Consider the following 116,904-nt stretch of genomic DNA (forward strand, 5'->3'; position numbering starts at 1 on the left):
CCGAAACATTTTTTCGCCAAGTTATGTTCTCCATTACAAGATTGTTTGGCGTGCAAACAGTTGACCCACCTCCACATCCACTCGACCCATGTCACTCAGGTGTGATGTGGGGTTGTGGCCCAGCACTGGCAGGCGTCAAACCCTATCTCAGCACTCGTAGTATTCACAGGTGCATCTGCTGTTGGTAACTTTTCTTTATTGCACCATGAAACTGTCACTTATTCCGAAATCCAAAAAATTCCAAATTCCAAAAACCAACTGGTCCCAAGGGTTTTGGATAAAGGATTGTGTACCTGTATCATTGTTTTGATTGTTTTTTTGCCAAAATTCCAAAACAACCTAACAGGTTAGAACAGTAATTACTGCTCCAAGAGATCGAGGAAATCAGCTCCAGCACTAAATAAAACGTAAAAAAGGAACAACTCTTACAGTTGGAAATAAAACATCCCCATCTATTTTTCTTCTGAAGGGATAGACAGGGAGAACTTGAGGAGCTGTATGTCTCCTGAGCTCAAGAATGGTCATGGGTGTCAAACACTTGGATAGAAACATAAGAACGGGCCATTCAACTCCTCAAACGTCTTCTGCCAGACAATTAAATTGTGGCTGATCAATTGACTTGATGCACGTTTCTATTGAATGCTTAAAGTCTGCAAAAAGACATCTCAACAGCATATAATAGAGGAATCTACAACATGTCTCTAGGCGAACAGTATTGATGACACGTGCATACCTAATTGAACTCTGTAGCAGCTTGTAATTCATGATTGAGAATCGATTTGCTCCAACTGATGACATGACCATAAAACACATTCTTAAAAAATAAATCTATTTTCATATCAATTATTTTACTTGGAATATACTGCAAGAGTTCTGTAAGATATATGTATACAGCAGTGGAGTAGCTCAATATCATGACATAGATCACATTTAAGAAACGACACAGTATTTTCTATAATTCACGCATCAATGTGTCTGATATTTGTGTGCATTGCAGAAATACAGCAACAGAAGGCCATTCAGCCCCTCCAATTGTTCCGGCATTGAAGGAGATCAGAACTATCAGTGCTGGGAAGTGGAAAACACCCATCCCAATGTTATCATCAGTCACTCCCTGTTGCTTCGACCTTGCTTCAATGCCCCCTCAGTATCGCCCTCATACAGGCAAACCTCCACGCTCTATCAACCTCAGCAGTCGAGTGAGATTGCAATGTAGTGATAATTACGAAATGAGCCTGGCTCAGTCAGTAGCGTTCTACACCTGAGGGTCAGCAGATTCAGTTTCAGACTCTGACCGAATGTCGAGTGATACAACAGTGCAGGAACAAGGCAGCAAGCCATTCCTGGAGGTACTCGCCCCTGATGTGTCAAATGAAGGTCCCTTTGCTGACTCAGGAGGATATTTATGATGCTAGAACAAATTACTGCAGATCCTGGAATCTGTACTGAAGACAACAAATGCTGGAGATCACAACAGGTCAGACAGCATCCATGGAGAGAGCACAAGTTAACATTTTGAGTCTAGATGATTCTTCATCAGAGCTGAAGTAAAATGTGGAGGGGACAGCATTTATGGTACAGTTTAGAGGTGGCGGGGGCTGGGGGTAGTGGGTGTAAGGGTGCCAGAGAAGAAAAGATGTTGATTGTTTAGTTTAACCGAATGGAATGTGAGAATGACAGAATAATGGAGTGCTTCCTGCCAGGCTTGAAAGGATAACGCTTGGGACGAGGGGAAGGGAGGAGATGACATCACCTTAAACAAGAGTGAAGAAACGTTCACAATCTGAAGGTGTTGAACTCAATATTGAGTCCAGAAGGCTGTGAAGTGCCTGGTGTGGAGATAAGATGTTGTTCCTCCAGTTTGCACTGTGATGCACTGGAATGCTGCAGCATGCTGAGGACAGACTGTAGCATAAACACTGTCCCATCCACACTTGACTTCAGCTCTGATGAAGAGTCATCTAGACTCGAAGTGTTACCAAACTTAAGATACCACTGCCTGAGCTGGAGAAGAACAAATGTCTGTCCAATATGCAGGACTTCCCCCACCCACCCCTTCCACCACCGCCCCAACATGCAGACTCCCCAAGCTCCTCACATGAAGAATTCCACCTCACAACAGACCAACAGCTTGCTGCTATTGGTTGAATGGCTTGCCAAGAAAACAGTTTGAGTCAAAGAGGGTGGCGCTGGAAAAGCACAGCTGGTCAGGCAGCATCTGAGGAGCAGGCTTAAGCCTGAAATGTCGACCCTCTTGCTCCTCGGATACTTCCAGCGCCACCCTCTTTGACTCTGATTTCTCCAGCATCTGCAGTCCTCACTTTCCCCAGAAGGAGTTGATTAGGGCCACTTTTTGCACAGCCAAATTAGCAATAGGGTCACGGAATCGTGAATGGGATGCCATTTGGCCCATTGCATTGTGCTAGCACCCAGTCTGCAGGAGCACCTCACCTACACTTTTTTCCCCATAATGCCCTGCAATTCCTTTCTTGTCAGTTTAGTTATCTAATTCTCTTTTGAAAAGCCTTGGGTTAATCCTGCTCCAACAAACTCTAAGGCCGCGCATTCCAGATCTTGCGGCGTAGAGAATCATCGCTCATATTTTGTACACATCGAGGTTGAGGTGGGGGGAGGGGGGGCTGCTGCAGCCATCTTCAAACAGCAAAGCCTTCACCTCCTTGGGACGGTGGGTAATGTTCTCTCTAAACTACGCAGTTGTTGCTCCGAGAGTCCGGGTACACCGATTGTCATGCCATCCATGTTCTTGGCATTGTCTTCTGGTTTCAGGAGTCACTACCTCAGAGGCCAGCACAGAAGGGAGAGAATGACAAGCCAAAAGGTGGGTAGTGGGCACTTCTAACATGCAATCTGGCGTCCCACCGCCCACAGTGACACAATGAGCAATGTTATGCCATACACACTCCTGAATAGCCCATCTGATGGCACAGTCCCCTTCAAAGTGGGTACTGTAAAAATTATGTTTTCGCAGGGAAAGCATGGGAGCGCTCCCTACTGACTTCACAGAGAAAAACAACACAAAATGCTGTTGCTACCCAAAACCACACACACTCCCAAGATCCTGCCCCCTTGTGGCTAGGCAGCCTTTCTGACTTGGCAAAAGCATTTCCAAGCTCAGTGTTGGACCAACACAAATCCAGCAAGCTCGGGGGAGTGGGAGGGGCTGTGGTGGTGCCCATCTGATGGTACAAAGTGAGATACAAATTTCAGAGGACAGTTGGTGCGGAAATTGAAACCATGGTGTTGGCATCTCTCACTAGCTGTCCAGCCAACTGAACTAACCAAGTCCAAAATATCGAAATGCATTATACAGTGAGCACGGAATGGCAAGTCAAAGTAAATGGCTAATAGGGCATAAATTTTATATTTACTCAAAGGAGTAATTATCCAGGTCATCATTGCTTACATAAGATAATGGAATCGTATACACTGGGGACATCCTTTGTAGCTGGATTCTAGAGGGCTAGTTAATTGACTGAAGGGTTTGTTGGACCAAATGGGTTTTTGAATCCTTGGCTCTTGTTTTATGCACTTGTCCACTTAACCACCAAATGTGGTGACGTCAACTAATGGCGGGTCTCCATAATAAAGAAACAATTCCTCTTCCACAATTGGTATTGAACAATGTCACTTGTTCTATAAGCAGCAAGAATGCATTGGAAAACTGGACAACGTTAGAGTGTCACTGCTCTGTAGCAGGCCATTCAGCCTATTAAGTCCACTCTTCTGTCATTTGTCCCACCAACCTCATCCCCCCACTGTCCCGCTCACACAGCACCAGTATTTCTCTTTCACACGCATCTGCTCAATTCCATTTTCTTTAAGTTTGACTCTTCATCATCAATCATCTGGACAGTTAATATAACATTCCAACCTCTTGGTTATTATAATGCCCCCTTTTGAGTCCTTGTCTAATTTTCTAAAGTGAGCAAGTGTGTGTGTGTGTGAGAGAGAGAGAGAGAGACAAAGAGACACAGAGAGAGAGAGAGAGAGAGAGAGAGAGAGAGAGAGAGAGAGAGAGAGAGAGAGAGAGAGAGAGAGAGAGAGAGAGAGAGAGTGTGTGTGTGTGTGTGTGTGTGTAGGGTCCAAAGCTGACACACACACATGCCAGCTGAGAATCGAATGGCCACCCTCACACTGTGAAATACGGCTTTGGCAGCACAATGCAACAGTGCCAACTCCAGCTGAGGCACGAGCATGTTTGGGCATGCAACCCAGGCCTTTGAGCCTGATAGAGCCCCCACCCTGCACTGACAACATCTCCTGACAATGAAATGGGTCACTCATCTGTCTACCTCCATCAATCAGTCGTGAAGAGATCAGTTCTGAAAAGGAATTGGGTCTGGACAGCAGAGTCTGTACAATCCATCTTGACAACTCATCGCCCTCGAGGCCACTTTGAATAGAATATATCCAGTCCACCTACGGTCGACACTTGGAAATACATCATTGCCTTTTTTCTGTGCTTGGCTCAGGGTTTCTGCAGTGCTGATGATGAAAGTACTGGTGTGGATAATCCATCCATGGAAGCAACGGGAATGTGGATCTGTGTGTTCCCCGCTGAAGGAAACTGTAAAGACAAGACGGCACTTACTGAGAACTTACAAACATGGAAAGCAAAGGCCATTCAGTCCCTCAAACCTGTTCTGCTGGCCATCACTTCCTGATTTGAGGATTTGAAGTTTGGCTCTGGCCCAGAGTTGGCTCTCTGCCAGCTAAGTGAAGCCATGTGTCATCATTCTATCCATCTGCCTTGGCCCCATAGCCTTCTGGTTTAAGTCGCAAACATCTAGCAATCTCAGATTTGAAATGATAAACCTCCATCTATTATTACATTATCTTTTTGTTGACTATCCTTTTCATAATTCATTCCTGAGAAATGGATGTCACTGGCAAGACTGGCACTTGTTGTCCATCGCTAATTGCCCTTGAGTCATGTGGATTGCTAGGCCATTTCAGAAGGGCAGTTAAGAGTCAACCATATTGAAGTGGATTTAAACGTAGAACAGTACAGCAAAGGAACAGACCCTTCGGCCCACAATGTTGTGCCAAATAGGACACTAAATTAAACTAATCCCTTCTGCCTACACTTGGTCCATATCCCTCCAGTCCTTGTATATTAATGTGCCTATCTAAAAGCCCCTTAAATAACCCTATGATATCTACCTCCACCACACCCCCCAGGAGTGTGCTCCAGGTCCCTACCACTCTCTGTGTAAAATAATGCCCCTCACATCTCCATGAACTTTTCCGTCTCAGTTTAAATGCATGACCCCTAGTATTAGACATTTCGACGTTGGAAAAAAAAATTCTGTCAACCCTATCTATGCATCTCATAATTTGATAAACTTCTATCGAGTCTCACCTCAGCCTCTGCCACTCCAGAGAAAAAAAACCTGAGTTTTTCTAGCATCTCCTTATAGCTCATACCCTCTAATCCAGGCAGCATCCTGGTAAACCTTTACTGCACTCCCTCCAAAGCATCCCTATCTTTCCTGTAATGGAGCGACCAGAATTGAATGCAATACTCTAAGTGCGGTCTAAGAAAAGTCTTATAAAGCTGCAACACGACATCCTGACTTTTGTAATCAATTCCCCAACTAACAAAGGCAAGCATGTCATATGCCTTCTTTCCCATCCTATCTACTTGCATGGCCACTTTCAGGGAGCTATGGACTTGAACCCGAAGATCCCTTTGTACATTAGTGCTGTTCAGGGTCGTGCCATTAACTGTATACTTTTCATTCACTTCCTTATATTTATCCATTTGGTGTCATATTGAAGCCATACTAGGTAAGGACGGTAGACTTCCTTCCCTAAAGTGTATTTGTGAACCAGATGGGTTTTTGCAATAATTGAAGATATATTCATGGTCACTATCAATTTCAGATCTTATGAAATGAATTTAAATTCCATTAACTGCCCTGGTGGGAATCGAACCTTAGTCACACACAGTAACCTGAAACAGTCAGAGGAGCCAAGTGAGATTATCACTATAGAACAGAGAACAATACAGCGCAGAACAGGCCCTTTGACCCTCAATGTTGCGCCGACCTGCAAACTATTCTCAGCTCGTCCCCCTACACTATTCCAAAATCATCCATATGCTTATCTAAGGATTGGTTAAATCTCCCTAATGTGGCTGAGTTGACTACATTAGCAGGTAGGGCATTCCACACCCTTACCACTCTCTGCGTAAAGAACCTGCCTCTGACATCTGTCTTAAATCTATCACCCCTCAATTTGTAGTTATGCCCCCTCGTACACGCTGACATCATCATCCTAGGAAAAAGATTTTCACTGTCTACCCAATCTAATCCTCTGATCATCTTGTATGTCTCTATCAAATTCCCTCTTAGCCTTCTTCTTGCCAATGAGAACAGGTTCAAGTCTCTCAGCCTTTCCTCATAAGACCTTTCCTCCAGACCAGGCAACATCCTGGTAAATCTCCTCTGCACCTTTTCCAATGCTTCCACATCCTTCCCAAAATATGGGGACCAGAACTGTACACAATATTCCAAGTGTGGCCGCACCAGCATTTTGTATAGTTGCAGCATGATATTGTGGCTCCGGAACTCAATCCCTCTACGAATGAAACCTAACACACTGTATGCCTTCTTAACAGTACTATCAACCTGGGTGGCAACTTTCAAGGATCTATGTACATGGACTCCAAGATCCCTCTGCACATCCACACTACCAAGGATCTTTCCATCGACCCAGTACTCTGCCTTCCTGTTATTCTTCCCAAAGTGAATCACCTCACATTTAGCTGCATTGAACTCCATTTGCCACCTCTCAGCCCAATTCTGCAGTTTATCTAAGTCCCCCTGCAACCTGTAACATTCTTCCCCACTGTCCACTACTCCACCGACTTTAGTGTAGACTATAGTACCATCTTCCCAAGCCTCCTCCTCTACCCTCCTCCTCCACTCATCATTAAGCAGTCAGGGGAGAGCATGTACTAGTCTGCCCTTGGGGACAGAAACTTAGAAACTAGGAGCAGAAGTAGGCCATTCAGCCCTTCAAGCCTGCTCAGTGATTCAGTCAGACCATAGTGGATCCTTAATCCCAACACCATATTCCTGCTTTCTCACCATGTTCTTTGATGCCTTTAAAATCTAAAATTTGTTTAAGTATCGGTGTGCTGACAGATCAAGTGGTTCAGAAGAGACAGTGGCCCATTGACTTTCCTTCATTAATATCTGAAATCTTTGCCTCTCCTTGCTGACTGTTGAATGAAGGCAGCACAGTGGTTCAGTGGTTAGTACTACTGCCTCCCAGCTCCAGGGACCCCAGGTTCAATTCCACCTTCAGGGGACTGTCTGTGTGGACATTCTCCCTGTGTCTGCGTGGGTATGTCCTGGGTGGGTACTCTTCAGAGAGGTGTGGACTCAATGGGCCGAAAGGCTAGCTTCCACAAGTAGGGATTCAATGAAATGCCACAGATTCACAGCTCCCTCTCTAACAGCATTGTGGCTCTACCTACACTAGATGGACTCATCACTACACTCCTCATGGATAACTATGGATAGGCAACATTTGCTGGCCCAGCCAGCGATGTCCATGTCCCATGAGTTGTTAAAATAAATACAGGATCTGAGGCAGTGTCTACAGCATTTAGGGACACTTGTTCAAAGCCAAAAACCAGCCCGTCTCCCTCACATTCAACACTACCATTTTCAAATCTCGTTACACTTGGCTCTCTATACCCTGGTGTGAGCAAGTATAATGTTGGCTTCAACCGACCCTGTGTAAGGCCAATAATACATTATTCTGATGTTGCGGAAGTTCACTTCCAAGAGGTGTTGATCTATTAGATTGGTTCAATAAGCTGAAGATTAGTATGAGCCATATCTGCACGGATTCGCCCAATCTCCCATTTATCAGAGAACCAGCAGATGTACCCAATGTTGTTTCTCCAAATTTCCGTCAATCTTACACCAGAGATACTCCGGGAGCCCCGTGGAAATCTGATGTCCGTAAAGTTCCATCTTCAGCCTTACCTGAAATGAGAGTTTGGCTGGGCTCATTGGTGCTATTGGGCTAAGTGTGCTCCAGAAGTGAATGGCAGATGGTAAAGCACTCGGTGTTAGTATTATTGGGGTCTGTCAAAAAACAGAATATAAAATTAAAGACTTGATAAAATAAAACACAGCTCAAATCAATGTTTTGGCATATACTGTCCCACTACCAGATGTCCGGTAGGCCAGATGCAGAATAAAGCATTGCAGAATAAAGCAATCCTAAAATAAAGAAAATTTAACTCTAGGTTATATCTACATAACTACACATCATACATCATTCAGCTCATCAAGTCAACACTGACCCTCTGATGAGCATCCCACCCAGACAGCTATCCCCTTGACCCTACATTCACCACTGCACATTCTGGATACTACAGACAATTTAAGAAGGCCAATCCACCTAAACTGCACATCGTCCGAGTGTGGGAGGAGACCAGGGCACGCAGAGGAAACCCAGGCAGGTACAGGGAGCATGTGCAAACTCCACACAGTCAATCGCCTGAGGCTGAAATCAAACCCAGGTCCCTGGCGCTGTGGGGCAGCTGTGCTAACGGGAAGAAACTGTTCTTGAATCTGTTGGTACCTTCTGCGTGACGAAAGAGATTGGAAGAGATTATGACAGAAATGGGAGAGGTCTTTGGTGATGTTGACTGCCTTGCCGAGGCAGTGTGAAGTATAGATGGAGTCAGTGGATGGAAGGTTGGTGTGTGTGATGGAATGGGCTGGGTTCAGGACATTCTGTAATTTCCTACGGACCTGTGCAGAGCAGTTGTCTTACCAAGCTGCAATACATCCAGATAGAATGCTTTCTAAGGTGCATCTATAAAAGTTGGTAAGAGCCTTTACAGACATGCCGAATTTCCTTAGCCTTTTTGTCCCTCTAGTCCCAGTCTCTCCCATGAGGGGAAACATCCTTTCAGCTGCCATCCTGCCAAGTCCCCTCAGGTTGCAATAAATTCATCCTTCATCCTTCTAAAAGTAAACAGATACAGGAATTCTATTCCCCTTGCATTAAAACAAACCATCCCATTTCCCTTCCCATGCTAAATTGCCCGCAATGTCCAGGGAGGTGTAGGGTAGGTGGGTTAGCCATGGAAAATGTAGGGGAGGTGAGTCTGGGTGAGATGTTCTTTGGAGAGTCAGTGTGGACTTTTTGAGATGAATGGCCTGTTTCCAAATTGTTGGAATTCTAATGCTAATTCTCGAACATTGGCTGCACACCAAATTCGGATTCCTTTCATACAGCAGCCATATCCCTCATTAAACATTCCCCCACTTCATCCCAGGAATCAGTCCTGTGAACCACCTCCTTCGAATGACCTTTCCTAAATAACTCAACCAAAACTGCACACAGTAAAGTTGCCACAGTCCCATAGAAATGACTGGTGGCTGTTCAGTCTGGGGAATCATCCTATCTCAGGAGAAGGGAGTGGTTGGGAAGACAGAATCTCAACAGCTACCTCAGCCAGTGCAGGAATTGAACCCACCTTGTTGATGTCAGTCGGCACTGCAATGATGTGGAGGTGCCGGTGTTGGACTGGGGTGGACAAAGTTAAAGATCACCTGGTGTTGTTGGATTTTTAACTCTGCATTGCAAACCAGCCTTCCGAGCTAACAAACTCCCTGCTGTGTAGTACTGCAGATATGATCTCACCAATTCCTTGTACAACTGCAACAAACTATCCCTACTTCTGTATTCCTTTCCGTTGGATTAAATGACAACATCCCACTTGCCTTCCAAATCACTTGCTGCTAACTAATGTTTCTTGTGATTCATGTCACAGGACAGCCAGATCTCTCTGTACCTCAGAATTCTGCAGTTTCTTTCTATTTAAATAATATTTTGGTTTTCGAGTCTTCCTTCAAAGTGAACAAGGTCACTTTCTCCCACATTACACTCCTGGTAATTATTAAAGTCCCAGTTACGTATGTATCACTTCTTACGAAATCAGTAACATATAAGCAGTACAGACGTCACAGATATGATGCAGTTCTCAATCTCAGACATTTCAATGAGTTTTTTTCCTCTTTATTCGGGACTTTCGGAGGAAATCGACTTTTATTGAGCCATCAACACAAAAGATTCCAGAAATTAACAGTGGGAAATATTTCAGCTGATCGGTGGCAACAGACTGATTTTTCATGATCTCAGCTGATTATTACCAAACCAAAAAATCTAACTTTTTCCATCAAAAATAGTCCTATTGCCACCTTGTGGGGAAAATAATAACTGCATCAATCTTAACCTAAAACTATGTTAAACAAATCATGCAACACCAGGTTATAGTCCTACAGGTTATTTGGAAGTACTAACTTTCAGAGCACTACTCGTTCGCCTAGAGCGCTCCGAAAGCTTGTATTTTCAAATAAACCTGTTGGACTATAACCTGGTGCTGTGTGATTTTTAACTTTGTCCACCTCAGTCCAACACCAGCTTCTCCAAATCAAACCTATGACTGTGACCTAGATATTCCGATTTCTGTTGGAACAGATTCGCACGATGATAATTCTGCCTGGTATTGCCCATTTACCTGTTGCCAATTTTTCTACCCAAAATTCTGAGTCTGTCTTGTCCCAAATTGGTGGGAGATTAACCAAAAGAACTGCTGATGCTGTAAATCAGAAACAAAAGCAGGAGATGCTGGAAAAGCTCAGCAGATCTGGCAGCATCTGTGAAGAGAAATCAGACTTAACATTTTGGGTCGGTGACCATTCCTCGGAACGACTGAAGAAGGTTCACAGAGTCATGGAGGTGTACAGCACGTTGGTCCAAATTGTCCATGCTGACCAGATATCCTAAATTAATCTAGTTCCATTTGCCAGCACTTGGCATATCCCTCTAAACCCATCCAGATGCTTTTTAAATGTTGTAATTGTACCAGCCTCCACCACATCCTCTGGCAGCTCATTCCATACACACATCAAAAAGTTGCCCCTCAGGTCCCTTTTAAATTTTTCCCCTCTCATCCTAAACCTCTGCCTTTCAATTCTGGATTCCCCCGGACTAGGGAAAACACCTGAAACGTTTACTCTGATTTCTCTTCATGGTTGCTGCCAAATCTGCTGAGCTTTTCCAGCAACTTCTGTTTTTACTTCTGGTGGGAGATGAAGGTTGGCGAGACGTTAAGGTGACAGGTGGATGATGGGAGTAGAATGCCAGGTTTGTGAGGGACTAGGGCAGTTGGTTGGCGAGGGCGTTAGGGTGACTGGATAGTAAGGCTTTCCTAGGACATAAGGGGGAAGTTAACATGCTCTTCCTAAAATAGGGCACCAGGTTTTTTTTACTTCTGCCCGAGAGAGCAGACACAAATTCAGGCGTAATGCCTCAGTATAAATGCAGCATTTCAGACATGGCATAGCGGTTAGCACTGCTGCCTCATAGCACTGAGGATCTGGGATCAATTCCAGCCTTGGGTGATTTTGTGGACTTCGTACATTCTGTGTGGATTTCCTCCGGGTGCTCTGGTTTTCTCTCATAGTCCAAAGATGTGTAAGCTTAGGCCTTTTTTAGATTAGATTCCCTACAGTGTGGAAACAGGCCATTTGGCCCAACAAGTGGGCAATTTAGCATGGCCACTTCACCAGACCCACACATCTTTTGGACTGTGGGAAGAAACCGGAGCACCCGGAGGAAATCCACGCAGACACGGGGAGAACGTGCAAACTCTACACAGACTGCCACCCGAGGCTGGAATTTGAACCCGGGTCTCTGGCACTGTGAGGCAGAAGTGCTAACCACTGAGCCCATCGTGTCGAGGTTGATTGGCCATGCTCGATTGTGCCGTAGTGAGCAGGGGTGTCCAGATTTAAGTGGATTAGCTATGGTAAAAGCAGGCTTACGGGGGTTTGGTGCGGAGCTGGATTTGGGTAGGATGCTGTTTGGAGGGCTAGTGCAGACTTGATGGGCCCAATGGCTTCTTTCTGCACTGTAGGAATTCGAACAGTCAATGGAACGTGAATCCAGGAACTATGTTCAAGTCTCAAATGTGGGATTTAAACCTATGACTGTCTAGCATGGAATCAAGGGTGCTACCAACTGAGACACAACTACAGAGGAACCTCAATTATCCCACATTCAATTTTCTGAATATCGAATTATCCAGCAAGACCGTAAGGTCCCAGTGCTTAGCTTACCAATGCTATCCAGCATTCGATTATCCGAAATTCGATCAACTGAACAAAATACTCCCTGCCCGTGTCCTTCAGATAATTGAGGTCCCTCTGTAATACAAAACCTTTTAGATTCTATTCAGACCCAGTCAGCTGATGTGATAGGAGGTTTCAGCTTTTCTCTTTGCAAGTTGGGTGAGTTAAGGTGCATCTTAAATCTATACTGACCTTACGATTAAGATCATACCTGAACATGCTGGGTAATCAGTGTTGGAGTGACAGCACTGGAGGCAGGAAACACCACTGTATTCACAACACCAGTGTTGCTTTTATCTGGAGGGGGACTGTTCTGGGCAATGAGCAGCGTAGCTGGCAGCTCCAGATCCTTTGGCTTCTTGGTTTTTGCTGGCTGAAGGTTACCAATGTTCTCTACCTTCATCTGACCTGGGCTGGGCACCTGAGGGACATCATCATCGGCAGGTTTGGTATCAAGGACGTCACATTCCAACTCCTCAATCGTCTCTTCCTTTACCTTGAAATCTCCCTGGAAGGGGCTCTCTCTACCTGTTTCCATAGAGACCTCACCGCCATCTTGCAGCTGTTGCTCCTCACCTTGGCGTTGAACCTCAGGCTCCTCAGGAGGCCTCTCGAGAACCTGGACTTTCCCGTCGAGGATTGGCAACTCCACGGTTCCAGGAGGGGAGTCGTTGGCCTGATCCCGGGATCGGTGGTTGTTGCTTTGCAGTGACTGGATGGTGAAGGTTGAGTAGAGGCCAGAGCGCATGTATTCATTCCGGGATGAAACTCTGGTGGTGGGCTTCAGCTGCCTCTGCAGAGAAAGGCCTTCATCCTTCGGCCTGGTTATTGCCCACTCACAGTCGGAGGCATCACACTTTTCCGGTTCCATCACCAGGCTGTCTGGCATAGACACAAACTTATAAACAAACTTCTGTCCGTTCACCTTCTTAATGATATTCTGGAAAAGAAATGCGTTTTGTGAAAGAATAAAATCAAAAGGGGCAACAGGGATGTAGACCCTAACTTTTGCCATTAGCAAGCTGGAAGCGTAGTTCAGATCTTGAGAGAGATAAAAGGGGCTTTGTTCCCCAATAAGTCAAAATTTGACCCCCATGTGTTGCTTTAAAAATAGATTATCAATCCAATATTTTTCCTAAGTGATGGAGGCTGATACGATTGCAATATTTAAAAGGCATTTGGATGGGTATATGAATAGGAAGGGGTTAGAGAGATATAGGCTGAGTGCCCACAGGTGGGACTAAATTGGGTTGGGATATCTGGTCAGCATGGACGGATTGGACCAAAGGGTGTGTTTCTGTGCTGTACATCTCTATGACACTATGACTCTATTCCAAAAGCTCAGAGCCTTGACGTGGGAAGGCTCCAAGTGTGTTGACTGCTCTCCTTTATCTCACCAACCTGCAATCTCCACCTGTTGGGCTTTTCCTATTGTTATCTAAGAGACATATTGTACAATTTGCCACCTCCTCAGTGGTGCAAGATGGGACAATAATGCGGTGAAATGACCCTGGAGATCAACTCAGCCTCTCCTCAACTCACCAACTATATCAGGGTCCTTAAGTGGTCAACTCATGGCCCATTAAGGTCCTCAACCCGCCATCTTCCCAAACACCTGCCTCCCCAGTCAGGTGAGAAAGGTGCCTAGTTTCCCAAACCTGGGGACCAGCATGATGACTTCGGGGATGGGGAGGGTCAGTGAATTCCAATGCCCCAATGTCAGGGTAATCAGAGTCTGGGATTGGGGCAAAAGGGATGCCTTGGGACTAGGATGGGATGGCCTTAGAAAGACATGTCCCTGCCCTTGCCTCCAACCACACTGACCAACCACTCCCTGTGACCCCAACCAACGACAAGAAGTTAAGAATGACGTATGTTCTCAATGCTGGACTCCCTCCCTCAGGAGTAAGATCTCAACAAGGAAAGTCCTGAGACCCAGAGGCTGCTGTCAACTGACTGGCAGTGCCAATACCTGTGGCATGTCAGAAGGCATGTCAGAAAGGCAAGGTTACATTGATCATGGGAGACTTCAATATGCAGGTGGACTGGGTAAATAATGTTGTTAGTGGATCTAAAGAAAGGGAATTCATGGAATGCTTACAGGATGGCTTTTTGGAACAGCTTGTCATGGAGCCCACAAGAGAGCAGGCTATTCTGGACCTAGTGCTTTGCAATGAACCAGACTCTATAAAAGATCTTAAAGTAAGGGAACCCTTAGGAAGTAGCGACCATAATATGATAGAGTTCAGTCTGGAGTTTGAAAGGGAGAAGGCAAAATCGGATGTAATGGTGTTACAGTTGAATAAAGGTAATTATGAGGGCATGAGAGAGGAACTGACTAAAATAGACTGGAAGCAGAGGCTAACCGGGAAGACAGTAGAGCAAAAATGGCAGGAGTTTGTAGGTATAATTGAGGACACTGTACAGAGGTTCATTCCCAAGAAAAGAAAGATTAACCGGGGAGGGATTAGACAACCTTGGCTGACAAAGGAAATCAGAAAATGTATTAAAGAAAAAGAGAGATCCTATAAAGTGGCTAAGAACAGTGGGAAATCAGAAGATTGGGAAGGATACAAAAGCAAACAGAGGATAACAAAGAGTGTAATAAGAAAGGAGAGGATCAAATATGAAGGTAGGCTAGCCAGTAATATTAGAAATAATAGTAAAAGTTTCTTTCAGTACATAAGAAACAAATGACAGGCAAAAGTAGACATTGGGCCACTTCAAACTGATGCAGGAAGCCTAGTGATGGGAGATAAGGAAATAGCAGGAGAACTTAACAAGTACTTTGCGTCAGTCTTCACAGTGGAAGACATGAGTAATATCCCAAAAATTAAAGGGTGTCACGGGGCTGAGTTGAGTATGGTTGCCATTACGAAAGAGATAGTGCTAGAAAAGTTAAAAAGTCTTAAAATTGATAAATCTCCTGGCCCCGATGGGATACACCCTAGAGTTCTGAGAGAGGTGGCTGAGGAAATAGCAGAGGCATTGGTTGAGATCTTTCAAGAGTCACTGGAGTCAGGAAAGGTCCCGGATGATTGGAAGATGGCTGTTGTAACCCCCTTGTTCAAGAAAGGATCAAGGCAAAAGATGGAAAATTATAGGCCAATCAGCTTAACCTCGGTTGTTGGTAAAATTCTAGAATCCATCATTAAGGATGAGGTTTCTAAATTCTTGGAAGAGCAGAGTCTGATTAGAACAAGTCAACATGGATTTAGTAAAGGGAGGTCATGCCTGACAAACCTGTTGGAATTTTTTGAAGAGGTAACAAGTAGGTTAGACCAGGGAAACCCAGTGGATGTGGTCTATCTAGACTTTCAAAAGGCCTTTGATAAGGTGCCACACGGGAGGCTGCTGAGCAAGGTGAGGGCCCATGGTGTTCGAGGTGAGCTGCTGGGATGGATTGAGGATTGGCTGTCTAACAGAAGGCAGAGAGTTGGGATAAAAGGTTCTTTTTCAGAATGGCAGCCGGTGACGAGCGGTGTCCCACAGGGTTCGGTGCTGGGGCCACAGCTGTTCGCATTATATATTAACGATTTGGATGAGGGAACCGGGGGCATTCTAGCGAAGTTTGCCGATGATACGAAGTTAGGTGGACAGGCAGGTAGTACTGAGGAAGTGGGGAGGCTACAGAAGGATCTAGACAGGTTGGGAGAGTGGTCCAGGAAATGGCTGATGGAATTTAACGTGAGCAAGTGCGAGGTCTTGCACTTTGGCAAAAAGAATAAAAGCATAGACTACTTTCTAAATGGTGAGAAAATTAATAAAGCCAAAGCACAAAGGGATCTGGGAGTGCTAGTCCAGGATTCAGTAAAGGTAAACATGCAGGTTGAGTCCGTGATTAAGAAAGCGAATGCAATGTTGTCTCTTATCTCAAGAGGGTTGGAATATAAAAGCAGAGATGTACTACTAAGACTTTATAAAGCTCTGGTTAGGCCCCATTTGGAGTACTGTGTCCAGTTTTGGTCCCCACACCTCAGGAAGGACATACTGGCACTGGAACGTGTCCAGCGGAGATTCACACGGATGATCCCTGGAATGACAGGTCTAACATATGAGGAACGGCTGAGGATCCTGGGATTGTATTCGTTGGAGTTTAGAAGATTAAGGGGAGACTTAATAGAGACGTACAAAATAATACATGGCTTGGAAAAGGTGGATGCTAGGAAATTGTTTCAGTTAAACGAGGAGACTAGGACCCGTGGACACAGCCTTAGAATTAGAGGGGGTCATTTCAGAACAGAAATGCGGAGGCATTTCTTCAGCCAGAGAGTGGTGGGCCTGTGGAATTCATTGCCACGGAGTGCAGTGGAAGCCGGGACGCTAAATGTCTTCAAGGCCGAGATTGATAGATTCTTGTTGTCTCGAGGAATTAAGGGCTACGGGGAGAACGCTGGTAAGTGGAGCTGAAATGCGCATCAGCCATGATTGAATGGCGGAGTGGACTTGATGGGCCGAATGGCCTTACTTCCACTCCTATGTCTTATGGTCTTATGATAAGGCAAGATACCCACTGTCCTCATTATGCCTTTCAACTCTTGGGGAGTCAACTTTGTGGTGTTGGGGGTGAGGTGGAGGTGACGTGTTAGTTGCCACCACTCCACATTGAGGAAAAAGTCTGTTAAATCACACCCACTCAGTCATAAGCGCACAGGAGGAGCCCATGTTGTTTCTGTATTGATCTATTCAATCAGTCCCATTTCCCCTCTCCATCTCTACAGCCCTAGTTTGTTTATCCCCTGGAAATTTCCTTCTGAAATCATTAATTGATACCACTCCCACCACCTCTATCGGAAGCAAGCTTCAGATCACTGTCACAAACTGTTTCAAAACATTCTTCGTCACGTCACTCCCCTCCCTGATTTGATGTTTTCTGCCAATTTAAACATTGGCGCTGGCTGACTTAGATCATAGAGTCAAATGCACAGAAACAGACCCTTCAGTCCAACTCATCTGACCAGACATCCCAATCTGATCTAGTCCCATTTGCCAGCATTTAGGCCATATCCTTCTAAACCCTTTTAACTGTTGTAATTGTACCAGCCTCCACCACTTCTTCTGGCAGCTCATTCCATACACACACCACCCTCTGCGTGAAAACATTACCCCTCAAGCCCTTTTTCAATCTTTCCCCTCTCACCTTAGACCTATTTTTGTACTCCCCCAAACTAGGAAAAAGACCTCAGCTATTCACCTTATTCATGCCCCTCTTGTTTTTATAAACCTCTGTAACTTGGGTGTCCTCGAAAGTGTGAAGTGATTCACTTTGGAAGGTTGAATTTGAATGCAGAATACAGGGTTAAAGGCAGGATTCTTAGCAGTGTGGAGGAACAGAGGGATCATGGAGTCTGTGTTCATAGATCCCTCAAGGTTGCCACCCAAGTTGATTGGCATATCAAGAAGGCATATGATGTGTTGACTTTCATTAACAGGGGGACTGATTTTAAGAGCCATGAGGTTATGCTGCAGCTCTATAGAGGCCTGGTTAGACTACACTTGGAATATTGTATCCAGTTCTGGTCGCCCCATTATAGGAAAGATATGGAAGTTTTGGAGAGGGTGCAGAGGAGATTTACCAGGATGCTGCCTGGACTGGAGGGGATGTCTTATAAAGAAAGGTTCTTTAAGAAAGGTTCTATAAGATCACCCCTCAACCTCTGAAGCTGTGGGGAAAATAATGCCAGCCTTTCAGTCTCTCCCTGTAGCTCAAACCCTCCAGCCCTTGTAAATCCTTTCTGACACCGTCTCAACATTACAACATCCTTCCTGTAGAAAGGTGACCAGAATTGTACCCCTCAACCTCCGAAGCTGCGGGGAAAATAATGCCAGCCTTTTCAGCCTCTCCCTGTAGCTCAAACCCTCCAGCCCTTGTAAATCCTTTCTGACACCGTCTCAACATTACAACATCCTTCCTGTAGAAAGGTGGCCAGAATTGTACAGTGTACTCCAAAGGTGGCCTCACCAAAGTCCTGTTCGGACGATTTGTGTTGTAACCCTGGGTGATTCTAGCCTGCTGCGCCCACGTCTGGTTTAAGTGAAGCCCAGTCTGAACGCAGGTTGTCCTCACCTTGTCATAGTAATATCGGAGTGCTCGGCTCAGCTTATCATAGTTCATGTTGGTCTTATTCTTTCGCATGCCCCATAGCCGCGCTACCTCCTCAGCATTACGTAGCTTAAACTCGCCATCCTTAGATGTCCAACAAATGAGATCATTCTTGTTCTCGTCCAAGAGTTGCCGTAGAAACTGCCACAATGTTATCGAGTTGTCCATCACTGACCTGTGCAAGAGAGCCAATCGGTGGAACCAGAAAATGCACATGAGCTTTAATACCAATAGATGCAAAACATTATATCTGTGTCATGCCTTTCTTTTAATTAGAATCATACAGCGCAGAAACAAACCCTTTGGCCCAACTCACCCAGGCCGATCAGATTTCCCAAGTTAAACTAGTCCCGTTTGCCTGAGTTTGCCTCATATCCCTCCAAATCTTTTTATCCATGTACCTGTCCAAATGTCTTAACTATTGTAACCGTCCCTGCATTCACCACTTCCTTTGGCAGTTCATTCCACCCTCTGTGTGAAAATATCACCCCTCATATTCCTTTTAAATCTTTCCCCACTCACCCTAAATCTATACCCTCTAATTTTGAACTCCCGTATGCTAAGGAAGAGACCTGTGCATGCTCCTCATGATTTCATAAACCTCTAAACTGGCGCCCCTCAACCTCTAACACTCCAGGGAAATGACTCATTCATGGGATGTGAACATCATTGATGAGGCCAGCATTTCAATAATTGCATCTCTACAGAGCAGATAGAGGCCATTCGGTCTATTGAGGCTGCACTGACCCTCCAAAGAGCATCGCACCCAAACCATAAATTTGCAATGAGATTCTGAATCCAATCTTGAAATGTAAACAGTATTGATCCTGACTCTAATCCCCGCGGTACCTCACGCTCAGCATTTGTCCAAATTGTATCACTGTGCACGAGTTGGTAGCCTTGAGACAGAAGGTTGTGAAGCCAAGACTTACTTCAGACTGGACTCTCCAGTCCATAACTGAGGGTGTGCTGCACTGTTGGAGGTTCTGCCTTTCCAACAAGAAGGTAAATTATGAGTCCTAGTCAACCATCTCATGTTGATATATAAAAAATCTCATGGCACTACTAAAACAAAGAGCAGGGGGAGTTATTCCTCGTGTCCTAGCTAATACCTAAAGGTGGCACAGTGGCTCAGCGGTTAGCATTGTTGCATCACAGCACCCATGGACCCAGATTCAATTGCACCCTCGAGCAAGTGGCTATGTGCACTTCCTCTGGGTACTCTGGCTTCCTCCCACAGTCCCGCAGGTTAGGTGGATTGGCCATGCTAAATTCCCCATAATGCCCAGGGATGTGTAGGTTAGATGGATGAGCCATGAGAAATGTAGGGTTATGGGGTGAGTCTGGGTGGGATACTCTGCAGAGGACTGGTGTGGACTTGATGGGCCAAATGGCCTGCTTCCACATTGTAGGGATTCAATGTTTCTAACCCTCTATCAATTTTACAAAAGCAAATGATCTGGTATCACTGTGTGTAAATCAACTGTCACATTTTGTAAATTGCATTTCAATAGTATTTAATTGGTTATGAATGGCACTATAAAATGCAAGTCCTTTTTCAACTTAACTCACTTAACAAACTCATTCCTACGCTTCAACCAATTTCTTATTCGCGGATTAGAACCCTTCAGTCTCCCTTAAACTTAAAGGGTTGCCTCCTAAACAGAAAACTGAATGATGGCTTTTGAAAATCAAGATACAACATATTGCAAAGTTCTCCAATTAAAATACCATTTCCTAGGAATTTGGGAGTAGTTGTCGGTCATTTTGCCCCTCCAGCCTTCCGCCAACCTAGAGTCAAGAATTCCAAAAACTCACTACCATTTCTTCCTCAAAGTCAGGGAGTCAGGCCTTTCCTATCTGAATATGTTATTTACTAAGTTATCATACTAGTGACAATTACATTATTTAGGATGTACTCTCTTCAGCTATATCTTTCTTTCTTTCTCTTGTTCTTAAATTATTTAAAACAGTGACGTTTTGTGGAAACAAATGAAAGCTTTGCACTGTATTTTATTGCATCCTTACTGTAAATTACATGTGACAATAAAATCAAAATCACATCAATTTAAGTTAGTATTGCTATGATAATTGTTAGGACCAGGAAAAATCCCTGCCTTTAATCTCTTCAGTTAGCCACAACAAAGAATTTTTCATTTCTGTTTAGCATGCATCTATATCACCCTTGAACTAAAATGTAATGGTAGTTGAAATTAAGGAGCAAATTACAAGGTTTATTGGTTGACGAACACCAATAAAGTTAGTAATTTCAACACACACACAGACGTATAAAGTTTATAAAGGGGAGAGTGTCTGGTACAGAAAATAAATTACGTAGTTTAAAAAGTCCTTGAGGCGTTAGGTTTGAACTTGAGAGCAATATTGTTTAATTGATGTCTTGTATTGTCTGCAATGAGTTCTTAGTGAATGGATTTTTGTCTAATTTGCCTGATCACTGGGCACTGTTTTCCAAGAGGCTAACAAAATAGGAGAAAGACAGCAAGGTTTTAAGGTGGACTACTTATGAATTTATCATTCTTCTAAATCTCTTGGCCCAAAAACTGTTGCCAGAAACAAATTCCTTTTCATATTCCTGTGTCTAGCTTCACTTTCTTTCCCCACGGTGGGTGATCTGCAGGTGAATTTCAAAATAGTGTAAATCAAACAGGGGATACAGATCTGAGTAACTGGATTCAAATATTTTGAAAACAGGTTAATTTCAATTCAGAATGGATATTCTCTATTCATGAGATTGACTCAACTTGGTCAGGTGATCATACTAAGTCATTCTTTTTTTTTTCAAAACCATTTTAGGCTTAGCGAGTTTTGAGAAGATTTGTAGCTCAGATTGAGGTTCTGGATGTAGGTTTGCTCGCTGAGCTGGAAGGTTCATTTCCAGACGTTTTGTCACCTACTAAGTAACATCTTCAGTGAGCCTCCGGGCGAAGCACTGCTGATGATTCCTGATTTCTATTTATATGTTTGGGTTTCTTTGGGTTGGTGATGACATTTCCTGTTCTTTTTCTCAGGGGGTGGTGGATAGGGTCTAATTCAATGTGTTTGTTGATAGAATTCTAGTTGGAATGCCATGCTTCTAGGGATTCTCGTGTGTGTCTTTAAGCTGTATAAAGTACCAGGTAATAGAAAAAAGATGAAGCAAGCTAAAATTGACAATAATTGTGTTATGATTGTGGTAAAATTTGACTAAATCCTTGTAAACTGTGTTTTGCCCATGAAAATGAGCATCTTGCTGACCTGCATTTTACTTTTTTGGAACTTTCCTATCATCCACTCTATTATAATGCCTTTTCTTCCCCCACCCCATTCTTGCACACCCTCACCACAACATCTATAATGCCAGATTCATTGAAGAAATGCACTCTAGGTGCATCTCTTTATAACTGATTCAGTCTCATGACCTAAATGTCCCTGGCAAGATGAGCATTTAGTCACAGAGTCATGGAGATGTACAGCATGGAAACGCATCCTTCATTCCAAACCGTCCATGCCGACCAGATATTCCAACCTAATCTAGTCCCATTTGCCAGCACTTTACCCACATCCCTCTAAACCCTTCCTAGTCATATACCCATCCAGATTCCTTTTAAATGCTGTAGTTGTACCAGCCTCCACTACTTCCTCTGGCAGTTTATTCCAATACACATACCACCCTCTGCGTGAAAAAGTTGCCCCTTAGGTCTCTTTTATATCTTTCCCCTCTGACCCTAAACCTATGCCCTCTAGTTCTGGGCTCCCCAACCCCAGAGAAGAGACTTTGTCTATTTATCCTATCCATGTCCCTCATGAATTTATAAACCTCTATAAGGTCACCCCTCAGCCTCCGACGCTCCAGGGAAAACAGCTCCAGCCAATTCAGCTTCTCCCTATAGCTCAAATCCTCCAACTCTGGCGGCATCCTTGTAAACCTTTTCTGAACCCTTTCAAATTTCTCAACATCCTTCCGACAGGAAGGAGACCAGAATTGCACACAATATTCCAAAAGTGACCTAACCAACAATCTTGTGACCTCCAAACTCTACTCAATACTCTGACTAATAAAGGAAAACATACCAAATACCTTCTTCGTTATCCGATCTACCATTTCATCATTACCCTTTAGGAAAGCTGACTTCCTGAGGAGCTACAGGGCTTTTGGCAAACATACAACCTCAGTGCTGTTGGCTCTTGGATTTTAATCCAATGACAGCACATAAATGGTAATAGACAATAGACAATAGGTGCAGGAGTAGGCCATTCTGCCCTTCAAGCCTGCACCACCATTCAATATGATCCTGCTTTATCTCCATAACCCTTGATTCCACAATCCTTGAGAGCTCTATCCAACTCTTTCTTAAATGAATCCAGAGACTGGGCCTCCACTGCCCTCTGGGGCAGAGCATTCCACACAGCCACCACTCTCTGGGTGAAGATGTTTCTCCTCATCTCTGTCCTAAATGGTCTACCCCGTATTTTTAAGCTGTGTCCTCTAGTTCGGCACTCACCCATCAGCGGAAACATGTTTCCTGCCTCCAGAGTGTCCAATCCTTTAATAATCTTATATGTCTCAATCATATCCCCTCTCAATCTTCTAAGCTCAAGGATATACAAGTCCAGTCGCTCCAGTCTTTCAGTGTAAGGTAATCCCGCCATTCCAGGAATTGACCTCGTGAACTTACGCTGCACTCCCTCAATAGCCAGAATGTAAGACACTTACACACGGTGTACTAGTTTACTGCATCCCACTCTGCTACAAATTGTACACCTCAGTTTCTGACCCATCATTCCTCACTTTGATGTTGGGTCAAAGGCAATGAAGCTTAAACTCTCTTTGCTTTTGTAAGAAGGTGAGCAGATAATAAGCAGAAGCATAGCACGGGTTTTGGTGGCACTGTTGGTTGGCAGACTTGCGCCCACGTCTAATAATCTGAACCAGACTATTTACATTAAGGATGGTGATAGTCTATCTGGAATGATCATAAGCTGGTAACCCAATTGGGACTTTGTTTGGTGTTTTTGTAGGTTATAGCTGTTTTCAGAGCCTTTGACATTTGGATCTTTCTGTGTAAAGGAGGCCAGGTGGCCCATTGTACCTGCGCCAGCTCTTTGATCTGTAACTGTACAAATATTCCACTTCCAAGAGTAGATGCACTTTTGCTTTTGAAAAATTCTATCTTGTCTTTTCTATCTTGACCAGATTTTAACACGGAACTGCAGAATCACACAGCCATAATATCACAGGAGGCTATTTCGGCCTATCATGACTGCACTGGCTGTCCAAGTTGGCAATTCACCTACTGCCATTCTCCCCAAAACCCTGTTACATTCTTCTTTTGCAGTTAAATGTCTAATTCTGTCTTCAGCACATCAATCGAACCAGCCTCCACCATGCTCTCAGGCACTGCGTTAACCACGCGCTATGCAAAAACGTTTTCCTCATGTCTCGCTAACTTTTTTTGTCAATCATTTCGAAATCTGCTCCCCCTCACTGGCAATCCTTTTATGAGTACAAACAATTTCTATTTACTCTATGTAGACCCTAATGATTTTGAACACTTCTATCAAAACCTCTCTGCTCCCGGGAAATAGTCCCATTTCTCCAATTTAACTTCATAATTGAAATTTCTCAGTGTGGAACCATTTTTGTGAATCTTTTCTGCAATCTCTCCAATACCTTCAGACTTTTCCTAATGTTCAGCACTCAGAACTAGATACCCATACTCCAGCTGAGGCTAAATTAGTCTTATACAAGTTCAACATAACCTCCTTACTTTTGTATTCTTTGCCCCATTAGTAAAGCCTTGGACTACATATGTTGTATTAACAGTTCTCTCAGCCTACTCTACCACCTTCAGTGACTTATGCAAATAGACATGCCTCTGCTCCTTTGGAGTTACACACCTTATTCCATATTATCGCTCCAAGTTCTTTTTGCCAAATTGAACCAAATTGAAATTCACTTGTCTGCCCATTCCATCAACTCATCAATATCCTTAAGAAGTTCAACATTATCCTACTCACAGTTCACAATGCTTCCAACTTTTATATCATCCAGTTTTTTAAAACGATGCCCTGTACAGCAAGATCTTGGACACGAATATGTGATGCCTGGAAGTTGTTATTTGCAAGTTATTTAATGATTAGATTTTTGAATCCCCTTTGTATGAAACCCTAACATCCCATTTTCAATCACATGCGCCACATGCGACACTGAAGAGTTGAGAGCGAAGGCTCCTTAGACACAGTTAAATGGCTTAGAAGGTTAGGATTAGCCAGGAATCTGCGCTACTATAATGTGGCAAATGGGCACCACTCCATGTCAAGCCTGGGACAAGACAAGGAGTTGGATATTCCATGAACTACCAGGATTGAATCCATGCTATTAATATTGCTCTACACACATTCTCACCGACTGAGCTTGCCAACCCTCACAAGTAAAGGTAATTTGACTTGAGAACCAAGCCTCGGAAAGGTGGGATACATGAAATCCCCCTTGAGAGCAGTTGGTTCATCAAAAATGCCTGCTGACGCATTTGCAAGATGTACGTGCAGTTCTGGAATCGAGAGATGTGATACCACTGCCAAGGGTGCAGAGGAGATTTACCAGGATTTGTTTGGGCTGGAGAAGTTTAGCTATGAAGCGAGATTGGATATACTGGGTTCTTTTCCTTACAGCAGGGAAGATTGTGAAGGGACATGACTGAGATATACACAATTTTGAGGGGCATAGTCAGGATAGAGAGGAAGAAACCTTTTCTCCTTGATAGAGGGATCAATGACGTAGGGCCATAGATTTAAGGGAAGGGGCCAGAGGTTTAGAGGAGATGTGGGGAAAATCATTTTCACTCAGAGGGTAATCTGAAACTCGCTGCCTCTAAGAATGGTACAGGCAGAAACCCTCTAAGCATTTAAGAAGTATTTAGATGCATAGTTGCAATTTCAAGACAGATAAGACTATGGGACAAGTGTTGGGAAATGGGAATAACATAGTTCGGTAGTTGTTTCTGACCACACCGACTCAATAGGCAGAATAAGTTGTCGTCCATTTAAAACTGGGAAGGGGAGGAATTTCTTCTCTCAGTCATAGAGTCATAGAGATGCACAGCATGGAAACAGACCCTTCGGTCCAACCCGTCCACGCTGACCAGGCATCCCAACCCAACCCAGTCTAAGGTTGCAAATCTGTAGAATTCTTTACCACAAAACGCTGTCAAAGCTCAATCATTAAGTATATTCAAGGCTGAGATAGACAGATTTTTAATCAGTAAAGTAATCATGAGGATAAGGCAGGAGAGCGAGTTGAGGATTATCAAAGCCACCGTGGTGTTGGTGAATGGTAAAGTAGATTCAATGGGCTGAATGGCCTATGTCTGCTCCTATGTCTTAAACACATGAATGAGAATTAGGACAGTCAGCCTCGAGTCCAATGCATCGTTCAATAAGGTCATGGCTGAACCGATTACTCCACATTCCTGCCTACACCTGATGTACATCAGGGTTCTGTTATATCCGGTCATGGGTTTGAAGGAGTTTATGTTGTTGTTCATTAAGCTCCACCCAATCCGCCGCTGCCACTCAGGTGGAGGTGTTTGAGATCTGCACCAGGTTCCAAGAGGAGCAGATGTGATCTGCACCAACACCTGATGGTCTGAAGTAACCATGCTTAGCACATTAATGTAAACTTACATTTTTCTAATGTGCAACCAAGCTTGGAGGTGTCACTGTTTCCTTTTCTAGTCACGCTCCTCTGCTGGTCAGAAAAAGTTTACGTTTAACCAGGTTAATAGTTTGGATAATTATATCAGGCTTAGATTGTGCCAGGTAAAAGCAAATTACTGCGGATGCTGGAATCTGAAACCAAAAGAGAAAATGCTAGAAAATCTCAGCAGGTCTGGCAGCATCTATAAGGAGAGGAAAGAGCTGGCGTTTCGAGTCTAACTGACCCTTTGTCAAAGCTTTGACAAAGGGTCAGTTAGACTTGAAACGTCAGCTCTTTTCTCTCCTCACAGATGCTGCCAGACCTGCTGAGACACAGACACAATACATACAGACACATGCAGAGAAATACACAAATATTGACAAACACATAGAACACACACAAAGAAACAAGCACACATACAAAATACATCGACAAACACACACATAGCCAGACACATACACACATAGAAAGATGCAGACTCTCACACACTGTCTCACACACACACAGATATACACACATACACATCTGAGATGAAACAAAAAATAAAAAAAAGCAGTGCCCCATTATTCACAAAGGATGCAAGGGACACACCAAATCTGGTTAGTCTGACCCTGGTGGTAGTTGAATTACTGGAATCAATATTGAGAGATAGGATTAACCATTTCTTGAAAAGTCACTGGCTACACAAGGAGACTCAGGATAGTATCTTAACTGAATATTTTCATGAAGTAACAAGAAAGATTGATGAGGACAGAATAGTGGATGTTGTCTACATGGATTTTAGAAAGTCATTTACCAGGATCTCACAGACATGCTAGTCACAAAAATTAAAAGTCCAGGGGATATAAGGAACATAGTGAGCTGCTTCCAAGATTGGCTCCACGGCAGGAAACAAAAGATTAATTTTCAATGGATGTTTTTCTGAACGGAAAGCGATTTCTAGAGGTGTTCCTCAGGGTAGGTGTGGGTCCCTTGCTGTCTGTGATAAATGTGAGCGATTTAGACTTAAATGTGGGAGGTACAATTGGGGAAAACTTACAGACAACATGAAAATTGGCCAGATTAGCTGAAAATGAAGTGGATGGCTACCGAGTGCAGGATGATAACAATGGTTCAGTTGAGTGGAAGGAGAAATGGCACATGGAATTCAATTGAGAAAAGCGTGAAAACAACAATTCACAATAAATGGGAGGAGATTGAGAGGATCAGAGGAAGTGATCCATCTTGGAGTGTATGTCCACAGGTCCCTAAAAATGGCAGGATAGTGAGTTAAGATGCTAAAACAGGCATATGGGATGCTGACCTTTCATCAGGGTTAGGTACTGACTGCAGGGATATAAAACTGGATCTCTCTCTCTCTATCACATTTGGAACTATAGATGTGTTTAGGTCACAGCTGGAAACAAAAGGGCAATTTTGTGCAGTTCAGGTCATCACATTCCAGGAAGGACAATAATTGCTCTTAACTTTTGTACTTTTAAATGTTATTTGAATGTCACATGTATTTTACAGTGAGAAAAACAGTAAAATACAGTGAAAACCTTTTTCCTATTCAAAATAGCACCAGTCATGGCGACATTGGACAGCTTTTTTCACTGTTACCATGATCTGCACCATTTTAAATTGTTTTAAGATAAAACAAAAATTAGAAAACTACTGCTTAAAGAGGGAATGGTGCCAAAGCTTGAAAATTGCAGCTTTGAGAAAAACCATTGGATACGCTTGGGTTGTTTTCCTTAGAGCAGAGAAAGCTAAGCAGTTATTTAATCAAGATGCACAAAATAATGGGGGGGCCTGGATAGAGGGGAGAGGAAAGATATGTTTCCTGTAGCGATGAGGTCAGTTACCTGGGGAACAGGTTTAAGGTAATTGCTCGAAAGAGTAAAGGGGACATGGGAAAATATTTATCACACAGAGTCTCAGTCTGGAATTCGCTGTTCCAGTTTGATGATTCAGTTAGAAACACTCAACTTAAGTAAAAGGACTCTGGACCTTAAACAGAATTACTGTAACCTGCAAGGCTGCCAAAGAGATTCCAATGGGTGGGATTCAAATGAACAGCTAATTTATTTAGCCAGTGAATACCTAATGAGCTTAATGGCCTCTTTTATGCTGTAATTTCTCTATGGTTTTAAGGTAACTTTAATATATTTTGATCAAGTAACAGTTAAACTCATGAAAAAAGGAATAGTCATGGATTATCCCAAATGGTGTTCTGAAATGAAAACTATTCTGCACTCACAATGTGTATGCATTTAGATGGCTTCCTGTGACAGATATAGTTAGCTAAATTCTCTTTACTTCAGTGAGTGGGGTAGATTGCAATAAAATCCATCTCAGGAACTGTTCCTGAGTGGTAAAGATGATTTCAGGTGGGTTTTCAGCTCACACACTTTGATGAGAGGAATTGTGAAGAAAGAGAGAGGGAGCAATGGGCTGTTACTTCTCAGGCAGGTCTCAAATTCTCTGTGACTGAGTTCAAAAATGCAACAGTCTCAATCCAGCCACAAGTCGGGCCTTGAGGCCTCTTTCTGAAAGTTCTGAAGACTGTGAGCTCCCTGCACTTCGTAGGTGCAATACTGTTGCTAATGCAGCTAGTGCCTTTCCTTATCAGAGTATCCTTTGTTTAAAAGTTCAAAAACTATGTATATTGGATCCATATAATCTTATTAAAAATATTTGGATCACATCTTTTCAGAATTCTGTAATGGAACAAATTAGCTTGTAACACAAGGAGAATTGGTAAAAGCAAACTAACTCACCCAGAATGCAACAAGCTTGATTGATTATTTTAAATTGGCTGTTAGAGAAGCCATTAGCGCACTCATGATTGTTCAGTAAGTACTGCTGAGATACAACACTAACAACAACTGGTATTTATATTGCACCTTTAATATAATGAAATCTCCCAGTCGTCCTAAACACCTGAATTAGATTACCAATTTACATGTCCACATTTGAGAGAATAAATGCATGAATCTATACAATTTACCTGCATAATTTACTATTTTTTACCCCAGCATCATTCCAGTGAATCTGCACTGCATTCTCTGACTGACTTCCTTCCTTCCTCACTAATGTAAGCCTTAAGTGACCAATTATACTTACTTAGTACATCTAGGCTCGAGATCAGCTCAGGCAGCTCAGACCATGACCTTAAGCTGGTATTTCGCTGTACACTGTCACAGGCGAAAGCTTTGTTTCATGAAGGGTTGGGAGAGATAAATTATTCTAGTTTTTACAAGATCCCACAGGAAAAACCTGACCTCTCTGAAGAGTCCTTGCCAATTGTGTTGTGGTGAGTGTGGCCTGCTAATATCGAGACACATTACAAAAGGAACCTAGCTGGTTTCCTTTGTTCAGCTCTGCACTGTGAATGTTCAGATGACATGTGCAACAACACAAGGACTGCAACTGCGGAGGTAGAAAGAAAGCATTGCCCTTTATTAACAACAGGAAGCACTCTGTGCACAATGTCTCTTCGCACCTTTGCTCTAGCAGTGCATGAAACACTGCAAATTCAATAGCACCTGTTTCTACTGTCCTTCAGAGCAAGGTCTCGTTTAGCCTAAAAAAAACCCAGTTTGGTGCACTTTAGTCAATCGTTCACTACTTATCGTTTCCCCGGTAAACATCTGATAATATCACCATAAACAATAGACGTGATAATTATTGTGAATCAAGAATATTTAACAAATGCATTCGATTGCACCTTATTGCCCTGTGTAAGCACTGCCCACAATGTTTTTACTGCAATGATTACAGAAGTCCTAACAGTAAGCCATCATTAACATCCAATTATAATCCAACAGGTTTGCACTCTGAAAGCTTTTTGATTTTAAATAAACCCGTTGGACTATAAGCTTGGGTCGTTTGTTCACCCCAGTCCAACACCGGCACCTCCACATCACCATTATTAACATTGCAGCAGAGGGATTGTTATCTGACTGTACACCAAGGACCTGTGATAATAATTTGAAAATAAGCTGAGTTTGAATCCCACCTTGGGTTGTAGCAGAAAGGGTAGTCATTTCGACTCTTCAAGCTCATTCCATCTTTGCAACTGGCAGATATAATTCAGCTGCTTAAATAAAGCTGGCCTTTAAAATGTCAGTGTAAGTCACATGGAACCTTGAAATTACTGGACTACCATAAAAAGTCATCTGGTTCATTCATGCCCTTTAGGGAAAGAGATCGGTCATCTTTACCCAATCTGGCCCATATGCCCCAGACACAAGAAGTCTTAATTTCTGTCTGAAATAGTGTATCAACCATTCAGTTATATCCAAGACCATATAGACTCACCAACTTCACAAAGGTGGGTAGTAAATGCTAGTCCTGTTAGCCGCAGTATTCCAGGTACAAATTAAAATTGAAAATAGCAGCAGGATTAGGCCATTCAGCCCTTTGAGCATGCTCCGCCATTTAAATTAATCATGGCCAAACATCCAAATCAGTATCTTGTCCCCACTTTTCCCCCATACGCTTTGATTGCTTTCAAGCAAAGAACAGTATGGCATAGGAACAGGTCCTTTGGCCCACCAAGTCTGTGCTGAACCATGATGTTTTTCTAAACTAAAAACATTTCGTCTCTATGCTGTCTGTATCCCTCTTATTGCCCCTCATCCTTCGACATTCAGGTGAAAACAAACCAAATTTGTCCAACGTCTCCTCATGGCTAATACCATCCAAAACAGGCAACATCCTGGTAAACTGTATCCATACCATCTCCACATCCTTGTTGTGACGACCAGAACTGTACACAATATTCCAAACGTGGCCTAATGTAAGTTCAAACAGCTGCAACACGACCTGCCAATTTTTATACTTGATGCCCCAACCAATGAAGGCAAGTATTGCATATGCCTGACTGACTGCCTTATCCACTTGCGTTGCCACTTTTAGGGAACTATTGACCTGTACACCTATAACTATCTGTATGTTAATACTCCCAAGGGTTCTGCCATTTACTGTATACTTCCCTTCTGCATTCAATCTTCCAAAATACATCACTTCACATTGGTCTGGATTAAATTCCATCTACCACTTCTCTGCCCATGTGCTGCTGTATTCCCTGGCAATTCTCCTCACTATCCAGAGCTCCCCAATCTTTGTGTTGCCCACAAGCTTACTAATCAGGCCATTTACAGTTTCTTCCAAATAATTTATCCATATTATCAACAAAAGGGTTCTCAGCACTGATCCCTGGGGAACCCCACTGGTCACCAATCCCCAGCCAGAAAAACATCCTCCCACTGCTCTGTTTTCCATGACCAAGTCGGTTTTGCATCCATCTTTCCAGCTCACCATGAATCCCATATGACTTCATCATCTGTGTCAGCCTGCCATCAGAGACCTTGTTAAAGTCCATGTAGACAATATCTCCCCCCCGACCCCTATCAAATATCTTTGTCACTCCCTCCAAAACTCAATCAAGTTTGTGACATACAGCCTCCCTGGCACAAAGCCATGCTATAACTACTAAGTCCATATTTTTCCAAATCCTGAGTAAATCCTGAGTAAGGATCTTCTCCAAAGTTTCCCTAACTACTGACATAAGGTTCACTAGCCTGTAATTTCCCAGATTATCCCTGTTTCCCTTCTTAAACAAAGGAACAACATTGGCTATTGTCCAATCCTCTGGGACCTCTCCTGTGACTACAGAGGATACAAAGACATAGAACATAGAACAATACAGCACAGAACAGGCCCTTCGGCCCACAATGTTGTGCCGAACATTTGTCCTAGCTTAAGCACCTATCCATGTACCTATCCAATTGCCGCTTAAAGGTCACCAAAGATTCTGACTCTACCACTCCCACAGGCAGCGCATTCCATGCCCCCACCACTCTCTGGGTAAAGAACCCATCCCTGACATCTCCCCTATACCTTCCACCCTTCACCTTAAATTTATGTCCCCTTGTAACACTCTGTTGTACCCGGGGAAAAAGTTTCTGACTGTCTACTCTATCTATTCCTCTGATCATCTTATAAACCTCTATCAAGTCACCCCTCATCCTTCGCCATTCCAATGAGAAAAGGCCTAGCACTCTCAACCTATCCTCGTACGACCTATTCTCCATTCCAGGCAACATCCTGGTAAATCTTCTCTGCACCCTCTCCAAAGCTTCCACATCTTTCCTAAAGTGAGGCGACCAGAACTGCACACAGTACTCCAAATGTGGCCTAACCAAAGTCCTGTACAGTTGCAACATCACTTCACGACTCTTGAATTCAATCCCTCTGCTAATGAAGCTAATATACCATAGGCCTTCTTACAAGCTCTATCCACCTGAGTGGCAACTTTCAAAGACCTATGAACATAGACCCCAAGATCCCTCTGTTCCTCCACCTCACTAAGAACCCTACCGTTAACCCTGTATTCCGCATTCTTATTTGTCTTTCCAAAATGGACAACCTCACACTTGGCAGGGTTGAACTGCATCTGCCACTCCTCAGTCCAGCTCTGCATCATATCCAAGTCCCTTTGCAGCCGACAAGAGCCCTCCTCACTATCCACAACTCCACCAATCTTCATATCATCTGCAAATTTACTGACCCACCCTTCGACTCCCTCATCCAAGTCATTAATAAAAATTACAAACAGCAGAGGACCCAGAACTGATCCCTGCGGAACTCCACTTGTAACTGGGCTCCAGGCTGAATATTTACCATCTACCACCACTCTCTGACTTCGACCGGTTAGCCAGTTTTCTATCCAATTGGCCAAATTTCCCTCTATCCCATGCCTCCTGACTTTCCGAATAAGCCTACCATGGGGAACCTTATCAAATGCCTTACTAAAATCCATGTATACTACATCCACTGCTCTACCCTCATCCACATGCTTCGTCACCTCCTCAAAGAATTCAATCAGACTTGTAAGGCAAGACCTACCCTTCACAAATCCGTGCTGGCTGTCCCTAATCAAGCAGTGCCTTTCCAGATACTCATAAATCCTATCCCTCAGTACCCTTTCCATTACTTTACCTACCACCGAAGTAAGACTAACTGGCCTGTAATTCCTGGGGTTATCCCTATTCCCTTTTTTGAACAGGGGCATAACATTCGCCACTCTCCAGTCCCCTGGTACCACCCCCGTTGACAGTGAAGAGAAAAAGATCATTGCCAACGGTACTGCAATTTCCTCTCTTGCTTCCCACATAATCCTAGGATATATCCCATCAGGCCCGGGGGACTTCTCTATCCTCAAGTTGTTCAAAATGTCCAACACATCTTCCTTCCTAACATGTATCTCCTCTAGCTTACCAGTCCGTTTCACACTCTCCTCTTCAACAATACGGTTCCTCTCATTCGTAAATACTGAAGAAAAGTACTCATTCAAGACCTCTCCTATCTCTTCCAACTCAATACACAGTCTCCCACTACTGTCCTTGATCGGACCTACCCTCGTTCTCGTCATTCTCATGTTTCTCACATACGCATAAAATGCCTTTGGGTTATCCTTGATCCTATCCGCCAGAGATTTTTCATGCCCTCTCTTGGCTCTCCTAATCCCTTTCTTCAGGTCCCTTCTGGCTATCCTGTATCCCTCCACTGCTCTGTCTGAACCCTGTTTCCTCAACCTTATGTAAGCATCCTTCTTCCTCTTTACAAGACATTCAACCTCCCTCGTCAACCAAGGTTCCCTCACACGACCATTTCTTTCCTGCCTGACCGGTACATACATATCAAGGACACGTCGTATCTGTTCCTTGAAAAAGTTCCACATTTCCACGACATCCTTCCCCGACAGCCTATGCTCCCAACTTATGCTCCTCAGATCCTGTCTTACAGCATCGTAATTACCCTTCCCCCAATTGTAAAACCTACCCTGTTGCACGCACCTATCTCTCTCCATAAACAAGGTGAAAGTCACAGAATTGTGGTCACCATCACCAAAATGTTCACCCACTAACTAGCCCATCACTTGTCCCGGTTCATTACCGAGTACCAAATCCAAAATGGCCTCCCCTCTGGTCGGACAATCTACATACTGTGTTAGAAAAGCTTCCTGGACACACTGCACAAACACCGCCCCATCCAATCTACTTGATCTAAAGAGCTTCCAATCAATATTTGGGAAGTTGAAATCGCCCATGACTACTACCCTGTGGCTTCTGCACCTTTCCAAAATCTGTTTCCCAATCTGTTTCTCCACATCTCTGCTGCTATTGGGGGGCCTATAGTAAACACCCACAAGGTGACTGCACCTTTCCTATTTCTGACTTCAGCCCATACTACCTCTAAAGGCAGATCCCCCTCGAACTGCCTTTCTGCAGCTGTTATACCATTTCTAATTAGCAACGCCACCACCCCCCTCCTTTTTTACCACCCTTCCGAATCCTACTGAAACATCTGTAACCAGGAACCTCCAACAACCATTCCTGTCCCTCTTCTATCCACGTTTCCGTGATGGCCACAACATCGTAGTCCCAGGTACCTATCCATGCCTTAAGTTCACCGACCTTATTTCTGATACTCCTTGCATTGAAGTATACGCACTTGTACCCATCTCTGTGTCCACAAGTATTCCCTGTCAGTGCTACCTTCTTCACAGCCTCCCCACACACTTGGACATCCTGACAAACAGCTAGCCTACTTGCTGGACTACAAGTCCGGATCCCATCCCCCTGCCAAATTAGTTTAAACCCCCCCAAAGAGTGCTAGCAAACCTACCCCCTAGAATATTGGTGCCCTTCTGGTTCAGGTGCAACCCGTCCTGCTTGTACAGGTCCCACCTTCCCCAGAATGCAGTCCAATTGTCCAAATACCTGAAGCCCTCCCTCCTACACCATCCTTGCAGCCACGTGTTCAACTGCACTCTCTCCCTATTCCTTGCCTCACTGTCACGTGGCACCGGCAACAACCCAGAGATGACGACTCTGTCTGTCCTAGCTTTCAGCTTCCAGCCTAACTCCCTGAGCTCTTGAATGACCTCCCCACCTCTCTTCCTACCTATGTCGTTGGTGCCAACGTGCACCACGACTTCTGGCTGCACACCCTCCCCCTTAAGGATTCTGAAGACACGGTCCGAGATGTCACGGACCCTGGCACCCGGGAGGCAACAAACCATCCGAGAGTCTCGCCCATGCCCACAGAATCGCCTGTCCGTCCCTCTAACTAGAGAGTCTCCTATAACTAGCGCTCTCCTCCTCTCCCCCTTTCCCTTCTGAGTCTCAGAGCCAGACCTCACGCCACAGACCCGGTCACTGCAGCTTACCCCTGCTAGGCTGTCCCCCCCACCAGTATCCAAAGCGGTATACCTATTGTTTAGGGGAATGACTACAGGGGATCCCTGCACTTTGTAGAAGGCCTCGCAATTTCCTCACCTGCCTCCCTCAGAATTCTGGGATAGATCCCATCAAGTACTGGGGATTTGCCTACCTTAAATGTTTTTCAAAGCACCTTACACCTTTTTTCTAACAACATGGTTTTGAGTACCAACATACCCTTCTCGACACTCACCATCCACCATGTCCTTCCCCTTTGTGAATACCAATGCAAAGTATTCATGAAGGACCTCATCCACTTCCTCTAAATCTACACATAAATTCCCTCCTTTGTCCTTGAGTGGACCCACCCTTTCCCGAGTTCCTTCTTGCTCCTTGTGTGTGTAAAATGCCTTAGGATTTTGCTTCAACATTTTTGCAAAGGATGTATCGTGGCCACTTTTAGCCCTCCTAACTCCCTGTTTAAGTTCTTCCCTATTTTTTCTAAATTCTTCAAGGGCTCTGTCTGTCTTCAGTTTCCTAAACCTTTTATATACCTTCTTTTTTAACTTTTTGACTTTAGCTCTAAAAACTACATCCATCTCCTTGAAGCAGTTTCACCTGAACCTCATTCTGTGACAGAAAATTCCTTAGCTTATCGCTCTCTGGGTGAAGAAATTTCTCCTCATCACAGTCCTAAATGGCCAACCCTGTATCCTCAAACTGACCCCTGGTTCTGGACTACCTGGTCATTAGGAATATCCTTGTATTTTTGAAAATATGACAGACAGACCACAGAGTTTATTACTGAGAGGGAGGTATGTTGGCTTTACTCAATTTACTCTTTGCATGGTGCCATGAATTGTTTTATTTAAACCATTATTTCAAATGAAAACACCTCTAACTATGCAGATGCTTCATCACTATTGAACTGAGTGGCCAGTCTCCAATTAGAACACACAACCATATCCCACTTGCCTCCGGGACAAGGCTAGGTTAAGAGCTGACTTAATAGAGGTATACAAGATGATCAGAGGATTAGATAGGGTGGAGAGTGAGAGCCTTTTTCCTCGGATGGTGATGACTAGCTTTAAATTGAGGGGTGATAGATATAGGAGGAGAAAGTGAGGACTGCAGATGCTGGAGATCAGAGCTGAAAATGTGTTGCTGGAAAAGCGCAGCAGGTCAGGCAGCATCCAAGGAACAGGGGAATCGATGTTTCGGGCATAAGCCCTTCTTCAGGAATGAGGAAAGTGTGTCCAGCAGGCTAAGATAAAAGGTAGGGAGGAGGGACTTGGGGGAGGGGCGTTGGAAATGCGATAGGTGGAAGGAGGTCAAGGTGAGGGCGATAGGCCGGAGTGGGGTGGGGGCGGAGAGGTCAGGAAGAAGATTGCAGGTTAGGAAGGTGGTGCTGAGTTCGAGGGATTTGACTGAGACGAGGTGGGGGAGGGGAAATGAGGAAACTGGAGAAATCTGAGTTCATCCCTTGTGGTTGGAGGGTTCCTAGGCGGAAGATGAGGTGCTCCTCCTCCAACCGTCGTGTTGCTATGGTCTGGCGATGGAGGAGTCCAAGGACCTGCATGTCCTTGGTGGAGTGGGAGGGGGGTTGAAGTGTTGAGCCAAGGGGTGGTTGGGTTGGTTTGTCCGGATGTCCCAGAGGTGTTCTCTGAAACGTTCCGCAAGTAGGCGGCCTGTCTCCCCAATATAGAGGAGGCCACATTGGGTGCAGCAGATGCAATAAATGATGTGTGTGGAGGTGCAGGTGAATTTGTGGCGGATATGGAAGTATCCCTTGGGGCCTTGGAGGGAAGTAAGGGGGGAGGTGTGGCGCAAGTTTTACATTTCTTGCGGTTGCAGGGGAAGGTGCCAGAATTGGAGGTTGGGATGGTGGGGGGTGTGGAGCTGATGAGGGAGTCACGGAGGGAGTGGTCTTTTTGGAACGCTGATAGGGGAGGGGAGGGAAATATATCCTTGGTGGTGGGGTCCGTTTTGAGGTGGCGGAAATGACAGCGGATGATACGCTGTATATGGAGATTGGTGGGGTGGTAGGTGAGGACCAGTGGGGTTCTGTCCTGGTGGCGGTTGGAGGGGTGGGGCTCAAGGGCGAAGGAGCGGGAAGTGGAGGAGATGCGGTGGAGGGCATCGTCGACCACGTCTGGGGGGAAATTGCGGTCTTTGAAGAAGGAGGCCATCTGGGTTGTACAGATATAGGACAGATGTCAGAGATAGGTTCTTTACTCAGAGAGTAGTAAAGGCATGGAATGCCCTGTCTGCAGCAGTAGTAGACTTGCCAACTTTAAGGGCATTCAAATGGTCATTGGATAAACATGTGGATTATAATGGAGGTTAGGTGGGCTTCAGATTGGTTTCACAGGTCGGCACATCGAGGGCCGAAGGACCTGTACTGCGCTGTAATGTTCACTGTTCTAGTATCAACATGTCAAGCTGACAGTGCTAGCTAGACATTGATGATCAACCTGAGACTAGACATACAATAAACCCTTTATTAGGTTTCCCAGTGCAGAAATCTTGCATCTAGCACAGCCTAAGGTTGTCAACTCCAGTGGACATATTCCTAAAGGTTTTATCAAATGATCTCTAACCAAGCTGAACAAATAAACAACCTTTATCTGTCATCCAGGAAGCCATGCAAGTGGGCGAAGCAACAAGCAGTTCAGTAGGAGGGGACTGTCTGGTGAAGGAATTTGACACCATCTTTGGCACAAAGAATGTGATTCCTGACGGTGGTGTTGCCCGCCCAATATCAGAGCTGGGGACATCTGCTCAGGGCTGGAGAGCAACTTGCAATGGGAGGGGCAGGATCCAATCATCATGAGTATCAGTGACACACGTAGACCCAGGAAAGAGATTCTCCATAAACAGTTCAGCACTAAATTAAAAAGTAGAACCTCAAAGCGTTTTAAGCTCTGCATTATGACCTGAGACATGCAAATTAGCATGGGACACATAAAATTGGAGAGGTGAATACATTGCTCAAGGATTAGTGTGAGAAATAGGCTCCAGTTGATGGGGCACTTGTACCAGTACTAGAGAAAGTGGGGACTGAATGGATGGGAGAGTTGCACATGAACCAGGCTGGGACCTCTTTTATTGTGAAGCAAATATCCAGGGATGTAGTGATTATTTTAAATTGAATATGGGGACAAGGGTTTACGTGTGGACAAGTAACTTATCGAAGAGTAGAGAGAACGAAAGAGAGGAAAATAATATGGGAACTGAGGGTCAAAATATGGCAGAAAGGTACAGACAGGCAAAACATAAGAAGGCACCAACAATCAATACTTGATGCTAAAAAGGTAACAGAAGAAAACAAAAGGGTCTGTATCTGAAGGGGCACAGCATTTATAAAACAAAGTAAACAAATTGTTGACACACATTAAAGTAAATAAATATAATCTGACAGCGATTACAGAGACATTGGTGCAGGGTGATAAAGATTGCATTCTGAATATAGAGGAATAAATTACATTCAAAAAGAATGAAGCTAGGTAAAGGTGGAGGGGTAGCACTGCTAATCAAGGATGGCATTTGTACAATAGTTAGAGATTACCTTGATTCAGGAAATCAGGATGTAGGATCAGTTTGAGTGGTGATGAGGAATACTAGGGGAGAAAATTAATTAGTGGGAGTGGTTTATAGGCCCCGTAACAGTACCCACAATGTAGGAAAAAGTAAACATGAAGAAATGTTGGCTGCTTGTGATGAACTGAGGACACTAGTCATTTGTGACTTTAATTGACTGAAAATTCAGAAAACGCAGACTAGCAATAGCAGCCTGGATGAGGAATTCATAAAATATCTTTGCCATATTTTCTTAGAGCAGCACATTCTGGAACCACTACATTTGTAACATGGCAGCATTAATAAATGATCTCAGAGTATAGGCACATTTGGGTACCAGTGGCCACAATGTGATTGAAATCTATATCTAGATTCAAAGGGAGAAAATTGGGCCTAAGACTTGTGTTTTAAATTAAAATTAAGGCACCTATGTGACATGAAAGCTAACAGTGGGCTAGGGATATATTAGGAAAGATTCTGTGGCAAACATTTAACATATATTTCAGAACATTCATAATAAGTATATTCTGACTGCAAAGAAAAATTGTAAAGTGAAAACACACCATCCATGGTTCACTAAAGTCGTCAGGGAAAGCATGAAACCTTACGAGAGACCAACGAACAGTGCTAGATGAGCAGGTCAGAAAAGATTTAGAAAGATTTTACCAGGACTGGATGATTTGAGTTATAAGGAGAGGCTGAATAGACTGGGACATTTTTCACTAGGGCATGGGAGGTTGAGGTGTGATCTTACAGAGGTTTATAAAATCATGAGGGGCATTGTCAGAGAAATTAGATCACAAAGCACAGTTCAAAGTGAAATTGACAAGCAGTTTATTAGTACCCACGGAAGAGAAATTGACTAAGCTGAAACAGCACAGATAGTCTGTCCAGGTAGCCGAGAATTAGTGGGCGGCACGGTGGCACAGTGGTTAGCACTGCTGCCTCACAGCGCCTGAGACCCGGGTTCAATTCCCGCCTCAGGCGACTGACTGTGTGGAGTTTGCACGTTCTCCCCGTGTCTGCGTGGGTTTCCTCCGGGTGCTCCGGTTTCCTCCCACAGTCCAAAAGATGTGCAGGGTCAGGTGAATTGGCCATGCTAAATTGCCCGTAGTGTTAGGTAAGGGGTAAATGTAGGGGTATGGGTGGGTTTCGCTTCGGCGGGTCGGTGTGGACTTGTTGGGCCGAAGGGCCTGTTTCTACACTGTAATGTAATGTAATCTAATCTAATCAATTCTCTTCTTCCAGCTGAGGATGAAGCCAGGTTTTATAGAAATCTTGTACAATGAGGTTAATTAAAATGGGGAAAGATACAATGTATTTGGAAATTAAGTAATCCAGTTCCAATGATGATAATTGAAAAACAGTTATCGTGAGAATGTTCTGATTACCGAAACAATGTAACACCCTGACAGCATCAATGAGTCCTTGATGGGATCAGGAGATTCCAGCTCTCTTTGCAGGTAGGTGAAAATGTCTCTTTTGAAACAGTAAGGTGGTTCTAATGTTCCTGTCCTGGGAGCAAGGTCCTTGGTGGTGCCTCTCCATCTGACCTATTCCTTGTGTGGCTTTAGTATTGCTGTGTTATGAGTCTGCCCTTGGAGCTTTGGGACAGCTGTGTTGACAGTGTATTGTTAATGTGTTTTGGGAAGTGTATTCCCTTGTCTACAAGTGCTGTCTGGATTCACTTGTCAGCCTGTTTGGTCACTGCTGAGGCATTCTGGGTGTTTCTGGTATAGTTTGGCAAGTTTGCTTCCTAATGTTCTGTGTGGGTCAACTATGGGTAGGTGGGTGGGGGGGGATGGGGCAGATATTTTCCCACAGGCATAGATAAGGTGAATAGCAAATGTTTTTTCTCTAGCGCAAGGGAGTTCAAAACTAGTGGACATGGGTTTAAAATGAGAGGGGAAAGATTTAAAAGGGACCTGAGGGGCAACTTTCACCCAGACAGTAGATCGTATGTGGAATGAACTGTCAAAGAAAGTGGTAGATGCAGTCACAAGATTCAAAAGACATTTGGACAGGTAGATGAATAAGAAAGGTTTAGAGGGACATGGGCCAAACACGGGCAAATGGGACTAGTTTAGTGTGGGGAACTTGGTCAGCATGGATGAATTAGACTGAAGGGTCTGTTTCCATGTTTTTGACTTGCTGATAAATCAAAACACAAGTAAAAGCAAAGGATATCTAAAACTTAATTAGGAGGGAGAAATTAAAAGAATCTAGCTAGAAATGTAAAACAAAAAAAAGGAACAGCAAGAGTTCCTATAGGTATTTAAAAAGGAAATGAGTGAGTGAGTGCTGACCCTCTAGATAATGAGAATGGGGGGTTAGCAGTAGACAATAAGGAAATGGTAGATGGAATGAACAATTATTTTGTTTCTATCTTCCCTATAGAGGACACAAAAGAAATTGCAGGAGCAATAAATTAGATGATGGAAGGGAAGCAGGAACATTGTCAAATTACAATGAATTTGGGAAGTGGTACTAAGCAAGCTGGTAGAGCTGTAGTGTGGCAAGTTTCTGGGTATAGATGGATTTCACTCTAGACTTTCGAATGAGGTCATTCATGAATCATTACTGTAGCTGTATTAATTTTCCAGAACTGCCCAAGTTCGGGAAAAGTTCTATCAGACTGAAAAGTAGCAAATATAATCCCCCTAAACAAGAATCGAAGAAAAGAGGAAACTTTAAGCTAGTTAGCTTGATGTCTTGTTTAATTGGGGGAGTAGGGGTGGGTGCTCGAATCAATCATTAAGGACATGAAGCAGAGCACTTATAAAACCTCCAGTAATCAGGAAAAGACAACAGGGTTTCATAAAGAGGAAATCATATTTAATTAAATTTATTAGACTTCTCTGAAGGAGTAACATGCAGTGTGGATAAACAGGATTTCCAGAAGGCATTTGATAAGGCGCTACAAAGGTTATTAAAGAAAATGAAAGCTCATGCGTAGGAAGTAGCCTGCTAGCACAGACAGAAAATTGGCTGACTGACAGAAAACAGAGAGTATGCATTAATGGATATTTGTCCGATTGACAGGATGTGATGAGTAGAGACCTGTAGGAGTCAGTGCTGGGACCTCAATGTTTTGCAACTTGCAGCAATGACTTGGATGATGGGAGTGAAGACATGGAATCTAAATTTGGAGATGACAAAGATAGGTCAGAAAACATGTTTTGAAGAAGATAAAGAGTTTGCAGACTGACACAGATCAGCTGAGTGAGGGGGAGGATGGAGTATAATGTGGGAAAATGTGAAGTTGTTCACTTTGGTAGGAAGAATGAAAAAATAGAGCAATACTTAAACACAGAATGGCTGAAAAATGTTGAGGTGCAGAGGGATCTAGATGTTCTAATGCACGAGTTACAGAATGTTAGTATGCAGGAACAGCATGTCATCAAGGCCACTGGGATGCTATACCTTATTAAGAGAAACTCAATGTGTAAATAGAGATCGTATGTTGAAGTTACACAGGCATTCGTGAAGACCACGTCTCGAATATTATGTGCTGCTTTGGTCTCCTTATTTAAAGAAGGATATAAATGCATTGTAGGTGGTTCAGAGGAGGTTTAACAGATGGAGAGCTGAAAAGAGTGAGTTGACTTATGATGAAAGGTTAAGACAGGCTGGACATATCTCAGCTGGAGTTTAGAAGAGAGAGAGAGAGAGAGAGAGAGAGAGAGAGAGAGAGAGAGAGGAGTGTCTTGATTGAAGTGTATAAGGTCCAAACAGATCTTGAAAGGTGGATGTGAAAAGGTTTCCTCATGTGGGTGAGCCCAGAACTAGAAGGCACGGTTTCATAAGAACCAAGAGAAGGACTAGGCAATTCATACCTACCTCAAGTCTGCTCCACTATTTAATCTCAACTCCACTTTCTTGCCCACTCCCCATAACCCTTCAACCCATTACTAATTAAAATTCTGACTGTAGCTCCCTTAAATTTATTCAACGTCCCGGCACCTATCACACTCTGAGGCAGTGAATTCCTCAGGTTCAGGACTTTTTGAGAGAAATAATTTCTCAGCTCTATTTTAAATCTGCTACCCCAAATCCTAAAGCAATGACCTCACATTCTAGTTTGCCTCACAAGGAGAAAAATCTTCTCTCTGCCTACTTTGTAAATCCCGTCTAGCATCTTATATAGCTCAATTAGAATTCTCTCATTCTTCTAAGCTCCAGAGAGTGTAGACCTCAGCCACTTTGTCTCTCTTCAGAAGACAATTACAATTACGGACCACCCTTTGAGATGTGACGTGAGGAGGAATTATTTTTGTCAGAGGGTTGAACAATTTTGGGACTCTATCTCAGAAGGCAGGTGTCACCTTTAAGGTGGAGGTAGATCGATTCTTGTTTCCCAAGGAGATCAAAGGTCATCGGAAGAAGATGGGAATGTGAAATTCAAAATACAACTAGACCCTACTGAACGGACAAGCAAACTCAAGAGACTAACTGGCCCACTTCTGCTCCTATTTCGTATATTTGGGATTGACAACAAATACTGACTTAGCCATCAAAGCCCATGCTCCATGACAAACAAAAATAATAACTTCTAAGTAGAATCCCTGTGGTATGGAAGCAGGCTATTCAGCCCATCGAGTCCACACCAAAGGGCACCCCATCCAGACCCACCCCCCCTACCCTATCCCTGCATTGTCCATGGCTAATCCACCTAGCGTGTACACTCCTAAACACCAAGTGCAATTTGGCATGGTCAATTCACCTAACCTACACATCATTGGACCATGGGAGGGGACCAGAGTACCCGGAGTAAACCCATGCAGACACAGGGAGTATGTGCAAACTCCACACAGACAGTCGCCCGAAGCAGGGATCAAACCCAAATCCCTGGTACTGTAAGGCAGCAGTGCTAACCGCTGAGCCACCCTTAATTATTAGCCCTCGAGCAACTTACTCAAGTGACGCATCTTCCTTGGTGTTTTTTTAGTCAACACGTTCAGACATGTTATGATTCACCACTGGAATGGACGAGATATGAAGCCAGACCTCCTAGTCCAAGTATAGGATTGCAACTATTGTGCCACACAAACCCTTTTGTAAATGATCCCTTCCACTTCAGTGTCAGAAACAGTAATGCCATGATTTTCAGTCAATCCCCTTATTAGTGTGAAACCACGATTTACAAGTGTCTGCTGATCTCCCAATTCCCCTCAAACTAAGAATGGGGCTTATTAAAACCAGTCTTGTTACTGGCCCCTAATCTGCATAGCAACCCAAACTGGTGCGATGATGGCACTGAGCAATCCAAGAGGATTGAGGTCCAATTTAAATCAAGTCAGCCACAGGCATCTTTTGCTTCAAAAGGCCAGGAAAATGATGCCGTGCTTTATTTTAATCCCGTTCTGCTTGACCACATGAAGGATTCTGCTTAAATGGGTAGGTTGTCTATTTCTGAACATGATGTGGGACTTCTCGATATTGCTCTGAATCATTATAGCACTATGCCACTTTCAGCGTTGCACTTATCACATACACCTTCTTCAAAGTCACTGTTGTTATTGTCAAAAATAATGATCTGCACATCCACTTTCATTAACATCATTGACCCAAGCCAACGTATTCCAATTTATTTTTCCATGGGATTCTTTAATGGGATGTTGGCATCACTGTCTGGGTCAGCATTTCTGGCCCATCCCTAGGGAGTGGTGGAGAGCTGCCTTCTGGAACAACTGTTGGTAGACCAACACTGCACCTGGGGAGATAGTTCCAGGATTTTACTCAGTGACAGTGAAGGAACAGCGATTATGTCTCCAAGTCAGAACGGTGAGTTGCTTGGAGGGCAACTTGCAGGCTCCCATAATCCCATATCTGCTGCCCATATCCTTCTAGGTGGAAATGGTCATGGGTTTGTAAGGTGAGTCAAAGAAGCCTTGGTATATTCCTGCTGTGCATCTTGTGATGGTATACAATGCTGCTATTAGGAATCAATGGTAGAGGGAGTAAATGTTTGTGGATGTGGTGTCAATCAAGCGGGATACTCTATCACGGGTGGGTCAAGCTTCTTGAGCATTTTTGGAGCAGTACTTATCCAGGCGAGTGGGAAGTATTCCATCACAGTACTAACTTGTATTTATACACAAAATCTGCTCGATCAATCCTAGTCAACATATTCCAATTTATATACATTCACGGGTTTCCAAATTTTGATCAACACATGCTTAACTACTCAATTCTGCCATTATGAATTGTTTCCAACAAAAAGAGATCTATTGTTAGATGTGATGAACAATATTTGTTAAACAATCCTGATTGGGCTAATAGATACACGAAAACAAATTTAAGTAAAATTTATAACATAGTTCATTTATGCTTGTTTATAGCATAGTTCATTATAACATAAATTCATTCCCAGGGATCTACTTTTTGTAAACGAATTCTGGATCTTTTTGATTTACCTGAAAGCTTGGGGAATCTATAGATCACCACTGCTTTCTCCAAGGCAATGCCTCAACCAGAGTTGGCTTGCTCATCAATCAGCTTCTTATTCTTCTGTACTTTTGCAATCATTTGACATTTGTATCTTATTGACCTAATGAATGAAAACAAATAGCTTAGGCGAACATGTCTTCCTGTTCAGCAATAAACAGAGACTTGTATTCCTAAGGTAAGTAAACCTCTAATGTAACAGGCTAAGTCAGAAGCCCATGGGCTCAGAGTGGACATTTGGGCAAGTTGCTTGTGGGTATTCCCTTGTATGCTTTCTTTATGGGATGTCAATATTGCTGACAAGGCCAACATTTGTTACACATCTTGTTAAACTGCTACAGTTCATATGGCTCGTGAGGCCATTTCACAGGGCAATGAAAAGTCGACCACATTATGTCCAGAGTCACATGCAACCCACCCAGACGTTCCAGTGGGTCAACACTTTCATTGCTGGTTTCTGTAGCCACTGCTACAGCTCAGCATTAGAATCATAGAATTATACAATATGGAAGAGGCCCTTTGGCCCATCTGTCCCACCATTTGGCTCAGCAGCTGGAGAAATCAGAGGGAACTTGGATCAAATGCAAGTCAGACCAGGTTAGATTTCCTAAAGGAAACCAGTGAATCAGATGGGCTTTTGTAACAATCAATGTTTGCGGGTGGCACAGTGGTTAGCACTGCTGCCTCACACTGCTGGGAACCTGGGTTCAGTTCAAGCCTTGGGCGATTGTCTGTACAGAGTGTGCACATCCTCCTCGTGACTGCGTGGGTTTCCACCGGGTGCTCCAGTTTCCTCCCATGGTCCAAAGATGTGCAGGTTAGGTGTATTGGTCATGCTAAATTGCCCATAGTAACTACGGGCGTGTTAGCCATTATAGACGTAGGGTTCTGTGGATAGGGTGGTGGGCTGGGTCTGGGTAGAATGATCTTCAGAGGATCAATGCAGGCTCGATGGCCCGAATGGCCACTTTCCACACTGTAGGGCGCCTATGGTGATACGATAATTTTCATGGTCACCATTCCTGTGATTAGCTTTCAATTCCAGATTTTATTAGATGAATTTAAATTCCACCAGATGCCATTGTGGGATTTGAACTGAGTCCAGACCATATTAGTCTGGTTCTCTGGACCACAATGAAATCATCACTACATCCCCACTGCAACATCCCCTGGCATGTGAATGGAATTTGTCTCTCTTGCATGTTACCACAGAATCCCTACAGTGTGAAAGCAGGCCATTCGGCCCATCAGGTCCACGCCGACCCTCTAAAGAGCATCCCACCCAGACTCACCCCACCCTACCCTATCCCTGTAACCCTGCATTTCCCATGGCCAATCCACCTAAACTGCTTATCTTTGGACTGTGGGAGCAAACCAGAGGGCCCGGAGGAAACCCACGCTAAAACTCCACACAGACAGTCTCCTAAGGGTGGAATCGAGCGCTGTGCCAACCACTGAGCCACTGTGCCGTCCCAGTACACCAGTGAAAAATTAGAACCATTAGGAGAATGACAGGAATGATGGCTATTTCCTATGGTTTAGGAGTCACTTCCATTTGTTAAATCAATCAGGTTCACAGCTTCTTTGTCCAGGTCCCCGAGGAACATATTCAACCACAGGGTCACCATTTGCTCTGAAGTCACCAGGATTTGAACATTAATTCCCAGAACATTGTGACAGACAACCCCTGGAGAAATGTCAAGGGGGCATCGAGATGATAAAATTAAATTTTGAGTCCAAAATACCCCTTGAACATTTTCATTTGTTAGATACGTGAAGGAGGAGCTGGCTAGCTTGGCTGGCAAGATGGTGGCCTACGTTTCTGATTAACACCAACTACGTGGGTTCGATTCCAGTACGAATGTCACCTTGCCCTGTCCCTGAAACTGGAAGCCAGTAGCAAAAGCTTCACTGACGACAACTAAGAAAAAAAGAGATTAGGCTGAAGCATTGGCACACAATGGGGCAATAAGGGCCTACCCTGAGAACAGGACACATCTCCCACTCATTGTATTGATTAGATTAGATTCCCTACAGTGTGGAAACAGGCCCTTTGCCCCAAAAAGTCCACACCAACCCTCTAAAGACTAACCCACCCAAACCCATTTCCCTTTGACTAATGCATCAACACTATCGGCAATTTAGCATGGCCAATTCACCTGACCTGCACATCTTTGGATTGTGGGAGGAAACCAGAGCATCCGGAGGAAACCCACACAGACAGTCATCCAAGGCTGGAATCGAACCTGGGACCTTGGCGCAGTGAGGCAGCAGTGCTAACAACTGAGCCACCGTGCTGCCCATTGTCATGCATTAACTCCACAGCAAGCTAACAGTGGTCAGTTTGTAACTACTGGCAGTCAGCCACCATTCATTGTCTGCTGCTTAGTTCACAAAGAAAAGTATTCAAATTCCCAGCAATTGCAGCATTTCCAGTTTGACTACATCAACACTGCAGAAGCACTGAAACAGACCCTGCACTGTAAACAAAAGCTGACATTCCAACTAACTTGGCCCATATCCGAGATTCCAATTGATAAAGGGACTGGATTATTATCCACCTGCTACATTCCTCTATAAAAATGCCATGTATTATTCAGACCTGCAAACAATCCCAGAAATCTTGCCCCAACAATAACATGCATGTATATAACATAGTTAACATTATAAAATATCGCAAGAGGTTTCCCATGTTATAGTTCATATTTTCCATAAGTTAGTTGACAAGCCCCAACAGTTGGTCACACTCAGCACTAAAGTGATGTGTATCCAATGGGATGGATCTGAGCCCTGTCCAGTTCCTTAGCATTTGCCCCACATCTCCATTAGTGTCAGGAAAGAAGTGACAGGCTCTTCTCTCTTGATCGGAAGGGCAGCCTACTAGAGGTCTTGAAAAGTATGAAAACTATTGATAGGGTTGTTAGAGACAAATATTTCCTCTTATTGAAAAGAGCATAAATTGAGGCCATCAACATAAAATATGTAAAAGGGAATTCTGAAGAAATTGCTTTCCTAAAGCCAGGAAGTGGCTGAAGCAAGTTCTGTAATTCACAGCATATAGGTTGACACCACATATAAGATGTCCCCAAAAGTCATGTTTTTGCACATAATTGTGGTACGGACAACTCACAACTTGATGACCAACGGAGGTGCGCTCATGAAGGGACCAAACAGGTTGATGCTCAAGCCCATCCCACACGCACCAGTGTGACCTCCAATACAGTAGGACCGGGAGACTTTCCTGGTCAGCCACTTCCAGCCACAACATACTATATAACACATACTATATAATGGGCGGCACGGTAGCACAGTGGTTAGCACTGCTGCCTCACAGCGCCAGAGACCCGGGTTCAATTCCCGACTCAGGCGACTGACTGTGTGGAGTTTGCACGTTCTCCCCGTGTCTGCGTGGGTTTCCTCCGGGTGCTCCGGTTTCCTCCCACAGTCCAAAGATGTGCAGGGTCAGGTGAATTGGCCACGCTAAATTGCCCATAGTGTTAGGTTAAAGGGGTAAAGGTAGGGGTATGGGTGGGTTGCGCTTCGGCGGGTCAGTGTGGACTTGTTGGGCTGAAGGGCCTGTTTCCACACTGTAAGTAATCCAATCCACATATTTTACTGATTGATATAACGGATCTAATAATGGATCAAGCAAGCGATACTCGCTGTGCTACAAAAAGTTGTAAGTTTAACACACAGGCACCAATTTGCAGCAGAAGCTGATGGTATTTCAAGATGGTGTGACGACCCTTTAACAAGACTATGGTGCACTTGGGTTTTTTTCAAGATGGGGTTGTAAAAGCAGAGGTGTCAATTTGACTGGAAATGGTTACTTGAAAACAATGGTAGGGGAGTGGCCAGTTCTCCCAGTTCAGTTTTTTTTCTAGCTTGGTTTAGTTTTAGTAGGCAGTCAAAAAACTGCTGGGGTCCTAGAGAAGCAGCTACAGTGAAAAGAGGTTCCAGGCTTCAACAGATGTTTCTTGCCTGAACTTTCTCTCTGAAATCTCTCCTGCCTGTAAAAACCTTTATTTGAATTTACCTTTTGACAAAGGGTGTGTTTACGGGATGTTGCAGGGATTGGAACAGCTTCATTAAGTTGCAATAGAGTCAGTTGGGTTTTCAAATAGTTTAAGTTATTCTAAATTCTGTTTTTCTTTTGTTAAAGTTTCAATGGAAGCGTTTAAATAAATTCTGTTTTGTTTAAAGCTGAGTTGCTTGACCAGCTTCAATCTCGTAGAATATCTATTTTACATCTGCCCTTTAAAATAAGAAAAGTTGGGATTTGGGCTACCTTCTTAAAACATTTTGAGAGAGTCTGGTCTGGTCCATGACAACCACCAAGACGTATGCTGATAGTTCACTTTTAAATGCATTGTCTGTGGCAACCTTCATTTTTGGTGATATCTTTGGCTCTTCGACCTATATTAGAATAAGGGGTAAGCTATTCAGGGCTGAGATGAGAAAGGATTTCTTCAGAGAGTTGTGAACCTGTGAAATTCTCTCACACAGGAAGCTGTTGGGGCCAGTTCATTAGATATGTTCAAGAGGGAGCTGGACGTTTACTTTGTGGCTAAAGGGATTAAGGGGTATGGAGAGAAGCGGGAATGCGGTACTAAGATTGCAAGATCATATTGAATGGTGGTGCAGGCTCAAAAGGGCTTAATGGCCTACTCCTACACCTAATTTCTATGTTTCTATGTTACTTCAAAATTGATAGTACCTAGTCCATTTAAGTTACACGAAACAAACTTATGAGGGAGAAGGGAACAGAAGTTTTCTTAGATTGAGATTTTAGATTTTGTTAGATTTAGATGAAGAAAGATGGGAGGAGGGTCCAATGGAGCATTAACTACATGGGCTGGTTGGGCTGAATGGCCTGTTTCTGTGCCATATTTGCTGTGCAGATGAGAAGAGTTGCAAGTATAGCTCCATGTCCTTAAGGACTCAGGATTTATTCACAGAAGAAGGGTACCAGTGGCCCATCCCTAATTGCCCATATGGGCATTTAAGAGTCAACCACATTGCTATGGGTCTGGAGTCACATGTAGGCCAGACGGAGTAAAATCAGCAGTTTCCTAAAGGACATTAGGGAACCAGATCGATTTTTCCAATAATCAACGATGGTTTAATGGCCAACACTAGATTCTAATTCCAGATTTTTTACTGAGTTCAAGTTCCACCATCTGGTATTCAGTCAGTGTTGCACCTGAAACCCCACATACTGGGGATGAGGTTTTAGCTATGTTTTCTTAACAGCTCATTCCGAATCAAAATTTATGACTTTGGATTTTCACATTCACTTGTTATGGTTTTGAAGTGGCCATAAACTAAAATCTGGAAATCCCCAGTGAAAGTCCCCACCTCCTACAGCTCCACTCAACTCTTAACCTTCATGCCGGCCAGCTCACATTTCCGAGTTGTGAATCACTCACACATATACTGGACATGTGTCCAAAAGAGAAGTGAGATTTGGTTAATACTTTAACTAATTCTTCTGCACTCTGTCCGCCTTGTACAGGAACCAGTGTTATACTTACCTGAGAACAAATCTGACAGCGTTCATGAAGAGAGAAACAGAGCTAATGTTTTGAGTGTGATATGACTTCTTCAGAACTGAAAGGAGATGGAAATTGTTGTTTTCTTATGGTGTTAACAGAGGGGCTAGTGGGTCCCAGAACAAAAGACAGCAACAGTGTTAATGGTGGTAATGATTTGGAGATGCCGGTGTTGGACTGGGGTGTACAAAGTTAAAAATCACACAACACCAGGTTATAGTCCAACAGGTTTAATTGGAAGCACACTAGCTTTCGGAGCGACGCTCCTTCATCAGGTGATTGTCAAGGTGGTAAAGGAGGGATTTAGTATTTCCATTACCACAGGTTACAACTGTCTGACCACAGCATCATATGTCCACAAATGTGCCATTGTCAATAAGGAGCCAATAGAGTCCTGAGGTGAAGATTAAGGCTCACATAGGTCTACTTTATTAAATGGTAAAGCATTTGTATTTCTATCTTCACTTTCATTACCACAAGCCCCGACCGCACCACCCCCGCCCCCCAACCCCTGCCTGTCTCCACCCCTCAAACTTGTGGATAATGGAGGACTTTTCAAGTGTGTTCTCATTTGTAAGTTAGGAAGTACAGCAACCAAGCACACAGCAAAATCCACAAAGTGCATTGACACAAATGACCAGATAATAAGTTTTCACAATAATGGTTTGGGGATACATATTAGCCAGACCACCACAGCAAACTCCCTTGCCCCTCCTTGAATGGTGTCATGGGTACAATGACAAGGCCCCATTTTAAAATTACAACATTAAAAAGACATCTGGATGGGTATACGAATAGGAAAGGTTGAGAGGGTTATGAGCCAAATGCTAGCAAATGGGACTAGATTAATTTAGGCTATCTGGTTGGCACAGAGAAGTTGGATTGAAGGGTCTGTTTCCGGGCATATGTCTCTATTACTTTCTGACTCATCCAAAAGTCAACACCTCTGGCAGTGCAGCGAACCCTCAGAACTGCACTGGCCACATAGAACATAGAAAAGTACAGCACAGAACAGGCCCTTAGGCCCACGATGTTGTGCCGAAGTTTAATCCTAGCGTAAAAGATAATAACCCAACCTACGCAGCCCTCAACTCACTGATATCCATGTGCATAAGACCATAAGACATAGGAGTGGAAGTAAGGCCATTCGGCCCATCGAGTCCACTCCGCCATTCAATCATGGCTGATGGGCATTTCAACTCCATTTACCCGCATTCTCCCCGTAGCCCTTAATTCCTTGTGACATCAAGAATTTATCAATCTGTCCAGCAGTTGCTTAAATGTCCCCAATGACTCTGCTTCCACCACCACCGCTGGCAACACATTCCATGCATTCACAACTCTCTGCACAAAGAACCTACCTCTGATGTCTCCGCTATACCTTCCTCCTAATATCTTAAAACTATGACCCCTCATACCAGTCAATCCTGCCCTGGGGAAAAGTCTCTGGGTATTGACCCTACCTATTCCTCTCATTATCTTGTATACCTCGATCAGGTCACCTCTCTTCCTCCTTCTTTCCAAAGAGAAAAGTCCCAGCCTTTTCAAACTTTCTTCATAAGACCAGCCCTCCAGTCCAGGCAGCATCCTGGTAAACCTTCTTTGCACCCTCTCCAAAGCCTCTATCTTTCCTAAAGTAGGGCGACTGGAACTAGACACAATATTCCAAGTGTGGTCTCATCAGGGACTTGTAGAGTTGCAGCAAAACCTCGTGGCTCTTAAACTCGATCCCCCTGTTATTGAAAGCCAAAACACCATATGCTTTCTTAACTACCCTATCCACTTGGGTGGCAACTTTGAGGGATTTATGTACTTGCACACCCAAATCCCTCTGTTCCTCCACACTGCCAAGAATCCTGTCTTTAATCCTATATTCAGCATTCGAGTTCGACCTTCCAAAATGCATCACATCATCCTGGATTCTGGGCTCCGATCTCTGCAGTGGGGACTCAAAGCCACAAGGTTCTGGTTTCAAAGTGAAAGCACTCTGCCTTGAAAGTGAAGAACAAACAGAAACCACTGGCAATCCACTGAAGGTTCAGAGGAGAGGAAATGGTAGTCAGCAGACAGGGCAAATGCTGGAAACTCCGAATAGGGAGAGGGTAGGTCACTGTTAGAGTATGGTGTGCAGTTCAGGAATCCACATTGTCGGACGGATGTGATTGCACTGGAGATGGTACAGAGGAGATTTATCAGGATGTCACCTGGGCTGCAAACTTTCAGTTATAAAGAGTGATTTGACAGATTGAGGTTGTTTTCCTTAAAGCATAGGAGACAGAAAGGAGGTGTGATAGAGATTATAAAACTGAGGAGCTTAGATATGTAGGAACTTCTCCCCTTGATGGAGGGATCAACGAATGATTGATTGATTGACTGTTGTCACATGGAGTCATAGAGATGTACAGCACTGAAACAGGCCCTTCGGTCCAATTTGTCCATGCCGACCAGATATCCTAACCTAATCTAGTCCCATTTCCCTCTTGGCCCATATCCCTCTAAACCCTTTCTATTTATATACCATCCAGATACCTTTTCAATGTTGCAATTGTACCAGCCTCCACCACTTCTCTACATCGGGGAGACCAAACGTAAACTTAGGGAACGGTTCGCCGAGCATCTCAACCGGGCCCGCAGGGGCCGACCAGACTTCCCAGTTGCTGCCCAGTTTAATTCCCCTTCCCACTCCCTTTCCAACATGACCATCCTTGGCCTCTTCCATTGCCACAATGAACCAAACCGCAAATTGGAGGAACAACACCTCATCTTCCACCTGGGCAACCTACAGCCTGGAGGACTCAACAGTAAGTTCTCCAATTTCAAATAACCTCCCTTCCCACCCCCATACTCCCTTCCCAGCACCTCCCCCTCCCTTCCACTCCTCCCTGCCACCAACCAGATTCATTCCTCCCATTGACCAACCAAGTTCACCTATCCTCACTTCACCACCCAGTCCCTGCCACCCACTTTACCTGCAGCTCCCCTACACCCACCCAGTCCTGAAGAAGGGTTACACCCAAAACGTCGACTTCTCCACCTCCTGATGCTGCCCGGCTTGCTGTGTTCTTCCAGCCCCCTGCCTGTCTACCCTGGATTCCATCATCTGCAGTTTGTTTTTGTCTCCACCACCTCCTCTAGCAACTCATCCCATACACACACCACCCTCTGTGTGAAAAAGTGGCCCCTTTTAAATCTTTCCCCTCTCACCCTAAACCTATCCCTGGACTCCCCCACCCCAGGGAAAAAAACCTTTTCAGTTTACTCTATCCATGAACCTCATGATTTTATAAACCTCTGAAAGGTCATGTACTGAGATACAGTAAGAAGTGTCATTTTGCATGCTATACAGGCAGATCGTACCATGCAAGATGCATCAGAGTGGCAGAACTGAGTGCAGAATATGGTGTTACAGCTGCAAAGAAGATGAAGAGAGAGAGATCAACATTAACATTTGAGAGGTCTGTTCAAAAGTCTGATAACAGTGGGGAAGAAGTGGTTTATGAATCAATTTGTAAGTGTCTTCAAACTTATATATCACTACAGGGAATGGATTTAGGTAAAGGCAAGATGTGAGGAAAAATGCTTTCACTGCAGGAGTAATAACGACAGAAACTTTCATACTATTTAAGAAGCATTTAAGTGCACATTTGCGATGCCAAGACAATAGGCCAAGTGCTCGCAAATGGGATTAGAATAATTCAGTGTTTGTTTTTCAACTGGCCCAGACTTGATGGGCCAAAGAGCCTTTTTCTGTGCTGTGGACCTCTATGACTGTATGATACAGTGCAGGGATATGGGATCTATGGAAGATTTTGGAACTTCTCTTTTTAAGTATCACCTTGGCTCAATTGACATACTCTGACCTCTGAGTCACAAGTTTGTGCATATGAGTAGGATATGAATTTATATCTGAATTTACACTTCAGTTTGATATGGTCAGACTGCTACACTGCTGCTGAGAAGCTGAGCTCCCACTTGACTAATCAAGGGTTTTAAAGGTTCCACGACACTCTTGAAAGGAAAGCAAGTAACCATAGACACAGGTTCTCTCTTAACCAACACAAAAACTGAACAAAATTAGTCAATCACCTTATTGTCTTTGCTGGGATCTTTCTATGCACAAAAATGGCTGCCGCAAGCATCTACATGACAAAGTCACCATGCCTCAAGGTATAAGCACCAGACAGTCCCTCAATCAATCAGCCACTTCATCTTCAGCAGAAAGAGCTTGGGTTATTCACGGCTAAGCATAGTATTAGCGAACATTGGAGGGAGCTCCCAGAGATGAAGTACTAATGCCCCAGGTGCACAATACTAATAAACCTCAACCAGAGACACTTCCGAATGTTAGGACCGTGGAAGGGCTGAGGCAGAGATGGGTGGTGTGAAATCAGGCTTCCACTCCTGATTACTCTGCAGTGACTGGTAATGGGAAAGGTGTGTGGGCACAGCACGTTAGATAAAGTCAAGGTAAGTGGTAATGGTTGAATCATTTGCTGACACACACACAGGCAGTCCCAACATATAAAGAGCTGCCAACTGGGTGAGGTACCTAGGGGTGCTGCCACTATACACTGGCACTGGAGCATGTTGGCATTAGATGCTGCTCAAATGGCAGCTGGCATTGTACATTGTACATGGTGACCCTGTACCCTGTAACCTTAAAGTAGGCATTTACATTGGACATGGATATTAACATATCTTTGCATTGAGGACAGACACCAATGGATGAAGAATGTAACATATGAGGAATGTTTGAGGATTCTGGGTTTATACTCGATGGAGTTTAAAAGGATGAGATGGGATCTAATTGAAACTTACAGAATACTGAATGGCCTGGACAGAGTGGATATTGGGAAGATGTTTCCACTGGTAGGAGAGACGCGGCTCTGAGGGCACAGCCTTAGAGTAAAGGGAGGACCTTTTAGAACAAAGATAATGAGAAACTTCTTCAGACAGAGCGTGGGGAATCTATAGAATTCACTGCCACAGAAGGGTGTGGAGGCCTGGTCATTGAGTACATTCAAGACAGAGATTGATAGATTCTCAATTGTCAAGGGGATCAAGGGTAATGGGGAGAAAGTGGGAGAATGGGGTTGAGAAACTTATCAGCGGAGCAGACTCGATAAGCTGAATGGCCTAATTTCTGCTCCCTTATCTTATAGTCTTATGCTGATGGTGTACACTGCTACAAGTGGTTCTGGTATTGTACATTGGCAACAGTGCTGGAGCTGTACACAAGCACCAGTGGGCAATTAAACTGATGGTGCACTGACAGCAGCACACACAGGTCTTGTAAAATGACACCAGTGTATGCTGGTATTGAATACTGGCAACTGTCAGCACATTCTGCAGAGGAAGAGTGGAAGCTGGACAAACAAAATGAGACAAAGATGGCAGAAAGATAATTCCACCATGTCTGAAGAAGATGGATGAAAGGCCAACCTGTTGGATAGCATGCGAGTACAGGTGAGTGTCAGAGATAGAGGTGAAATTTTGTCATCAAACACACCAAATATCTCTCCTGTTAATTTAAGGAGTCAGTCCTTTTCTTAGCTTTTGTGTGAAAAAGGAAGCTGGCTGGTTTGTCTGATTCCCAATGTATTTGGCCTGTGAAACTCAACATTGAACTTTTGATCAGCTTACCCATAGCATATAGCCTGGTGAATAACTGGAACTGTGCTTACTAAGGTGATGACTGTCATGTTTAAGAGTTGTAAGTAGCTGTTCTGAAAACTACCTGAAAATCAGTATTAGGATGAGAACATCACAAATGAAAACATTCACAAAACAAACTGAATGTTTCCTCAATGATTCGTTAGGGTTAACAACGATTTTACAATTTCAGGAGGGTTTAGGCAACCACTGCCTTTCCACGATTTGATTACCACCCTCATAGACAGGCTTTCTCTTCCGTGATTGGGCTACAGCACTTTAACAATAATCTAGTTTTACCAGAAACAAGGATGTCAGAAAAACAAATGTTGTATTTTCAGTCATTCGATCATGAGATTAAATGTGGTCTTATGTCATACTCTATAACAAAATATGTGTCACAGATAACAGAGCTTTTAAGCACTAAAAGGTATATTTAACTGCAACAAAATTAAAAATATTAAGAACACAAATTTGCCAATCAGGGTTCAAACCAAATGGGGTAAATCCACATAATCATCCTCCTGTACTCAAATATTGATGTAAGCCGCCAACAATGATAGAGGCCTCTAGCTGCTCCATTAGGAGAAAGGGACAATTTTAAGACCCATTCAATACCCAACCTGTACTCAATCTAGCAGGTGGCTACCAAAACAAGGGTACTGTTAGCACTGGCCCAAGACCGGATTTTCTTTTATTCATTTTTAGCACAGTGAGTGGTACTGGCTTGATCAACATTTCCTGCCCATCTCCAATTGTACATGAGAAGGTGTTGGGGATCTGCTTCCTGAAGGCCTAAAGTCTATCTGCTCCAGATACAAATATTCCAGGATTTGGGTCCAGTGAAAGACTGGTGGCATTACAGGTCATTCTGCTATAACGTACATTTTGTTAACGTGAATTCGCTGAAATTAGGGAGTTTCTGAAGTGCAAACTTTTAAAGAGTGTGTTGGCTGTAATGCGATTACATCATCAACACTAAGCAAGGTTTCTAAAGTGTGATTTTTCTGTAATGCAGGGTTCCACAAGAACACAACCATTACATTATAGAAAAACTACCTGTACACAGTTCCTGTGTGGGAACTTGCTGAGGATGGTGTTTCCAAGCCTCTGCTTCGCTTGTCCTTCCAAGTGAGGTTGCAGGTTTGGACCGTGCTGTCAAAGGAGCCTTGATGAGTTGCCATGGTGCATCTAGTACACAGTGTTGCCTCTGTGATGACAGAGTGAATGTTGAAGGTGATGGGTGGGGTGCCAATCCAGACAGTTGCGTTGATCTGGATGGTGCCAAGCCTTTAGTTTTGTTGGAACTGCACCAATCTGGGCAAGTGAGGGAGAAATCCACCACACCTTTGGTCGGTGGTGCACAGGCATTGGGAGGTCTGCTTATCCACTGCCACAAAAGAATGATTTTCCTGCTCCTCGGATACTGCCTGACCTCCTGTGCTTTTCCAGCACCATTCTAATCTTGACTCTGATCTCCGGCATCTGCAGTCCTCGCTATCGTGTAGGTCTGCTTATCTATCTGGAGCACAACACACTGACACAAAAGAAAAGGATTCATCAAATCAGAGGGAATCTGTAACAAGGCCTGACTCTGACCCCGTCATCCTCACTGGGGAGACAATGGCCTAGTGGTGTTATCTACTAATCCAGAAACTCGGCTAATGTTCTGGGACCCAAGTTCAAAAGGAAGTGAGGACGGCACGGTGGCGCAATGGTTAGCACTGCTGCCTCACAGCGCCGGGGACCCGAGTTTGATTCCAACTTTGGGCCATTGTCTGTGTGGAGTTTGCACATTCCCCGTGTCTGCATGGGTTTTGTCTGGGTGCTCGGGTTTCATCCCACAATCCAAAGATTGGCCCGTTAGTGAATTGGCCATGCTAAATTGCCCATAGTGTTCAGGGATATGTAGGTGCATTAGTCAGAGGTAAATGTAGGATGTTTGGGTTGGGGAATGGGTCTGGGTGGGTTACTCTTCAGAGGGTCGGTGTGGACTTGGTGGGCCAAAGGGTCTGTTTCCACACTGTAGGAATTCTAAGTTCTAAATCCTGCCACGGCAGATGCTGTATTTTGAATTCTGTTTAAAACAAAAAAAATCTGTAATTAAGAATCTACTGATGCCTGTGAAGCAATTGCCGACTGCCAGAAAAAAAGAACATCTGGCACAGAAATGCCCTTGAGGGAAGGTAATCTGCCACTCTCACATGGTCTTGCCCACATGTGGCTCTGGACCCACAGCAATGTAGTCGACTCCCAACTTCCCTCTGAAATGGCCTAGAGAGACACTCAGTTCAAGGGAAGCTAGGGCAACAAATACTGGCCAGCTAGTGATGCCCACATTCTGTGAGGAATTTTTAAAAAATGTCTCCTACTGGTCTTAAATAAGAGGAATGGAAATCATTTCAGCATTCAAACCGCTCTATCGACAGACAATTTCTATGAAATTTGTTTATCATTATCCTCCCTGAGTTGGCCTACTTTTTCCCTTTGGCCCTTAAAGACTCCACGCTTGACGTTCAGTAGGAGCAGTGCACAATTGCAACCTAAATGGGTGGACCAGATGAATGGCATTTTCTTGGTGCTTTTCCCAACATAACAGCCTACAAAGCACAAAGTTCTGAGGAAGGGTCACCGGACCCGAAACGCTAACTCTGATTTCTCTAGACAAATGCTGCCAGACCTGCTGAGCTTTGCCAGCAATTTTTGTTTTTGAAGCACAAAGTAGTTTTGACGGGTAACGGTGAAGGGTAATGTTGGAAATTTAACAGCCAATTTGTGCACAGCAAGCTCCCACAAACAGAACTGTAATAATGATCTGATAATCTATTTGTATAATAGTGTTTCAGGGATAAATGCTGGCCAGGACACTGGAGTTAACTCTTAACTTTGCTTTGAATAGTGTCGTGGGATCCTTTGCCCGTGAAGTTCTCAGTTTAAAGTTGCACCAAAAGACAGCGCCTCTGACAGTGCAGCAGCCCGTCGGTACTACAGTGGAATGTCAGCCTTGAATTTTGTGCTCAGCTTTCTGGAGCAGGAGTTCGACCTAAAATTTCAAGCTTTACGGAACTGAAAAACGGCGGGGGGGGGGGGGGGGGAGATGAAGATAAAAAAATAACTCTCACAAAAATATTACAAATGTAGACAGGAAATACAAAAATGTCAGGCCAAGTCAAACGATCACTAGTACTGATCTACTGTGGATTAGCACACTGTGTACACAGAAAAGCAAAATGAGCTGCCAAGTATATGAATGGCAAACAGTCAATTAAAGCTGCCTTTGTTTCTGAATGGAGGCCAAATTTATCTCCCTCCAGAGCAATTCAAAAACAGAAACCTTCTAAATGTTTTTGAAAAGTATTTTGGTATGTCTGCCCTTATTTCCATTGCTTGTTGAGTTGTGCCATATTTTAAAATGTTGCCAGTTTTCATGCATACTGCCTGTCTGCTCTATGTCTAATCAGAAGGGCTATTTGGCCAAGGCAATGATCTAGCGAAGGACTCTGACCCAGGGACAAAGTGTATTTTCCCAGCCAGTAATTCTACAAGTAGCCATATTAACTGACGCTTGGTGTACTACAGTCTCGGCAAGCATCTGTCTTATGTGTGTAGCACCTAGCAATTACACAACAGGCCCACTGCATTCTGATGTTTATCAAACAAACGTTAGGCAGCTGAAGGTCAGAGCACAGAGTGTGGCTTGATACTGGCCTGAGTCCACTCGCACTTGGTTTTTAATCGGAGGCTTGGATAGGCTAGAGGAGGAACATTATGTTAGACCGGCTTGCCTCTGCATTCTCTGATACGTTAAGCACGAGATAAGTCCGTGCATGTGCCCCATTCATGATTGCAGAGGTAACAGGACAAACAGGCAGAGATGGGAGAAACTTGCCTTAAAGGAAACCCTCGCATCTTCCAACACAGCAGACTGTTCTCAGGCCTGTGCTGACCTTTAAATACAGCTGACGGAATAATCCCACTCTCCGTGGCCGTACAATTATTCTTTTCTAGTCGATATCCAATTACCTTTTCAAAGTTCAGACTGAATCCGTTTTGACGTCCTTTCAGGCAGAACATTTAGATCCTACCAACTTGATTTGCTAAAAAATAGTTTTCTCATTTCCCCGCTGATCCTTTTAAGGTCAAACGAAAGACTGGCAGGAGGCGGTCTTCCAGCTCACTGAACCTACTCCACCACTGAATAACCTTGAGGATGAGCTGATCCAAATACAGAAAGCAGGTCTGTCAGTTACAGTGAGGAGAATGCAAAGTTAACGCTTCGAGTCAGATGACCGTTCTTCGGGGTCCCTAGTATCCTTGACACCCATGTCTATCAAAAGTTTGTGGAGTTCAGTCTTGAATATATTCAGTGACAGAGCCTCCATTGCTGTGTCATTGAATATTCTTCTGAACTGCTCTCAAGGGAAGAGAATTCCACAGATTCATGACTCTTTGGGAAAAGAAATTCCTCCTCAACTCTGCCTTGAATGGCAGAGCTGCTTCTCTTTAGACTCTGTCCTCTACTGCAAGGGGAAACACATTTTCAGCATCTGTCCTGTCAAGCCCTCTCAGAATCACCTCTCATTCTTCTAAGTGATGGGCTTAGAAACTGCTGTTGGTTACAATCCTGATGGGAGGACAGCACTGGTAATCAAGCCTGACTACTCCACAAGCTGTTCCAAATGTGTAAATGACCAATTGAAACACCATGGTGGTTAATTTGCCTGAATTTTGGACAGGAGAAATTCACATCAAATTTCCTCAACAAGCAAAAAAGATAAATTTGAGATTTCCTGCGCAACAATGGTAGTGTTCCAACCTCTGGACAGGGAGGCCTGCGTTCACGTTCCACCTGCTTCAGAGATATGTCATAACGTTTCTATAGTGCTCAAAAGGTGTGTCTCATTTTCAGTGTATGGATATCTGTTAGTGCTGTTGTCCTCTGAAGTGGCAAAAAAACCCTGCAGATGTTAGAATCCAAAGTGGGCAAGCAGGAGGCTGGAAGAACCACAGCAAGCCAGGCAGCATTATAAGGTGGAGAAGTCACCGTTTTGGGTATAACCCTTCTTCAGGAATGGTGGTAGGGGTAGGGGGCGGTGCAGATAAAGTGGTGAGGCGGGGGTGGGGATTATGAGTGAGGAGAGGGGCGAAGTGGTGAGGTCATGATAGGTGAATGCAGGTGGTCGGTATGACCTGGTTAGTTGATGGTCATGTCCACCACCTGTATTCACTGATCACTATCTCACCACTCCACCCCCTCTATCCACTTACCCTCCTGCCCCTCGCCCTTTATATCCATCTTCCCCCTACCCTGAAGAAGGGTGATTCCTGAAACATCAACTTCTCTGATGCTGTCTGGCTTGGTGTGTTCTTCCAGCTTCCAGCTTATCTACGGTGCCCTTTGAAGAGTGTCATATCATCGGCAATTCAAGTCCCTTTCTGACAAAGTAAAATATTTACTCATGGGTATAGGCCCAACCTGCTCAACTTTTCCTCATAAGACAAAACCCTTCATCCCAGTTAAATAACTCTCCAAAGGCTGGTATCCCATCACCAAGTAACCCTTTATTTACACATGGGAAATTCTTGACACTGATCCAGCTCCCTCAGAAGCAGCTGTCAGAATGAACAGAACCTCTGACACCCCTGTTTTTATCTATCAACCAGGGCTCCCTGCTTGGATCAGGTTAACAGCCTCAGTCAGGGATCTCATATTGATGTCCACCTGGCTGACCTCTATTATGGATTAGGCCAGACCACTCAAAACATTCTTAAGCAGGTAACCCAGGCATAACTTTGCAATTTGCTTTGGTAAGTGTACAGTGAAAATTATCCAGAGTAGGTTAGCTAGGTTGACTACCAGGATTTAAAACAGACAAACATTTATTCACAAAATTACAGAATCCAACACAAAGAACAGAGTATAGAATACCCACAGAACTCAGTCTATCCAAACTAGACTTAATTATGTTGTCCCAAAAAAAATGTGCAACAGTCCCAGTAAACAAACTCCTTAAACACAGAGCAAAAATGAGACAAAGATGTCCAAGTTAGAAAGGCAGAATGAGAGAGAGTTCAGCAGCCTGTTTCCACACAGCTTCTGCTGTACTTACTCAAACAAGACTTCAGCTTTTAGGACTGACCACTCCCGTTTCATTATACAGGTCACTTCTAAAACATAAAAGCTTTTGACTAAAGTCTCATCTGTTTATGTATAAACAAAAAGGCCTCTCAGTAAACTCTTTCATCTCTGTACCAAAACAGCCAATTTGGAGCCAGGACGGTTTTATGACCCCTCTGACAAAAACCAAGGACATGGTATCCTTAAGAAGAAGGAACAAATTTTAGAAAAAGGACCAGCTTTGTGACACCTCGTGAAAATAACTACACCCAGATCTTTTGTTCTTTGGCAAATATCTGTATCCTTTGGTTGTCAACTGCCCTGCTTGGGAGATCAGTCACTTCTTCCATATTCTATCAATCACCCTTCATGATTTTAAATAATCCTGTCAAATCTCAGAATTAAGATACAAAAATATTGTATTAAAAATTTAGAAGGACTAATAACAATAAAATATACAAAGTACCTACAGAATAGACAAAGGCCATTAAAACTAACAATTCCAAATGGGTATTAGTATTCCATATAAACCTTCTTCCAATCTTGTTTAATCGAACCCCATCAGTATCATCTTCCACTACTTTCTCCTTCCGGTGTTTATCTCGCTTCTTCTAAATACCTCCACCTTACTTCCCTCCCGTAATCAATATGAAAGGGAGTTCCATTTCCCAACAATTCTGTGGGTTTCTCTTTAATTCCATTTTCAATTTACTGACTGTCCCAGATACGTTTTCATGATTTGGAGGTGCTAGTGTTGGACTGGGGTGTACAAAGTTAAAAATCACACAACACCAGGTTATAGTCCAACAGGTTTATTTGGAAGCACTGGCTTTTGGAGCACTGCTCCTTCATCAGGTGGTTGTGAAGTATAAAGCTAGTGCATCCAAACAAACCTGTTGGACTATAACCTGGTGTTGTGTGATTTTTAACCAGATATGTTTGCTTTTTATATCTTGTGTCCAGAGTTTGTGAGGCTCTGCTACAAAAGCTTATCCTCATCAGAGTATTCAGAAAGGATAGGACAATGCTATTTCTCCATCTCTTGCCCAGACTCAATCTAAAAGCACTTTGAACTGGCGTCACTATCAGCTATGGCTCCATTTGTTACATTTTCAAATACCACGCTGTCACCATATAGTACTTGGGTTGCTCACTGACACCAATCCTCCTCTGTGGTGAATTTAGGTCCATGTAATTATCAGTGACAGAAGGTAAACCACTGGTGTTCCTAAACAGAAGAGGTATTCAGCTTACAAAACAAGCAGTTCATTGCATGTTAACAATAGGTATAGTTTTCAAAACGACTCAGGCATAATTTAAATACTCTTGGATGCTGCACAGAATACATTTGCTTCCTTTAGGTACTTATTCATCACCTCCTTCTAAACACCCTGTGACATCTTCAGATTGGATAGAGCTCAATAAGGACATTAACTCCTTCTGAAACTTTACCCTTACAACACATTTAACCTTGAAGTCAGATGGTAATGAATTAAAAACGACTAAAGCAAACAAAAACACAGCTGTTGCTCCACATGCTAAAGGATTGCTACTCCTTATATACGGATGTCAAGTCTTTGTTAAAACTCTGTCCTAAGAGCAAGAGTTATTCCTGGGTTCTGAGGAAGGTTCACTCAACCAGGAACGTTAACTCGGATTTATGTCCACAGGTGCTGCCAGACCAGCAGAGCTTTTCCAGCAAATCTGCTTTGGTTTCTGATTTATAGTATCCACCGTTCTTTTGGACTTATTTAGTTATTCCTGGTGTCCTGGCTTATGTCAACCAACGTCCCAAAAATCAGATCATCCAACCATTTTCACATTGCTGTTCATGGAACATCGTTGAGCACAAACTGGCTCATGGATTTCCTCCACTCCAACAAAGACTACATTTCAAAGGTCATTCTTGAGCAGTAAATTGTATTAGCATGCCATTCAGTTGTGGAAGGTAATATTTAAATGCAAGTCCTTCCCTTTCTTTTAATGCAAATCCCATCTAGTAGATACATACTAATGATGTGGAGGAGGATGTTGGATGGGGGTGGACAAAGTTAAAAATCACACAACACCAAGTTATAGTCCAACAGGTTTATTTGGGACAGCATGGTGGTTACCACTGCTGCCTCACAGCGCCAGGGCCCCAGGTTCAATTCTGATCTCGGGCGACTGTCTGTGTGGAGTTTGAACGTTTTCCCTGTGTCTGCGTGGGTTTTCTCCCAGTGCTCCGGTTTCCTCCCACAAACCAATTCAGGTTAGATGAATTGGCCATGCTAAATTGCCCATAATGTTAGGTACATTAGGAGTGAATGTAAGAGAATAGCTCTGGGTGGGTTGCTCTTCGGAGGTTTGATGTGGACTTGTTGGGCCGAAGGGCCTGTTTCCATACTGTAGGAAATCTAATCTAAAAAGTACTAACTTTTGAAGTGCTGCTCCTTTGTCAAGCAGCCAGTGGGGCAATTTAACCTGATGTTGTGTGATACATACAGATTACAGTGACAAAGGTGATACAAGCACAGAAGGTAGTCTTTTGCAGGGGAAACATGGTGGAACTGGAATCTGTGCTCAAGATAGAACTTCGGAATTATTTGTTAGATCAGCTCCACAAAACCAATAATGGCCTGAAGGATACACAGACAGTCCAATGCTTAATGTTGCTTTCTATGATTTTGTCAACGGAATTTGAGAAAGTTTTGTTGAAATTAAACTCAAAATAAAAGAAAACCTCTCTGATGTAGATAGTCAGAATGTAAATGAAAGGAAAAAGAATTTGGAAAAGAAAGGTCAATGATGATGATACACCGACACCAATGATACACTTTCTCCAATAAATATGTTTTGAGTGAAAGTTTTGATTCCTATGACATTCGTGCTTGCTACCAACTTGAAGAAATCAGCAAAAATTCATGAAATTGTTTGTCATCTTTGGTTGATTTAGATGCCTTGGATAAACAGCTGTGTGAAGGTGGAAAGAATCTGATGAAAGATTATCTGATAATGTTCTGGCGTAAATCTCACTGAAGAGCTAAATAACTTTAAGCCTACATCACGGAAAAGTGTTCAAGTAAAGGACACTTAAGTCACCAGGACCATTCCCAAGTCATCATCCAAGATAAATGGCGGCCCAGTACCTCAGTGGTTAGCACTGCTGTCTCACAGCACCAGGGATCCAGGTTCAATCCCACTCTCGGGCAACTGTCTCTGTGGAGTTTGTGCATTCTCCCCATGCTCCAGTTTCCTTGCACAGTCCAAAGATGTGCAGGTTAGGTGGATTGTTCATGGGAAATTGTCCATAGTGTTCCAAGATATGCAGGTTAGCTGGATGAGATATGGCAAATGCATGTTTACAGGGTAGGAGTTTGGTTTTGGGTTTGGGTCTGGGTGGGATGCTCTTTGGAGTGTTGGTGTGGACTCGATGGGCCAAATGGACTGCTTCCACACTGTAGGGATTCTATGATAAGATGCAGATGGCTATTCCTAAGGTCGAAGCAACATTGTGGCTCTTTTGGAGTCTATTGGTAAAAAATGGCTAGTTTCATAACTGAACAGTAGAATGATTTAAATTGCTGGCAGAGGCAAGAACTCTGCAAGAAAAGCTGACTGGACAATCAGTACATGAATGGAAAGTGATACAGTTCATACCTTATCATTTGAGGGTATCAACTGTGACTTTGCTAACCAAAAAAATCATGAACAATAAATGTTTTAAAGTTTAAGCAGGTTGTATTGCTGCTTCCATTTAGTAAGTGCTGATTTCTGCAATTACTCGTGTTGCTGAAGATTAGAAGTTTGTATAAATGCTAATGCTAATTAAGGAATCATTAAGTATTTCATTTGAAAGTATTTCATAATGCAACTAGGTTTATTGCAAGTTCAATTATTTGTTTTTAATTACACATTTACCAACACTTATACACAAATATAAAATTTGGTATCTCTGTTTTTATTATCAGAATATGAAAGAGAAGGAGACGGCCAAGTGGTATTATCGCTGGACTGATAACTCAGAGACTCAAATAATGTTCGGGAGAATCTAGGCACAAATCCCACCACGGCAGTTGGTAGAATTTGAATTCAATTAAAAAGTCTGGAATTAAAAGTCTAATGATGACCATGAATCGATCGTCTGGGGAATTAAAAAAACCCATCTAGTTCACTAATGTCCTTCAAGGAAGGAAATTGCCATCTTTACCTGGTCTGGCCTACATGTGACTCCAGACCCACAGCAATGTGGTTGACTCTTAACTGCCCTCTGGGCAATTAGGGATGGGCAGTAAATGCTGACTAGCCATGTACACCCCCATCTCTTGAATGAATTTTTTTAAAAAGTACTTTTTTTGGGGGGTGCTATGTCGCTTCTTAAGCTTAACATACCTTAGAGCCTTAACATGTAATAATCCTGCCCTGACAGCCAAAATAAATGTATACTGTATAAACTTTATAATTTATAGTCATTAGGACAGAATCTCAAGAATACCAATCTCAAAGAGAACAATTTATACTGCACAAAAAGGGCCTGAACAAAGGATACAGCTGTTCAAGGAGGAAATATCGCACTACCTTCTCAAGAACAACATAATTGGTTTTTGTGCTATAAATTCCATGTAAGGTCTCAGCACACCGTCCAACAATGGGCATGATACTCATGGAGATGAAATCAACATCTTCAGGAGGCAAGAGTAGAAAACAGAAAGCTAGAAAGAGCCTACAGTTGCTGAAATGACCCAGAGTCAATTTGTGGACTTGCTTGGAACACTGGAGCATTCGACACTGCTACCTCAGTCTTCAATAGATTGGCATGTCAGCATCGTCATTGTGAACCATGAATGAGGTAAAAATAGGATGTGGTTGACACGCAACGGAAAATGATGGTGACTATCTCCTAGCACAACGACCACAGATTCCATTCAAAGCTGAACAAGGTCAAAGAGTGTTGGAAACAAATGGCACCTGCAACCTGCAACCTGTGTTTGAAGTGCACACACTCCTGCAGCCTTTGCAGGGTTTACAGAGTAAATGTGTTGTACAACTGCAGTGAACCTCTGAAGTAGGCTCCATCAGCTTACCTTGCTTCTTCTGGTTCTCTCACATGTCTGTGTAAAAAGAAACAGCCTGTCAAACTTTCCTGATTCATAATGGCTATAGTGAAACCAAACAGCATCCCATAAGTAGCCACTGACACTGTAAAAATGACCATCTGATTTATATACATTACAGTATGGACAGTGATGCAGAGTATGGACAAAACTTCAAATTTATTTCATTGCCTCTAAAGCGTTTTAGGATGTAAAGTTGTGGAACGTGCTATATAAATGCAGGAGATAGTGAGGTCTGCAGATGCTGGAGATCAAAGTTGAGAGTGTGTTGCTGGGAAAGCATAGCGGGTCTATTCCAAGGAGTCGGAAAATCAACGTTTCGGGCCAGAGACCTTAATCAGGAATCCAAGCCTGTCTTCCTTCCTTCACAGAAACAGTATATAGACATAAACTATTCCGATGTTACACGTTACATAAACTGCCTGGGTAACAGAAACATCAACATTTTTATTATATTGCCACAGATTGTTTTATCTCATTTGAATTGTAATTAAGTGTATTTACTTTCAAGGAGACACAACCACACAATCTGTTACTGCCATATTGTATGGGTGAGGGGAATTGTAGGGCTCTGGTGATCTGCACTAATTTTACCTTGATCTGCACCAATGCTTAGTGCAATGGACTGGGGCAGACACAGATTCAAATTTACCCTGTTAGTGTCCTAGTCTATATGACTGGTTGAACTGTGTTATGTAATATTCTGTGAAGCCATAGACAGGACATGGCTTGCCTCATCATGTCAAGACCTAGACATTACAGAGAATAACAACAGGGATAGATCATGGTCCCTTCTGGAAACACAGCTCAAAGCCACAGTGGCCACCCTTTTGGTTGCAGAGGTTCCTGATTGAATGGACGGAAGAAATAGAGTAAGGGACGTCACTCAATAGCACGCCCACATGGATTGGAGTGGTTCAAGAAGGTGATTCACCACTCCTTTCTCTAGGACAGTTAAGCTGGACAAAAATATTAGCCTTGCCTGCAACACACATATCCAAAAGCAAGTTAAAAAATATTCTATATAAACAGAGAATTGGACAGAATAGCAATCGCATTCATCCTATTGTCCAATGCTGATATTGTGTAACAGAGAGGAAAGGAGTTCTTTGGACATTTTTCCTTCTAGATGCCTTGATGTTTCTGACCATACAACCTCATTGAAAGGTTCCTTACCATTCCCAATCAGTGACTGGTTAGCTCAGTTGGCCACATGGCTAGTCAGTGATGCAGAGTAACACCAACAGCGTAGGTTCAATTCCTGCATTGGCTGAGGTTCCTATGAAGGTCCCACCTTCTGAACTTCACTCCTCCACTGAGGCATGACAACGCTCAGGTTAAACTCACCACCAGTTATCTCTTTTTAATGAAAGAGCAAGGATTATGGTGACTTTATCTTTTTTATTATGCCCAACAATGAGAGTTCTTATCCTTAATTCCTTTCCATGAATATCATGTCCATTTTTGAAGTGTGTGACAAGATTTTACGTAGAATTTGCCACACGGAAGCTAACAATCTTTTCCTGAGGTCCACATTCTTTATAAGTATACATCCAACTCATTACTTGAGAGTTAGTTGTCTGGTCTGGCATTTGTTTTGGCAATTATCCCATATCTTCGATAGTCACAGGTGAAGTGCCGGAAGACTGGAGGTTGGTAAACGTGGTGCCACTGTTTAAGAAGGGCGGTAAAGACAAGCCAGGGAATTATAGACCAGTGAGCCTGACCTCAGTGGTGGGCAAGATGTTGGAGGGAATCCTGAGGGACAGGATGTACATGTATTTGGAAAGGCAAGGACTGATTTGGGATAGTCAACATGGCTTTGTGCGTGGGAAATCATGTCTCACAAACTTGATTGAGCTTTTTGAAGCAGTAACAAAGAAGATTGATGAGGGCAGAGCAGTAGATGTGATCTATATGGACTTCAGTAAAGCGTTCGACAAGGTTCCCCATGGGAGACTGATTAGCAAGGTTAGATCTCATGAAATACAGGGAGAACTAGCCATTTGGATACAGAACTGGTTCAAAGGCAGAAGACAGAGGGTGGTGGTGGAGGGTTGTTTTTCAGACTGGAGGCTTGTGACCAGTGGAGTGCCACAAGGATCGCTGCTGGGTCCTCTACTTTTTGTCATTTACATAAATGATTTGGATGCGAGCATAAGAGGTACAGTTAGTAAGTTTGCAGATGACACCAAAATTGAAGGTGTAGTGGACAGCGAAGAGGGTTACCTCAGATTACAACAGGATCTGGACCAGATGAGCCAATGGGCTGACAAGTGGCAGATGGAGTTTAATTCAGATAAATGTGAGGTGCTGCATTTTGGGAAAGCAAATCTTAGCAGGACTTATACACTTATGGTAAGGTCCTAGGGAGTGTTGCTGAACAAAGAGACCTTGGAGTGCAGGTTCATAGCTCCTTGAAAGTGGAGTCGCAGGTAGATAGGATAGTGAAGAAGGCATTTGGTAGGCTTTCCTTTATTGGTCAGAGTATTGAGTACAGGAGTTGGGAGGCCATGTTGCGGCTGTACAGGACATTGGTTAGGCCACAGTTGGAATATTGCATGCAATTCTGGTCTCCTGCCTATCGGAAAGATGTTGTGAAACTTGAAAGGGTTCAGAAAAGATTTAAAAAGATGTTGCCAGGGTTGGAGGATTTGAGCTATAGGGAGAGGCTGAATAGGCTGGGGCTGTTTTCCCTGGAGCGTCGGAGGCTGAGGGATGACCTTATAGAGGTTTACAAAATTATGAGGGGCATGGATAGGGTAAATAGGCAAAGTCTGGGGTCGGGGAGTCCAGAACTAGAGGGTATAAGTTTATGTGAGAGGGGAAAGATATGAAAGAGACCTAAGGGGCAACGTTTTCACACAGAGGGTATTACGTGTATGGAATGAGCTGCCAGAGGATGTGGTGGAGGCTGGTACAATTGCAACATTTAAGAGACATTTGGATGGGTATATGAATAGGAAGGGTTTGGAGGGATATGGGCCGGGTGCTGGCAGGTGGGACTAGATTGGGCTGGGATATCTGGTCAGCATGGACAGGTGGGACCAAAGGGTCTGTTTCCATGCTGTACATCTCTATGACTCTGTGACTCCATGTCCCCATGGTTACCAATTTATCCACCAATAAAAGCAAATTCCTCACTAGGTTCATTCTGAAAAAAAAACTTCCCTGTGGAACACACCTATTCAAAGAAAGCTTTAAATATAAAAACTAAATGATCCATTTTCAGCATTATAAGATGGAAAACGAATTGATGATAATCTTGATGAGAAGCTGCTCTTCCCACTCACACTGTGCAAAGTCCTAACTCTCTCATGTTTATACAATTGACAAAAGAAAATATATTCCCCTGCGATTGGCCAACTCTCAGGGCCACCGTATCAAAGATGACAATTAACAATACCACCACCTAAGGCTTAAGTACCATCATTTCCAGGGCCAGTCAGCCTGGCTTTAAAAAAAACTGTACAGCAGCACAGATCAATAAATGACACCTGGCTGATTAAAAAAAAATGCCCTTTGTAGTTTACATGGAGATATAAAGACAATTGTGTTCAAAAAACAATGGATTTTCTTCCACTGCACTGTGCAGCCTTTATACAAGGTCAAAGCAAGAGAGTGTAAAAAGGGAAAGGATTTTACTTTTCTCCACCACTTTGGCACTGTAGATTCTGTCACTACACATTACTCCACCAGCCCTTTCCACCCCCACGTCCAGCACTCATAGAGTCATAGAGATGTACAGCATGGAAACAGACCCTTCGGTCCAACCCGTCCATGCTGACCAGATATCCCAACCCAATCTAGTCCCACCTGCTACGCCCAGCCCATATCCCTCCAAACCCATCTGACATTTCTAAAGGAAAGGCAACATGTAACACAGGAGGGCCAACATCCCCATGCAAACCTCTGCTAGATCTTTGACAGTACACTTGACACTATCCTGCAGTCCCTGGACCCTTGAGTCTTCCTTTAGGGCCAAGCCTTTGAACTGTTGATATCAAGCTGGGTTATTTGTCAAGGAGGTAAGAAAATATCGAAGCTTCTTTATTGGCAACTGCAAGGAACCTGTTGATGGGGTTGTATGGTCAGAAACAACAGGCACCTGGAAGGAAATAGCCCTGACAAACAGAATCCTCACAAGACACGAGCATCCTGCTCACATCATAATTGTGTCTCTGGAAGCTTTGAGATTCCCAATACAAGGGATGGGCTTCTAAAATATATTTTGAATCAAAGTTGAAACAATAAGATTGCCAACTGCTAGATTGTCCTGTATACAGATGGACCACTCATTTCACCCAGACAGCCTAGCCAAGACTGGCACTCCATGGAATCTAATTGTTTAGGCATAAGATTGACAACAGTACAGTTGCATTGCCATTGATAGTGTGTCTCCGACGCCACGTCTTAAATGGAGTGAATCTGCATCACCAACACCGTACCACATAATAAATGGGAGGACATAGGTTATTCCAGCCTAATAAATGTGAACATTTTACATGTTAAACCGGTTCTGTCACCCTGACACAAGCGCAGAGTCATGCAATGATACAAACTGCAACCCATCATCATCTTTCAAAGTTTTGTTTTAATCACTGCCTTCATAAAAAAATGAATGTTAAAAACACACCAAAGGAACTAGGTGAAGCATTGAGTAAGACATTGATCTTCCATGGATAGAAGTTTATAAGATTGTGAATTGCATGGATAGAGTAGAAAGTATGAGGTTTTTCCCAGTATGGAGGGGTCAATACTCGGGGACAGAGGTTCAAGGTGCGGGGGTGGAGGAGGTGGGAATGTTTAAGAGATGTGTGAGGCAAGCTTTTCACACAAAGAGTGGTGAGTGCCTGGAACACGCCGCCAAAGGAGGAAGCAGACACATTGGCAGCATTCAACAAGCACCTGGACAAGTACATGATCAGGAAGGGTGTAGAGGATTACAGATCCTGTAAGTGAAGACAATTTTAGCATGGAAGGGCGAAATGTGTCAGCATAGGCTTGGAGAACTGAACGGCCTGCTCCTGTACTGGTTTGTCCTTTGTTTTTTGTTCTACTTGAGGAACCTGGGATAATGCAGGAGTCTCCCCTTAGTGAGTTTTGAGAAGATTTGTAGCTCAGGTTGAGGTTTTGAATATAGGTTTGCTCGCTGAGCTGAAAGGTTCATTTCCAGATGTTTCATTACCCTACCAGGTACCATCTTCAGTGGACCTCAGGCAAAGCAATTCTGAAAATTCCTGCTTTCTATTTATATGTTTGGGTCTCCCCTGTCTGTCTGCTGCATTTAAGCATTACACATGAAATGAGCTTGGCAATCTCAATTCAACTGAGAGAACATCAAAACAAAATAGATAAATACATTGATTTATGGTAGGCAAGAGAATCAAGGATTATGTTTGGTTTGCGGGGGAGGGGATGGAAGGAAGTGAAAGCAAACAAAAAATGGACTTTAGACCAAACCATTGATAATGGTAACAGCCTTAAATGACAGAATCCCTACAGTGTGGAAGGAGCCCATTCGGCCCATCGAGTCCACACTGACCCTCCAAACAGCACCCCAACCAGACCCACACCTCCCAACTCTCTCCCCATAACCCTACATTTTCCCATAATCCCCCTAGCCAGCACATCCATGGATACTAAGTCGATTTAGCATTGCCAATTCACCTGAGCCAATTTTCTCACTGTGGGAGAAAACCAGAAAACCTGGTGGAAACCCCACACAGATACGGGGAGAATGTGCAAACTACATACAGACAGTCACCTGGAATCGAACCCGCATCCCTGGTGCTGTGAGGCAGCAGTGCTAACCAAGGGCACAAAGAAGGGCTGAATGACTTTTTTTTTATTCATTCACAGGATGTTGGCATCACTGGCTAGGTCAGCATTTATTGCCTTATACCCATCCCTCATTGCCTAGTCATGTGTAGGCCATGATAAGGATGGTAGTCCCTCTTCCTAAAGGGGCTTTAGTAAACCAGATGTTTTTTTCCAACAATCAACAATGGATGCTGCCTGACCTGCTGTGCTTTTCCAGCACCACTCTAATCTAGACTCTGGTTTCCAGCATCTGCAGTCTTTGTTTTTACCTAATAGATTCATGGTCATCATTACTCAGTGGCTAGCACTGCTGCCTCACAGCAGCAGGGACCTGGGTTCGATTTCAGCCTCGGGTGACTGTCTGTGTGGAGTCTGAACATTCTCCCCACGTCTGTGTGGGATTCTCCCCAAGTCTATGTGGGTTTCCTCCGAGTGCTCCGGTTTCCTCCCACAATCCAAAGATGTGCAGGTTAGCTGAACTGGCTATACTAAATTGCCCAGAGTGTTCAGCGATGTGGAGGTTAGGCTCATTAATTAGGGGTAAATGCAGAGTAAAAGGATAGGGGAATGGGTCTGATTACTCTTCGGAAGGTCGGTGTGGACTTTTTTGGGCAAAATGGCCTGTTCCCACACTGTAGGAATTCTATGATTACACTCTTAATTCCAGACTTTTTTTTACTGAATTCAATTTCCACCATCTGCCATAACGGATAAACAGTCCTGTGATGATACCACAAGACCATCACTTCCCTTATAACTCCTGTTTCTAATATGGTGCAACTGGCAATGGCAATCAGTCTATCCAAAGGAAGAACCTGGAAAAAATATTACATTGGCATGGTAATGGTTCACTAATGTCTTTTAGGGATGGTAACTGGTCTACAGTGTCTATAGACTCACAGGTTGTTGCTTAACTGCCAGGCAAGCCAATCAGTCCAAGGTCAATTGGGGTGGCACAGTGGCTCAGTGGTTAGCACTGCTGCCTTACAGCACCAGGGTCCCAGGTTCAATTCCAGCCTCGGGTGACTGTCTGTGTGGAGTTTGCATGTTCTCCCCATGTCTGCGTGGGTTTCCTCCAGGTACTCTGGTTTCCTTCCACAGTCCAAAGGTGAATTGGCTATGCTAAATTGCCCATAATGTTAGGTACATTAGTCAGAGGGAAATGGGTCTGGGTGGGTTACTCTTCGGAAGGTTGGGCCAAGTGTATACCAATATACTCACCACCCTCTGCATGAAAAAGTTGCCCCTTAGTTCCATTTTAAATCTTTCCCCTCTCACCCTAAACTTATGCCCTCTAGTCTTGGACTCCCCTACCCTGGGAAAAGACCTTGGCTATTCATCCCATCCATGCCCCTCACGATTTTATAGGTTTCTATAAGGTCACGCCTCAGCCTCGGATGCTCCAAGGAAAATAGCCCCTTCCCTATAGCTCAAACCCTCAATCTTTTCTGAACTCTCTCAAGTTTCACAACATCCGTCCTGTGGAGGGAGACCAGAACTGAATGCAGTATTCCAAAAGTGGCCCGACTGATCATCCCCTTTTGCCCTTGCAAAGCTGATGGTAAGCCATAATCTTGAATCTCTTCAATCTTTGGGGTGTAGAGACACTCAATGCAATTCACGAGGCAATTCCAGGATTTTGATCCAGAAACATTGATACATTTTCAAGTCCGGATGATAACTGGCTTAGAGGGGAGTTTACAGGTGGTGTTCCAATGCATTTGCTATCCTTGCTCTGCTAGCTGGTGGGTTTAGAAGGTGTTGTCGAAGATCTTTTGGGAAGCTTACTTCAGGAAGGTTATGGATTGCAGGGGTCAAGGAGGAAGCTTACCAACACCTTCTCAAGGGCAATTAGGGATACTCAGTAAAGGGTGGCTCAGACAGAAATGCCCACATTCTGTGAAATAAGTTTTAAAAATAAGGATGCAAAGAGCATTTGGGTAAGACTATAGAGTATCTAGAACAGAGGTGACCAGAAACAAGTGTTGGAATTTGATTTTGCTGTCTTCCACAAAGATTTGCTCAAATGGGGAACGTCCAAGTAAGCACAGTGAGGGAGGCTGAAACAATCGCAGACATGGAAGGATTCAGAAAACAAAAACTGTAAAGACTTGGAGAAAGGATGAATGATTGAGACTAGGTTGGGAGAGTTAGGAGTCATCAGCTGAATTAACTAGCTAGCGAGCCAATAGACTTATTAACATCAGCAGCATAAGGAGCCAAAATAAAACAGTACTTAGCAATGGATTGGTAAATGATTACTAAGGGCCTGCTTTTTGGCAGAGTTGAAAAACAGAAACTGCTAGCTGGTTGAGGGAGTTGTCATAAGTTCAATGTGCCAAGTGGCCTCTCCCAGCATCACTTCCATGTATTCTCAGGGATTTACAATGCTTATACTTTCTGCCTGTTCCTCCAATTAATTTAGTAATAGAATCATACCAAATTGGAGCAGCAGTATGCCAGTCAGCCCCTCAAGCCTCCCTGCCATTCATTACAATCATAGCTGAACATCCAACTCAATGGCCTGTTCCCCATTTTCCCCCCCATGCCCTTCGATCCCTTTAGCCCCAAGTGCTATATTCAACTCCTTTTGAAATCATGCAATGTTTTGACCTCGACTGCTGTCAGTGTTAGTGAACTCCACTGATCCAGCACACTCTAGGTGAAGACATTTCTCCTCTTCTCAGTCCTAAATAGTTTACCCCATATACTTAGACTGTGACACCTGATCCTGGGTTCCCCAGCCATTGAGAACATTCTTCCTGGATTTAGTCTGTCTAATCCTGTCAGAATATTACAGGTCACTATGGAATCCATCACTCATTCTTCTAAACTCCAGTGAATACAATCCTAATCAGTTTAACCTCTCCTTCTATGCTAGTCATGCCATCCCTGGAATTAGTCTGGTAAACCTTTGCTTCACTCCCTCTCTAACAAGAACATCCTCCCTCAGGTAAGGAGACCAAAACTGCACACAATATTCTAGGCATGGTCTCACCAAGGCACTGCATAATTGCAGCAAGACATCCCTATTCCTGTACTCAAGTGCTCTTGCTAAGAAGGCTAACATACGATTTGCCTTCTTTACCACCTGCTGCACCAATATGCTTACCTTCAGCAACTGGTGAACAAGGACACCCAGGTCTCTTTGCACATTCCCCTCCCTCAATTTACAGCCATTCAGATAATAATCTGTCTTCATGTTTTTGCCACCAAAGTGGATAACCACAACTTATACACATTATACTGCATCTGCTTTGCAATTACCCACTCATACAGCTTGCATTTCACAATGCATTTGCTGTACAACAGAGATGACCAAACGTACCCAGAGGCACTGACAATTCAGGAATTAAAGGTCAATCAAGCTGACCTTTTTGCAATTATATTGATTACTTTTCCTGATTTATGTCGGCTTAGAGATTTACAAAGGGTTATCTCTGAAATTGCCTCTTTTGCTGGATGTGTCTTAAATCTGATCATCAACATCTGTCACTAACATCTGCTTGTCTGACAAATCAAACAACTCTAATTTCCACCCTCTCATCATTAGTGGTCATGCCTTCAGCTGCCTTGGCGCTATCCACGGAAAATCTCTCTCTAAATCTCCATGCTTTTCTTTATTGAAACCTACCCTGACCAAGCTTCTGTCCTTATAGCTCTGGTCATTCAGCATCAAATTTTGTTTCAAAGCATGTGCATTTCACACTAAGTTTTATTACACTGAATCTTCTTTTAAATTTGTACATAGCATCTGGCTGCCAACATTAGTGCCTGCCCCTAATTACTCTGGAAAAGTTGATGGCAATCTGCCTCCTTCATGCATTTCTTGAAGTGTAGGGACAGCATTGTACTGTTAGGAAAAAGAGTTCCAGAATTTTGACCTAAAAGGTGATATATTGCAAAGTCATGATATAGTGCACAGCTGAGAGGGGAACTTGCAGGCCATGGTATTCCCATGCATCTGCTTTCCTTGCCCTTCTAGGTGATAGGAGTCACAGGCTTGAAAGATGTCAAAGGAGCCTTGGTGGGTTAAGGCAGTGCATCCTGTAGATGGCACATATCACTGCCAGAGTGTGTCAGTGGTGAAGGCAGTCAATGTTAGAAATGGTGGATGGGGTACCAATCAATATGGCCACTTTGTCTTCAATAGTGTTAAGACTCCTGAGTGTCATTGGAGCTGCACAAATCACACTCTTGATTTATTCCTTGTAGATGGTAGATAGATTTTTGGGCTGACAGGAGGTGAGTTATGCATCATAGAATTCCTTTGACCTGCTGTTGTAGCCATAGTAATTGGATGACTGGTCCAGTTTAGTCTCTAGTTAATGGTAACCTCCAGGATGTTGACAGTGGAGGAATCAGTGATAGCAATTTCATTGAATGTGAAGGAGAAATGGTTAAATTCTCCCTTGTTGGAGATGGTCATTGCCTGATACTTGCCATTAGTCATCCCAAGCCTGGAAATTGTCTGGACCTGGACTATTTCAGTATCTGATGAGTTGCGAATGGTGCTGAACATTGTGCAATCATCAGCTAACATCCCCATTTCTAACCTTATGATGGCTGGAAGGTCATTGATGAAATAGTTGAAGATAGTTGACCCATGGATTATCCTGAGGAAATCCTGATTAATGTTCTGGACCTGAGATGACTGATCTCCAACAACCACAGCCATCGTCCCTTGTGCTAGGCATTACTAAAACCAGCGGAAAGTTTTCCCCGATCCCACTGACTCCAGTTTTGCTCAAGATCCTTGATGCCTCACTTGGTCAAATGCAGCCGTAATGCCAAGGGCAGTCACTCCCACCTCACCTCTGGTATTCAACTCTTTTTTTTAATGTGTGGACCAAGGCCAATAATGACCCGAGTAATCATAACAGAACATAAACTGAACTTCACTGAGCAGGTTATTGCTGAGCAGGTGTTGACAACCTTTTCCATCACTTTACTGATGACTGAGAGTAGACTAAGAGGGCAGTAATTGGCCAGGTTCGATTTGTCCTGCTTTTTATGTACTGATCATACCTAAGCAGCTTTCCACATTGTTCGGTAGATGCCAGGGTTGTCGCTGTACTGGAAAAGGATTCTGGATTAGAGTGGTGCTGGAAAAGCACAGCAGTTTTTTACCTAGCTGTACTGGAAAAGCTTGGCTACATATGTGGCTAGTTCCAGAGCACATGTCTTCATTGGTTTTGCTGGAACAATCTCCTTTGCAGTATCCAGTGCCTTCAGCCATTTCTTGACGTCAGATCGGATGAAGAGCTGCCATTTGTGAAGCTGGGAACCTCAGAAGGAAGCTGAAGGCGGATCCGTTTGACATTTCTGGCTGGAGGTGAACGCAAATGGTGTAGCCTTGTCTTTTGCATTGATGTGCTGGGTTCCCCTGTTATTGAGGCTGGGGACATTTGTGGATCTTTCATTCCCTGCCTGATGCTTATTTATCCACCACCATTCATAACTAGATACAAGACTGCAAAACTTCAATCTGGTCGGTTGGTTGTAGGGCCACTTAGTCCTGCTTATTGCACACTGCTTCCACCGATTGGCTCCCAACTATTCCTCTGTTGCAGCTTCACCAGTTTGACATCTCATATGTGGATGCCCTTAGTGCTGCTCCAAGGGTGGTCTTCCAACTTGAACGCAATCATACACTGAGGGCATGCTAGGCCTTGAGGTGACAGATTGTGGTCAAATGCAATACTGTTGCTGCTCATGGTCCACAGCACACCTCATAAATGCCCAGTATGAATTGCTCGATCTATTCTGTTCTGTTCATCCCATTTAGAATGGTGGCAGTGCTACACAACATGATGGAGGGTATCATCAAATGCAAAGTCTGGATTTTGTCTTCACAATCTCAACACCACAATTGCAACCAAACTAATCTCCAAATTCCAAGACCTAGTTGTCTACTCTGTCCTCTGACTTCCTGACCCACAGACCGCAGTCAGTGAGAATGGGCAACACCTCCTACATGATAATTCTCAACACTGGTGCCCTGTAAGGTGGTATACTCAGCCTCTTACTATACTCCCTTTACACTGACGGCTGTGTGGCCAAATTCTGTCCCAACTCCACCTACAAGTTTGCTGATGACACCATTGTTGTAGGTCAGATCTCAAATGACAAGACAGAATATAGTAAAGAGATGGGGTGCTTGGTGGTGTGGTGCAAAGATAACAATCTCTCCCTCAACGTCAGCAAAACGGAAGAGCTGGTCATTGACTTCAGGAAGCAAGGTGAAGGACACACATCAATGATGCTGAGGTGTAAAGGGTTGACAGCGTCAAGTTCCTGGAAGTGATGATCATCAACAATCTGTCCTCGTCTACCCACAATGATGCTACGATCAAGAAAGCACAAAATTGCCTCTACTTCCTCCGGAGGCTAAAAGAAATTCAGCATGTCCATAAAGACTCTTACCAATTTCTTTACAGGCACCATAGAAAGCTTTCTATCCAGATGCATCACGGCTTGGAAAGGTAACTGCTTTGCCCAGGACTATATGAAACTACAGAGCATTGTGAACACAGCCCAGTGTAACACACAAGCCAATCTTCCATCCATTGACTCCATTCCATCCAGTGACTCCATCTCTACTTCCCACTCCCTGAGAAAGGCAGCCAACCACGCCTCCAAACTGATTATAAATTCTTCTAACCACTTCTGTCAGATAGAAGATACAAAAGCGTAAATACACGTACCAACAGATTCAAGAACAGCTTTTTTCCTGCTGTTATTAAACTTCTGGATGGATGTCTCAAATTTTAAATTTAATGTTGATCACCCTCTACGTGTACGTTCTCTGCAGCCGTAATATTTTTTCCTCGCTCTGTTCTATTACCCCATTGCACTTTGTATGGTATGATCTGCCTGTACTGCATGCAAAACAAAACTTTTCACTGTACCAAGGTACATGTGACAACATTAAATCAAATTAATGGTGTCTCCTACTGATACTATCAAGGACAGATGCATCTATGAGAGGTAGATTGGTGAGGGCAATGCCAAGGAGATTATTCTTTCACTTCCTATCACAGAATTTAATCTATCACTTATGCTCTTTAGAATACGGCTTAGCTCAAATCAGTATTAGTGCTACTGAGCTGCACTTGGGAATGAACATTGAATTCTTCCTCCTAAAAGTATATTCTGTGCTCTGGTCACCGCCAGCAATTCTTCCAAATGGTGTTCAACTTGGAGAAGTACTGAATTATCAGCTGAGGGGTTTGGAGGGGGTCACTGGGTAGTAGTCCATAGAAGATTTGCTTGCTGAGGTAATTGGAGGCAGACTGGGCACTTTGCAGGACCAAGAATGATCATAAGTTTGTGCGATATACAATTAACTGATCAGGATAGCCATTATTCAGCATCATGTTTTCACAGTAAACAAGTGCCTTGGGATCTATTTACAAGGCTGTCAATCTTATAGTGCTTGGAACTGTTGAAATCCCAAAGTGTAATGTGACTCAGATTACTCTGGAAGGCTAAGGAACTCAAAGGTTTGAGTGACAGATTTCATGCTGCTACTCTGCGAGTATCGAGTAACAGGATGTTGCCATCAAGCCAAAAGGATGAATAATGTCATGAATAATGTGGCATGCAAATTTCAGACTGGCAAGTTGCATCGAACAGCATGTCCCTTCGATTGTTCACAATAAGCAAGGTACTGACCACAACCAACCAGCCCACACTTGCAAAATTCACAACACAGTAAGTAACAGGAAATGTGAATCTGTGATTGGACAGCATTTGTTTAATAATCTTGAGCACATGAAGCATTACTCTGACAGTCAATTTAGGATTGTCATGGTGTGGCACAATTGTGTGTACTGGAAGCTACATTTACTATACATTGTAGATTAGATTAGATTAGATTAGATTACCTACAGTATGGAAAAAGTAACCACCCAGACCCATTCCCCTACCCTACATGTAGCCCTGACTAATGCACCTGACACCATGGGCAGTTTAGCACGGCTAATTTACCTGACCTGCACATCTTTTGGATTGTGGGAGGAAACCGGAGCACCCAAAGGAAACCCATGTAGACACAGGGAGAACGTGCAAACTCCACACAGATAGTCGTCTGAGGCAGGAATCAAACCCAGGTCCCTGGCGCTGTGAGGCAGCAGTGCTAACCACTGAGCTACTGTGCCGCACCAAGTACATCCAGTCCCAGTCTTTCAATCAGAATTGCATCTGTTTCAACCAATAGCATAGATGATAATTATTTGCTCTTCCATTTCTCAGCCCTGATCAATCAAAGCCAACCTGCTGGTTTAAAATTTAAACAAAGCCTTTCTGATCATCAAATTGGCTTTAACGGGTGCATTCTCCAAGACAACACTTCTATCAATTAGTGCCAATTTGCCAAGAAAGCATCACTCTCTTCTCATTACATTGTTTCTTCCCTCTTGAATTTGTGTTCTTGCGAAATATCCGGGGATGAGTCAAGATGAAAACATTCAACAAAATGTGCCTTTTCTCAGCAATACTCTAATTCCATATGACCAAACAACTATTTTAATTCCTTTGTTTAGACTTTGTTACAAATGAGTGGCTTACTAAGCCATTTAAGAGTCTCGAATCACATGTGAGCCAGACCAGGTAAAAGTCGTAGATTTCCTCCATTAGGAATAAGTACAACAAATTGTTACCATTAGACTCTTTTTAATTACAACTTTTTAATTGGATTCAAATTCCACCATTTGAACATATAACCCACAAACATTAGCATGTTACTAGTCCAGTAACATGACCACCACCTCCCCATTGTTCTTGGGAATGTACATAGATTAATGAGGAAATAAATTTACACATTAGTTCTGGCTTTTGAGTCCTGTGAACATTCCTATGTAGCTCATAAATACAAAACATTTCCCTTCACTGCATCAATAAAAAGCACTCTCTGCAATGACAAATGTTACTTTGGGAGGATCCGAGACTGTCTTTCAAATGATAGAGTTAGGGGGAAGCTATGCCAAGAGTTTGCCAATATTTGACAGAATATTTGAAAACCATCCACAATAGAATGTTGCATTTTATGATGTTATATAAATAAAAAACTACTGGCACATTCCACATCATCAACCAATGAAATAAATGCCAGTATCATCAATGACAAATCTAAAGCAAAAAGATTAGGAAGACATACTAGACGCTTGCCTTTGTCAACTGATTATAAGAACAGGGAGGTCAAGTTGGAGCTGTACAGAAACTTGGTTCAGCTTCAAATGGAGTTTGATAGAATCCTTACAGTGTGGAAGCAGGCCATTCAGCTCACACCAACCTTCCAAAGAATATTTCCCCCATATACCTGTAACCCCACATTTTGGCTAACTCACCTAGCCTGCACATCACATCCCTGGACACTACAGGACAATTTAGTATGGCTGATCCACCTAACCTGCACACCTTTGGACTGTGGGAGGAAACCCATGAAGTCACAGAGAGGATATGTAAACTCCAGTCAGCTGAGGTTGGAATCGAAGCTTGTTCCCTGGGTCTGTGAGACAGCAATGCTAACCACTGAGCCACCGTGCCACCCAGTGTGCAGTTCTGGTCACCAGACTATAGGAAGGTTGTGGTTGCACTAGAGGGGTTGCAGAGAAGATCCACCCAAATGATGTCAAGGGTGGAGCATTTAAGTTTTGATGGGAGGCTGGATAAGTGCAAGTTGTCTTCTTTGAAGTAGAGAAGATTGAGGGGCGATCTGTTAAAGATGTATAAAATTATGAGCAGTACAGAAAAAGTGGATAGAAAGCAATTGCTCCCCATAGTTAAAGGGTCAAGAACAAGTTTTAAAATGAAAGGCCGGAGGTTTAGAGGGGATTTGAGGAAACATTTTTTCACCCAGAGGCTAGCAGGAATATGGAAATGCATGGCCTGGGAGAGTAGTGGAGGAGACAAACCTCACAGCCTTTACAAAGTACTTGGATGAGCACTTGAGGTGGCAGAACATTCAAGGCTATGAACCAAGTGTGGGAAAATGGGAGTCATCTTGGTAGTTGTATAGAGACTGCAAGAGCTGAAGGGGTTCTACTCTTGTGTACAGTTTTATGATTTTATGACTCTCTGTCATTCACAAAATATGTCACATAACTGTTTGCTGTTTGTAGAGTCTTACACAAACTAACTTCTGTGTTTACATACATAGCAACCACAATTAAGTTCATGTTTCAGGCTTGTGACCTTTCACGTTCATTGATTTGAAATGTCAATTCTGTTTTTCTCTGCAATGACCTGCTGAAGGCTTCCTGTTTTACTTCAGATGTCTAGTGTCTGCAGCTTTGGACTTTTGGCTAGAGTAGTCTTGTTTTGTTGTGGCAAATGGTAATCACTGGACACATTTGAGACAGATAGGACATAAGATAAATATCTACTTCTTCCCTCTGTGGAGACAAGAAGGAAGTCCGAAGTGATGCTTATAGAACGAAAATGATTTTATACATTGGCAAGTGTTGATTTAAGCTGAAAAACGTGTTGCTGGAAAAGCGCAGCAGGTCAGGCAGCATCAAAGGAGCAGGAGAATCGATGTTTCAGGCATAAGCCCTTCTTCAGGAATGAGGAGGGTGTGCCAAGCAGGCTAAGATAAAAGGTAGGGAGGAGGGACTTGGGGGAGGAGCGTTGGGAATGCGATAGGTGGAAGGAGGTTAAGGTGAGGGTGATAGGCCGGAGAGGGGGTGAGGGCGGAGAGGTCAGGATGAAGATTACAGGTCAAGAAGGCGGTGCTGAGATAAGGTGGGGGGAGGGAAAATGAGGAAGCTGGAGAAATCTGCATTCATCCCTTGTGGTTGGAGGGTTCCTAGACGGAAAATGAGGCGCTCTTCCTCCAGGCGTCGTTTTGCCATGGTCTGGCGATGGAGGATTTAAGTCTGGGGTGACTTTGAAATTGAGATACTGATCTAAAGGGTGAAGTGGATGGAAGATAGCAGAAAGAGGGGCTGAAGGTGGCATAGTTGGATATCAGGCATCACAGAGTGACTGCAGATTAGCTAGTGTGGGTGCATGAGGATGGTGCAGGACAGACACACATGTGCATATCAGGACAGGAGATCTCATAGCAGTGCTGGATAGAGCAGCAGACCACTATGAACAGAGCTGCATGCTGTATATAGCATCACAGATTTCCTCTTTCATCCTGACCCATGAGTAAATTACGAGAAGGTCAACAGTCTGCGTTAAGAGACTGAGAAACTCGGTCCATTTCATCTGGTTAAAACACTGGAATATTTATCAAATGCACCCAGATGCCGAGGAAGGAAATATGGTGTCTTTGTCCCATTTAAGACAAGTCTAAATCCATTCTTGCCAGAAATTGACTTTATATGCTCTAGTAATGCTGGATGAAACCAGTAATGGAATATTAAATATACCTGCAGCTTAAATTATAGCAAGTGCCGAGTCCCTGTGCTTTTCACTGTAAATAACATCTCAACCCTAGGAGTTCTTAACGGTAAAATTGAAATATTAAACACTGCAGCCCTCACATTTTGAGCTGAAAACTCGACAAAGATGATAAAGCACACACATAAGCAGAGTAGACTTATTTTCACAAAACAGTTTAGCGGTTATGCACTGATCGGGGCCCTGAGTGTAACTCGTTATTATGTATGTTCTTAATTAACATTGATGCCAAAAATATGTTCCCAAAGAGGGGGGGGGGGAAAGGAAATGAAAAGATACATTGGCATTCAGTGGCTGCCACATTAATCAGCTCCAGTCATCACTGTGACAGATATTTCAGCATCAATTCAATTTTCCCTGCTGTGTGTACCACAAACCATGGCTGGTCTTGATGCCTACAGGTGACATTAAAGAAATATATTTCAATGCATAAGATTTCCCCAGCGACATCCCCACTAGCTTGTGGATCACACACCAACATTCCCAATTGCTTCTAAGCTATTGCACAGTATGTACTATTTAGCAAAACAGATTAGATCCATCATGTCCATCTGTGCAGAGAGAAACAGAGTGAACATTGAGTCCAATATGATTGTTCAGGAGAAGAGTCACGTTTTACTTGAAACTTTACTCTCTCCACAGATGCTGCCTGACCTTCTGAGTTTTACTAGCACTTTCCCTTTTCTTTTTCAGATCTCCAGCACTTTGCTTTGGACACACACATCTGATTCTCCACCCTGTTGGTCGAGCTGGTCTAGGATGCTACTAACTGCACCATATCTAAGCAAGAAATAAACACTGAAGGATTAGCAATCCAATTTTCTGCAACCATATGTGTTGTAAATTATGGGGGAGGTGCAGTGAAGTGGGAACACTTGGATAGCTCTGAGAGAACTAAGAAAGTGATGATAGGACAAATGGCCTCCTTCAGTGATACATGAGGGGTGGCACAGTGACTCAGTGGTTAGCACTGCTGCTTCACAGCACCAGGAACCTGGGTTTGATTCCAGCCTCAGGTGATTTAGGGTTTGTACATCCTCCTCCTGTCTGCATGGGTTTCCTCCGGGTGCTCTGGTTTCCTCCCACCGTCCAAACCTGCGCAGGTTAGGTGGATTGGCCATGTTAAATTGCCCCTTAGTGATCACGGATGTGCAGGCTAGATGTATTAATGATGGGAAATGCAGGATTGAGAGGGTGGATCTTGTTGGGTAGCTGTTCAGAGGGTCGGTGCAGACTCAATGGGCCAAATGGCCTCTTTCTGCAGATTCTATGATTCCCATGGTGAGATCAAATTTCAAATATGGGAAATTCATGCTGTAATTCTATACCACTATAGGTAGATATAGTAATGTGCCTGTTTATGGATCAGTTTAATCTCTAGGATATTTTCATTGACTTGTGACTCAGAGGAGAAACCAAAACAGAATACTCCAAATACAATCAGCAGTCCTTTGTAATCTCTTTCCTTTAATATTTTCAGAAACAAAGGGTGCTAGAAACTTACAGGATGATGTCTGAAGTAATCCTTTAGAGTCATGGAGTCTTAGAGATGTACAGCATGGAAACAGACCCTTCAGTTCAACTTGTCCATGCCGACCAGATATCCCAACCCAATCTAGTCCCACCTGCCAGCACCCGGCCCATATCCCTCATAACCCTTCCTAATCATATACCCATCCAAATGCCTTTTAAATGTTGCAATTGTACCAGCCTCCACCACATCCTCTGGCAGCTCAAACCATACACGTACCACCCTCTGTCTTAGGTCCCTTAGGTCTCTTTTATATCTTTCCCCTCTCACCCTAAACCTATGCCCTCTAGTTCTGGACTCCCCAACCCCAGGGAAAAGACTTTGCCTATTTACCTTATCCATGCCCCTCATAATTTTGTAAACCTCTATACGGTCGCCCCTCAGCCTCCGACACTCCAGGGAAAACAGCCCCAGCTTGTTCAGCCTCTCCCTATAGCTCAAATCCTCCAACCCTGGCAACATCCTTGTAAATCTTTTCTGAACCCTTTCAAGTTTCACAACACCTTTCCGATACAAAGGAGACCAGAATTGCATGCAATCTTCCAACAGTGGCCTAACTAATGTCCTGTACAGCTGCAACATGACTTCCCAACTCCTGTACTCAATACTCTGACCAATAAAGGAAAGCATACCAAATGCCTTCTTCATTATCCTATCTACCTGCGACTCCACTTTCAAGAAACTACGTACCTATACTCCAAGGTCTCTTTGTTCAGCAACATTCCATAGGTCCTTACCATTAAGTGTATAAGTCCTGCTAAGATTTGCTTTCCCAAAATGCAGCACCTCGCATTTATCTGAATTAAACTCAATCTGTCACTTCTCAGCCCATTGGCCCATCTGGTCCAGATCCTGTTGTAATCTGAGGTAACCCTCTTCGCTGTCCACTACACCTCCAATTTTGGTGTCATCTGCAAACTTACTAACTGTACCTCTTACGCTTGCATCCAAATCATTTATGTAAATGACAAAAAGTAGAGATCCCAGCACCGATCCTTGTGGCATTCCACAGGCCTCCAGTCTGAAAAACAACCCTCCACCACTACCCTCAATGAACTCAACTTTACAGACTGAGGTGAGCAGATAATCCCATCACGCATGAAATGTACCTTTACTGGTTGGAGACAAAGAGAGGGGGAGGACAAAGAGACTGCAGTGGATTGGCCACCAAATATACAACTTAGCCCCACAATTCTCTTCCCAATAACTGGAGAGGGGGAAGATGTTCCATTAAAAACTAAACATGATGATATGTGGGGATGGGTGCAAACACCCAGAACATGCCACTCTCTCACCTATACACATAAACTTCCTATGCATGTGTAACAATGATCGCTCTCACAAAGTTACCTTGAGCTGGTCTGGCCTCCACTTGACAATTCCCCTCTGAAAAGGCCTGGAGAGCCAATCAAACGTTCCAGCCTTGACCATCCCATGCAATTTCTTTTTCAGAAACACAGTAAGATCCCACAAACAGCAATAAGGAAGATGGATCACCCACCAGTATTTACTGCCCAAAGGCCAGTTAAGAGTCAACCAAATTTCTATGGGTCTGGAGTCACATGAAGGCCAGACCAAGTAAAGATGGTAGTTTCCTTCCATGACGGACATTAGTCAGCTTTATGGGTTTTTGTTTTGGGACAATTCATGGTCATCATTAGATTTCATTCCAGATTTGTCCAGAATTCAAATTCCACCATCTGCCATGGTAGGATGTGAACCCCGGTGCCCAGAACATTACCTACATTAATAGTCTTGTGACAATACCACTAGGTCACTGCCTCCCTGAAATCCAGGTCTCCTAAGGGAATAATATTGGACAAGAGAATGCCCTGTTCCCAATTAGAATAGAAATAGAGCATTCAACCTTATACAAAATGCAATAAGGAGGCCTTATACCTCAATTGGTAATGCCACCTGCCTCTATGCCAGCAATTTTTGGCTTAATGATATTTCTTGGCTACAGAAGGAGCAATGTGGTTCAAAACTGATGAGGTTTTAGGCCAGCTAAACTTTCCAATACCTTCAGTATGGAAAATACCAAACAAAGCACAAGAAATAGTCGGTTCTTGTCTCATTAAGCTCTTCCAACAGCATGGCACTCTTTCAGTAGTGGACTGGAACATCAGCTTGCATTCTCTGCTGACATTCTGCAGCATGAATCATCTTAAAATAGCTACCAACTTGAGCTGGCAATCAAACACATATGCATAGATTTGGTAATTCATTGCTGTTTGAAGTAGTTTAAGATGATTTGTTCTCAAACATTCTGACTGTGAGCGAACAGTATCAAGAAGGTAGGGGCTCTGAAATCATGTAAAACAGCATTGTATGTAGAATATCAGAATGTAAATGGTTTGAGGTTGACTGATGGTATTACCATTTGTTCAATTCAGTTACTGGCATGTTTTGCATCACTTAGCTTAAGTTTTGAACCAATCTATCTAATGCTTTTGACAACCTGATTCCTTCGACACAGCATTAACACATCATTAAAAGAAAGTTCTCTCGTGGTTTCTGAGCAGTGCAAACCACTGAATATCAGACTGAGTATTTTATTTTCGAAAGGGAGCAACCTTTACATGATACTTTACTTTCAGCCTAGTGCTACCGAGACAAAGTAACTGAATCATTGGCAGTTTTATCAGCTGACAACCCACGTACTCCATTCCATGAAAAATACCTTAACACCTGAAACAAACTCTTGACGCCCAAAAGAGCTTTAGAGTCGATTAAGTATTTTTGCAAGGCATTTGCTGTTGAAATGTAGAAAATGCCACAGTTGATGTGCACACAACAACAACCCATGGATTCTCACAGTCCAACCGGAGGGTTTAATTATTTTTGCTTAGGTTTGGTTAATTTCTACATGTCAATCTGTGTTTTTCCTTTCATGTCAACACCAATGGCATTCTTACAGTCCTGTGGTTACACAATGCACTGTTATACATGCAAGTCTTTTTTTTTCATTCCAATCAAAAGTAATTAAGAGATTCTCAACACACAATCAATGTTGAGATTCTTGAATCTGGCTACAAGGAAGCTTGCTTCAGTGTCTTCTCCCAGTATCCCTATTTTCACAGGGTAGGCTAGTAAATAAAAGCAATTGTGAGCTTCTGTTGCCTGGAACCATCAATAATTTGTGACACATTTAAGTAACGAGGATAAACATTAAGGACAAGCACACGAATGACGTGCAAAGTGGCAATAAGCCAGTGAGCAAATATATTGTAACTGAGAAAAGCATATAAACTTTATAACTAAAACATACAATGAACAGGAATAATGCGCCTCTTTACAGTCCCTCTACTGTGGTGAAACATGGTACAGCACTTTACGAAAGGGAGAGACTGAACCTCCAGTGGAAATTTTGGTTAAGACACTTAACTAACATAACAATCCTTTCCAATATAAATAACAACATCTGGCAGCCCAATTTGTACAGAAAATTACAACAGCTGGAGTGTAATACCTGTTAGAATCCAATCAAGGGATTCTGACAGTTGGTAACAATTTGGGGTGACTGGGTCAGGCTGGAGCCTAACCAAGGGTTTCAGGTGGCTTATATGTGAAATAGTGGCAACTGGAAGTAAGCTCCAGATTGGAATTCAACCAACAGGTTCAGACAGTGCATAAAATATTAAGTAACAGCAGGAATTGAGTAGCAGGATCAAATCTAATTGAGGGGTTCCGAGGATCCCTGCGATTAAGGAGTCAGCAAAGACCACACTGAAGTTTTCATTCCCCCTTACACAGCTCCATCACCCTGCTTTCTACTACATTCCTCGTGCCAGCCTCACCCTGGACAGGGAATGTGCAGTGGCCATAAGAACTCTTGAGACTTTTGGCAACCAATAAGCACCGCAGGGAATAAAGTGTCTTAAAGGGAAAATGAACATTTAATTGAGATGGTTTCTGTTGATTTTCTTGAGACCTTGTGATTTATTTTGGCATACTTTAGTTTTGTTGGAATTTTGTTTATTGTCTACTTATAAAGGACCCTTGCATGACTCTTGTGCCATGACACTAAGCAACACACCGACACTCTTTGTAATCCCTCAAAAGAGGGACAATTATTTCTTCAGTAATTGTGGGGATTTTTGCCTCTACCACTGATCTATCGATTTTCCTATATGCCTCATAAACATGGAAAATAAGTAAAGATCAAATGGACAAATGTAGAGACTTTGGAAAGGGGATGGAAAATATACAGACTACAAGACAAGTGAAACACTATAAAAAGTTACATCCAGAAAAGATATTGACAGCCTGTTGGCCATTTGTTCATAACTGAAAAGCTACAGAGATATCTTCTAGATGACAAAGTGGAGGCTGCCGAACGTGAAGTTACTCTAGGCGTGGTTCGATGACAGATGACACAGAGCAATTGCAGGCAAGCTACAGTCAATGAACATAACGTACCATGACAGCAGATCTCAAGGGAGGAATAGCTATAAGCGGCATCTGATCAACAGGAGCCCATTTTACATGATGGCCATCCTGCATCCAGCCTTTTGTCTATAGCTGAGAGCTGGTCTTTCATTTGAACACAGTGCTCTCCAACGTTGATTCTACTATTATACTTTATTTTGTGTAATATTTGCACTCTGTATGCATACCTTACAGAAACAGCCCCATCAGCCCAACTGTTTCATTTACTGTCCACACATGCTTCATCTAAACCTAACAGCATTTACTGTATTCCTTTTTTCTATGTGCATCTTTATAGCCTCCCTCCCCATCTCCCTGCAAAAACATATTCTGTTTATCTCTCTTTCTATACTTGCAGTTGGAAGATTGTGGATTCAAGTTTCATTCCAAACACTTGAATCAGAGAAACTTCAGGATTACCATTCCAGTGTAGCACGGAGGGCCTTGGAGGTGCTGCGTTTTTTGGATGAGGTGTAAAATTGAAGTCCTGTCTCAAGTGGATGTGAAAGATCCCACAGCACAATTTTAACAAGAGCAGCTTTGTGCCCTGGTTGATATCTAATCCTCAATCAAATTCACCAAGCCAGATTATCTTATGGCAGCTTGTTGTGCACAACTGACTCCATTATTCCAACAACTAGACTTCAGAAGTGACTTTGGGACATTTTGAATTGTACTATGTAGATTCAATGATTCCTTTAACTCACACACCACCAGATTATAGTCCAAAAGGTTTATTTGAAAGTACAAGCTTTCAAAGCGCCCCTCCTTCATCAGGTAGCTAGTGTGGCAGGATCATAGGATACAGAATTTATAGTAAAAGATAAATTCTGTGTCCTATGATCCTGCCCTACTAGCTACCTGACAAAGGTGCAGTGTTCCAAAAGCTAGTACTTCCAAATAAACCTGTTGGACTACAAGCTGGTTTTGTGTGATTTTTAACTTTGTTCACCCCAGTCCAACCCTCGCCCCTCCACATCCTTTAATTCTGTGAGACTCTCTCCTCAGCAGCTCAACTTCACATTTTCAGACCTCATGTTTATTCCCCTTGACCTGGGAGACCGAATTGCACGAGTTATGATGATTTTAAAAAGGATATAAGAATGCTTGTAGCAGTTTCAGGAAGGTTCATTCAACTGAATCCCAGGATGAAGAGCATGCCTTATGAAAACGGGTTAGAGTGGATGAGACCTATAATTGCTGGAGTTGTAAGAATAAGAGGAATATTGTGAAGGGTGGATACCAAGAGGATGTTTCCTGTTGCGGGGAGGGGGTTTGGTGACTAAAACAGGGTGACAGTTTTAGATTTGTTATTAGTCTGAGGAATTCCCTTCGTCAGAGAATGGTGGAGGCTGGCTCATTGAATTTACTCAAAGTTGAGTTTGACAGCTACAAAGGAATGGAAGCTTAGAGAGGAGAGCACTACAGATCAGTCAGGATCTTATTGAATGGTACAGCAGGGTGGATGGGCCAAACAGCCTCCTCCTAAATTCTATGACAACAGCAAAGTTTCTGCAGTGAGACCCAGTGACCTCCCCCGGTCTGTTCAGTCCCAAAATGTTCCATCTTTTCAGGCACTCTCACCCTTGGGCAGTGCTGGCACCAAAATTAAGCAGGAAAGCGTTTGATCTCACCGTTACATAAACACACACGGGTTCACACACACAGACAAATCCCGGGATATGTGCCAAAGGCGAAAACAGGGTGGAAAGCAGCATGCGTTGGAGACGGAAGCGTGCAGCAATCAGCCTTAAACCTTCGGTGCTTTGCATTTCCATCTCCCACTCCCTGCCAGTTTAAGAAGACAAACTCCCACTGAGGCGATCATTTCCCCCACTCACCCCCCTCCCATCCCACTCCTCCACCGAAAAAAAAAGTTTTTGGTGATTAAAAAGTTGAACCATTGCCAGACCTACCAACCCTAGACTGACAACCCCTCCCTCCGCAAAGATAATACATCTTTATTTCCCTCTTTTAAAACTGTTAGAGAAAAATCGATATACGTACTGCAATCAGGAATGAAAAAAAATCACATCGTCCTAGTGTGTTTCAGCCAAAGAGAAAAAAAAACTTGCCCGCCGTCTCGAAGGAATACAGTAGATCTGTCAATCCTGTTACAGTAGAGAGAGAAAAAATGTGTTGCTGTATGTTACCTCGGTGGTTGGTGACACGAATGAACACTTTCCCTCCCCCTAGGGACACATGACAGCCAGAAGTCCTCCAGCTTCCCTTTCCTCCTCCTTGTTTTGTTAAAAAAAAAATGAACAAATAAAAGTCGAAGAGTGAAATTGGCGGCCGGTGACTTTAAAGCACGGGCTCAGAATCCTAGCGACTTTTGGAGCGTCTGTCGGTTTCACCTCGTTCAGTCAACAAAAGCTACAGTGGGAGCTCCGCCTCTCCTCAGTTATTATTCCTGGTGTGTGAGGTTTCAGACTTTTTGTCAGCGTCACGCCTCCAGCCTGCTCTCTCTCTTGAGAGAGAAAAAAAATGGTCTTGAATTACTTCCAGAGGCGAAAGTGAAGGAGGGGGTAACATTGTCACTACTTTCCCCAGACTATTATTTCAAAAACCTCACTCCAGAACTTCATGGGCTGGTTACACTCGGAACGTTCAGTGCCGGGTCGTACACACTGTAGCGTGGAAGGAAGGTTAAAAAAAAATCGTGGATATCATGTTACAGAATTCCGGAATTGGGAGAGCGAACGAGTTTATGTGTTCTTGGTCCCTGGCCTGGCAACTAGATTGTAGCAATATTTAGCCTTTCAGACCTTACGGTTCAATAATCAATGGATACACAGTTCCTTGTAGTACATTTTTTTTGTTAGGAAATGATTTGGAGATGTTGGACTGGGATGTACAAAGTTAAAAATCACACAACACCAGGGTATAGTCCAACAGGTTTAATTGGAAGCACTAGCTTTCGGAGCGCCGCTCCTTCATCAGGTGGTTGTGGAGAGCACATTTGTAAGACAGAATTTATAGCAAATCTATACAAAATCTGAAAGAACTGTGAATACTGTAAATCAGAAATAAAAACAGAAATTGCTTGAAAAACTTCACAGGTCTGGCAGCATCTGTGGAGAGAAATCAGAATTAACATTTCGGGTCCAATGACCATTCTTCAGAACTGGAACAGTTTGTTGGAGATTGTTACAGTCCTTAATTACTCTTGGGAAAAAGGTGTTATTGAAGGAAACAGATCTGACTGTTCCCAATCTGATCATTTTTATCCAAGTGTCCATTTATCACAGCCTTTTTGATCTATTCCAGCACTTACTCTACTATTGATGTACGGCTAACATATCTGTAGTTCCCTGTTTTCTCTCCTTACTCTTTCTTAAATAATGGGGTAACATTTGGTAGAGGAGAAAGTGAGGTCTGCAGATGCTGGAGTATCAGAGCTGAAAATGTGTTGCTGGAACAGCGCAGCAGGTCAGGCAGCATCCGAGGAACAGGAGAATCGACGTTTCGGGCATAAGCCCTTCTTCAGGAATCCTGAAGAAGGGCTTATGCCCGAAACGTCAATTCTCCTGCTCCCTGGATGCTGCCTGACCTGCTGCGCTGTTCCAGCAACACATTTTCAGCTCTGACATTTGGTAGATATCAGTCTGCAGGAATCATGGAATTGTCTCTGGAATTGTGATAAATGATCATCAATGCCACCTTAGTCACTTCCCTCAACACTCTGAGATGTAGACAATCAAGACCTATGACGTATCAACTTTTAGCCCCATTAACTTTGCCAGTACAACCTTCATAATAACATTAATTTCCTTCAACTCTTCATTCTCCCCAGTCATTTGGATCTCTAATTTTGTGAGATTTCTTGTATTTTCCTCAGTGAAAGCTGATACAAAGTAATAATGTAGCTTCTCTGTCATTTCTTTACTCCCCATTTCAAATTCTCCTTACTACCTGTAATGTACCCACATTCAACTTAGACAAACATTTCATTTTTATATACCTGTAGAAGCTTTTACAGTAAATTTTATGTTTTTGCTAGTTTGCATTCATATTCTATACTTCCTTATCAATTTATAGTCCTCCTTTGTTTTATTCTAAAAACTTTCCAATTTCTGCCTAACGCAGAATTTCCCTTTTTCAAATTTAACACCCTTGCTTCGGATTAGTTACCTTACTTTCAAATATCATGCAAAATCTTTAATATTGTGGATATTAAATCCTGAGGGCTATTTTACAGTAATGTTAGTAATTAGCCCTCTTTAAAATTACATAAAACAAGATCTAAAATAGCTTGTAGCTGTTCAACATACTGCTCTGGAAAACCATACCTAAGACATTCCACAAACCTGTCCTCTGCATCTGTAGTTGATCTATTTGATTTCAGTGTAAATGCAGATTAAAGATATTCATGAATACTGTGCTAACCAAGCTTCTCTCATCTCCTGATTTATACCATGCCCCACATAACCACTACGTTTTGGTTGCCTATAAATAATTCCAAATAATGTCTGCTATCCCTTGTTGTTTCTGAGTTCTGCCCAAACAAAATCCACACATTGCTTTTCTGATCTGTGATCCTCTCTTACTAATGTACTGATCACATCTTGTATTTTCAATGCAATTCCAACTCCTTTTCCTCCTTATCTGTCCATCCTAATTATGAATATCTTTGAATATTTATTTCTCAGTCCTGGTCACCATGCAGCCATGTTTCTGTAATGGGAAATGTGTAATAACTATTTACCTCTATTTGTGCCTTGTGTGCATTTAAGGTACTGTATACTGAATGCTTGTCTTTGTTTCTCCAGTCTCTTATTCTCCCTCTCAGCTTTTCTGTTTCTTTTTAACAATTATACCTCATTCCAATTCAGGTTAGTGCCCATGTTCCCATACTCCTGACAAGCTAGATAAAACATCCCAACAGCACTAGGAAATCTCCCTACAAGGATATCAATCCCACAGTCCTTCCACAGTCACAAAATGTAAAGGTTAAATGGATTGGCCATGGCAAATTGTCCATAGTGTCCAGGGATGGGTAGGTTAGGTGGATTAGCCATGGGAAATGCAGGGTTACAGGGATAGGGTAGGGGGTGGGTCTGCTCTTCAGAGGTTTGGTGTTGACTTGATGGGCCAAATGGCTGCAAGGATTCTATGGAAGGTTGGACAGGGCTGAGTCTGAATACTTTGGGGGCTTAAAAGAACGAGAGGTGACCTTATTGAAATGTATAAGATCCTGAGGTGGCTTGACTGCCTGAATGCTGAAAAATTGTTCCCTCTTGTGGAAGAGGCTGGATTTAAGGGACTCAGTTTAAAAATAAGTAGTCTCCCATTTAAGAGAGACATTTGGAGAATTTACGTCTCTCAGAGGATCATTAGCTTTTGGAACTGTATTTCCTAAAGAGCAGTAAAGGTAGGGTCATTAAATATTTTTAAGGCTGAATCAGATTGATTTTTGACTGCCAAGGGAGTTCAGGAGTATTGGGGTCAACTGTAAAGTAGAGGCCATGATTAGATCAATCATGAGCATATGAAAAACTGGAGCAAATATAAAAATTTGTATTCTGCTCCTAATTCATATGTATATGAAAGAACATTAATGAATTTAGTTTAAACACCTCAAGTCTCCACTATAACAGTGGAGAAGGCTTACAGGTGAATGCAATCAACAGTCTTAGAAGGGTGGCTGATTGAGTGATATGAAAACCATTTATACTGTCACTAATAGCAGACCATTTAGGGAAAATGATGGAGGATTCTGACAGAACCTTACACCTCAAATATAAACCTGTCTCATTCAAAAACAGAGGTACCTGTTGGGTGCTTACAATATTTCCAATTTTCATTTAATTTTCTTTTCTTTTTTTTTCTAATTTACAGCCACAGCAGTATTACAGTGCAGAAAGAGTCCTTCTTGTCTGCATTGTTAATTGTCAAACCTTTATAATGTCAAATGTCAAACCTTTACAAAGGAGCAGTCGACTGGGTAAAGAATTCGATACTGAGGAGGATTGCAACAAATTACAGAAACTTGCAAAATGGATACATAATTGGCAAATGAAGCTGAACATGGATATACATGAGGCAACACAGAAAGGTGTAAGACTAAATGGAAATACAGGAACAAATGGAACAGAGAGAACAAATGGATTAATTGATTAAATTTGTACTACAAGTTAAAAAGGCCATTAAAAGGACTAGACTTTATTTCGAGAGGAATAGATTTGAAAGGTATTGAATAGGCTACTGAGTGCAGTTCTGGTTGCCATGTTATTAAAAGAATAAGAAGGCACTGGAAACAGTGCAAACACGGACAATACCAGAAATACGTGGGTTAGATATCAGAAAAGGATCATCATACTGGATTTCCTCTCTTTCAAAGAACGGTGAGGGGTGACTTAATAGAGAATGTATGAAAGTCTTTGACAGCGTGGATACAAAGAGAATGGTTCCTCTTGAAAAGGAGCATACCTCGAGGCCGTTCAGTACAAGACAGTCACCAAGGAAGCCGTGAGTGGGATTTAGAGAGTGTGAAACCACAGCGCAATCAAAAGCAGAGTAACACAGAGAAGAACAGAGCAACTGACAGCCAGTAGAGAATATCAACAGCTCTGGACTTTCCTGACATTTGCTTTATGCAAACAACCACAACATATAACATTGCATCTGCATTGAGCAAAGTCTGTTGGTTAATACATTTGACAATGCCAGATAACTTCAAGCATAGCTGAACCAAACATTTAACAACAACTTGCATTTATAAAGCACCTTCAGTGTACTCACTTGTCCAATGGCACTTCACCTAGACATTATTAAACCAATTTCACTTGATCCCAAAGTATCAGTCATGGAGATAATTTTCAAAGTTCAGCAATGACTTTTAACAACCAATATGCTGACTATTTGTTTATAAGTAAGTTTTTTTTACTGTATAGCAAGTAAACCAGCCTCTCATCTCCTACATGATAATGGAAATACTCAGGTGCTGAGTTGATAAATTGCTACAATCTCTCATTATACTTCAAATGCCACTTTCAAAAGAAGAGGAATATAGGATAATTTTATACCACATTAAAAAAAACCTTCAAATTTTAAAGATAGCTGTAGAAAGTGCCTACAATAGAATATTATGAAGTTTGTACAAACAGCAGGTACCAGCTTGGGAAAGACAAGGTCAAAGCCTGACTCAAACATGTGTCTACAAAAAGAAACATACAAAATTTTTTAAAAGGCACAAAAGAAAGAAAGGAGATTGTTACGGGTGCACCTTAAACATGCTCCCATGATATATATTTCTATATATAAGTCCTCTGATCCATGGCTTCTGTCATCTGGCATTAGGACTTTTGAGAGTGTTCTCCCCAACTGAAACTTGTTTTGGGGAACTAACACACAATTATCCTGAGTGCATTCCCAGCTTGGTGAGCAGTGGGGAATGGCCAGGATTCCAGCTCCTAATAACTATTCAGAGATTCCTGCAACAAGGATGCATTTGACACTGCTGGATGTTGGGTTGGGCTCAGTTGTGATGCTCCTTATTTTCAAACAAACTCAAGGCCCTTGCTGCCATGTGGGTAGCACAAAGAATGGCCATTTTATGGTGCGTAACATCGGAATTAGACACCAAAGTCAATACGATTCTGTAAAACAAGCTATAACCCAGCAACTTTAAGGGAAATAAGAAATGGGACATCGGTAAAGTGGGCTACATTGACACATTTTCCCTTCCGTTACCCTATCATATAAATGTTAAGATCTTCCCCCAAAGTCTCTGGAGAGGAGGGCAGAAATGGGAAGTGAAATTAATACATCAAAATGCCTCACAGAGTGTGCACACAACTTTAATGCTTTCTTTAATCTTTAAAATGGAGAGTTTTACTTTATTGTGTGATAATGGGCAGCATGGTGGCTCAGTGGTTAGCACTGCTGCCTCACAGCAACAGGTTCGATTCCAGCCTCGGGTGACTGTCTGTGTGGGGTTTGCACATTCTCCCTGTGTCTGCATGAGTTTCCTTTGGGTGCTCAGATTTCCTCCCCACAGTCCAAAGATGTGCAGGTTAGGTGAATTGGCCAGGCTAAATTGCCCATAATGTTAGGTGCATTACTTAGAGGGAAATGGGTCTGGGTGGGTTACTCTTCAGAGGGTCGGTGTGAACTGGTTGGGCCGAAGGGCCTGTTTCCACACTGTAGGGAATCTAAGCACAAACGAAACAACTACTGTTGTGATTTTGGGCTGCACTTGAGTTAGATGCAACAGTTTGATTAAAGATTACATGTGCTGTTGATGGCACCTTGCCACTGCTGTTGGATAGGAGAAAGTGAGGACTGCAGATGCTCGAGATCAAGGTTGAGAGCGTGGTGCTGAAAAAGCATAACAGGGCAGGCAGCATTCGAGGAGCAGGAGAATCAACGTTTCGGGCATAAGCCCTTCATGAGGATAGATGCTGATGAAGGGCTTATGCCTGAAACGTCAATTCTCCTGCTCCTCGGATGCTGCCTGACCTGCTGTGCTTCTCCCGCACCACACTTTCACCGCTGTTTGATACACTGGCTCTCTCTGGAATGGAGGCTGAATACAAAGTTATTTTAATGTCTTCACAGATAATTTGTGTAATTGAGGACAAAAAAAATTGTATGACTGCTCTCAGAGGCTTTTGCTTAACCTTTCACATCTTGATCTTTCGAAGAATTGCATTTTTTGATCACTTATTGTGTGTGATTTGAGGAACTGTTAATTATAGTAATTGGAATAGTTTTAAACATGGGTCACCCACTATCAACAGGAAGGACTGTCAGGTGAAGCATAATGTGAATTAAACATAGAGCTTCCCCTTATTCTATAATACTTCTTAACTACCGCATTTAGAATAACATGCCACAGTGTCAGCATTGCAACATCCCTATTCCCATCCCAGTTATCTTCAGTGCCCTTCCGACACAATAGCAGGTCTGTCTCAAGGCCAAAGCTTTGTATTCAAAATCCTCACCAGAGACTTGAATCCTCTTAATGTAGCCTAGCCAATATTTATCCCTGAACCAACATCACCGAAACAGCTTCTATTGGCCTGAAGAAGTGCCTGAATCATTAACTCCGCTCTTTCTTCACAGATAAAGTCATAGAGTCATAGAGATGTACGGTATGGAAACGGACCCTTCGGTCCAACCCGTCCATGCCGACTAGATATCCCAAACCAATCTAGTCCCACCTGCCAGCGCCCGGCCCATATCCCTCCAAACCCTTCCTATTCATATACACATCCAAATGCCTCTTAAATGTTGTAATTGTACCAGCCTCCACCACATCCTCTGGCAGCTCATTCCATACATGTACCACCCTAAGTTGCCCCTTAGGTCTCTTTTCTATCTTTCCCCTCTCACCCTAAACCTATGCCCTCTAGTTCTGGACTCCCCGACCCCAGGGAAAAGACTTTGTCTATTTATCCTATCCATGCCCCTCATAATTTTGTAAACCTCTATAAGGTCACCCCTCAGCCTCCAATGCTCCAGGGAAAACAGTCCCAGCCTGTTCAGCCTCTCCCTGTAGCTCAGATCCTCCAACCCTGGCAACATCCTTGTAAATCTTTTCTGAACCCTTTCAAGTTTCACAACATCTTTCAGGTACTATCTTCGAGGAGAAAGTGAGGTCTGCAGATGTGAGGTCACCTTGACCTCTTTCCACCTATCACATTTCCAACGCCCCTCCTCCAAGTCCCTCCTCCCTACCTTTTATCTTCTCCTGCTGAACACTCTCTGCTCATTCCTGAAGAAGGGCCTGTGCCCGAAACGTCGAATCTCCTGTTCCCTGGATGCTGCCTGACCTGCTGTGCTGTTCCAGCAATAAAGTTTCATCTTTCAGGTACTGCCAGGCCTGCTGAGCTTTCCCAGCAATTTCTGTTTTGTTTCTGATTTCCAGCATCCCCAGCTTTTTGGGGTTTTTTCTTTAGATTTCTGCTGGCTGTTGTCTCATTACTGTGTGTAGGAGTTTCATGTGCACCCCATATTATAACGGCGAATATAATTCAAATAAAAATTTAATCTGTTCCAAAACACCTTAGAGCCCTGAGGTCATAAAAAAGATGACTAGTTAATTTTGTTTCAGCACCCTACTTTCTGCCACCACTTTGTGGTTTTCTTTAAGCTTCCCTGAGTAAAAATCATGCAAGAAATGTTTAGCTGGTTGTCCTGCAAACAATAGGGAGGAAGAAGGAACTTTCACTTCTATAATGCCTTCCACACTGTCAGAACATCCCAGAGGCTTTCAGGACCATGAAATGTTTCTGAAGTGTAGTCACTGTTATAAAGGAGGAAACTCAAATTATGTGGTGGATGATTGAAAGCTAGAAATGTTTAAAACACATATTCCACATTTGCCTTGACTCGGTGAAATGAGTAAACATTCTTAGCAATTACTCTACATAAATCAAAACACAACTGCTGTATGAGAAACTAAAAACTGTGCTAAGATGAGCCATGTCTGACTAATTCGTGAAAGAATTACAAACTGGTCAAAGGGACTGTAAACTAGTTTTACACTGAATTATAATAGATGTTCAATGGTAAATATAAGCATGTACTGTGACAGCTTCAGCAATGGGTATTTGCAACTAAAGTTAGCATCAGTGGCTTACACTATGTCCCCATAATGCCAGCTGGAGCTGGTGTGTGCGATAAGCCATGCCTTTCCAAAGTTGGAGCGAGGCATCTGGCGATCAAATAAAGGAGCGTTAGTTTACCTCAAACTGAGTTATAAATCTCATTCTTTTTAGTGACAAGATTTTTTTGTCAGCTCTAATACTTAGGTGTCAAGGAGGCTCAGGTTTTAAGTGAGATGCCTGACTGGTACCAATCATTTTTGTCGACAGTAACAAGGTGCAATTTACAAGCAATATATCCCCATGAATCAGACTTAGGTCAGTTATTCAGAATGGAATACTGAATTATTCCCTCCCCCAGTCCCCCTCTTTATATTTCACAGACATTCGCTTGACATTGTGAGTCATTGCACAGTGCAGAAAGACTGCCTTTGAATGGTGGCAACCTCCTGACTGCCAATCAAGTTAAAAAGAAAGGGAGAAAAAAAGAAGCCAATTCTGGAAATAATCATAGAAAATATTAGAGATACGCAGTATTACTGTCTGCTACTGAAAAGGGGACAGACAGGTTCACATTTCAAACAACAGGTCCTTTCTCACGACTCAATTCTAATGAAACATCTCAAGCTGAAATGTTAACCTTGCCTTTTCTTTTACCAATGCTGATTGATCTGCCTGTATATTCCAGCACTTACTGTGAAATGGGATCATTTCTTTTTGCAGTGCCTGTCAAGAGGATCAGGATGTAGATAAATGTAAAGGAAAGAAGTGTTTCCCTTCTCGTGAGTATACTTCTTTTCCACAAATCCAGCTTCCAGTCAGCAGGTTCACTTTAAGTACAGATTCTTGTTAGGCAGGGGAATCAAAAGTTATTGGGGAATAGCTGGGAATGTGGAACGCAAACAGATCCACCATGATCTTGGTGAATGGTGAAACAGACTCAAACAGCCAAATGGCCTACACCTGCTCTTAATCTCTAACTTCATACTATACAATGTCAATTCTTTACATGGTGAAGGATGTCAACATTAGAAAACAGAATGATATTTAATAATAGCAACAGGACTTTAGAATTGGAAAAAGACCTTTTGGGAGGGAACTTGGGAAGCTTTTATTTTTGTACAAACATTCATGGAAATCCGGACTTCTCTTCCACAGAAACTGCAGATGCTCGAGACAACAGCAGCTTCCATTTTGAAGATTGATAGTTTTTTTTTTCTCAATTAGCTAAGGTTATGAAGGAAAAGGCAGCTAAGGTGGATAAATTGGGTTGATGTGCATGTCAGATATTGTTATTATTTAGCGAATGCAAAGCCTAAAGCCTAGCGATAGACGCTTCACTTACTGAGATATAGATAATAGGAGCAGGAGGAGGCCATTCAATATGATCACAGCTGATCCTTTATCTCAGTGCTGTATTCCCACTTTCTCTCCATACGCCTCGATGTTTTAAATTCTAAAAATATATCTACCCCTTTCTTGAATACATTCAGTGACTTGGACTCCACTGCTTTCTGTGGTAGAGACTTCCACAGGTTCACTACCCTTTGAGTGAAGAATTTTCCCCTCATCTTGGTCTTAAATGGCAGACCCCATATCCTGTATCTGTATTGCCTTTTTCTGGACTTCCCAGCCAGGGGAAACATCCTCTCTGCGACTTGTTTGCCTAGTCATGTTGGAAAGTTATAGCTTTCAATCGTCAGATCCCCTCATCCTTCTAAACTCTAGTGATTACAGGCGCAGTCAAACTAATCTCTCCTCATGGGATACTCCTACCATTTCCAGTGAAGTAACTCCTCGATGGCTGGTATCCTGTCACCAAGTCACCCTTTTTTCCCTTCTTCATTCACTCACTGGATGAGGGCATTGCTGACTAGGCAGCATGGGTGGCATGGTAGCTCAGTGGTTAGCACTGCTGCCTCACAGCGCCAGTGACCTGGGTTCAATTCCAGCCTCTACACCACTGTCTGTGTGCAGTTTGCACATTCTCCCCATGTCTGTGTGGGTTTCCTCCGGGTGCTCCAGTTTCCTCCTATGATCCAAAGATGTGCAGGCCAGGTGAATTGGCCATGCTAAATTGCCCATAGTGTTAGGTGCATTAGTCAGAGGGAAATGGGTCTGGGTGGATTATTCTTCGGAGGGTCGGTGTGGACTTGTTGGGCTGAAGGACCTGTTTCTACACTGTAGGGAATCTAATCTAATCTAATCTAATCTAAGCGTAATTCAGAGTCAATCATATTGCTGTGGGTCTGGAGTCACATGGAGGCCAGACCAGGTAAGGATGGCAGTCTCCTTCCTGAAAGTGAACCAGATGGGTTTTTTCTCAATAATCAATTCATGGTCATCAGTAGATTCTTAATTCCAGATATTTATTGAATTCATATTCTATCATCTACCACGGCAGGATTCGAACCCGAGTCCCCAGAACACTATCTGGGTCTCTGGTTTAACAATCCAGTGATAATATCACTAGGCCGTTGCCTCCCTAATGTGCATAGTATATGACACTGACCCAGATAGCTTAGAGCCAGCTCACAAAATCAGCAGAGCTTCTGAAACTCCTGTTTATATCTGTCAGCCAGATTGGACCAAATTAACAGCCCCAATTATGGAACTCATATTCTATGAGATCCATCTGGCTGACCTCATTCTAATCACTAAACCCAGCATTAGTCTAATGAATCTTTATTGCACTCCTTCTATGGTACGTATATCCTTTCGTAGGTTGAGGTGATTAGTCCACCACTTAGGCTGTAGTGGGACAGTCCTCAGTAATGTGCAGCGTTGTTTGTGTCTCTCCACAATGGGTTTGCACTGAGGTCCCACCAATGGGAGTTGGCACGTAGGGATACTAGGAGAAAGTGAGGCCTGCAGATCCTGGAGGTCAGAGTCGAGAGTGTCATGCTAGAAAAGCACAGCAGGTCAGGCAGCATCAGAGGAGCAAGAGAATCGACATTTTGGGCATTACCTCTTCATCAGGAAAGCTTTTGCCCAAAATGTCGATTCTCCTGCTCCTCGGATGCTGCCTGACTTGCTGTGCTTTTCCAGCATTACACTCTCGACATAGGGATACTACCTTCTCCTGAGCCTATTTAGCAAGAACTGCTCTCACTGTGATAGTTCAAAGCCTGCTATTTAATTGATGGGGTTTGTCACAAGGAATGTTTTTCCCGCATTTCCAATTCCTTGACCCATGATGGGCCATGATCTGGTTAAATGCTTGAGGGGCTGAATGGCCTATTGCAGTTGCATGCTCCTAAACAGCAGTTCTGCTTTTGTGATCTTTTAGATAATTTCCTAATAAATTTGTTTAGAACTGAAGCCTAAATTAAATCAATATAACATGTATTTCTGAAGCAATAACAGAAAAAGAAGATAATTCAGTTGATCTCGTTCATTATCCAGTGGCTGTGAATGGATTCTTTCCTTACGCCATCCTAACAAGCCTATGCCATGGACTGATGTAGAAAGTAATACTTACTGATATCCTGAACTTGCCTTTTAACAGATTTTATGACAATTTATCCTGCAGAAAGATTGCAGTAAAATAATTTTACAGATTTTGCTATTGTGCATTTTATGAGTATCCATTTTCCCCTTTGCCCAAGGTGGCAGGTTAGAATTTACTTTGAGGTTGACACAGAACAGATGATAGTGAGTTGGCAGCCCAATTTACACTAGACACTAGACTTGGATGGAACTTCCATTCACTGTCTAAAATCCTACATTATGAACCCACAAATTAAGAGCAAGACTAGGCCAATTTATCCCTCATTCATATAGGCTGTATCAACCTCAAACGTGTGGGACAATTGCAAAGGCTGAGCCTCCTCCACTTTTACTTTCTCAATCTCCTTACCAGCTTTCCTCACAGCTACACTCTCTTGCCTTTGATCTTGGACTAAATAAGAATGTGATGGTCCCTTGGAACAATATGTCTAAGTAACTATACCACTCTCTGATACCACTCCCCTGATGCAGATGCCAGCTGATCAACTGAAAGCCATCCCTCAGCCCTGGACTACATTCACACTAATCTTGGATTATACCCAGTGTCCAAAAGCTTATATATAACATGGCTGCAATACATCACCTGCCCTACTACTCTTATAGTGTTTCAATTAATTAATTAATTACTTTACTAATTCATCTTGGATTTGAATTAATGACCTTCATCCTTATTTTTCAGTTAATGTTCTAGTCACCTCAATTGAAATTAAGTTTACACTGGAGAAAATACTCACTAGTCAATCACCTATCTAACCTTGGGATGTCATGTCTTGATTTTCCTTTCCAACCTTGGTTTCTACAGGCTTCTGGTGATGTAGCAGCAATAGTAACCCCATTCTCAAACTGCTTTCCGCCCTCCTGTAGCTTGCAAACTCCTCGGTTCCTTTGTAGTTCCTGAGCACTACTATCTGCAAGTTGTCCTCCAAGTCTCTTCACCAGCCTGTGTTGGAAATATATCGCCATTTCTCCAGTACATCCGGGTCAAAATCCTGGAATTCCCATCCTAACAGAATTGTGGGTTTACCTACAGTACATGGAACTGCAGCTGTTCAAAAAGGCAGCTCACCATTACTGTCTCCATGGCAATAAATACTTGCCCAACCAGCGATGCCCACATCCCATCAATTTTGTTTTGAAACACACCCCTCTCTCTCTCTCTTTTCGGGTGAGCTGAGACTAAGAGTGTCATTTAAAATAAAGTCATCAAGATACTATCGTGAGAACAACAACAACTTGTATCTACATGGAACCATTAACATCCCAAATTGCCTCAATGGACCAATAAAAGGTGGAATGTAAAATCGAGCCACATAAGGAGATATTAGGGCTAATGACCTAATATCTATTTTGATCAACAGTGTAAGTTTTAAAAGTATCTTAAAGGAGGAAGATGTGGTAGAGTGGTGGAGGGAATTCCAGTGAAGAGATATGAAAGCAAAGATGAGAATTAAAATTGAGGCTTTGTTCCAAGGGGAGCTATTGTAGATCATCAAGAACATGGTGTTGAGCTAACAATGCTTGGTGCAATTCAGGAAATGGACAGCAAATCTTTGAATTTGAATTTTGAATCACATTTACAGAGAACATAATGTGGGAAAGGCAGAGGTGGAACAAGACCAGGTGTCCTTGTGGACCAGTCTCTGAAAGCAAACATGCAAGTGAATAAAGCAATGTCATGACAGCCTTTGTAATGAGAGGTTTTGAGTACAGAAGCAAGGATGACTTGCTGAAATTGTACAGGTGAGTACACACCTGGAGTATTGTGTGCAATTTTGATATCCTCATCAGAGGAAGAATGTTCTGACGGTGCAGGGAGTGAAACAAGGGGTTTATCACACTGATTCCTGGGATGGCAGTACTGACATATGAAGACAGACTGGATCAGTTAGGACTATATTCACTGGAGATTAGACAGATAAGAGGGATCTCATAGAAACCTATAAAAGTGTAACAGAATTAGACAGGATAAACAGGGGAAGGAAGTTCTTGATGACTAGGGAATCTAGAACTGGGGGTCATAGTTTGGGGGAAGGGAGTGGGAGGTAGACAGTTAGGAATAAGATGAGGAGAAATTACTTCACCCACGGAATGAAAAACCTGTGTAACTCTCTGCCACAGAAAGCATTTGAGGCCAAAACATTAAATGTTTCTGAGATGGAGTTAGGTCAAAACTCACGCTTACCAGGGTTATAGTCCAACAGGTTTATTTGAAAACACCAGCTTTTGGAGCGCTGCTCCTTCATCAGATGTTAGTGGTAATTCTTAGCTCTAAAGGGGTCAAAAGTTATGGGAGAGAAAGCGGGAACAGTGTACTTTGTTGGATGATTAGCCACGATCATATTGAATGTCAGAGCAGGTGTGAAGGGCCGAAGAGCCTATTCCTGCTCCGATTTTCGAAGTTTCTATGTCTATTCAAAACAGGAGTGGGGGTGAGACAGAAAACAGGAAATACAGGCCAGTTAGCTCAATCTTTGTCAAAGGGAAAATGTTAGAGACTATTATTATTTTTCTGATCAATGGTAACCCCCAGGATGAACATTAAGGGATGATGATTAAATTTTCTGTTGTTGGACATGATCATTTCCTGGCACTTTTGTGGTGTGAATGTTACTTGCCACTAATTCTGTCCAAATATTATTGCATTTGGGCAAAGAGTGCTTCAGTATCTAAGGTGTCACAAATGTTGTGGTATCATATTGGTATGTGTGTTGATAGGTCAGCTGACGGTAAACAGAGAGTAAGCATAAATGGATCTTTTTCTGGTTGGCAAGAAGGAATGAGTAGTATGCTATAGAAATCAGCTTGTACAAGTAACTTACAGAAGGTATGCTTGCTAAATTTGCGAAGGGCAGAAAGATAAGCATAAAAGTAAATTGATAAGAAGATATAAGAAGGCTACAAAGGGATACATAGAGATTAAGTGATTGGGCAATGATCTGGAAAATTGAGTTATAATGTGGGAAAATGTGAAATTGTCCATTTTAGTAGGAGGATTTTAAAAATAGCATTTTATCTAAATATTTAGTGATTGCAGAGTTCTGAGAGGCAGAGGGATCTGACTGTCTGAGTGCATGACTCATAAGTGGCTAGTGTACAGTTACAGTAAGTAATCAAGGGAGCTAATAGAATGTCATCATTTATTGCAAGGGGAACTGACTTACAAAAGTGGGGAGACTACACTTCAGATATAAAAGGTGAGACCCTATCTGGAATAACATGTATTGTGTTCATCTACTTATGTAAGGAAGGACATAAATAAGTTGGAAGCAGTTCAGGAAAGGATCACCAGTCTAATACTTGGAACAGACGAGTTGAATTATTAGCGTAGGTTGAACAGGCAAGGCTTATACCAACTGGAATTTAGAAGTGTAAAAGGTGACTTGATTAAAACAGATGAGAAGGCTGGACAGAGTGGGCGTGGAAAGAATATTTTTCTCATGATAATTTTATTGAATGGTGGAATAGGCTCGATGGGCCAAACAGCCTATTCCTGCTCCTAACGAGTATGTTTGTATGACCTTTACTCTTCATCATGTAAATGTAGTCATATTCTGTGCTGATCTGCATGAAGAGTGAAAAGGTTTTTTACTCCTCTGTAGCGTCAATGCTCACTTTAATAAGCACAACGCAGACATCAAAACAGAAAGAAACTTGGCATAATGTAACACCGTACTTGTGAATGCTATCTTTGTATGAAATATGTCAGCAAATTCTGACAGAGCTTAATTCACACCCTACACAGCAAGTCAAACCCTAACTGAGTCTTTCATTGGCAGCACTAGAACATTCACATCTACTTTAATCTAAAGTAGTTTCCTCTGGAAGTAGTTCCAATATCCTGATGAGATCACAGAAGTACACATTATTTGCAAGTTGGTACAGTATGATGTATAAATATTTAACTGCAATTAAAATATAAACATGTCTAAAATATGTTGACTCCTCCAAAGGGGCACTGTATATCAACATATAAATTCTGGATGCACACCATTGGTGGCTAAGGCTTGTAGTTAGAAAATTGCAGTCAGAAAATCACACCTCTTCTTTGAGCAAACTTGCCAATTTTTAATGAAGGCTTTGCATGTGTTAGTTCAAAATTCAGTGTTTGGTATGGTAGCAAGCACACAACAGTACAGCAGGATGAGTCCAGTAGTGTAGAGATTGTAGCATTGGACTAGTTTCTCACGGGTTGTGGCAGGCTGTGATACTGAATTCTGGTAATATGTCGACTGATAAAATGACCTTGAAAGCTATCTGATTGTTGTAAAAAGCACAACTGGCTTCACAAATGTTGTTCAAGACTACAAGACTTACCAACCCCGGCTAAATCTGGAATCGACAATAACCTGTCCTCTACCACCCACATAGATGCAACGACCATGAAAGCAGAACAACGTCTCTTCTTCCTCAGGAGGCTAAGGAAATTTGGCATGTCCATAAGGATCCTTAAGGAGAAAGTGAGGTCTGCAGATGCTGGAGATCAGAGCTGAAAATGTGTTGCTGGAAAAGCGCAGCAGGTCAGGCAGCATCCAGGGAACAGGAGAATCGACGTTTCGGGCATAAGCCCTTCTTCAGGAATGAGGAAAGTTTGTCCAGCAGGCTAAGATAAAAGGTAGGGAGGAGGGACTTGGGGGAGGGGCGTCGGAAATGTGATAGGTGGAAAGAGGTCAAGGTGAGGGTGATAGGTCAGACTGGGGTGGGGGCGGAGAGGTCAGGAAGAAGATTGCAGGTTAGGAAGGCGGTGCTGAATTCGATGGATTTGACTGAGATAAGGTGGGGGTCTTTGGACTCCTCCATCGCCAGACCACAACAAAATGACGGCTGGAGGAAGAACGCCTCATCTTCTGCCTAGGAACCCTCCAACCACAAGGGATGAATTCAGATTTCACCAGTTTCCTCATTCCCCCTCCCCCCACCTTGTCTCAGTCAAATCCATCGAATTCAGCACCGCCTTCCTAACCTGCAATCTTCTTCCTGACCTCTCCGCCCCCACCCCAGTCTGACCTATCACCCTCACCTTGACCTCTTTCCACCTATCACATTTCCGACGCCCCTCCCCCAAGTCCCTCCTCCCTACCTTTTATCTTAGCCTGCTGGACAAACTTTCCTCATTCCTGAAGAAGGGCTTATGCCCGAAACGTCGATTCTCCTGTTCCCTGAATGCTGCCTGACCTGCTGCGCTTTTCCAGCAACACATTTTCAGCATAAGGATCCTTATCAAAGTTTACAGATGCACCATAGAAAGCATTCCACCTGAATGTATTACACTTGGTACAGTAAATGCTCTGCCCCGAACCATAAGAAACTACAGAACAGTTGTGAATACAGCCCAGACCATCACATAAGCCAACCTCTCATCAACTGACTCCATTTACACTTCTCATTGCTGTGGAAAGGCAGCCAACATCATCAAAGTCCCGTCCCACCACTATTATAATCTCTTCCAACCTTTTCAGTCAGGCAGAAGGTGCAAAAGCTTAAACACATGGACCAACAGATTCAAGAACAGCTTCATCTCCACTGTTATTAGACTGATGAATGGACTTCTCAACTTTCAAATCCAATGTTGATCTTGCTTTTGTACACCTTCCTGTGTAGCCATAACTCTGTATGCCTTGCTCTGTTCAATCACCCAATGATCTGTAGATGCTGTATGTTATGATCTGCCTATACTGCACACAAAACAAAATTTTCACTGTAGTTAGGTACAGGTGACAACAATAAATCAAATCAAACTTGAGCTTACGTGTAAAACCAATAGGAGGGAATGATTGCTAAGAATACATTCATCCAAACTGTGTTCGTTCACAACTGCCTCATGATGAAGGGCTTTTGCCCAAACCTCAATTTTCCTGCTCCTTGGATGCTGCCTGAACTGCTGTGCTTTTCCAGCACCACACTCTTGACTCACAATCATAAGTCCATTAAAATTCTATTATTCTACTCTTACTGTAAACTTACTGTAAACAGTTAAAAGAATATCATTTCTAGCTTTCTTCATTTTATCTATGTTCTCTACAGGTTATCTGTTGGGTCAGTGCCTCTCTAATACTCATCAGTCACGAGCATTTTCTCAACCTTCTTATTGGGAACTGACCTAGACTTCTTTTTGCCAATGATAGCATGGCAAGCATCATGAACTTATTAAATAATTAAATATGGAACCAAGAGCCATCATAGCACAACTTGTCGTGCCTATTGCAATAATTTATTGGAGCAATTCAAAATAATCCCATTGCCTCTCCAATCACCTTGTATTGTCTTCTGCTTTTTTTTTTATCTACTCTACTTTTAGTAGAAACAATTATGCCAATGATTTTCAACTAATTCCAATCATAACAACAGCCAGTCACTATAGGATACAGATTTAAGGGAAATTAGCAAAAAAAAACAGAAATGGCATGAGGATAAAACATAAGTTACATTCTATGTTGTGAACTGCTGGTGGAAGAAGATTCAATAACAGCTTTCAAAAGGGAATTGGGTAACTAACTCAAGGTGGCAAAGTTGTAGGGTTATGGAGAAAGAAAAGGGTCAATGAGACTACATTAATCATCCCTTCCAAAGAGCTGACACAGGCATAATGGACTGACTGGCCTCCTTCTCATGTTATGATAGAAATCCAATTTCTAGTAAACATACATATGAAGAAATGTTTCTAATATCACTTTGCTCCTCACCCTCCTGCTGACAGGATTATTTTGGTGACCATTTGTTACTGATTACCCAGCAAGGAGGGATAGAATTTCCCACACCTCCTTTCAAAATCATTTTCAAGATCTTTATTAAAGTATCATTTAAACTTTTCAATGCAACATAACTATAATTTCTCAACTCTAGCATCATGAAACCCGTTCTATGACCTGATTCCATCCACAGTGTTGGTAAAAAATCTTACTATCCACAAGCAACGGTAAACTCATAATGCAGGCAGGTATGAATATTAGCACCACTGTGCCAGCCAATTTGTTTGAGCAAAAGGTTTGATTTTAATTTATGGATTATCAGAAGTCATGATCTAAGTATAACAAACTGTGTCTCTGACAAAAGCTGGGTTCCTTCTTCAGCTAAATGCAGGAAGCTGAGAGAAGTAACATCATGCAAAATTAGGCATGTAAAACCATTCCAGTCACTTACAACTTCAGATGTCGTTGACGAGAAATTTATTCAATCATCTCAGTTCTCCCTGAGAGTTATTAGTAACCCAACTAATTTAGGCTGGTACTCTAAAGGACAGTATTGAGGGAGTGCAGCCTTTTCTGAGAAACCATCTTGTGAAAACTTAAACCAAGATTCGATTTGCCCATGCAACTACATATTAAAAATTGCATAGTTATTTTAATAAATTATAGATGTTTTCCAGTGTCCTGCCAACACTCCTGCCTCAACCCCGTTAAAAAATAGCCAGTCACTCATTATCTGGCATTGTCAGCAGAGATTAATTGCTGCATTTTCCTACATAACAGGTACTATGTGAAACACTTTGTGGCCTTTCAATAACATAATAATAAACTTGCAAAGTATCACCGTTTGTTAGTTAAAAGCTAAGGGAGGTGATCTTTGAAAATGAACAAAACAGTGTCATAATCAAGAACAGAAAGTATTGAGTCACACTAAATCACAAGGAGAGTTTTGTTTAACAAGTAAATCTTCAGTCTGATCACTGTCTCAGAGCAGACATGACTCTCAGGCTCAAAACATTCAATTTGATTTCATGCAGCTTTTAAAGGAAACCTTTGAAAAGGAAAAAAACATAAGCTACAAAAGGATCTTACACAATCATGGTAATACCGGAGCAATGACCAGCTGGCTGGCTACAGAATTACTTCAGAGGTTTCTTCAGAATTTTTTTAAGAGCAACCAACTTACCAGAGTTCAAGTCTAGTAATGAATGAAAATGCTGGTACTTGCACAATCGACACAGTGTTCAGTGGGAGAGATAATCTTCTCCATATCCAGGAAGTGAATAATTTGTGCTAACAGCTGCTGTGTGCACTGACCTCTCTCCCTCACTGCAGTTTACACTTTCAGCTCTCCCGAATTTCGTAATCGTTGAAGATTACAACTTAAAGTGGCAGGGTTGGGCTGCATTGGTTAGCTTCTGAGCAATATCTGGAGGTGGAGACATTTTGAGAAATATGCTGCTGAATAAACGTAGAAAGACTTCCATCATTCTACCCAACCTTGCAAATACATTCCTAAAGGAAATAATTGGACAATAGAAATCATTTTACAATTATCCCTAATAAAAGTCATGTGTCACACATTACATCTGAGCATCTTAACAGTAACAACAAGGAGAGGTGAGCGGCAAGTTTTTTACACAGAGAGTGACATGTGCCTGGAACACATTACCGGGGAAATAGAGGAGGCAGATACAATAGGGGCATTTAAATAAGAGCATGAATAAGCCAGGAATGGAGGGATGTGGACAATGGGCAGGCAAAAGGGATTAGTTTAACTTGGCATCATGTTTGGTACAACATCTTGGGCTGAAGGGCCTGTTCATGTGCTGTACTGTTCTATGTTCTAAGGCTGCAGGATGATGGTTGAATCCATTTTTCTATCTCCCAGTTACCCAAAGGTCTACGTCATGTTGACATATGGATTACGAGGTATCACCAGCACATTCGATACCTTACCACGGTGGGGCTTCAACATAATGCACTGGCAGGTTATTCAACCACAGACATGTCTTCTCCCAGTATCTGCACAAGGCCATTTTGTGGCAGGTATGATAGAGTAGCAAGTTGGAGTAGCAATCCTGGCTGATTTAGAAACCCATCTCCCTTTCTTCCCTCCTCTCTCTAACCCCGGGAGGCTAAGTCCAATTATAGCAAGACCAATTATTCCAAATCCATACCACCATTCCTTCATTTTCTTTCGCCTCCTCCATGTTTGGTTTGTCCCATTTTGCTTGAGGTGTTCACAATGCTGCTTGACTACTGTTCTCTGTCTCTACGAGTCAGTCAACCATTTCTTGTTTAAACGTGTTGTGAATAATTCTGTCACGAATGGATCTTTCCCTCTGATCTGGGACCTTCCTCCTCCCCTTCGTCCTGGCAGTCCCACCTCCATTACAAGCTTCACCACATTCCCCCTTTCAGTCTCTGCAGCAGAGAACAAGTTCAATCTTTTCTCAATTTCTTCCAATGAAGCCCCAATAATCTTCACTGATCTCCTGTTGCACTGGGTGTTGAAATGTCCTTTCATTATCTTCGTACATCCGTCTTACCCATCTGTATCTCATTAGAGTCTGGTCATTGTTCCTCTCATGTTGATGTTGCTCATGTTTCTGTACTACAGGACAAGTCAGGTCTCACAACTGCCTTGTAGATACCTGCTTTCAGTCTAAACATCGTTCTTCTATTATGTAACACTCCACTGCACTTATTCCAATATTTTCTTAATCTTTCGTAGGATGTGCGCATCACTGGTTAGGTCAGTGTTTATTGCTCAAGCTTATTTCTGTGGAGAAAATGGGTGAGTTTGCTGTCTTCCTGAACTAGTGCAGTTCATGTGCTCTAAGTGTACTCGTAGTGCTGCTAGGGAAGCAGTTACAGGATCTTGACCCAGCAACAGGCAATGAACAGTGATACAATCGGTTCTGATATAATGCAATAGTTCCATCCTTGTGCGATCGCACCTTATAAGAGAATTGTGCAATAGTAGCGGCATTTAAACCAATGGGGGTGGAACTGCGTTATAGCCAATACAGGTAAGGAAAGCTCACATTTTACAAATAACGGTCCACATTCTTCAATTGCACTACAGCCAATTCACGTTGATAAAACGTGTGTTATACCAGAATGACCTGTAGAGTTTGAAATGTTGTCACCCGCCCTTGCTGTTTACGGCCTGTGGGTCAGGAAGTCAAGGATCCAGTTGAGGGAGCAGAGTCCTAGGCCTTGGAGTTTGGAGGTGAGTTTGGTTAGAATTATGGTGTCGAAGGCGGAGTTAAAGTCAATAAATAGGAATTTGACATAGGAGTCCTTGTTATCCAGATGTTCCAGGATGACCGTCTGCCATGGACAGTCTCCTATTGTTCCCAAGAATATTGCATTTTACTCCATGATGCCCCAGTGGGCTCACTTTGTGGTCTGTAGAAAACGTGTGTTATACCAGAATGACCTGTAGAGTTTGAAATGTTGTCACCCGCCCTTGCTGTTTATGGCCTGTGGGTCAGGAAGTCAAGGATCCAGTTGAGGGAGCAGAGTCCTAGGCCTTGGAGTTTGGAGGTGAATTTGGTTAGAATTATGGTCTGTAGAAAGCAGAGAATTGTAATTTTTTTTTCAGGTGGTGCAGGATCATTTAATAAGGCTAGTTAGCTCACTTTGCAACACACTGACGAATCATGACAAAGTTTTGCCAACTGCATTCCAAAATAAATATTGCCTCTTAAACATCAAACAGAGGGGAAGGAAACAGCACGGTGTAAATTTTACGTATTTCACTAACAACCAAGCCATAATTGATACTACTTATTTGTGGGTTAGGTAGAATGTCTTTCTGGTTTGACATGCACATTGATGAGCACCACTTCTGTTGCTGCTCAAATTAACACCCTAATTTTCTAAATCTTGAAAAATGTGATTAATGTGTTAGTACCAGGACCCATTTGAGAAACAGTCAGATGTTGTAAGGACTAGACCAAAGGGCTGAAAGAACGTCTTGAATGTGGAGAGGATGTTTCCACTTGTTGGTGAGTCCAGAGGTAGTACTGTTTTAAACCAAAGAGATTGGACTTTTAGGACAAAGATGAGGTTTCTTTTCTCTCAAAAGGTTGTGTGACTGCCTCTGAAGGTGGTGGAGACAGAGTCACAGATACATACATTCTTGTTATGAAAGGGAATCAGAGACTATCAGCGTCAGATGAGAATGTGGGATTCAAACAAATGGATCAGCTATGATCTTTTTGAATGAAGGAACAGGTTTGAGGGGCTGAATTGCCCATCTTTTTGTTCCTGACTCTCATGTTTGTCTGTTCGTCATCTGGTGATCTTACAATGCATTAAAACAAGACATTGAGCATATTACATTTTTAAAATTATTAAAATGGTAAAGGAAGCACAAATCTAACCACAGTATGTGCAACTTGTAGCAAATGGGACATGATATTTTAGTGAAATTTTAGACTGTGGGGAGAAAGTGTTTTGAAGGACACAATGAACCTCTTTAACAAAGACCAGCCGTAAATAGCCACAATTGGGAACACTGGGAAAGCATTATTCAGTGTTTCAGGAGGTGATGGTGTAATGGTGATGATACTGTATTGATAATTCAGACACTCTGACTAATGTTTTGGGTTGAAATGAATCCCACTGAGCCAATTGCTAAAAATTCAATAAATTGCACTAGCACGTGCAATAAAAATCCAGTCAAAAATTGGTGACCATATAACTGTTGTTGACTATTGCAAAATATCCATCTGATTCAACAATGCCTTTTGGGGAAGGAAGGAAATCTGCCATCCTTACCTGGTGTGATCCACAAGTGCCTCCACACCAACAGCAATGTGGTTAACTTCTAACTATCATGGGGGCAATTAGGGATGTGCAATAAATAGCTATTGATGTCCACATCCCATGAAAGAATGGTTTAAAATGGATTTTTATAAATGATTTAGGGTAATTATACAAAATGTCTCCAGAAACATTACCTCTTTAAGACCCAGGAAGGAAATACCATAAATTGATTGGGTTCCTCTGACCCAATTACAAATAAACTAACTTTGCCTTTATCTGGAGTACAACGTAAATCATTGATCTCCTTGTTTAAGGATGGATGGTGATGTATTAGAAACAGTTCAGAGGTTTATTAGACTGATATCAGCAATAGGTAGCTTGAGGTATGAGGAAATGTTGTATCCACTGGAGTTTAGAAAAGGTGCCTTGATTTAAACATATACCATCCTGAGGGGCAATGACAAAGTAGATTTAGGAAGGACGTTTCCTCTGTCCGGGGAATGTGGGTCACTGTTTAAGAATAAAGGATAGCA

The 116,904-nt window shown here is 42.9% G+C and overlaps 1 protein-coding gene across 5 annotated transcripts; it reads right to left on the minus strand.

The window, feature by feature from the left end:
* Positions 1-3,992: 3,992 nt before the first annotated feature.
* Positions 3,993-112,789, minus strand: elk1 (ETS transcription factor ELK1). 5 transcript variants are annotated; one of them, XM_043707664.2, is made up of 6 exons: positions 92,851-93,561; positions 45,201-45,334; positions 18,259-18,469; positions 12,403-13,131; positions 8,025-8,126; positions 3,993-4,588 (listed from the first exon to the last, which is right to left on the minus strand). In XM_043707664.2, the coding sequence occupies exons 3-6, from the start codon at positions 18,460-18,462 to the stop codon at positions 4,490-4,492; spliced, it is 1,134 nt and encodes a 377-aa protein (XP_043563599.2). In that variant the 5' UTR covers positions 18,463-18,469; positions 45,201-45,334; positions 92,851-93,561; the 3' UTR covers positions 3,993-4,489. The 5 variants fall into 5 exon arrangements, with proteins under 5 accessions (XP_043563599.2, XP_087850215.1, XP_087850216.1 ...); XM_087994089.1 differs by lacking the exon at positions 45,201-45,334 and adding an exon at positions 67,617-67,643; XM_087994090.1 differs by lacking the exons at positions 45,201-45,334; positions 92,851-93,561 and adding an exon at positions 112,776-112,789.
* Between the last annotated feature and the right edge of the window lie 4,115 nt (positions 112,790-116,904).

The sequence above is a fragment of the Chiloscyllium plagiosum genome, unplaced genomic scaffold (genome assembly GCF_037043375.1).
Source record: "Chiloscyllium plagiosum isolate Xiang-an unplaced genomic scaffold, Cpla_swu_hap1 HiC_scaffold_14, whole genome shotgun sequence".
Classification (NCBI taxonomy): Eukaryota; Metazoa; Chordata; class Chondrichthyes; order Orectolobiformes; family Hemiscylliidae; genus Chiloscyllium; species Chiloscyllium plagiosum.

What these genes read in the sequence shown, in the direction of transcription:
- elk1 (XM_087994090.1), bottom strand. Translation starts at nt 18,462, where the DNA reads ATGGACAACTCGATAACATTGTGGCAGTTTCTACGGCAACTCTTGGAC. An exon ending in TCCGATATTACTATGACAAG is followed by an intron (nt 13,132 to 18,258) that starts GTGAGGACAACC and finishes TTTCTTTTCCAG; the next exon opens with AATATCATTAAGAAGGTGAA. An exon ending in CAGCCAAACTCTCATTTCAG is followed by an intron (nt 4,589 to 8,024) that starts GTAAGGCTGAAG and finishes TTGTCTTTACAG; the next exon opens with TTTCCTTCAGCGGGGAACAC.